The 144,179-nt window shown below is 37.1% G+C and overlaps 2 protein-coding genes and 1 long non-coding RNA gene across 5 annotated transcripts; all 3 read right to left on the reverse strand.

The window, feature by feature from the left end:
- Positions 1-1,388: 1,388 nt before the first annotated feature.
- LOC113094200 (ribonuclease inhibitor-like) lies at positions 1,389-83,075 on the reverse strand. 2 transcript variants are annotated; one of them, XM_026259902.1, is made up of 3 exons: positions 82,907-83,075; positions 6,606-6,779; positions 1,389-1,576 (listed from the first exon to the last, which is right to left on the reverse strand). In XM_026259902.1, the coding sequence occupies exons 1-3, from the start codon at positions 82,990-82,992 to the stop codon at positions 1,399-1,401; spliced, it is 438 nt and encodes a 145-aa protein (XP_026115687.1). In that variant the 5' UTR covers positions 82,993-83,075; the 3' UTR covers positions 1,389-1,398. The 2 variants fall into 2 exon arrangements, 1 of the variants encoding a protein (XP_026115687.1); XR_003288019.1 differs by lacking the exons at positions 1,389-1,576; positions 6,606-6,779 and adding an exon at positions 81,826-81,885.
- Positions 32,186-38,379, reverse strand: LOC113094201 (uncharacterized). Its single transcript, XR_003288020.1, has 3 exons — positions 38,216-38,379; positions 32,387-32,517; positions 32,186-32,302 (listed from the first exon to the last, which is right to left on the reverse strand). It is a non-coding gene; the product is annotated as an uncharacterized LOC113094201 (long non-coding RNA).
- Positions 83,076-114,513: 31,438 nt separating the features above from the next.
- Positions 114,514-135,068, reverse strand: LOC113094203 (zinc finger protein 14-like). Of its 2 annotated transcripts, none has more exons than XM_026259903.1 (3): positions 135,039-135,068; positions 119,587-120,897; positions 114,514-116,717 (listed from the first exon to the last, which is right to left on the reverse strand). In XM_026259903.1, exons 1-3 carry the CDS (start codon positions 135,058-135,060, stop codon positions 116,677-116,679), a joined length of 1,374 nt encoding a protein of 457 aa, XP_026115688.1. In that variant the 5' UTR covers positions 135,061-135,068; the 3' UTR covers positions 114,514-116,676. The 2 variants fall into 2 exon arrangements, with proteins under 2 accessions (XP_026115688.1, XP_026115689.1); XM_026259904.1 differs by lacking the exon at positions 135,039-135,068 and adding an exon at positions 125,604-125,827.
- Positions 135,069-144,179: the final 9,111 nt, after the last annotated feature.

Raw genomic sequence — 144,179 nt, forward strand, 5'->3', positions numbered from 1 at the left:
TAATATATCCACAATATATATATATATATATATATATATATATATATATATATATATATATATACATACATACATACACTGGCTGAAATGTTTTGAAAATAACTTAAACCCTACCTGTTTGGGGTCAACCCTATAGCAAACTAATCGGAAAATACATTGGCATCATCTGTATTAAAGAGAAATTAATTACTTCATATGATGTTTAAGTGAATAAAATAGACTTGACAGTCGATTTCCACAACTGTGGACTTTATTCTCTCTCACTGGTGTGTGTGTGTGTGTGTGGGGGGGGGGGGGGGGTAATGCAGGATTGCTGGGTTTTCGCAAACAAAACCCATCTAATTGCTACTCAATACTAGCACAATTAGGTTTCAAGGGGGGTTCCCCAGTAGAAATTTCATTCTGGTGGTAAAATACACATTTAGCTGTGGGGTTTCTCCGGTAAAATTTACATTTAGCTGTGGGGTTTCTCCGGTAAAATTTACATTCGTATCATGTTATTGAGGTGGCTTCAACACACAGAAACAGTGATAGGTAGCCCAGTTCCTCATGAAAACCACAAACTCGGCAACACTGAGGTGATGTAAAAGAGGAAAGCAGGCATTTGGATCAAAGCACTGTGAGGCAAAGGTGGGGGGGGGGACTCGAAACATTTATAAACTTAAAACACATTCATGTCCAGTTTGCATTGTTTTACTACTTACAAGGTTAAAGTATAAAACTGTTATTTACAGTACACATCATGCTGTTTAATCATATTTTTAGAGGGGACAACCAGGGATTGGGCAGCATATGCAGCAGTGCCCAGGGAGCAGTTGGGGGTTCAGATCTTGTTCAGGTGTCTCATCTCAGTCGTGGTATTGAGGGTGGAAGAGAGTGCTGGTTATTCACTCACCCTACAGACAATTCCTGCCAGATCTGAGACTCGAACCCGCAACCTTTGGGTTACAAGTCCAACTCTCTAACCGTTAGGCCATGACTGCCCCCCAGTACATTTTTTTTAATGGGAAACTTTGCGAGTTGTGTTGTAGTTAATAGCCACTGACAGATTTTGTGTGATGCCACCAGTGTTTGAACACACACAGATAACAATAGATATGAATTTTAAAGACAGTGCTTCTTCTCCAGTGTGCTGATGCTTAATGTAGGAGGTTACTGGTTGAAGAACCAGATTGAATAAAACTAACTCATGATCTGCTCACATGTAAATGCACTTCGCTCTTAAGCATGTGTTTTAATCAAAATGCAGCCTTTTGTGACCACAATAACTTGTATCACAATATCAAGCTTATTTAGATTAATTGTGCAGTCCTGATAAGTGTAAAATACTTTCACATTTATTAAACTGTGGTGGGTCACTAGAGTCTGGGTAATTAATGGGATACACTTTTAAAATACTTACTTCAGCTTTTCCAGTCTACACTGTTCATTTTCAAACAGAGTCAAGATGATCTTCATCCCTGGGTTTCCTAGTTTATTCTCACTCAGATCCAGCTCTGTCAGACGTGAAGGGTTTGAATTTAGAGCTGCAGCCAGAACATGACAACCTCCTTCTGTGATACAGTTGTTCTTCAGACTGCAGAAAGAGAAAACACTTCAGCTTTAATCTGAATATTTACCAGTATGTTTTAGCTGACAAATACTGGTGATGATGATGATAGTCATATATAAAAGTCACTTATGGTTTTTCAGTGAGCAATCTCTTATACAAGACACATAAAGCAAGAATTAAAAAGTGTCCTTGTAACAATGGGAAAAAAAAACATAGTCAGTGTGTTGAGTTTACGGTGTTACTTCATTTCAGAAATAAATAACATCTGATTCTGAAACACTGTGAAAGAGATGGACATACAAACTGTTTTAATTAAATATTCTTTATTCTATGTTAGTAAGATGTTATTCTTCCTTATAACACAGATTGTCACACAAGTACATGTTCTAGAATGAAGAAAATAAAAAGATGCACTACAGGAATTTCACCTGAGTGGACTCTTTTCACAGTAAAGCTGGGTAAAGTTATATATTGGTGAACGCAAACTACATCAAATGCAATTTTTAATTTTCCACAATTATAACCTACAGCTGCAATCAAAATTACTCAACCCCTCAGAGACTGTAGCACTTTACAAATACAAGTTTTTCTGAACATCCAGGATCAACTAAAAATCTATAAAATCTATAAAAGTTCATTGTCATACTTAAAGTGAGTCAATATATAATGCAATATATTTGAGTTATAAGATTTTAATAACAGAGCTTTATCATAATTATTCAACCCCTATTCAACATTGCGGTTTTACTTGGCAGTCTTTGGGACAGTCACAATACTCCCGGTTTTCATCCAAAATATTTTCAATTGTGTTCCAAAGATGAACAAAGCTTTTACGGGTTTGGAACGACATGGGGGTAAGTGATTAATGACAAAAAATTCATCACAATTTATCACTTATTTGCATGGTGGCAGATAAAATAGTCTCAAAGCAAATTGCAAAGTCAACAGAGATCTCACAAATGCTATAGAGATGCTCAGTGGTGTCAAAAGTATTCACATTCATTACTCAAGTAGAAGTATAGATACTAGGGTTTAAAAAGACTTTTGTAGAAGTTGAAGTATCAACTCAAGCTTTTGACTCAAGTAAAAGTGTAAAAGTACTGGTTTAAAAAACTACTTAAAGTATAAAAGTAAAAGTAATGTAAGGGGAAAAAAATGCCATTAAGAACAAAAGCTTGGGCCGTGCCACAGGGGGCTATTGTGCACTACCCCTCCTCCTAAAAAGAACATTAAGGCCATTAAGGCCATAGGCCATAATGACTATAATGTTATATTAAAATGTTCATGTTTAAAAATTTGGGATGCACTAGGCAACCTGTTTCAGCCGCATAAATGCCCATTGAAAATGAACGCATTTTAGTACAATGCAAATACATTAAAGAGCTAGAGATATGACGACTAGTTGTACGGCCTATAAGTATTGTTATGGTGCAAAAAGTCAAACTTCAGAGGCATGTCATCAATAACTTTTAATGGAATGTAAATGTACATCCACGCTTAGCTGCAGGAATCTGCGAGGGCAATGGAAAAGACCATAAGTGCAGGCTTAGTAACAATTACATTATAGTGCTGTCAAAATTAATGATTAATCCAAGTGATTAATCAAAAACTAAAAATGAAAAATAACTCCTAATCCTGATACCTTCTTGATTGATAGCTTCCTGTATATGCTACATACGTCTGCTATGTTCAGTGTTCGGGGGGGAACGAGTTACAGAGTTGGTAAAGCCTAGTTATCACAACATTGTCAATCGCGTCATCAATCGCAAACGATAATTTATTAAAACGTCTCGCTACCGAACTACCTACAGTAGCTTAATTTGTGGAGGACGAAGAAAAAGCACTCATTTGGTAAATGAGCCAGTGAGAAATAATAACTTTTAAGTAGGGTCCAGTGCCCTTTCGATACTTTTAAAATGGTACCGGCCCCTAAACGGTGCCTGACCCGATACTTAAAAAAAAAAAAAGAACCTCAAAAAAAAAAAAACTATGGATAACTTTAAAGAACATTACAAATATTTAAAATAAATCCATAGCTTTCACCTTGGATGCTCTCATTTCCCAAGTTGTGCTTCCCTTAATCTAAGGCTAATAAATGTATTTCACAATCTGGGTCAATATTTAATACAAAACCACACATAATGTTTCTACTGTATCTGTCACTCACTCTGATATTTAGTTAAGATGAGTGTGGTCTGTCACTGTCTTTTATCAGTTCTGTTAATTACTGTATGCTCATTCTTTATAAAGTAGCAACAATGTCGTTTTTAAAATACAGTACTGTGCAAAAGTCTTATGGGGAAAAAAAAATAGTATTTTCACCCCAAAAAGGGTTTTAAGCCAGTTAATTATATCTTTTGCTGTAGTGTGTTAGTGGGAAATATCAGTTTGCCATTAGTTTTGAATGCACAAGCAGTTTGACAACGTCGAAATGAATGTTTGGAAAGGTAAACTGATATTTTATACTGAAACACTACAGCAAAATATATAAATAGCCGAACACCATTCTTTTAAGTGAAAATACTAACGTGCCTAAGACTTTTGCACAGTAGGCTATATGTATAAAGTAAGTTTGATTAAATTAAGTATATTTAAATAAGTGTAATTAAAGTATGTGTTCGTTCATATGTGTTAAGGGCTAGGTTGTCGCTGGAGGAAACGGCTGTGGTGTGATGAGCGGTGACAAGCGAAAACTTTACAGTAGATGAGAAACCGACTGCTTCTTCATGACCTTTTGTAAACTGTATTTATGACAAAGAACTGCAAAGATACGGATTCTAACAATCTATCGATAAACACACACCTTGTGTCCTCTGTCTCTGTTTGAGCTCACGCTGCTCCGCCGCGGTCTGCAGATTGAAGACTGCGCTGAAAGACGGGAGGAGACCGGTCTGACGCCGGTTTCATTTGAAATTTAAGCGGACTGACTCCGAGGCGATCGGATACCGGTTCTATACCCAACCCTACTTTTAAGAAATATATTTTTTGATAAACGAACCCAACACTGGCTTTGTCCTTGCTGTAGTGTGATGTGATTTGTGTCATGTGCAGGTGCGATGGATCACGTACAAACCAATAGGGTGTCGGCATGGTATATGTTTATACTTCTCATCCAACCACAATCAAGTTCACTCCATCCGGATGGCGCGATTTATCTGGATAGGTTTTTTTTTTCTTTTTTTGAATGATGACAAGCCGGAATGAAAACAAGCCGAAATGAAATAGCACTAACGAAGCTATTTTTAAAATGTAAGGAGTAGAAGTAAAAAGTCGGCTGAAAAATAATTAGTCAAGTATAGATATCCCAAATTTCTACTTAAGTACAGTAACAAAGTATTTGTACTTCGTTACTTGACACCTCTGGAGATGCTACAGATAATAAATAATTAGACAATCTAAAGGCCCGTTCACACAAAGCACGATAACTATAAAGATAACGATAAAAGCACAGAGGAACGATATCGTTGGAATCTCTTTCAGAACGATTTTTTTTTTCTTTTAAACGATAAAAACATTGCCAACCAATCAGAATCAATCCTGCTGCAATGAGCTCGAGAATTTAAAGCAGCAGACGCGCATCCACTTAGAATACACAAACAATATCGTTCACATGTGTGGACGCTAATTTTGTTATCTTTAAAGTTACCTTTATAGTTATCGTTCTTGGTGTGAATGGGCCTTAAGGCTATATGAAGATTTCCAAGACATTAAAAGTTCCCAGAGACACAGCCCTCAGCCATATTCCTATGCTTAAAGTGTGTTGTACCAGAAAACCTTTGAAGGTGTTGAACAAAAAGCACAATATCATAAAATGTTTAATCAGAGCAACTGAGAAAAACCTGCAATGTACAGCCAAAGACTTGCAAGATGACCCAATGAAAGAAGGAAAACCATTTTAATGCAGTGTGTAAGAAGAACACTAGACAAGTACAGCCTTCATGTTGAGACATCTTGATAAATACCACTCTTGATCAAAACCAACTTGAACTTGCTAAAATTCATTTGTGTAGACTTGTGGAGCTCTGGAAGAATGTTTTATGGAGTGATGTGACCAAACTTGTACTTTTTGGACCCATGGATCAGCAGGATGTTTTCTGCAAAAAAATGCAAAGCTCATAAGCAGAACAACACCATCTCAATCCTCAAACTTGGAGGTGGATCAGTCCTGTTATGGGGTTGCTTTACTGTAGCAGGAAGTGGAAATCATGACTGTATGAAGGACACCATGGATTCTTTGAAGTATCAGGCCATTTTGACAAGAATTGTGATGCCTTTGGTGCAAAGACTGAAGCTGATGATCAATGGACTTTCCTGCAGGCCAGTCATACCAAAGTACATCATCCAAATCTACTTCTGCTTGGTTCAGGGATCAGCCATAGAATGTACTTGAGTGGGCTGTTCAGTCTCCAGATTAAGTTTTCAATGAAAATATCTGGTTGAATTTAAAAGAAAGCTGTGGCAATGTAAAAACCAAAGACTATCAGTGATCTGGAAGCTTTTTCAGGCGAGGAATGGGCCGAGACTGTAGTAGAGAGATGACAGAAGCTTATAATAATCAAAAATAATCAATTTGTCAATATTTTATTAATAAATCAAGGCCTTGTCTCCAGCAGCTCCAGAGACAAGCGCTGTGACTCAGATATCTCACAGACGTTACACACCGGATGTGTCATCTGTACTCGATTCTGATGTTCAAGCTTCAACAGTGAATCTGATCACTAGTGCACAGGCAAAAGTTCACTTAAAAGAATGAACGAAGTGGCATCAGTTTAGCTTGTATAAAGTTGATGGAAAAATTAAGCAGTCAATCTTCCAGCTGAGAGTGAAATCAGTACACACTAGCATTTGTCCCAAATGACTGCTAATGTAATATAATGGGAAACTATGTGAGTTGTGTTGTAGTTAATAGCCACTGACCCATATCACAATTTCAAGTTTATTTTGATTAATTTTGCAGTCCCAATGAGAAGTGTAAAATACTTTCACATTTATTAAACTGTGGTGGGTCACTAGAGTCTGGGTAATTAATGGGATACACTTTTAAAATACTTACCTCAGCTTTTCCAGTCTACACTGTCCATTTTCAAACAGAGTCAAGATGATCTTCATTCCTGGGTTTCCTAGTTTATTCTCACTCAGATCCAGCTCTGTCAGATTTGAAGGGTTTGAATTTAGAGCTGCAGCCAGAACATGACAACCTCCTTCTGTGATACAGTTGTTCTTCAGACTGCAGAAAGAGAAAACACTTCAGTTTTCATCTGAATATTTACCATTATGTTTTAGCTGACAGATGGCAAACACTGGTGATGATGACGAAGACACATAAAAATCACCCAGCAGCAAGAATTTAAAAGTCAGCAATCTCTTATACAAGACACATAAAGCAATAATTTAAAAGTGTCCTTGTAACAATGGAATACTCACTTCAGTGTGTTGAGTCTACAGTGTTTATCCTGCAGTAGAGCAGAGATCTGATTCACTCCTGTGTCTCTTAGTTCATGTCCACTCAGATCCAGCTCTCTCAGGAGTAACGGGTTTTTACCCACAATTCCAGTCACATACTGACAGCCTTCATCCGCAGCAGGACCCAAAAACCTGCAGAAGAGAAGATGAAGCTGGAATCAACTCAATGTGCAAGATAAAAGTAAATTATTTCAAGGCACTGTGTTACTTGTTCATGAAGTTTATTTCGTTTAAGTAATGGCTTGTACTAATTATGGCTGCCCCCTAGTGGCCAAGAGTTTTTTGTTACTCTCTTTTGTTATTAGGTGCCAATTTCTTACACCTGTTCCTAATGAGCTGTGTGGTATAAATGCTGTTGTGACGATGGAAGCAAGCACAGGACTTTTGCTGGCAAACAAAAGGGAAAAACTGGACCAGGGGCTAAATCAACGGTTTTAAGTGTAACCTTTCCTCTCTCTTTGGTTCAGAGTAAACCTTTAAGAAATATCCCCCTTTTTAAATGAGCCTTTGCCTGCCTCCGCCTCTATGTTATGTTTACACACAACACGTTGGACTGCTGATCCACTAACAGAGAACATGATCTGGGTTCAGACCATCTCTGGATAGTTTTATTTAACTGATGTCTGTGTTGATGTGACAGTAATTCTGCAGGTTCAGACAGGTGTGTGTGTGTGTGTTATCATTGATCCTCTCCTTACACACATCACATGTTTGTGGCCTGTAATATATCTACTGTAGTAGATCTACAGCACTGATCTATATATGACTGGATCACTCATTACGTTCTAAACTGCCAAAAGGCAGTGAAGCCAACAGAAGTGTTTGATCAGCCGTCTTACTATTCCCTACCAGCAGAGAGCACCATTGAGTCAAATGCAAACCACTGACCTAAAATCACCCAGTTTGAAGCAAATCAGTCAAACAGTATTATTTTTTGTGTTGTATGTAAATCCATATTTACTTCATGTTATCTGCAATGTTTATGGTCTTTTTGGGCAGGATAAGGATATATTGAATCCATTTAGGTGTGTGTGTCTGTTGCGCACTGATGACACGGGTAACTGATCCAACACAAACTATAGCCTACTTTTTTATGTATGTAATTATTCAGGAATTATTAAATATGAACCTATTATAATCAGAAATTGATTTGAATATACAATGAATATTACAATAGCTTCTGTTAAAATTGCTCTATACTGAAATTAAAAACTTAATTGACCATCTTGAAATAAAGCTTCATGTCCGTACTGTCTGTATTCAGCTATTTCTCTGAATAAATTTTGATGTGTATATTTTTAATGTCCTGATTGAGCAACATCTATTTCAGCCTCTCCAAGATGACGCATATGTTTAATATCATTAGCTACTGTTTCCATGTAAAATGTTGTATGCTAAATTAATAATAATTTAACCACTATTTAAATCATTACCTGCTTCAAAATGAATGCTGTTAATGAAATCATTGTTGAAACATTCGCAGTTAGCAGCTACTGTATGAATAAAAACACTATAACAATTATATAAATAATGAATAACTGTTCAAGGCGAATAAAGGTAAACGTGTATACAAAGCATAAATCTTTTTTGGATTTCAGAATGAGCACTTTGTCATGTTTTATATGTTGAGGTCGTGTCCAGTGCCGGCCCGTCCAACAGGCAATACAGGCAGTCGCCTTGGGCCCCTCTTTAATTTGAGGGCCCCGCGAATGATGTCACACATTTTTAGTTGTTTGATTTTTTCAAATGTCCACACATATAGTATGAGTGGTCATGTGTCAATTATAATACTTTTATAATGCAAAGACCCCATTAAACATGATAAATTTAACAATGACGGTGAGCAAAATACAAAACATTTTATTAAAAGAAAATCTCTGAATAATTCATACATGACAAATAGCTGAAAACGATAATAATAATAATAATAATAATAATAATGAATAATAAAACGGTCTAAATAAAAGCGGGAAATATTAGAAACGTACACAGCAACACCACACTCCATTTAGCAGAACACCTCCCGCGATAGGCTATTGGGTGAACTAGAATGTCGTAATGTATTCCTAGTACAGATTCCACACTTTTCCACTTAGACACATATCTCTGTAAATTCCTTTCCATATATACGAGAAAGTGTCTTAAATAAGTCTAAAGTTATATAACGTCATAAGTCTGGTTGCTATTTTTGATCGACGTATTTCTAATTTATGCAATGCACATTGATGCTATTTTAATTTGAAATTAAATGGCATCCAAACAATATCATCCCGGAGCCGAAAAAAGAAAGAAGAGAAAAGCAGATGAAGAAAAGCAGGCTCAAAGTAAAGGTATGTTTCGCTAAACATAATACATTATTTATTAGTGTAGTATTAATACTTGATTTAATAAATTTGATGATGCCCATGATTACAGACATACTTGAGTGATATGTGAGAGAAAATTAGGCCACATTCAGCATGTTTCATTAAATAATCAATTAATTATCCATCCCACTTATTCATGCAAAAAAAGGTCTCCTCCTCTTTCCAAATTCAAATTTAACCCACTGTCCAATATCTAATAAAAAGTTTTGTTGATAAAAAAAAATAAAAAAAAAATATGTATTTCTAGTTATGTATGCATATTTGTATGTTATGCATTTACAATAAATGCTTTTGATTCATGCTTTATTTGTATATGTCATATTTATATACTTTATTTTTTAAATTAGTGTTTTCTGGCTTAATTTATGTACCAGGGTATATGCTGAAATTTCTCAGTGTACCTACAGCTGCAGAGACATTTGATGCTGCTACATCTGGAATTATTCATAGCACTCCTGGTAAAGAATATATATTTTTTTTAGTTGGCACTCTGATATAACACACTGGTTGTATTCATTTTATATTATACAATATTGTAGAAACATTACTGCATTGAAATCAATCATTACATTATCCATTAATTTGTTATTTGTATATTTAACCCCTTTACGTGCAAACATCGCCGACGGCCCCAGTTTATTATGGTTTCACTTTCACAGCACATTAAACATCACTGTCTTACTTCATCTGGACAAACTGTGCATCAATTGAAAGTTTAAAGACTCTAGTTTCGATATTTGACCAATATTTTGATAAAACATTGTTGCAGTGACAGATATTTAGTGATTTATGTCAGAAGTGCAAAATAATAAATCCGTATTATGCCACATTTTGAATAGAAATTCACCACTCACTCACATTCAGTCACGTCAGCAGTGGTTTATTTGTGTTCACATAGACTCACTGAACAGCGTCAATAAGGATTTATGGACCAAAGATGAATATCCGCGGAGATATATGGATATATTTACTGATGTTTGCTTCATATTTCTTCAGACAGAATCGTCATTTCTATTCATTTTCCACGGATTTACACGATCTGATGATAAACAGCCTCTCCCAGCGATCTGTGTGTGTGTGTGCAGTGCTGTCAGCTCATGCGGTGTGTCACTCAGACTCCGATTGGGCCTTCCCAGTGTCAATCTTAGAGTGTCATATATGGACACCGCCACATCCGCTGTGTCCAAATTCAGGGTCTACATCCTTCGGAGGACTCATTTGAAGGATGTAACGTCACAGCGCCGCGACGAAGGCTGTCCAAATTCATAGGATCCTTCAAATGTGGCCCACAAATGCGTCCTCCTTTTCCCCGAATTGGAAGGATGGGTGTGGTGGATCCTTTCGGGTCCTACCTATCCCATAATTCTTTTCGGCAGGACGAAGCGAGCGGTAGCGGAGTGGGGGAGGAGTATTATTTTCTATGTTTTTTAAAAACTGGCTTTTCAAAAATATATATTTCAGTGGTTTTCTAGTTAGGCATTTTGTTTTAGCGTTAAGCAATTTTTTTTTTACATTTGTACGTGTATATGTAAAAAAAAAAAGTTTACTTTCGTAAACTAGCTTCTTACTTACTGCCTGTGTGAATATCCCCTTACACACAGCTTATTTGTTAGTGATTGAAGCTGTTTTTAACGCTTCTAAGGACGAAAGAGCAGACAGAAGTGTTTATAAAGCTCCGGGGAGAGAACGATGAGCTCTTCACCCGCATCTTGCTTAGTGCTGTCACGGTTGGTAGGCGACAGGATATGAGCAACGGGTAAGGGAGGGAACTGAAAGAAGGGTAGGTTGTCCAAATTCACAAACACCGACTTCCGGTTTTTGCGGTGGTCGGAGGACCTATCCTCCTTCAACCGTGTAGGAAGGATCCTAAGGAGGATGCAGACCCTGAATTTGGACACAGCTATCGTGTCACATGCTTCCTGCACACTTCCTGATAGTTATCTGGGCAAAACAACACTGAAACACCTCTGTACACACGAAATATCCAAATAATAAACCCGCGATTACGATAGTAAAGCTTGGTATGAGATTTTCTTGAGATCTGGGGTGTTTTTATAAAAAAAAAAAAATCGAAAATGTACATGGGAAATGTTAACTTGTGCAACGATGAAAAAGGCTACAAATAATAAATTTTTACAACAGTAAACGACCAAATTCCACACCTGATCGCTAAAGGAAGTTATTATAAACACTCGATCGGGGTTTAAAGTGAGTTTTGAGTAAAAGTGTACTAATAATTTCATAAATTGTCTGATGTAGCTTGATGCTAACGTTAGCTACAATGCTACTAATAGCAGGTGCTTTTCTTCATAATGCATTTTTGTCTCAATAATTCACGTAAGGTCGTAAGAAAATGTTTTGTTGTATTTTTATAGTAAGACTTTTGATAAATAAGGGCTAAATGCAAAGAGAGACTGAAGTGAGATCGCTGCTTTGTTGCTTTGTAAAGCCTGAAAAACCACAATCAATGCTAATAAAGGTGGAATAAAAACAAAAGAATAATGTTAAAAGAATAATGCGGATAATGTGTCATACCTGGCGGAGGTGTGAAAGACTTGTTTGGTGAGAACAATAGAATCATGAATGGGGAGTTTTGCAAAGCCAACACACACACAAAATACGCAGAAGAGTTTACATGGGAGATCTTACAGGGATGACAAGGGCCATAAATCAATCTGATTAGCCTTCTCTAAAAACACACATGACATGGCCTTAGAAGATATTTCATAAAATTCAGTTTTACAGATTCGATTATGACATTTTTTATGAAGTTTTGGAAGACTTGTGGCCTTAGCTACACTATGTTTTCAAACCCATTTCCTACATTAACAATTTTTAAAATACATTTAAAACCTATGTTTTTAATATTTTTATTTTTGTTTTTATGTTTGAGCTTATATATCTCTATTATCATAACAGTCTGAGTGATTCTGATTCCTGAACAGTAAACTTTAAAGTGTCAGCTTTGTGAACAAAGGTTGATTATGTATCTAGTCAGAAAGAATCATGAGCAGAAACCTTTTTATTTTGGGAATGTAATTTCGTCTCCATGCCAAAAAAGGGGGGTTACTAGTAAGGGGTTAAGGGCCATCCGCTGATCCTACCCCAATCTCTTCAAATTGCTTTGACCTTGCCTGTTACTGTAGTCAGTGCAGAAAGAAGCTTTTCAAAGCTCAAATTAATCAAAACATTTCTGAGATCCACAATGGCCCAGGAGCGCTTATCAGGACTTGCTGTTCTGAGTATCAACCATGAAATATGTGAGACTGTGTCATATGATGAGGTGATTGATGATTTTGCAGCCAAGAAGTCACACAAAGTAAAGATCCAAGCAATCTGTACCCTTAAACCTTTGAACAGCCAAAGCAGCATTTCTCAGTTATAAAGTGCTAAAAGTTTTATTTACCAGAATGGAAGCACAATTAACATGTTTGCTTACATACAAAAAAATAGTTCACATAACTTGAGATTCTGTGTCATGTCCAATCTGTTCCCTTATATATATTTTTTTTAAATATAGAATTTATTTGTATTTTGTTTATGTTATTTTATGTATCCTTTATTTTTATAATATTTCAATTATTTGTGTTTCTCAAACACACTTGCACTTTCATTTACAATATTTTACAATACTTTGCAGTACTTGCAAACTTATTTAAGTTTGATTAAATATTTTTACACATGTATTACATGTTGAGTTTGTTACAGGTAATAAAAATGTATACACTTAAATATTGAAATTGTATTTTTTGTGCTCTCTTCTCACTGTTTTTACACCAGTGGGCTCAATTTTTTTATCTCGCCTAGGGCCCTACAAGCGTTCGGGCTGGCACTGGTTGTGTCTGTCTGATGTTTATCATGTTCATGATGTTTGCTACTGTAATGAACGTAGCTTTTTAATAAGCAATGAGTGTTTACATTGTAAGAATGTACAGAGATACTTCAGATTTAAAAACGCTGACTTATCTGAGGATTCTCTTTAAAATCATACAATTTCTTATTAATTTAATAGAACGTTTACACACACTAGGGATTACCAATATGGCAGCTTCACTTTCATGATGTCATGATCAATCCAGTTCTCTATTCTAGATCAGTGATCTACAGTGTTGTGAATCTGAGCTTGATGGATATTAATGTGCAGTGCATTCAGTGACAGTTAAACAATCAGCATAATAAAACACACTGAATATTTTTCATGAGAAAGGTCCACACACAATCATAAATGTTAACTATCAAAGCTCCAAACTACTGAACACCAGCAGTGACCAAAAATGTCTGATTAACCTGTAACTTATAACACAACTAAACTGTGCTGACATTTATCATCAAAACAACAGCAGCTGCAGCATCTGATCTTTCATGTTTGATCATTTTCAACATTTTTGATGCAACAAATTGTACACCTGACTAAATTAGTGAAATAACTAATATATAATATAAATAATTCACGTTTATAACTTACGTGACATTATTTCATCAGGTCTCACCTCAGTGTCTTAAGTTGACAGTTTGGATCCTGTAGTAAATCACTGAGCTGCTTCACTCCTGATTCTCCAGGATCATTGCCTGTGAGATCCAGCTCTATCAGGTGTGAAGGGTTTGATCTCAGAGCTGAAGACAGAGCTTTATAACCTTCTTCAGTGATACTGCAGTCTGAAAGTCTTTTAGAAAAAGATGTTAATCTTCATTATAACACATATTGCCACACAAGTACATGGTCTAGAATGAAGGAAATAAAAAGATGCACTACAGGATTTTGACCTGAATGGACTCTTTTCACAGTAAAGCTGGGTAAAGTTATATATTGGTAAACAAACTACAACAACATTACTCAATCCCTCAGAGATTGTAGCAAAAATGGCAAAGTCAACAGAGATCTCGCAACAGATATAGAGAAGCTATAGAGTATAAATAACTGTATTACTTTAGAAAGTCTAAGGCTATATGAATATTTCCAATACATTAAAAGTTCCTAGAGACACAGATGATCAATGGACTTCCTGCAGGACAGTCATCCCAAATAACACATCCAAATATACTTCTGCTTGGTTCAGGGATCAGTCATAGAATGTTCTTGAACAAGCAGCTTGAAGGAGGATTTCAATTTTGAAGGATTGAATGATAGATTATTGTAATTATTACATCTTAATTTCTTTACTTTCAAATGTTAGGCCCTCAGGCTTTTATTTTGGTGGAAATCTGAACAATGACCTTTAAATTTCTGTGTTTAGTTCATAACAGGTATATATTATAAACACTTTGTTGTATAAATCTGGTGAAATCTATTGGAAATTAGATGAACATAAAACTAGGTGAACTTTATAAATTTATGTTATAAACTCAAAATAACTAGCTCAACTTCCTTTTTTTATTTTATTTAATAGCCATTCAGATCTTCTGCTCTTCTAACTTAAAATGCAGCCTTTTGTGATTTGATAACTGCATTACCCAATATCACAATTTAGAGTTTATTTTGATTAATTGTGCAGTCCTGGGCCAGGTTTCCATATAATGATTGATCTTAGAGCTTAAGAGCGTTTTCTATGAGTAATTTTATGATCGTTCTTTGTTTCACGTGCGTTTCCTAACAATGCACTTAACACAGTTGCACGAAGCTGTGATTTAAGTGATACTAAGGAGTCGCTGTCCGTTTGTTAAGTGCTGAAATGTCATCTTATAGAATGGATCTTAATTGTAGTAAACTATCGTTTATTGGCATTAACCTAATGCTGCGTTCCAGACAGACAACTTGGATATAATTACTATAACACAATACAAAATTGTATTATATTATAGTCTTTAATATTATACTTTACATAATAACATACTTTATATATAATGTTAGGTGTAAAAAAAAAAGTTAGCCTAAATGCACTAAGTCGCTTTGGATAAAAGCGTCTTCTACATGCATCAATTTATTTAAATATATTTATTTCTGTACAGTAGAGAGAGAGAGAGAGAGAAAATGTAGAGTTGTAGAGAAATTAGAGAATGTGTAATGTAGAGTTCATGTTGCAAATTTCCCTGAGGTGAAGCGGTTCTGTCCTCAATTATGTGGCAAATAATCTAGGTCCTTGTTAAAAGATAGATCTTCTTACCAAACACTACGGATTGTCACAAAATTTACCTTAGTATCTGTAATTTGCAATTAATATTTTTCAATCCAGTGCAGAGCATCTTAACTCCATAATCCTGCAGATTATTATTGTTCATGTTCAGCTCTTTCAGATTGGTATCTGATCCAAGAACTGAAGCCATAGCTGGACAGCTTTTGTTTGTTAAGCCACAATCATTTAACCTACAAGAGAAAGAAATTAAATCAGAGTTAGACACATGTAATACGTTTGTTAAATATTATATATATATATATATATATATATATATATATATATATATATATATATATATATATATATATATATACACATACATACATATATACAGTATTGTTCAAAATAATAGCAGTACAATGTGACTAACCAGAATAATAAAGGTTTTTAGTATATTTTTTATTGCTACGTGGCAAACAAGTTACCAGTAGGTTCAGTAGATTGTCAGAAAACAAACAAGACCCAGCATTCATGATATGCACGCTCTTAAGGCTGTGCAATTTGGCAATTAGTTGAAAGGGGTGTGTTCAAAAAAATAGCAGTGTCTACCTTTGACTGTACAAACTCAAAACTATTTTGTACAAACATTTTTTTTTTCTGGGATTTAGCAATACTGTGAATCACTAAACTAATATTTAGTTGTATGACCACAGTTTTTTTAAAACTGCTTGACATCTGTGTGGCATGGAGTCAACCAACTTGTGGCACCTCTCAGCTGTTATTCCACTCCATGATTCTTTAACAACATTCCACAATTCATTCACATTTCTTGGTTTTGCTTCAGAAACAGCATTTTTGATATCACCCCACAAGTTCTCAATTGGATTAAGGTCTGGAGATTGGGCTGGCCACTCCATAACATTAATTTTGTTGGTTTGGAACCAAGACTTTGCCCGTTTACTAGTGTGTTTTGGGTCATTGTCTTGTTGAAACAACCATTTCAAGGGCATGTCCTCTTCAGCATAGGGCAACATGACCTCTTCAAGTATTTTAACATATGCAAACTGATCCATGATCCCTGGTATGCGATAAATAGGCCCAACACCATAGTAGGAGAAACATGCCCATATCATGATGCTTGCACCTCCATGCTTCACTGTCTTCACTGTGTACTGTGGCTTGAATTCAGAGTTTGGGGGTCGTCTCACAAACTGCCTGTGGCACTTGGACCCAAAAAGAACAATTTTACTCTCATCAATCCACAAAATGTTCCTCCATTTCTCTTTAGGCCAGTTGATGTGTTCTTTGGCAAATTGTAACCTCTTCTGCACATGCCTTTTTTTTAACAGAGGGACTTTGCAGGTGATTCTTGAAAATAGATTAGCTTCACACAGACGTCTTCTAACTGTCACAGTACTTACAGGTAACTCCAGACTGTCTTTGATCATCCTGGAGGTGATCATTGGCTGAGCCTTTGCCATTCTGGTTATTCTTCTATCCATTTTGATGGTTGTCTTCCGTTTTCTTCCACGTCTCTCTGGTTTTGCTCTCCATTTTAAGGCATTGGAGATCATTTTAGCTGAACAGCCTATCATTTTTTGCACCTCTTTATAGGTTTTCCCCTCTCTAATCAACTTTTTAATCAAAGTACGCTGTTCTTCTGAACAATGTCTTGAACGACCCATTTTCCTCAGCTTTCAAATGCATGTTCAACAAGTGTTGGCTTCATCCTTAAATAGGGGCCACCTGATTCACACCTGTTTCTTCACAAAATTGATGACCTCAGTGATTGAATGCCACACTGCTATTTTTTTGAACACACCCCTTTCAACTAATTGAACTAATTGCCCAATTGCACAGCCTTAAGAGCGTGCATATCATGAATGCTGGGTCTTGTTTGTTTTCTGAGAATCTACTGAACCTACTGGTAACTTGTTTGCCACGTAGCAATAAAAAAATATACGAAAAACCTTGATTATTCTGGTTAGTCACATTGTACTGCTATTATTTTGAACAATACTGTACATACATACACCAATTATTTTAGATGAACAGTAAATACACTGCATATATATTAAGATTGCATTGATTCAGATTTCTTAATAAAATATGTAAACGAATAACAGGTTTATATCATTAATGGCGATGAGTTAAACATTTATAAGTGCTGCTCTATTATCTGGAGAAGTGTTTTGATGTGGAGAATCTGGAGGTTAATCATTTATGCATTGAGGTTATGCAAGAGTACATCTCCTTAATAGCAGAAGTTGTAGAAGTTGAACTACATATTGGAGTAGAAATAACTATGGAACAATGTGTTTTATAATAACATGATGTGTTTCTTCTGTAGCTAACTAAACAGGGTCGCGTTTCCCAAAAGCTTTGTGAGCCTAAGAAGTTTTAAAAAATTATCGTACGACTGATCTTATTACAGTTTGTTTCCCAAAAGCATCGTAACTTAAGTAGCACTTAAAAATCATTGTAGATCTACGGGTGCTCTGAATCGTTAAGCCCAAAGTGCATCCTAAGAAGACAGATTTATGCAGTCACCTGCAGGATAATCAGCAGATTACACCTTTAACTTGATTCAAGTGCAATGTGACTATAATATAAGGATTTTATTGTACACTTTATGACTAGTTTTCTTTTTTTTTTATTAATTTATAAACGAAATAATTAAAAAGGGCAGAAAAATAGAAATACACATTTAAAGTAAATGCCTGAAAAAAAGAATAAAAGATGTAGGAAATGCTTCAAAGGCTGGGGGAAAAATTATGTCAATGACTTGCTGAAGTGCACGAAACCCAGCAGTGTATTGGACCCGGAAATAACGTTGCACTCTTTCTCTCCTGTATATAAATAAATACATTTAAATAAATGTATGCATTTAGCAGATGCTTTTGTCATGATCTGATTACTGCACATCTGTTTATTCACCACACAGATTTTCACAAGACACAGTACACCCTGGACTACATTTCCCATAAACCCCTGCCTAGGAACTCATTATTGAACCACACCTGTTTCCTATCAGTGACACCATAAAGGTTGCAAACATCCACACTCACATTGCGAAGTCTTGTTTAGTTCTGTCTGGCATTTCCAAGCGTTCCTAGTGTTTGTTCCTTCCTTGTTTGACTTTGGATTGTGTATACTGACTTTGATTCTCTGCCACCTGAACAGACCTTCACCTGGTATTGTTACTGATTTCTGGATATCCCTTGACACTCTTGATGCCGTTTCTGCCTATCTGACCACTCTATAAATGAATACTGCAATTGGATCCTAATGTGTCTTTCAAAGCAACCTACAGTGCATTCAGGCCATCTATCTATCTATCTATATATTATTTCATTTAGCAGATGCTTTTATCCAAAGCGACTTACAAATCAGGACAGTGGAAGCAATCAAAAAAGAGCAATGATATACAAGTGCTATAACAAGTCTCAGTTAGGTTAACACTGTACACGTAGCATGAGCTTTTAAATAATATAATAAAACAGAATAAAAAAGATCAATCTAGTGTTAGAGGTCTTTACACACACAATCAGAGATGTATAGTAACGAAGTAGAACTACTTCACTACTATACTTAAGTACTAAAAGGCGGTATCTGTACTTTACTGGAGTATTATTTTTTTCTCCTACTTCCACTTTTACTTCGGTACATATTTTCGCTGAGTTTAATACTTTTACTCCGATATTTTTTTTATGTGCTGCATCGTTACTCGTTACAATTATAATAATGTTACGAATTATTCCATTACAAACCACTGCCAGAACTGTAGATGGCAGGTTTGATGAAGCTGGCACATCATTGAGCGAATCAAGCGAGACTGCGCGTGCTGACTGAACTGCTGTGAAGAGAGAGATGAACACCGAGCCGAGCCAGATAATGACTCGGATGACCAGTAACGTTAGTTCTTTCTGACAGTTCGATTCAATAAACCAGTTGAAGAAAACAGTTCACCGATTCTTTTGCGCTCGATGCAATGGCTCTGTGTGTCGGTTTGCTTCACGCTAAATCACACATGCGCAGTATCATCAGCTCCTCGGTTCACGAATCGGACGCGTCTGACAGAAACGGTTCTTGACTCGTGAACGAGTCATTATCTGGCTCGGCTCGGTGTTCATCTTCAGTTCTCTCTTCACATCAGTTCAATCAGTGTACTGTTTGAGTCAATGAATTACTCCCGGATATTGGTTTGTTTTAACTCAGAGGGAGTGTCAGACACATTAAACAAGTTAACAGCTTAATTCATCTGTGGATTAATGCGTATTGGAGACGCGAACTGTTTAAAACGATTCAGTTTGATTTGGTGGACTGTTTCAAAAAGATCCGGTTACATCGAATGATTCGTTCGCGAACTAGATATCACAAACTGCTTTGTTTTTAACTGTCTTACAACAGACACGGAAGAGAAAACAATGCTGAATAAAGTCATAGTTTTTGCTATTTTTGGACCAAAATGTATTTTCGATGCTTCAAAAAATTCTAAATGACCCTCTAAATGATGTCTTATGGGTTTGAAACAACATGAGGGTAAGTTATTAATTACATAATTTTGCAAATTGGGCTAAATAACCCTAGTAACCGTTTTTTGTTTACAAGAAGTTACAGTCAAAGGAATTGTTATTGTTCTTTAGGTTAATCATTTGAAATAGTAAAAACAATATGTTAAAACTTTTGACTACTTTCTTTAATAGCTACATAACACAATACTTCTACTTTTACTTTCAGTACTTGAGTAGTAAATTTTAAAATAGACTACTTGCAATACTTAAGTACAAAAAATGTTGAATACTTTAGTACTTCTACTTAAGTGTGGTGCTTAAAGATCACTTCTACTTCTACTCAAGTCACTTTTTGATAGAGTACTTGTACTTTTACTCAAGTATGGTTCTCTAGTACTTTATACATCTCTGCACACAATTGCATAATAAATAAAAAGAAAGTAGAATACAAAAATATTAGGAAAGGTAGCTAGATTTTTTTTAAGAATAGAATTAGAATAGTGAGTGTTAAAGTAAGAGGGTCAAATAAAGATGGAAGAGATGGGTTTTAAGCAGATTCTTCTAGACGGCCAAGGACTCAGCTGCTCAGATTTAGTTGGGGAGGTCATTCCACCAGGAAGGAACATTTAATTTAAAAGTCCGCAAAAGTGACTTTGTGCTTCTTTGGGATGGCACAATCAGGAGACGTTCACTTGCAGAATGCAAGTTTTTAGAGGGCATATAAGTCTGAAGTAACAATTTAGGTAAATGGGTGCAGAGCCAGTGGTAGTTTTGTAGGCAAACCTCAATGCCTTGAATTTTATACGAGCAGCTTTTGGAAGCCAGTGCAAATTGATAAACAGAGGTGTGATGTGTATTCTTCTTGGCTTATTAAAAATTCATCTCGCTGCCGTGTTCTGGATTAATTGTAAAGGTTTGATAGAATGGCTGGAAGAACGGTCAAGAGGGCATTGCAATAGTCCAGCCTGGACAGAACAAGAGCTTGAGCAAGGAGTTGTGCAGCATGTTCCGAAAGAAAGGGGTTGATCTTCATGATGTTGAATAAAGCAAATCTGCAGGATCGGACAGTTTTAGCAATGTGGTCTGAGAAATTCAGCTGATCATCAATCATAACTCCAAGCCTTCTAGTTGTTTTTGAAGGAGTTATGGTTGATGTGCCTAACTTGATGGTGAAATTGTGATGAAACGATGGGTTTGCTGGAATTACAAGCAGTTCTGTCTTGGCAAGGTTGAGTTAAAGGTGATGGTCCATCATCCAGCATGAAATGTCTGTTAGACAAACTGAGATGCGAATAGCTACCGCCGGATCCTCAGGATGGAATGAGAGGTAGAGTTGAGTGTCATCAGCATAGCAGTGGTATGAAAAGCCATGTTTCTGAATGACAGAACCTAATGATGCCATGTAGACAGAGAAGAGAATTGGTCCAAGAACTGAGCCCTGAGGCACCCCAGTAGTTAAATGTTGTGACTTGGACACCTCACCTCTCCAAGATATTTTGAAGGACCTATCTTATAGGTAAGACTCAAACCATTGAAGTGTGGTCCCTGAGATGCCTTTTGCCAGTAGGGTTGATAGGAGGATCTGGTGGTTAACCGTGTCAAAAGCAGCGGACAGATCAAGCAGGATAAGTAGTGAAGATCTGGATTCCACTCTTGCCAGTCTAAGAGCTTCAACAACTGAGAGCAAGGCAGTCTCAGTTGAATGTCCACTTCTGAAGCCAGATTGGTTGCTGTCAAGAAGGTTGTGTGTGAGAAATGTAGAGACTTGGTTGAACTCAGCTCGTTCAAATGTTTTTGCAATGAAAGGAAGAAGGGAAACTGGTCTGTAGTTCTCTATAAAGAGATGGGATGAGGGTGGCTTTCTTAAGTAGTGGAGTTATATGAACCTGTCTAAATGATGAGGGAAAAACACCAGTGTGGAGGGATGTGTTGATGATGTGAGTTTTGAGACTTCAGCCTCGGAGAGTAAAGAGAAGGATGTAAATTAATGTATGTTTTCTAGTGATATGAGCTTGACTGATTGTGGTGTGGAAAATTGTGCACTAATGCGTTTAATTTTATTAATGAAAAATGTGGCAAAGTCGTCAGCTATTAGAGATGAAGCAGGAGGGGGAGGAGGAGGACAAAGAAGTGAGGACATTTTTTAAAAAGCATGCGAGAGTTAGACAAATTGTTAATTTTGTTATGGTATTGTGTCATTTTAGCAGTGGAGACATTAGCAGAGAAGGAAGATAGGAGTGACTGATACACATTAAGGTCAGTAGTATTTTTGGATTTGCACCGCACCACACCCTTTAAGCAGCTCTAAGCTTAGAACGGTGTTCATGTAGAACATCAGATAACCAAGGGGCAGATGGGGTGTTACGGGCTGGCCTGGAAGATAAGGGGCAAACAGTGTCTAAACAAGATGTAAGAGTGGAGCAGAAAGTATCAGTAGCACTGTTAGCATCCAAAGATGCAAACAGTTTAGGGGAAGGAAGTGAAGATGAAACCATTGCAGATAGCCGGGGGCGGGGGTGCAGAGGTTATGTCGAAAGATGACATGTGGCGGGGTAAGTAATGTGTCAGGGACCATGTTGAGGTTAAGAGTGAGGAGGAAGTGATCCAACGTGTGCAGTGGAGTAACCAGAACATGATCAGAAGAGCAGTGTCGCGTAAAAATAAGGTCCAGTTGGTTGCCTGATTTGTGAGTAGCATTAGTTGACACTCGGTTGTGCTCAAAAGAACCAAGCAGAATGTGGAAATCAGCATAGAGAGGTTTATCTAGGTGGATGTTGAAGTCTCCAAGCATAACTAGGGGAGTAACATCCTCAGGAAAGGTTGAGAGCAAGGATCAGCTGAACGCACTTTATTGAACTGTTTATCACAACAAAGGTCTACGCAAGCGCACAACACTGACAACGTATAAGATAGAGTACGAGACCGAACACAGAACGTCTCAACACAGTAAACAAACAAGTGTTTCCTAGCAACAACAACTGCGCTAAACACTAATGAGACAAGAAATAAATACACTTACGATCTGCTTTTAACTCTCGTTAATTTAACTGCTTCTCACAAAGGGTATTTCTTTACACTCTCTTGGCTGGCGCTTGAACGCACTTTACTGTTTATCACAACAAAGGTCCAAGCAAGCGAACAACACTGACAACGTACGCGATAGAGTACGAGACCAAATGCAGCACTTGTTATATATTATTATGTAAACCAGGGGTTCCCAAACTTTTCAGACCGCAACCCCCAATATTAGATTGCTGACGACCCACGTCAATAAACGATAGTTTACTACAATTAAGAGCTATTCTATAGAATGACATTTCAGCACTTGACAAATGGATAGCGACTCCCAAGTATCACTTAAAGGGGCGGTGAAATGCTCATTTTCACTCAATATCCTGTTAATCTTGAGTACCTATAGAGTAGTACTGCATCCTTCATAACTCCAAAAAGTATTATATTCATAAGAGAAAGATAGTCCGTACCGATTTTTCCAGGAAAAACACGAGCGCCTGGGGGCGTGACATGTGGGCGGAGCTAAAGAATCACGAGCGCCAGTAGGCTTTTGCATTGAGAGCGTTTGGAAGCTGTGACATTACCGTGGGGAAAAAAACATCATCCAAAACAAACCATGGCTAACAGTCAGATTCAGCGTATATTTATGATCTAGAATCAGATCCAGAGGCTGAAATTTAACAAGAGCAGCATCAGCAACGACGTCTCTATGTGGTATGTACTGAAACTGTATATATTTGCTTAGCGGTTTTGGAAAATGACTAAGTTCCACTTTGTCGTCTTTTTTTTTTTTTTTTTTTTAAGCTGTACATGTGGAAAGTGCAGTTTGATAACAATCGCATGATGTTTACTTGATGTGCTTACGCGCCGATAGCCAAGTTAACAACACAGAGATATTTGAAGCAGTTTTACTCACCGCATGCGGTTCCAACACACGATCGTGACCCTTTTTCGTTGGGACTGCATTATCCTTAAGAAATAAACGATGTGCAAATCCGGCGTCAAACTGGGCCTTGTTTGTAAAACAAGCATCTTCGAAATGCAGAGAACAAACAAAAACACTTGCTCAACTCTGTTGATGCTCTGTAAAAATAAACTCCATCCACTGGTCCCTTAATGCCGTTTTTTTTTTTTTGGTAATCTGTGCAGGGTTGTCTTGCCCTGGCAACCAAAAACAAACTTCTTTTGTGACAATTCGGTCTCTTGATCAGTGAATGTCTGTGCTCTGCTCTACGGGAACGCACGCTCTTCCGGCAGAAGTGCCCTTAGGACCCATATAAGGAAATTCCGCTCCATTTAAAGTCACACAGACCCATACTCGAAAAAAACTTTCCGAAACTTGTGACAAACCGGAAGGAGTATTTTTGGAACAAAAATACTCCTTCAAACGTACAACTTAACTTTTGAAACTTTGTCCATGTTTAGCATGGGAATCCAACTCTTTAACAGTGTAAAAAACTCAGAATGCATGAAATATCATTTCACCCCCCCCCCCCTTTAAAGCACAGCTACGCACAATTGTGTTAAGTGCATTGTTAGGAAACGCACGTGAAACAATGAATGATCGCAAAATTACTCATAGAAAACGCTCTTAAGCTCTAAGATCAATTGTTATTAGGAAACCCGGACCAGCTTGTTTTGCTGAAAATAGAATTATTTACATAAAAGCCATGTAAATCTAATAAAACAGCATTGCACTTTAATTCCAAAGGACTTAAATTTTTAAATTAAAAAAGTTAAAGAATGTGTTTTGATTTAACCCTAAGAGATATATACTTATAACTAGTGTTGGGGGAGGGTGATACAGTATAGTATCACAATATTTTCCATGGCAATACTGTATTGATACATGGATGCCAAGAATCTATATTTTAGTATACTATTTGGTAGAATAATAAACTCAATTTCTAGACAATCCATTAGAAGGTGGTGTTGAGTTTTTTTTTCTGGTGAGGTCAGCTGGGTCGCCTTCAGCATGCAGCAAGGAGGGGATGTAATTAGGTATGCACCAAATATTTGGCATCCGCAAATTATCAGAGAGAAAACAGACCAAAAATGTGAGCAAAAAAGCTACATATAATAATAGTAATATTATTAAATAAAAGTGTGTGTGTGTGTGTGTGTGTGTGTGTGTGTGTGTGTGCGCGCGCACTTTGGATGGGTTAAATGCAGAGCATGAATTCTGAGTATGGGTCTCCATACTTGGCTGTATGTCATGTCATTCACTCACTAAATCAGGGGTGTCCAAGCCTGCTATATATCAGTGTAGACTTATGTAATTTTAAGATGGTAACAAAACATGAAAAAAAAAAAATCCATACTAATTAACTAATTTGGACTAATTAATTATATATATAAAAAAAAAAAAAAAAGTGAAATATAATGATATGCGTTCAACAAGGTAGACCAATAACCCAAACGACGTAACAGGCAATGCCCCCGACACCCCCGAAGAAGAAAAAACACCAACTAATATGTTTATGTTAGGCTACTCAGTCAGGCGCTCGCTCACTCAGTATGCGCTGAAGGCTCGTTGCAAAATAGCCAATGCGTTTAACAGACCAGAAATAGAAGATCCTCCAATAACCAACAGGTCTGGTGTTTAGGTGCACTTTGGATTCCCTATAAGCTATAATGGTGATGGCATAAATAAATAAATAAAACAGCGGGAATACTTGAAACATGTCGACTCATTTACGCCGACATCACCTTAGTGTGTCAGTATCTGGGAAAAGATGAAAAAAAGGAGAAACATACACGCAACAAACTATCCCCGCAGCATTTAGACAGACATTTCCAACTGACTCAAACAGGGCAAAAGACATCACCGCGGCTTTCTGAAAAGTTGAGATGTTTTTACATTTTGCTGTATCTAAAAGGTACCGAACCGTGATATCAGTGTATCGTATCGAACCGAGAATTTTGTGAACCATTACACCCCTAATATATATATATATATATATATATATATATATATATAAATAAATAACTTACAGAGCTCTTTTAGAGGTTTTGATAACCGCTGATAATCTAATGAGACACTCATCTGATTTCTTGAATTTCTGAAGCTCAAACTCCTCCAGCTCCTCCTCTGATGTCAACAACACAAAGACCAAAGCAGACCACTGGGCAGGTGAAAGATCAGCAGATGAGAGACTTCCTTTGCTAAGGTGGGTCTGAATGTCTTTCACCAGAGTTTGGTCGTTCAGTTCATTCAGACAGTAGAACAGATTGATGGATCTCTCTGGAGACAGATTAGCTTCTAATTTCTGCTTGATGTATGTAACTATATCCTCTTTGCTCTGCTCATTTCTATTTTTCTGTTTCAACAGACCCTGTAAGAGTCTCTGATTGGACTGGAGTGACAAACCAAGGAGGAAGCGAAGAAAAAGATCCAGGTGTCCATTATCACTCTCTAGTGCCTTGTCCACTGCAGTCTTGAGCAAATCAATCATGGTTTTACTTTTATATTTCCATTTTGTAGACTCATGAACAAATATACTTTTCTTCTTTATGTCTAGAAACAGATGTGCATAAAGGGCTGCAATAAACTCTTGAATGCTCAAGTGAACGAAGCAGTACATGGTACCAAGAGTAATCCCTGTTTCCTCCTTAAAGATCTGGGTACACATGCCTGAGTACACTGATGCCTTATACACGTCAATACCACAGGCTTCCAGATCTGTGTCATAGAAAATCACATTGTTTCTTTCCAGCTGATCAAATGCCAGTTTCCCCAGTGAAAAGATGGCATCTTTATCCCAGGAAACATCTGGTGTATGTTCTCCATCATACTTTCGTCTGCTCTGCTGGATCTGAAATCTGAGGAAGTGTGTGTACATTTGTGTCAGAGTCTTAGGAGTGTCTTCAGTATTTGACTCCTGCAGTGTTTTGGAGACATCATCAGCCTGATTGTGTTTCACAACATTATTTAGTTTCTCCTCTAAAATGTTCTGGAGAACAGTGGCTGAAATCCAGCAGAAGACTGGGATGTGGCACATGATAAAGAGACTCTTTGATTGTTTAACATGATCAATGATTTCTTTGGCCTGATTCTCTTGCGTGAATCTTTTTCTGAAGTACTCCTCCTTTTGTGCATCATTGAATCCTCGTATCTCTGTCAGCCGGTCGATACTGCTGGTCTGCTGGTGATCCAGATGAGAGCAGAAGGAAGCAGATTTCCCTTGATGAGGTTCGTCAGGAGAACATCCAGAGAGGTTGGTGATGAAACATCAGACCACGTCTCATTATCCTTAAAGTTTACAGGAAGTCGACATTCATCCAATCCATCAAGAATGAACAAGACTTTGAATTGATTTCTTCTTGTAAGGTTCAGTCCTTTTGTCTCTGGGAAAAACTGAGTTATAAGGTCCATCAAACTTAGTTTTTCTTGCTCCTTTAAGTTCATCTCTCTGAATGGAAGAGGAAATATGAAGCTGATATCTTGATTTTCTTTTCCTTCGGCCCAATCCAGAACAAACTTCTGCACAGAGACTGATTTTCCGATGCCAGCAACTCCTTTTGTCAGTACAGTTCTGATCTGCTTCTCTTGTTCAGGTGCTTCAAACAAATGTTTGCACTCAACCTGTATCTCCTGTGATTCATGACGTCTGGAAGCAACTTCAATCTGTCTCACCTCATGTTCAGTATTGACCTGTTCACTACAACCCTGAGTGATATAGAGATCTGTGTAGATGTTCTTCAGAAGTGTAGAGTCACCTTGCTTTGCAATTCCTTCAAACACACATTGATACTTCTTCTTTAGGCTACACTTTAGCTGATGAATGAAGAACAGCTCATCTAAACAGAAACAAAAATACAGATATTGTTTGGTCTTATTTTCTCTCTACATATCAGTGGGTTGATCCAAAATGAGCATGTGCCTGCGGTCACCCGCAGTTGCCCGCGGTTACGAGTCATCCAAAAATATTAGTAATGATATTCGGGTCGCGGTCGGTCGGGTCGTTTGGAATAAAAGTGCCAATTAAACCTTTGTAATTAATTTAGTACTAGACACAATTTTGAAATACATAGGCCTACACTTTGGCTGAATAACTGGCGCGAAGATGAAGCACGAGCTCAGTCTGCAGGTAGAGGTGGAAGCGGCACGAGAAAAGGTGAAGACGCTGTTTTTGGTAAAACATGATTTTGACGACTTAATTAAGTTTTGTTTTATAGAAAACTCTTTTTAACCCTCTGGAGTCGATTAACGCATATACACGTTATGAGTCATTTTCTGATTCTCCGTGAATACTCAACGAAGAGACATGAGAGATATATCTATAGAAAGCCTGACATGTCTACTTTAAAACTAAACAAGTGCTGCCGAAAACAAATATTCTGTGATAAAGTAATCCATATGAAAACAATGCGATGTCTGTTTTTCATGTCTCCCTTCATTATATCTAATGTCTATTCTTCAGGTTTTTATTTCATTTTACTGTTTGCTTCGCGATGAGAGGAAAAAACATAATTCACCCCAAAAAGATGTGATGTGGTTGAGGATTTGAGAAATGGATTTCCTCAGAAAAAAAAGAATGAAGCTCTTTATTCAGCAGAGATCATAAACATGAGTAAGTCTCTTTTTATTTATTTATATACTTGTACTAGTTTTCACATAACGTGTAAACATTTCACTAGTTAGACTTTTTCAAAAGACTTTCAAAACTATAATTCCTGACTAAATGTATAATTAAGAGAAACATTATGTAGTTTCAGTAACAATATAGCTACAATACTATACCATTCAAAAACTTGATGTAAATAATATAAATGTAACAAATAAATGTAACCGTAACAAATGTAATAATGCTGTTCTTTCAATTTATCCCCCCTAATAAACCTGAAAAAATGTTCTCCGCTCTTTTCAACATTATTAATAATAATAAATAATAATAATAATGATGATGATGATGATGATGATAATAATAACAATAATTGTTGTTGTTTTTTTGTAGAAAATCAGATTGTTAAGATAAAGATTTTCGTTTTCTATAAATTGTATCTTAATTTTGATCAATGTTTTATCAATTAATTGCCCATTTTTTATAAATTAGAAGCAAACATAGCAGACAATTTAATGAGGCCGCGCCGGCACGATCACTTGCATGTGACCTGGAGGACGCAGAAACTCAGCGTGTGCCTCACAGATTTGAGAAATATAGGCTATATATTACAGAAAGCTTGAAATGTCTACTTTTAAACGAAAATATTAAACTAAAATAAATAGGCTACTCTCTGATTATGTAATCCATTTGCGGTAGTGCATGAACAGCTCTCTCTCCACCTTCAATACCACGACTTAGGTGCCCTTGAGCAAGGCATCGAACCCCCAACTGCTCCCCGGGCGCCGCAGCATAAATGGCTGCCCACTGCTCCGGGTGTGTGCTCACAGTGTGTGTGTGTGTTCACTTCTCTGTGTGTGTGCATTTCGGATGGGTTAAATGCAGAGCACAAATTCTGAGTAGGGGTCACCATACTTGGCTGAATGTCACTTTCACTTTCACTTAGAAATGTGCATTTCTCTCTGGCGTTCATGGCGAGTCTGCATCGTCAACTTCATCTTTGCAGCAACACAGAAAACACCAGTTTATTACTAAACAATTAAATGTCTCCTTGCATATTTTGGAACCAGCAGGCCATTCTGGGTTGAGCGAGACCCCACGGAATGAGCGAGCAGAGCGTAATATATGGAGAAATGCACTCTCCGCTCACAAGCTCTGATCGGAACAAACCAGAGCCTCACTATCTGCGGAACAGAAACATCAAAGTAGACATAGCCAGACTAGACTATTTTAGAACAAATTATGAGCTTATTGACGATTTTTTTTTTTTTATAATTCTTGACGAAATGTGAATATATTAAGGATTTTTTGTGAGTTTGTTTTTTTTTTTTTTTTGCCTAGTTCCTGTGTCTATGGCCCAATGACGATATGATGAGCATTTACTAAATGTAAAAAATGCGGGTCAGGAAGCGGGTCGGGCACAATATTTTCTTTTCCTTTTTTTGCGGTCCGAGTTGCGGTCGGGTTAGTTGAAAATGTCGGTCGGGTGCGGGTTATTAATACATTGACCCGCGCATCACTGCTACATAGAAACAGAAACAAAAACACAGATATTGTTTAATCATATTTTCTCTCTACATTTATAAGTGACAATCTGACAGATGATTACGAGTCTCTTACCTTCTAGAGTATCAGCAGCTTCATCTTGCTTCATCTCTCTCAGGAAGTAGAGCGTGAGATCAAGAGCTGCTTCTTTCATACTGCATCTGTTCTCAATAAAGTCCTTCACAAAGTATTGCAAGTCCTCTTTTTGTAATATTTTCTTAAACTTTCTTTAGAAATTTGATTATTTTGCTCTCAAGATCCTACAAAGACAGACAAAAATGAATGACAGAAAAAAAAAATCATCTATAATTGGTCAAACTTATTTATTCAAATAAAAATATTCATCAAAAATCAAGGTAAGACAAACATTAATTTGCTGTAAATACAAATAAAAATTGGTTCTAATTCTTATTTTATGGGTTCTTAAGAAAAAAATGAGAAATAAAAGTTGTCACTCTTATTCTATTACATATGTTTATTATAACAATTAAATATTCTTGAAAATGTCTGTTATTACCTGGAAGATCTGCAGGAGACTGTCTGTAAAATTCTTGTGTTTTCTGTGAGACTGTAAATCTGGATCTAATGTTTCACACTGAAGCCTGATCGTAAATAGAATAAATGAAATACTGCATTTTTAGAAAAAATAAAAATAAACGATAAATTTATGAACTACAAGTAGTTTTCTGATAATTATTCACTGACACATGTTCTGACAGTCTATGTTTAATGAAAAATAAGAAACCGATCAAATACCGTTTGGTTCGTGTTGTTTCTTCACTGAAGTTTGGCATGACATCCTTTGACTGGTCACTCTTCACAGACACATGTGATCCTGATCTTACACTAATGACACAAAGAGAGAAGAGAAACTTTTCTACAGGAGGTTCATCTGTGTTTTATATTGACACACATTCTCTCTCGTCCTTCACAGAAACATCTGCAGAGTTTTAAAGATAGCAGTCATTCTAGAGATTTTATTTTTCATTTTCTTTTTTGACTACAATAGAAAGCAGAAATGTGAGTGCTACACAGTTCTGACTCTATTTTAAAAGTGTATCACTTAGTTTATACAGGTTTATTACTGTATCCTTTTGACCCCGAGTCCAAGTCTGAGATTAATGTTTTACAGAGATATGCTTTTATTTTGCAACTCTCTAACCTTTCAGATACAAACTCAAAGTTATAATTTTTCTTCTTTACTGTAACAACTTTAAGTCCTGAAGTGTCAACATAAAATACAGTAATAGGTGTGGTTTATTGTATTTAATGTACAGTGTATTTAGCTGTGTGTATCTGATGTTGTACACAGGAAGCTGGGAGAGAATGCACTGCAGCTTCATAAAGCGTGCTGTACACAAGATAACCTTTGGGTCGTACATAGTAAACCTCTGAAAGTGCAGAAGTGTTTACAATGATTCTCTGAAAACAGACTCAGTCTTACCTCTGTTTGTGTGAGAGACTCATCTTTCCTCTCTTCTCTGACAGACTGCAGATGAACAGCTCAACACTGAGATCTTTGTGTCTCTGAAGACGATCAGATGCTCATCATGACCTGGACATGACAATGAGATCAAGATCATGAGAGTTCAGAGGAAGACATGATGAAGAAAATAACTAGTGCTGAATCTTTGAGTTATCAAGCGATCAATATACAAATAAAATATGCTACACATATACTGCCATGTAATAATCTCTTCAGATCACTCACAACACACTTCTTTATTTACATACACATTACTATCGGAGCATTAAGAAAAAAAAAAAAGATTAATTTTGCTCGTGTTTATCGTCTCTCTACCCGGAAGAACAGGTTTGATTTGAATACTTTCGGTTTCGCGACTTAAACTGGAAGAAGGAGAAATAAAATAGCACGTTTAGAATTATTCTGACTGCTACATTTGTAAAGACTTGTAAAAAATTTAACACGTTTTAACACGTCTTTAATCGGTTTGTTTTATTAATATCTCTCTGTTTCTCTGTGGTTTGTTACTTCGGTGACAGGTATAAGTTATAACTGAACAAATCCCGCTTCATCCAGCTCTGAAACGCGTTCATCATTCTCCTAAATAAGTGTAATGGTGAAAGTATTCAGACTTACCTGCAGTACTTCAGACGATCTTGTGCTGCAGGAACAGAATCCAGAAGTCTTTCACACACTTCCGGTTTGTGATCGCTGTTAAACACCTGTGCGATCTTCACGATTGATGTTTGTCACCTGACACGACTTCATCTTGGAGAAAATCAAAGTCCAGTTAACAACAGATCTCATGCATCAGCGCCACCAACTGGACAGGATTGTGAAGCACAAACACACCTGCTTTCTCCTTCTTCTTCCTTCTAACAGCAGATCCCAAACTAAAACAGTGCACTAGCGCCACCTGCTGTTTCTTCACATTCTCCCTCTCAATCTGCTCCATTCACCTCCTTCTGAGACATTTGACTACTCTGAAGGGTTAATGAATAATGACAAATCATATCAAATAATCCAAGACAAACATATCAGTCTGAAAGGTAATGATTATATGCTATATAACAGAATCATATACAGTCCTGTTTTTATTTGAAGAAATTTCATTACATTTCTTTCATTACAGCAAAAGTCTATGAATTCAGATTGAAGGATTTATTCAGTTATTCTGTAGGTTATGATGAATAATTAAGATATATAAATGTATGATTCATTTAATTAGTTCAGAACTCAATTAATTATAATGAACTTTCAGTTTCTACATACAAATAGAAAATGGCCAGTTATTTTCATCTTCTTTTCTGAATTTATCATCTCTGTTCAGTTTTACAGGTCGCTGAGATGTAGATTTATGTGCTTTTCACAATCTGTCATTTAAGATTTAAATAGTTTTGGATCTAATGTCTATTAAAAGAGAAAACTGAGACTGTAACTCATGAACTTATGGGTTTGAAAAAGACAAAACAGCAGTTTACCTTTTATTTACAGCTGAAATTAACATTTATATAATTTTACAATCAAACATTTAGTTATAATTTATGTATTTAAAACCCTACATTTAAGGGAATATTAGACAGACTAATGAATTTAGTCTTCTTCATTATAGTCTTCTGTACTCATATTCAACATTTATAACACTGTTTTTATGTAATTTATTCTCTATTATTTTGAGCTCATCTTTATATTCCTGTCTTTATCACTGTCCTCAAAATCCTGCATCAGAATCAGAAAAACACACAAGAGAAGTGGATAAGATAAGTGCTATAAATAATCATTTTCAGAAGAATCCACAACAAATAATAATAATAATTTGTATGATTATTTTCCAGACAATGCTATAAATGAAGATCATAGTAGTGAGACTGAAGAAGAAACAATGACAAGCAACGATACAATGATAACACGACCAACATCAGCAGATCTGACCTCAGCACCTTTCAGAAAATAGAGAGATTGGGTTAAATAATAAAAAAAATGAAGATGTGGGATTTTAATTAATTAAAGGAAATGTATATAAATATTGTTTTAAGCAATGACAGTACAATTGTAATGAAGAAACAGAAAACTAAAAAATGAGAAGTAGAAATTATTAAATAATTAAAAGTGTTTGTTGAAATACTGAGATGTTTACATGCTTTTCATTGAAGCTACAGTAATAAATGGTTCAGAATGTAAAAGAGTTTGTGATGTTTATCTGATGGACAGAGACGTTTCTGGATCTGATGAAGAGAAACCCCAGGAACACAGAAGAAAGATCTTGTTTGAGACTCGAATCTCAATCATTAGACTGTAAAAAGTGTGAGAGATGAGAGAGATCGACCTTTATCTGTTCTCACATGGACAGATATTCAATGAGTATGGCAGAAATTTAGGCAGTACCTCACCATTGTGAAGCAGAGTATTACAGTTTGACCCAAACATGATTGTCCCGTGACGTGACAGCATTGGCTCGAGTAATTAGTTCATTCACAACCTTCCTCACAAATGGCAAAATCACTTTGATAAAGAAGAGATTTTTTTCTGTTTGTTTTTATTTTATTTTATATATCACATAGTTATATCCCGCTACATTACCACTAACGTTATACTTCCACTAAACAGTATCTCTGTTTACCCAGACACAATTATATCAGCTCTGACAACTGCAGAAATGTGAAAAGTGTCCATTGAATAGTTGTCACTATGATCCTAAAGAGTTGTTGTGTAAGCGTTTTGTTATCACTCTTTGTCAGTTTAATATATTGTCAGTTTCATTCATTTTCCATTAAATGCAGTATGAAAGGGTTTCAGCACTTTATCCTGTTGAAAGGTTACAGTACACAGCATGAATTATCACACCCCTCTGAAACTCAGTTTAGAAATGAATCTTTATATCTAGGACATGTTTTATATGTTCAGATGTGGTCAGGTGTACTCATTTATACTTCTTACTTTAAAATGTTTCTAATGTTTACAAAAAAGTTAGATGATTCAAATTACTTTATAATTGTTTAATATCTAATGTTAATCAGTTTAAGCACATTTTGTCCCTCTATTCTGCAGCAAATTCTGAAAAGGCATCTTTCGGAGGACATACTCCGTTCGAGCGCCCCTTTCTCTTGTGCACATCGACACAAATCACAGATCGATAAGGTATTTTAACATATTTACATAGCATATATACATTTAAAATAAGAAAAGCATTTTGACTGCCTTTTCACTTTTGAAAAAAAAAAAAACAAAAAAAAACAAACAATTTAGGTTAAAAAAGCATAGCAGTGAAAAAATATTTTATTCATTATTAATCAATAATTGGTTACTTAAGTGACATTGAAAAGCTACCTACAGATTACTGAAGTTTCATTGAACTTCTTTTCATTTTAGAAGTTTAGACAATCGTACTTTCCCTTTGACTGTGGACACTATTGCTGGATCTGAGACTTCCTCGGTCAGTGTCTCTTGAAGAAAACACGAACCTGGCCATCTGTTCATTCTCCACTCCTTGCTCTCCCCTGACCCTGATTTATATTTCGCTACACCTTCAGGACATCGAAGAGCCAGATCGAGACTGGGACGTAGCAGCTACTTACGATGTCTGTGAAGATATTGAAGCTGTTGTTCCAGAATCTGAATGTGCTTTGATGGATTGAGGAGTCTTGAACATCTGCTGAATTCAACTGCTCCTAATATCTCTGTCAAAGAACTGAACTTGCTTTGTTGGGAGTTTGTTTTAACAAATATGAATAATAAAACATTAACATTAACATTATTAACGGCATAACAGAGGGTCCACAGTATAGAGATTAAACTACAGTAAGAATCGATCTCATGAAGGACCAAAGTCTCTGTGATTGCTCTCCGCCGGCTCATAATGCTGAGCAACTCTGTGTTTGTCTCCAGCTGCTGTGTAGGATACAGTACAGGAACATGCATTTACTAGAGACAAGCAGAAACTATGCTGACCACATCGAAGCTGACAGTCAGGATCAAATGTGCAGAAGTAATGGAGACATGTCCCTGAGCAGTAATCCACTGCATGAAACTGCTGACGGTGATCTTGTCTTGTTCTGCATCTCCTTATTTTTTTTCAGGTCTGGAAATTACACTTAAAATTCACCATATATTTAATGTTTTCTCATGACAATGGAAAACCTGTAAAAAGCTGCAGATGAGACAGAATCACAGATACTACACCCGACAATGTCTTCCTTTCTTCACGTTACATGCTACGATTCTTTCAGAAAGATCAAGCAAGGCTGTAGTGTCTGTGGTCTCGATCTAAAGGAATAAACACCAGGAGTAACACACACATACACTACACATACGTATATACAAATCTGAATTGAGTTGAATTAGAAAACCTCGTCAGTCAGATCTAGCAGGTCTGCATCTGTTATGTCAGCTCCCGGAAGAAATGAAATTGTAAATCCATTCCATGAAAAAGTCCCATCCTGAGTAATGCTCACTGCCATTATTTCACCAACTATCCTAAAATACAACAGTTCACTGGACAAAGAGACGCATTCACTGACAAACTGTTATAGGATTAGAATTAGGGCTGAGTATTGACACAGATATTTATATTATATTATATTATATTATATTATATTATATTATATTATATTATATTATATTATATTATATCATATTATATTATATGCATGTGGTACATAGCAGCTTAGTTGCTACTACAACATTGAATGTTTAAATTTTATTTGTAAATTTTATTCAAGGCATTGATGTTTACCTACAAAACTACCACTGGCTCTGCACCCATTTACCTAAATTCGTCACTTCAGACTTATGTGCCTCTAGAAGCTTGCGTTCTGCAAGTGAACGTCGCTTGATTGTTCATCCCAAAGAAGCACAAAGTCACTTTTACTGACTTTTAAATTAAATGTTCCCTTCTGGTAGAATGAACTCCCCAACTCAATCCGAGCAGCTGAGTCCTTAGCCATCTTCAAGAATCGGCTTAAAACACATCTCTTCCATCTTTATTTGACCCTCTGACTTTAACACTCACTATTCTAATTATATTCTTAAAACATCTAAGTATCTTTCTAAGTTTTCTTTTCATTTATTATACAATAAAAATACCTCAGGCTCTAACACTAGCTTGCTCTATTCTTTTTCTGTTCTATCTGTTTTCTTTTTATTTATTATATTATTTAAAATAAAGCTAACTGTGTTAAACTAACTGAGACTTGTTATAGCTCTTATATATCATTGCTCTTTTGTTAGATTTGATTGCTTCAGTTGTCCTCATTTGTCAAGTCACTTTGGATAAAAGCATCTGCTAAATGAATAAATGTAAATTTATATACAAACACTTAAATTGTAAACAAGGATCATTTCATAAAATTAAAGTTACAATACTATTTTTACATAACTGTTTTTTTTATTATTTAAACATTTAAACATACATTAATTGTTGATTGAACATTACATTGAATGTAATATGGTGTATTTATTTATCAAAATGCCCCTCTCCAGAAGTAATGTTCAAGCTGAATACCGAGTTCATGATCCCTGAATATGGATTTGATGAGAAACATGACATCTTGTTGACGAGCTGTTTGTGACGTCTCTGAAGTACGGCTGAAGCACTGATTGAGCGATTACATGTGACAGGATTCATGTCAGTAAATTGTCCTGTATCTGTTTACAGACCCTTTGGCATTCATTCATGTTTATTTGGCGCTGTAGCCCGTAACTGGTGTTAAAAACAGAGGAAGACGTGATCTTTCAAGTGTGCTGCATGCTGTCCTTCACTTGACCTGAGACACACTGCGTGATCGTCACTGCATTAGATAGAGAGCACCACAGTCAGATTATAAATATAAAATATATACAATATAAAATTGAGACATCAATGTTTTTAACCAGCTGTGATGCTAATATAACTTCCTGAAATTGTGATTCTGAAAGTCTGTAACTGAATACTTCAGATTTTTATATATATATATATATATATCATGTCACCATTGTTGAGATTCATGCACTGAATCTTTATGCTAGTGTGACACAGAAAAATATTGTTATTTTTCAAGTCCTATCCGCTCTACATTCAGCTGGGTCTCAGACTGTTGACCCAATGAGTCACTTCTATAAATAACATGCAACTAACCCCATACATTAGATTGGGTGAAACCAGGGAACCAGAACACGTATGTGATGATGTCTTAATCATTAGCAAGCAACCAACATCATCTAATCACGTTATCTTGCTGTTTTTGCCATAATAAAATAACAGCAGCTGAAGAACAACACTAACAAGTCAAGTGTTAAATTGCACAACTAAAGCCAACACTTACCACCATTATACTGACAGCAAACCAAATTATTACTTTTAAACAAACATCAAAACCTCTGCTAAAAAAGCATCTGCTAAATGCATAAATTTAATAATGTTATTAATAAACATTTTAAGAATGTTTTTAGAGAACGTTATCCTTTCTTTTGAGAGAACTTTCTGGGAGCAAAAATAAACTACCCCCTTAAAACATTGTTAGAACAATCCATGGTAATGATCTTAGAACATGTTTAGAACAAAACAATTCTAGCTGGGAAGCCCCACAATAATGAGCAAAAGAAAAATAATAGACTTAACAAAAATGCATCAATAAATGTGATTTTTAATAAATTATTATTATTATGAAGACCAGCAGCAGAAATAACACTGTAAATCTGACTCACCAGAGACAGTAACAGAGACACTGAATCTCTACATGGTCTCTTTCCTACTTCTGATGGTTACGTCATACACTTCTGAGTCTGTGTTTCTGGTGTTTGTGATGATCAGATCCAGTCTGATGATCCAGCTTCAGTCTGTCTCTGAATCTCACATCAAGAACATCACATGTGGACAATCTTCCAGTGTCTTTATCAGTTTCAGCTATACGAGTCTCTGAGTGTCCACATGTCCAGAATACCTCATCATTTGTCTGTAGTTCAGTGTTAGTCTGTAGAGAGACTGAATCTCCCTCCATCACAGACACTGACTTCACTTCATCTGAATCAGAAACACACCTGAAGAACAAACACAGACAGAGTTTGTCACAGATTAAGGTGAAGGTTTACTGAAGTAAACAGTGTCAAATGTAAATCTTGGATCAATAATATCCAAACAACAAAACGAAAAAAATCTTCGTGGTGATTTTGAATAAAACCCATTTGCCGACACAGGAACTGTAGTTGATTTGAGCTGAATTCATACACAGAAAACTCTTCAGATGAGAATCACGTCACGACTGAAACTAAAGCTGCTGCTGTTTGAGCTTCACTGTTTTTATAGAAAGGATGTTTTATTTATTTTACACTGACCACATTCATCTAATAATATACATGCTGATGTCGAAGCTGTTTGTCAAGACAACAGATCAAACCACATTAGATATAAATATATCCCAACACAAAAGGTTCTTTGATCATGATAGATTTAGTGAATTACATGCATTTATCAGTGTTATACGACCTGATTCAGCGTGTGATGGACACACACACAAAGATGGACACACTCCAGACTTAATCATCAGTACGGGTCTAAACATTTCATCCATTGTTATTAAAGACATAGCACTATCTGATCACTTCTGTATTTTCTTTGATATATTGATCTCTGCTACCACTGAATCTAGATCGGTCTCGGTCAGAAGGAGATGCATTAACGAGAACACAAGTGAACTATTTATGGAGGCTATATCTTTAACACCAAGCATTTCTGCAGACTCTGTTGATATTCTCCTTGATTCCTTCAACTCAAAAGTTAAGAACGTTATTGATGATATTGCTCCAATAATAGTCAGTAAGAAAACAAACAGACAGAAATCAGTTTGGAGAAGATCAACAGCAGTTCAGACGATGAAAAGACAATGCAGAAAAGACGAAACTTGAAATTCACGATAGTATCTATAAAGACAGCCTTCATGATTTTAATGTGAAACTAACCACAGCTAGACAGAATTTCTTCTCAAACCTTATAAACAGTAACTTAAATAACACTCGTACTCTTTTTGTCACTGTTGAGAGACTGATAAACTCCTCAAGTCAGATTCCAGTGAAATATTAAGTTATACGTGGTAAGTTATAAACAAAACACGTTTAACTTTTGTTGTTGTTTTTACCACTAGCAATGGAGTCATTGTTACACCGCACACTTTATTAATGTCAGGACTGTCATTTTGGTCTGGTTTATTCCTGGTTATGTCAGTATTCCTGACACTGGTGTATATTGTTATTGTGTGAACGTGTTGTGTGCTCTCGTCTGTGTGTTGAAACTACACTGGGCTTCATTGCTACATCAGTTTGTAGAGGCTTTGGGCAATCGAGTAGCAGTTATTGTGGACAGCTTTTAAATTCGCATTGAAAGAGCATCAAATCTCAAAGCTAGAGCACAGACATTTCCCCTCTACAAACACCAGCACATCCTACAGTATCTCATTGGCATCACACCACGAGGATCTCTCTCTTTCATGTGAGGAAATCATGTCAGTGACAAACATGTGTCTGAGAATAATGGCCTTCTTAATAAACTATTACCTGGAGACTTGGTGTTGGCAGATGGTGGATGTGACAGAGACAGTGTTGGACTCGTGTGTGCAGAAGTGAAAATACCTGCATTCACCAGAGGACGCAGCTGGATGCAGAAGATGTGGAGGAAACACGGCAGATAGATCACCTCAGGGTTCATGTGAAGAGGGGGATATACACGTGTATGTATGTGCATTTATATACATATACAGAAATGTACCTTAAATAAACTACTTTTATTTTGGATGCTATTAATCGTTTTCACAGCCTTACATTAAATGTTGTCTATGCATGAACAGCTTTATCATTGTTATGCATATTGCATACCACCTGTTACAACAATAAATGTCAAAATTGATCAATTCTGTATCTCATTATTTGTGCATCACATTGAGGTAAATGTGTACAGTTTACAGTAAGGTATATAAAACCAGTAAAGGGGCAGTGTAACACATAAAAGGTAATTAGATAAACAACTATCAAGACCACAGCTAAGACAATAAGTTAAATATTAAATAGAAAAACAATTATTTAATTTATACATAGTGCACTTGTAGTGCTAATACAACAGGAGTAACTTGTAACAACAGTGTAACCTTCAAGTATCAAGAACATAGATAATGCAATAAGTGAAGAAAAAAACGGTAAATGGAAAGACAATAATTAAAACTAATTAATTCAAGACCTTTGAGTGAGCAACCATTTTCTGCTCATTGACACAGAAAATCTGAAGATCCTGCACTCATCCATATTTGTAAATTGCAGGTGGACCTCGAGAGATTTCACATGTTTTAATTGCTCAGATGTGTAACATTACGCACTGACGCTACAAACAAGGAAAGAAAATACATCGATGAAGATTACGAGCGTTAGCTCATTAAGATCATCAGACCACCCTTCACTGTAAAACCTGACAAGTGACTTAACTCAAACCGTTTGAGTCAACAGATATCATTAAAAACCTGACAAATTAGGTTTACTCAAACCGTTTGAGTCAACAGATATCATTAAAAACCTGACAAAGTAGAAACTGCATCTCAGTATGACACAGCAGTTGCTCTGCATCTGACCACAAAGCACTCCAGTGGGTGGAGAAAACTAAAACACCTCCACCCTGGTCAAAAAGACACAGCAGCACCTTTACTTCTTACGGAGCCTTAAACTGCTCAATGGATCACTGACACCCAGTTAACTTCCATCGAGAACATTTATCAGAAGCGCTGTCTGGGCAGGATAAGAAACATGATCAAGGATGCCTCTCATCTTCACTATGAACTCTTCATCCTCCTTCCATCCGGCAGGAGTTACAGGAGCCTACGCTCTCGCACTAGTAGACTCAGAAGAGCTTCTTCCCCGAGACTGTGACACTTCTGAACTCCACAACACCAATCTAACCTGCTCCTGCTCTTTTACTGCACTCCTCACAGTACTTCTGTACAGAGCACAGTAAACTATTTCTATAAAAATATCATTGCATTACTGTTATTTTGCATAGAATACATTGTTTAACAATACGTTTGCACACTCAATCCAACTGTATTTATTACCACAGCTCTCACGTTGCTGCTGTTCATAATGTGTATTATAGGGAACTAAAATAGTCTAGCTATGTAAACTGTAATCCGGTACTGATTCCAAATTACATGACAAAAATTATAGTTAGTAACATAATCCATTACATTACACATTTTAGATAATCTAATCAGACTACTTTAGATTACTTTTGACCTAACTTGATTTAAATAGGATAATATTCTACCATATTGACATAAAAAATATAAAGAGTAATATATATATATATATATATATATATATATATATATATATATATATATATATATATATATATATATATATATATATATATAATTTCACAAAGCTTGTCAGAACATTCTGTTTTTGCTTCACATTGGGTTATTATTAAATCAAATTATGTGTATGATTATTATTATATAACTAAATGATTTGAAATCATATAAATTATATGTATATTAATTATATAACAAATTAAATAACTCTAATAACAGATTTAGGTTAAATAAAGATGTCAGTCTTTATTTTTTTTATTTTTAGGAAACAAATCAAAGAAAAAAAAACTAATTCTGTTTCTAATATTCTGTATGTTGCTCAAAAACAAAATATATATTTTGTCAAGTTTTTTTTTTTTTTTTTTTAACCTATTCTTTTAAAAATAACACATTTTTTAAAACAAAAAATAGGAGTTCACATATCGTACCTAAACACGCGTGGATATCCATATACAGCTATGATTCGCGATTCCCAAACTGTCTCAAATGATTCGCGATCCGCTTTGAACTCCCGAAACGACTCAAATGATTCACGAAACCGCTCCGAACTCCCGAAACGACTCAAATGATTCACGAAACCGCTCCGAACTCCCGAATTGATTCAAATGATTCACGAAACCGCTCCGAACTCCCGAACTGATTCAAATGATTCGCGAACTCGCTCCGAACTCCCGAACTGACTCAAATGATTCGCGATCCCGCTACAAACCATAGACATATAAATAGCTAGACGCCTCATTGGCCGCTCGACCGCACGTCAACGTCGCCGCCATATTGGAGCGGGCAACTCTCATAACTCTCACATCAGGACAGAAGAAAACATACCTGACTCATCGACAGATTGGACACCTACAAACTATCACACGATAATAAAAACAGATCTCGGGGTGTTATCTTTCACAGGTAAGACTCTTTGGTCATTTTTAACTTCATGTTGACAGCTTAATTAACCACCAGTGTCAGACAATTAATAATATCGCTAGCGTAGTTAGCGGTGAAAGCTGAGACTTTAAGAATTCAAAGTTTAAATTAATTCTTATTACGTTTTAACTTATATTGCCGTTTATATAATAAACTAAATGGTGTTATGAGCAAAATATACAGAGTGAGCCCTTTGACTGTCTAGATTAATGATGGAGCTAAAGATTCTCTCTTTAATTTCACTACTGTTACTTATTTACAAAGATTAAGTGGTTACACTTTAGAATACTAGTCCTTTAGTTAATGTTAGTTAATTTATTAATTAACATGAACAAACAATGAACAATACATTTATTACTGTATTTATTCATCTTTGTTCATGTTAGTTAATGAAAATACAATTTTTCATCGTTAGTTCATGCTAATTCAGAGTGCATTAACTAATGTTAACAAGCACAACTTTTGTTTTAAATAATGCATTAGTAAATGTTGAAATGAACATCAACTAAGATGAATAAATGCTGTAGAAGGACTGTTCTTGCTTAGATCATTTTAACTAAAGTAGTTAACTAATATTAACTAATGGAGCGTTATTCAAAAGTGTTACCGATTAAGTTTATCATCACTTGATTATAAGGATTTCATTGCTTTTCATAAAACTGTGAACTGATTCTATGTATTCTTTTTTCTTCCCTGTTAGCCATTTGCAAACAGGACAAGGACAGCCTTAAGGAAAGCTGAGGAAAGCTGTTCTCTGCATTTCCAAGAGACAAGACTATTCCTCCCTAGACTAGTGTTGTGTTTGTACTAAACCCAGAGCAGCCCTGAATGAATCGACAGAATGACCAGCTCATATTCTAATACTATAGACTGCATTTAAAAAGCTTTGCACAGGCTGTTTAATGCTGATAATGTACTGCGTGTGTCTTTACACAAAAACTACATGATTTAAATAGCCTAGAAATGAAAAACACAGGAACTCATAGTGAGTCCAGCTGCAATATCATGATAAACTCATTGTAATGTTGTTATAATTATTATTAATTTTGATTAATATCAAGTTTTTGAGGGGAGCATCTCATATTCTGGTCTGTGATAAAATACTTTGAGATTTTGTGTGACATTTATATGTGTTAACATACATGGAAAAATAAATCACTGTTTCAAAATGTGTGTGTTTTCTGCATGAGTGTGTGTAATGTGCCTTAATATAACATATATATATATATATATATATATATATATATATATATATATATATGTGTGTGTGTGTGTGTGTGTGTGTGTGTGTGTGTGTGTGTGTGTGTACATGTATATATTATACATGTATATATTATACATGTATATATTATACTTAAGGAGCTCATTAATTAAACACAATTTGGAACTCATGTCCACAATTTTTTTGTATTGTGTCTGAATTTGATTAATAATTATTACACCAATAGTATTTTAAAATTACATTTAATTTTTATTTTATTTTACTCTTTAATTTACTATTAATTTATTCTTCATTTTTGTCTATTCTGTATTATTCCACCCTTGATATTACATATTCTTCTTTTGTTAACCTATTGTTGTTCAGTTATTTATTATGGTATTATTCATATTATACAAATAATTGTATACTATTATAAATCTATTATATCGAATATGTTATTGTAGCGTTGTACTCGCTTTTCATATTATTCACTTTACTTTATGTTGAACTACATGTACTTTTTAATATAACATATCACTTTTCTACAGTGCACTGTATCAGTGCATATTTTCATTTTCACTGATCCATAGCCTCATCAGTTACATGTGTTATTATTTGTTGTGGAGTTCATCTGTAGGCTATAGTGTCACTTTTTGATTTGTATTTACTTGTTTTATTAAATTTTCTCAACAATAGTAAATTATTAGTAATTAAAGATGTATTACTTAGATTTTATCACAGAATTTCAATTGTAAACCGAAAATAATCAACGAAATCAAGAAGTGAGACAAATGTGAGCTTTCACAATTCCTTACGAAAATTAATAAATTTTCCAAACCTAACTAAATAACTGGAGGCAAAGTTTTTAACTGCACGTAGATCACGTTGAAGTATCGCAGCAACGGCTCAGAGCGGCCAATGAGGCGTCTAGTTATTTATATGTCTATGCTACGAACACCCGAACTGATTCAAATGATTCGCGATCCCCAAACTGACTCAAATGATTCGCGAACTCGCTCCGAACTCCCGAACTGACTCATATGATTCGCGATCCCGCTACGAACTACCGAACTGACTCAAATGATTCGCGATCCCGCTACGAACACCCGAACTGATTCAAATGATTTGCGATCCCGCTACGAACACCCGAACTGATTCAAATGATTCGCGATCTCCAAACTGACTCAAATGATTCGCGATCCCGCTTTGAACTCCCGAACTGACTCAAATGATCCGCGAACTCGCTCCAAACTCCCGAACTGACTCATGATTCGCAATCATTTCAGAGCTGTAACAACAATACTGTGAAACCATGTTATGTTTGCTTAAGGTTATCATACCATCAAAATCTCATACCGGCCCATGACTTATAAATATATATATTCCATTTGTTGTTATTAACATGGAATGCATTAAAAATTACATCAAGGTTTCCCAAACTAGGGTTTGTGACTTTAATAAAAAGCTAATTAATTAAATCATAAAAAATGATACATTAAAATAAATAATTTTAAAGCCAATCAAAATAAAATCTTACTAAAAAAGTTTAACATTTCATTTGTTTACCTGCATGTCATGTGGACATAACCAATATCAGAGAATCATGAACATGCAAATGTGATAATTATTAAAATATATTTTTTTAAATCTCAGGGGTACTTCAAGTAAATATATTTGGTGAAAGAGGATCAGATGACAAAAGTTTGTGAATTTGTGTGTTTTAATATGTTTGAAAGACAAACGCCTTCCAAATACAAAGTAACACATGGTTAAATAAACTACAGAGTGATTATTTAAATAAAATCAATGTGTTCATCAGTAGTTGATGCAATGTTGAAACACTTCTTAAACCTGAAATGATTTTTATAAATCAATCTTCAAATGCTGTCACTGACAATGCAATGCTGCAATTTGGAAATAGTGGAATAACTATTAGGGATTTCACTGTTATCATATTTTTCTTTGTTTAACCAGTTTTCATATTATAGACAGACTGAGTGCATAAGTCTTTGGTGTTATTTTATATAATAAAAAGTCTAATAAATCAGCACATTACATGAGATTAAATAAACCATGTGTATGAGTCCACATTCTGTTGCTTTGTGTTTACTGGTGAAAGAGCAATACCTGAAACACAAAAGTACATTTCTCAAATAACAACAAACATTATGATTATAATTTAGAGCAAAAATAATTCTGATCGGTTTAGCCATTATACAACCTGACTAAAATGCTCATACATTTCGTTTTCTTAAACTTGACTAAACAAAAACCGGACAGGGTTGACTAAATATGATAATTAAAATGTACATTTGAGTAAAAATAAGACTGAATTAAAAAATGGCTGCCAAACTTAATACTGCTGTGCGGTTAATTAATAATAATCTTACTGCTAAAATGTCAAGTTTTCATTGACTAAAACTAGACTAAAATGGTGAGACTTTCAGTCGACTAAAACTAAACAGGATAAGGTTGACTAAATATGATAAAAACTAACAAGGACATTTAACTGGTTCTACATTATATTTATATACACTTCTTCTAATCTCACACACTATTTAGGATGATAGTATGAACATTGAGACACAGGGCATGTCTTTATAAATGAAGCACTGAATCATTGACTCAAATGATTCAAAATTCACAAACACGAATCCTTCAGTAACGAAACACTGCTGTGTGTTGCTCAGAGAAGCGTTTGGAAGCGTTTTCATTAACCAAATGGAGCAAAAACAGTCAACTTTGACAATATATAAAATATTGAACTAACATGTATATGAACTACTCATTTCAACGCTTTAAAATGTTAAATTTGGTCGTGTCATGTTGCTTAACTGGGCTGTATGGGTTATGTGTCTTCTGTGTGCAGTTGTGTTCATTTGTTTTGATTTCTCCAGGAGATTCTCTCTCAGAAAGACTGTGTGAACTTCAACTGTGATCTTGTTGTTACTGATCCGTTATAAATCACTGTTTACACTGAATGTAATAAAATCAGAAACATCATAGTAGGAGTGAACATGTGACCCGCCACTGATGAAATCCACATATACACACACAAAAATTTTTGAGCCTCATCACTGAAGGATGAAGAATAAACACAACCGGTTTGTTCTTCAGTGTGTATGGTTCTGCAGGGTTCTAGATCTCTCATGTTCTCTCTGTTCTTCAGTAAACTCTGTCTCTGCAGATTTATCTTCTTCATGATGCTTTGATGCTCGTACTTGTAAGCTAAAAAAAAAAGTCTTTTTTATTATTATTAATCTTCTCTTTCATTAATATACAGACACACAAATATATAAGAAAAAAAAAGATGCCAAATATAAGCAATATAAGAATTTAAAAAGTGGAAGAATAAACACACTTAGAAATATCATTTTTTCAAATTTGCAAGGTACAAATAAACCACCACTGAATTGAGTTGAACTGAATGTGTTTTAGTTTTGTGTTTTATATGAAACATGGTTTATCACAGACTAATGAGCATACTCGCACCCTAAAGAGAGCAGCCCGAAAAATGGAGCGCAGCTGGAGGAAAACAAAACTAGAGGTATTTCGTATTGCTTGGCGGGAAAGTAGCTACAGAAAAGCATTAAAAACTGCTAGATCTGATTACTTTTCTTCTCTTTTAGAAGAAAACAAACATAACCCCAGGTATTTATTCAATACAGTGGCTAAATTAATGAAAAATATAGCCTCAACAAGTGTTGACATTTCCCAACACCACAGCAGTAATGACTTTATGAACTACTTTACTTCTAAAATCGATACTATTAGAGATAAAATTGCAACCATTCAGCCGTCAGCTACAGTATCACATCAGACAGTGCACTATAGACCCCCTGAGGAACAGTTCCACTTATTCTCTACTATAGGAGAGGAAGAATTGTATAAACTTGTTAAATCATCTAAACTTACAACATGTATGTTAGACCCTATACCATCTAAGCTCTTAAAAGAGGTGCTTCCAGAAGTCATAGGTCCTCTTCTGACTATTATTAATTCCTCATTGTCATTAGGATATGTCCCCAAAACCTTCAAACTGGCTGTTATTAAGCCTCTCATAAAAAAGCCACAACTTGACCCCAGAGAACTAGTTAATTATAGACCAATCTCGAATCTCCCTTTTCTGTCCAAGATACTAGAAAAGGTGGTATCCTCACAATTATATTCCTTCTTAGAGAAAAATGGTATATGTGAGGATTTCCAGTCAGGATTTAGACCGTATCATAGTACTGAAACTGCTCTCCTTAGAGTTACAAATGATCTGCTCTTATCATCTGATCGTGGGTGTATCTCTCTATTAGTTTTATTGGATCTTAGTGCTGCGTTTGACACAATTGACCACAACATTATTTTGCATAGACTTGAACACTTTGTTGGCATCAGTGGAAGTGCATTAGCATTACTTATATGTACTTATATGACCGCCATCAGTTCGCAGCAGTGAATGAAGATGTATCATATCGATCACAAGTGCAGTATGGAGTACCTCAAGGCTCAGTCCTAGGGCCGCTACTCTTCACGCTTTATATGTTACCCTTGGGAGATATCATCAGGAAACATGGTGTTAGCTTTCACTGTTATGCTGATGATACGCAGCTCTATATTTCCTCGCAGCCCGGTGAAACACACCAATTTGAAAAACTAATGGAATGCATAGTCGATATAAAAAATTGGATGACGAGTAATTTCTTACTGCTAAATTCAGAAAAAGCAGAGGTGTTAATCATAGGGCCTAAAAACTCTACTTGTAATAACCTAGAACACTGTCTAAGACTTGATGGTTGCTCTGTCAATTCTTCGTCATCAGTTAGGAACCTAGGTGTGCTACTTGATCGCAATCTTTCCTTAGAAAGCCACGTTTCTAGCATTTGTAAAACTGCATTTTTCCATCTCAAAAATATATCTAAATTACGGCCTATGCTCTCAATGTCAAATGCAGAAATGTTAATCCATGCATTTATGACTTCAAGGTTAGACTATTGTAATGCTTTATTGGGTGGTTGTTCTGCACGCTTGGTAAACAAACTACAGCTATTCCAAAATGCAGCAGCAAGAGTTCTTACTAGAACCAGGAAGTATGACCATATTAGCCCGGTCCTGTCCACACTGCACTGGCTCCCTATCAAACATCATATAGATTTTAAAATATTGCTTATTACTTATAAAGCCCTGAATGGTTTAGCACCTCAGTATTTGAATGAGCTCCTTTTACATTATACTCCTCTACGTCCGCTACGTTCTCAAAACTCAGGCAATTTGATAATACCTAGAATATCAAAATCAACTGCGGGCGGCAGATCCTTTTCCTATTTGGCGCCTAAACTCTGGAATAACCTACCTAACATTGTTCGGGAGGCAGACACACTCTTGCAGTTTAAATCTAGATTAAAGACCCATCTCTTTAACCTGGCATACATATAACATACTAATATGCTTTTAATATCCAAATCCGTTAAAGGATTTTTAGGCTGCATTAATTAGGTAAACTGGAACCGGAACACTTCACATAACACCGTACTTTCTACATCATTAGAAGAATGGCATCTACGCTAATATTTGTCTGTTTCTCTCTTGTTCCGAGGTCACCGTGGCCACCAGATCCAGTCTGTGTCCAGATCAGAGGGTCACTGCAGTCACCCGGATCCAGTACGTATCCAGACCAGATGGTGGATCAGCACCTAGAAAGGACCTCTACATCCCTGAAAGACAGCGGAGACCAGGACAACTAGAGCCCCAGATACAGATCCCCTGTAAAGACCTTGTCTCAGAGGAGCACCAGGACAAGACCACAGGAAACAGATGATTCTTCTGCACAATCTGACTTTGCTGCAGCCTGGAATTGAACTACTGGTTTCGTCTGGTCAGAGGAGAACTGGCCCCCCAACTGAGCCTGGTTTCTCCCAAGGTTTTTTTCTCCATTCTGTCACCGATGGAGTTTCGGTTCCTTGCCGCTGTCGCCTCTGGCTTGCTTAGTTGGGGTCACTTCATCTACAGCGATATCATTGACTTGATTGCAAATTAAAACAGACACTATTTCAACTGAACAGAGATGACATAACTGAATTCAATGATGAACTGCCTTTAACTATCATTTTGCATTATTGAGACACTGTTTTCCAAATGAATGTTGTTCAGTGCTTTGGCGCAATGTATTTTGTTTAAAGCACTATATAAATAAAGGTGATTGACTAATGAATAAATGCTGTTGTGATAGTTTCATCTTGTAATGTCACAATAACTGATAACCGTGTTGTTTTCTGATCTTCACAGCAATAAAATGATCTTAATGTGTCAATGAACAGATCTGAAGTCATCAGTGTAATGAATGAGGTGAAAACAGGATCTATTATCATGAAATAAAGACGATTTTGATCAGCTGATAATATTGATGAGTCTCAGACTATAAACACTCATTAAACAAGACATTCAGGATCAGCAGCAGATCAGCTCACTTTATTCTGACTGTTTGCTGATAGAAACACATCTTTATCAAACATTGTGATTTGTCCTTATGAATCTGAACACATTTCTAATGTTATTTACCGCATTCATAACATCAGAGTATTCCCACATCTTACCATTTTCTATGTAAAGAGTTTGCTCAAAACAAAAGGTGTAAAGAGGATTTTACAACTTCGTGGAAATAGTGAACTACTCACCTTAGAAAACAGCTGACGTCATAGGCTCAGCTCTACTTCTTCTTCTTCGGTGTTTATTTGCGGGTTGCAGCCAAACTGTTGCATTACCGCCACCAACTGGAATAAAGTATGGGTCAGGATTTTGCTTGTAGAAAAGCTTCTTCTTTTTTTATTTGAATAGTGGCTGACAACTAATGTTAAAGGTGCATTAATACCACTTACGAGACTAGACTGTGGAGCAGTGTATGATAAACGTGGACATTTAGAAATTAATCATATTCTTTCCATCAATCCTGTATTTTTTAGGTAAATCATGAGATGTTTGAACTCAAGTACTTCCTTCTTAAAGCTTCTGATCATTAATGTTTACAATGTCTGTCTTTATCATTTGAATCATTTCCCTTCTTTTTTCCTCATATTTCCCCCACTCCAATAACACACGTAACACTGACTCCTCACTGTTTTCACACAAACCTGTTGATGTTTGTCTGTTTTGAACAGTGTCTGATTCAGTCCAGCGTGTCCTATTCTAAGACAGAACAAAACCTAATTTCACAGACTTTCTCCTGAATATTATGAATGATTCTAAAAATACATTTTATACACCATCATTTTCGTTTCTATAACGTGTGAATCAGTGACGGCTGGTGCTAAAAAACACTTTTGTGGGTGCACAAACAAACTGAAAAATTAAAATGTTAGTATTGCAGGACTGTAAACAGCCATTTATCAGGTGATTATGTATCATTACTGCTAGATAAATATAACAGTTGAAAAAAGTAGTAGTTTTATTATCAGTATCAGTTTCACACACACACACACATTCTAAACAAGATGGCGGCGCGTCCACACGCAGCGGCTTCTCTCTGTCCCGACAGAACGGTGTTTTCGTGTTTTATGTCTTGTGAGTCACAGAGTTTTTGTACGTCGTCATCGCGTCTACCTGTCTGTAAGCGCGCATACAGTCGCGAGTTTCTGCTCGATGTCGGCAGAACTGAATTTTTTTAGTTAAACTCTGAGCACGCGGAACGGCTACGGGATCTAGGTCTGCTACGGGGGCCTTCACCATCACCAACCCTCGCTACTGCATCTCGCCCACAGCGGAGGCACCACAAGCGGTGTGAGAGGAAGCAGAAGAGGGGGAAGCGTGGAGGTATCCGGGCTAGGCTAACGGCTAACCCACACAAGCCATCTATCCCCACCATCGTACTGGCAAACGTACGCTTGTTGGACAATAAACTGGATTACATTCGATTACTACGCTCAACTCCGAGGACTGTAAGAGACTGTTGTGTTTTTGTGTTGACGGAAACATGGCTCAGCAACAGCGTTTCAGACGGCGCTATTCTGCTCGACCAGCTGATGTGCTATCGAGCGGACAGAGCTCTCGTCGCGTCGGCGGCCTTTGTGTTTACATCAATGACACGTGGTGCCGCGATACTCTTGTGATCTGCAAACACTGCTCACCCCTGGTGGAGTTTATGATTGTTAAGTGCCGGCCGTTCTATCTGCCGAGGGAATATACTGCTATACTGCTCATTTCAGTGTACATTCCCCCGTTCAACATCACCAGCAACAGGAACGACGCACTAAATGAACTGTACCAGCACATCAGTGAGCAGCAGACAGCACACCCTGATGCTTTTCTCTTCATAGCTGGGGATTTCAACCATGCTGACCTAGAGAGTGTGTTTCCAAAAATAAAACAACACATTAACTTTCCATCACGAGGTAATAACATTTTGGACTTTGTTTACACCACACAGAGAGGAGCTTACAAAGCCCTCCCCTCCCCCATTTCGGAGCCTCAGACCACATCACTGTTATGCTAATGCCTGCATACAGACCACTCATTAAAGTCGCCAAACCAGTTCACAAACAGATTAAAGTGTGGCCAGAAGGATCATCAGAGGTTCTTCAGGACTGCTTCAACACAACTGACTGGGACATGTTTAAACAGGCTGCCACATGCAATAACACCACTGACCTCCAGGAGTACTCAGAGACTGTCACTGCCTACATCAATAAGTGTATTGATGATGTAATGGTCACAAAAACCATCACTGTCCGGGCCAACCAGAAGCTGTGGATGACAGGGGAGGTCTACAGACTCCTGAAGACACAGAACGCTGCCTTCAGAGCTGGAGATGAGGTGGGCCTGAGAACAGCTAGGGCCAACCTGTCCCGCGGCATCAGAGAGGCTAAGAGACAGCACTCCAGGAGGATAGCCCATCAATTCAGCGACAGCAGAGACACTAGGAACTTGTGGCAGGGGATACAGACCATTACGGACTACAAGCCCCCACCAAGGACCTGGTGGGGAAAACTCCTTTTGTGGAAGCGTTCTTCACACAACAACAAGCAGAAACATGACAACTAAACTCTAAACATTCACAGCGTTTTATTATAATAGTGTTTACAGTGTATGGTAACAGACACTTAAAAATATATATTTTATTGAACTAAAAAATATTAAGTTACTTTGACTTAAACATTTAAATGTTTTTAAAGTGTGTGTATGACAGTCCCAGTCATATTTGTTTGTCCTGCTCGCTATCTGAAAAAAAAAAAAATCGTACTAATATGCTGATTTGCTGCTCAAGCATCAAAGTTCATTAAGTTCATTTGCTGACCATTTAGATTCATTAATAAAACTAAATGGCCATTGCTTGGATTTAATTTATATCCAAATGAAATCCTGAATGACACACTACACACTCTGCATACTGTACTCTAGATACTCAACTGTCTGGTGTATGAATATTATAAGATTATTTGATTAACATCTGAGTCTGAGCTCTCCGTTGTGAGGAAAGCTGACAGTTGACTCATGAAGTGTTTGTCTGTTTAAGTCGAGCATTATCCAGAGAAGATCTAGACTTCACTGATGATTAGCTGTTGTTCTTACACCCTCACCAGAGAAAACATCTGGACTCAGACAACTAGACTCCAAGATCAACAAGCAGAAAACAGAGATGATAACCCTGAACACCTCAAACCCCTCAGCAATTAAAGTACAGGAGCAGACCTCTGTAGAAATGAGGAGTTTGTAGAGCTGGGCTTCATCATTAGACATGATGGAGGGCAGACAATGACATCAAGAGACGCATTAGCAAGAGCAGAAACAGCTTTATAACACTGAACAATATGTGGAGGTCCAAAACATCTCTGACCAACAACTACTCATGCGGCGCAATTAAGAAAGTATGGCGAGCATCATCACAGAAGCTGATGGATGGACTGGGCACATCATCCAAGAGAACAAGACAACTTTAACCAGAACTCAATTTCTTCTGCACATCAGAGGAAAACCAAAAGAGAGAAAGACCAAAGAACATTAGAAATTCAGAAATTAATCTCTACTTAGAAGACATGTTAGGGTTTGTTGGAGATATAATGTTCCAACAAGTCTGCTTGATCAATTACCAAAGAAGAATGTCAGAATTATTCAGGAAAATATGATTTTCTTATCAAAGTGATAAAATGTTGTTTTGCAAAAATGAGAACACCCTCCTGAAAGCAACTAAAAAAAAGAAAAAAAAGTAATTTTCCTGACAATTAAAAGTGTTATATAGCCCACTGAATCATAGTCAGTATAAATACTGGCAGCAGTTGAAGCACTTGGGAGAGAACTGCCAGGAGATTTATTTCTTAGTGTAAAAGAGGAAAATGGTACAAGAGGAAACCAAATTATTGTTTTAAGTGTGAAAATATAACAGAAGTAGCACCAACATTCAAAAACAATGGACTTGTGACAAGGCTCCTGAAATAACCAGGCCTTCACTTTAAGTTTCATTGAGAGGTGAGTGATTTTTTGCTCAAGAGCCAGTAAAAGCTATGTCAAGGGTGATGCTTTATCTCACAGAGTAAGATGCAGTCTGCTGAAGTGACACTCATGCTTGTTGTCACCACTGGAACTACCTAAGCACAATAAACTAATTTAACTTCTTCCAAGGCATGTATCTACAAAATAGAGACTTCTGGGAATTCATATTTCTCAAGAGGCCAAGACAATCATTTCCGATCCAAAATGTTCTGGTGTTGCTAGAGGAGGAGTACTGAAAGTGCCTGGTTCCCACAGTGTTGTTCAGTGGTAAAGCTCTTCTATTGGGATGAATGAGTGCTGAAGCTGTGCTTTATCAGTGCTGGCATGAATTCACACACTACTCTGTGATGTAATACACAAACTTGAAGCAGAAGATGCTACGCTCTCCTCATTCCCTGAGTTGTTAGCCAGTTCTTCAACATGATAATGATGATATGCCTTCTTCTGACATGTAAGTCTTTCATTGGACATGTATTTCACTCAGACTTAACGCTCTTGAGCAGCTGTGGAGCATTCTGTAGAGACGAGTTGAGCAACACTTCCCATTAAAGATCAGAGCATTTAAGAAGGTCATTCCTTTAGGATTTTAACAGCACAGATGTGTTATAAATTAATAATGTTATAAATCTGATTTTGACGATGAAGAGAACATGTTGAAACATGAATTTCAGGTGAACCAGATGAAGATGAAGTGGAAGAGGAAGACTACTAGACACAGACAGAACATACTGTAAGAGACGGGAAGGACATCCGTCATGAGTCACAGACATTGATGTGGAACTGGAGTTACCCCAAAATAAAGTAAAAAAGGTCTGAGGAGTAAAACACTCTTCAGATGCTGCCTGCATTGAGTGAAGGACACCTGGTACCCTAACAAGGACACTTAACAGCAGCTCCAGTATTGATGATTAGATGCATAAACTGCTTTGTATCCAATAAAATAAGAGATTGTATGGTTCTTATTGGCTCACATGGAACTTTACTTTTAACTACAAACTGAGTCTCAAACAAGAACAAGCAGAAGAGAGTCTTCTACATCATTCCTGAAGGACTTCAGTCGGCAAACGCTGTGTGCTTCATGGTTTAGTCTAGATTTGACTGTCCTTACCCTTCCTGAATAATTATAGGGTTAAAGCTGAAAGACAAAACACACACAGTAACAACATGTCAAAGAATTACATTTTACTTTGAACATATATAGACTTTCTTTATCTGCTTCATTTGGAGAGATCAGACGTGTGATATATATCTTTTAATAATGTTTCATATATGAAATATATTGTAATCCTTCTGATTCGGAAAGAATTTATGACTTTTATTTAAACAACTCTCAATTTAAAGTTTGAAAAAAAAAACATATATATATATATTTACATTAAACACAATGATCATCTGCTTGAATACTAAAGCAACATTAATCATTCAATTTCATGTTTCTAACACACATGCTGCATTATTTGATTGTAAAGTCTGAGTCTCTTCACCTGTATGGATCACATTTACACATTTATCACACATTTATTTCTCCTCATAGACACAGTGGTGAAGCTCTTCTGTGGATCTTCAGCTGATGTTTACTGCTCCTCTCAAGATCACTTCACATTATGATACACAGCTTTTATCAGCTTCTGGTGATCAAACATATGTCTCCTGGTAATCTATACTGTAAGGTTTAAAAGAAAAGAATACAATCAGAGTTCAGTGAAATAAAGTACTGCTTAGTTACTACATTTCAAGTTACATTAAAATCCTGTAATCAAAAGTTGCTAACTGAGCAGAGGTGTTTAACTGAATCTAAATTGTGTTTAATTCTTCACTTGTGTGTCAAGAAAGCATATAATAAGTGTGATAATGCAGATGCAGCCGGATGTTATCACAGAATAAGTCTCTTCAGGAGGACACAAGTCCTGATCACCCTGTCGGGTTTATTCTGTGATAACAAGCGGCTGGAGGGACATTATCTCTTACAGAAAGTAAGTGTAAAGTAATGTGACGTGTTGCTTGTCAAAGTAAAAACACACAAGAGACAGAGACATTGATCATGTGATGCTGGACGACTGTGAGCTGAAGCTGCTCTGATTTTACCAGCGTTTTCCTACAATCTGAACAAATCTATTTCAAACTCTAATGATTCACTATTACTGATCTCATTAATAAAGCAGCTGTTGCTGTAGAAAGCTGTGACAGTCTGCTTTTCTTCTCTTTCCTCCTTTGTGTTCAACATTTTTATCAACTTTACATTTCATTCAGACACAAACCCTTTGAAATAAAGCTTGAGGATCATTTGATAAACTCTTTTCACTAATATCTGAAAGTATATATTTGTTCACATATCAGAGGTAAATGAATCTCTTTAATATCACAAAGTGAAGTTTACTCACCTCAGTTTACAGTTTGAGTCTCGTAGCACATCAATGAGCTTCTGCTTTGAGTCTCCAATCATATTATAACTCAGATCAAGCTCTTTTAGAAACTGCAGAGCTTTTGTGTTTGTCAAAGACTGAGTTAAAGAAGAAACATCTGTAATGCCACAGTCATAAAGACTAGAAAGAGACAAACAGAGGAAGAGAGATCATCTTACAAACAAATCATTAAGATGAAGAATCTTTCACAAATATAATGTGAACACATTCATCATGAGATATTGAGTATAAAGTGTTTTGTTCAACTCTTATGTGCTGTTCGTTTGGGGAAGACACTCGTGCTGTTTGGGCTCTCCAGAGAACACAGCCAACAAAACGACATTTTGTTACAAAATGTGTCATTTATTAATGTTTTTACTCTACATTCATGTAGTTTTTTTGAAGGATTTATGATATTTTGTAAATGTAAAATATGTATTAATTAAAAAAATATTTTTAAATAGATTTTTATATAAAAAGAATATAATTTTATATATAAAGAATAGCACCAAGTGTTGACAACCGTACAAAGTCTCGTGTCATTTAGATAAAGGAACATTTGTTTTTATTTTAGCAAACATCATTTGGGGTCTCAAAAGACCTTGAACAGCACATAAGAGTTAAAAAAAGTGATTTTCATCATTTTGATTCTTGTCTGTGAATGTTACTGACCTCAATCTCTCCAGTTTACAGCGTGAATCCTTCAGTACGTCACATAAGTGATTCACTCCGGTGTTATTTATTTGATTCCAGCTCAGGTTCAGTTCTCTCTGGTGTGATGGGTTTGATTTCAGAGCTGAAGTCAGGATGAGACACTGTTTCTCTGTAATACTGCATCCACACAGACTGAAGACAGAAAGAGAAAACACAATGAATCAGACACGTTATGTTCATGTGTGAGTAAAACATCATGTGTTAACACCATACAGTGCAATAAATAAAACACTGCCAAAAACCTTATTATATGGCCATAAACAAAAACAGAAGAAAAAGATGAACAAAGTAGACACAGGATGAACTACAGAACTACTTAAAATAACATTAAATGTGAAAATTTAGTTTAAATGTGAGAAATCAAGAAAATTCTGTTTCTGAATTACAATTAGGGATTCACCGGTTGAAAGGCCATAAATCGGACGGTTTGCGCTTAAAAAACGCAATCGGCTTTTGGCCGGTTTTTGGTCTTTTTTCGACCGATTTTTCCGGTAGTACGCCCGCATGCACAGTTGTAATCATTCGCTATCATATCATTTGTGTGGAAGTATTTCGAATTCTGTTCGCAGGACATGGACAGCCGATCAGCGCCGGAAGTGCAGAGCTACACGTCTGAGGCACAGATAACAGGAAGCAAACAGCCGACTGCACAAAATAAGAGTCCCTTTATCGCGAGTGTATCTGTACCTGTCCGCGCCCTGCACAAGAGGAGACAGTGAAGGATGTTCAGATCAACTTCTCACGTGTTGGATGAGAAACGAAACGGACTAACTGTGACAAAACTGAAATGTTTGTTGTTGTTTTTTTGTAAAGTAGAGCTTGCAAAAAAGTGTTTAATTCATCCAATTAAAAAAAAAATAGGGTAATGATGGACATCTATATTTTTTAACTTGAGACAATAGTTATTTATTTTTCCAAGTTAAAAAAAAAAAAAAAAAAAAAAAAAAAAATATATATATATATATATATATATATATATATATATATATATATATATATATATATATATATATATATATATATATATATATATGAATATTTACCATGACACTTTGCATCTTTGTTTTATTCGCACCAACATCATTTGATTTTAACAGTTTGGAATAATGCGTTTATATAGCATACTTTTATTTAGTCTCACTGGTAAAGACCTTTTTTTAAAACCAAACTAAAATACTGAATGCTGATTAAGAAACCTCTTATTGAATGTGTGTTGATTGTGTTGTTTGGATTGTAGAACTATGCAGTTGTTGCCTTTAATTTCACATGGTTACAGTCAGGGTTCTAAATTAACTTTTTTGATCACCAGCCAATGTGGCTGGTAACTTTCTAAAGTTACCAGCCAATCAGAATTTCCAATAGCCATTTTTTTTTCCCGGTAAAAATAACAAATTATGAGTGCCACTAAATGCATTTGATCATTTTATTAACATTGTTGGCAAGAAAAACATCAGTTTATAAACCGTACTCACGAATCCATAAACTGTTACCTTGGTTTAACAAATTGTGCCCACGAATTTCCAATCCGTGCGCTCAGTTTTTGTAAACCGTACCCTCGGTTTTTGAATCCGTACCCACAAATTCATAATCCGTGCGCACACTTTCGCAATACGTTCCCACGGATCTGTAAACCGTACTCACGGATTGATGCAGCAAGCTCCTGTTAACATACAGTTTTATTGACTATTATTATGTGGAATAGGTTTAATAATAATAAAGCAATAATCTTATAATAGCAACTGATTATTATTGTAAAATAAACCTGGCATTGTGACTAACTCTGGAGTAAATTTTTCCTGTTTTTTCCTGTTCCAGTTGTAAATTGTTTTGGATAAAAGTTTCTTATGCATAACCTGTATAATAATATATAATAATGATAAAAATAAAAATAAAGTTATTTTTATCATTTTAATTTGTAGGCTAAATAAATGTTCACAAGAAAATAATTCATGAATTGCTTTATTTTTAAATAAACTTTGACAGTTTTGTAAATGCTTGTGTACAATTTTTTCTTAACATGCATGAAGACTTATTTTTCTGATTTTATTATACTAAGCTCCATCCACCCCACCTGCCAGAGTTAGATGCATGTTTCACTGTTAATGTTTTTAATAAATAATGAGGCCGAAAATAACATTGCATTCAGTTAGAGAGAAAAGGAATGAAAACATAACCGGCATATTATTTGTTTTGTATTGCTTTTTACCCTTATTTTCTTTTTCTTTTTAGCGTTTTTTTTTTTTTTTGGTCATAAAACACAGGCGGCTGTGTCTTATCCTATTGGTGATTAATATAATAATCACTATTAAAGTAAACGCTAAAAAGAAGACTATTTGTGAATGCTGATCGTGGACTCATTGGATTCTATGAAAAATAATGTTTAATAAACAGAAATGAATCTGCCGGTGGGGGCGGAGCTACAAATGCGTGTCAGTTTACAAATACAAATACATTTTTTTTTTTTTTTTTTTTTACAGAGGGTACGGTTTACCTCTCCTTGAACTGTCACCTTATCGTGGTGGAGAGGTTTGAGTACCCGAATGATCCTGGGAGCTATGTTGTCTGGGGCTATATGCTCCTGGTAGGGTCTCCCAAGGCAAACAGGTCCTTGGTGACGGGCCAGACTAAGAACAGTTCATAAAACCCCTTATGGCAAAATTAAAATCAAGGACCGTGACGTCGCCCGGCATGGCGCAGCCGGGGCCCCACCCTGGAGCCAGGCCCAGGGTTGGGGCTCGTATGCGAGCGCCTGGTGGCCGGGCCTTCCCCCATGGGGTCCGGCTGGGCTTAGCCCGAAGGAGTGACGTGGGGCCGCCCTCCTGTGGGCTCACCACCTGCAGGAGGGAGCGTAAGGGGCCGGTGCCTAGAGGATCGGGCGACAGTCGAAGGCGAGACCCCCGACGACCCGATCTCTGGACACGGAATCTGGCTTTAGGGACGTGGAATGTCACCTCGTTGGCGGGGAAGGAGCCTGAGCTTGTGCGGGAGGTCGAGAGGTACCGACTAGAGATAGTCGGGCTCACCTCAACGCACAGCTTGGGCTCTGGAACCACACTTCTTGAGAGAGGCTGGACTCTCTACCACTCTGGAGTTGCCCATGGTGAGAGGCGGAGGGCTGGAGTGGGTTTGCTAATAGCCCCCAAGCTCAGCCGCCATGTGTTGGAGTTTACCCCGGTGAACGAGAGGGTCGCTTCCCTGCGCCTTCGAGTCGGGGATAGGTCTCTCACTGTCGTTTGTGCCTACGGGCCGAACGGCAGTGCGGACTACCCGGCCTTCTTGGAGTCTCTGGGAGGGGTGCTGGAAAGTGCTCCGACTGGAGACTCCGTTGTTCTACTGGGGGACTTCAACGCTCACGTGGGCAGTGACAGTGACACCTGGAGGGGCGTGATTGGGAGGAACGGCCCCCCTGACCTGAATCCGAGCGGTGTTGTGTTATTGGATTTCTGTGCTAACCACGGTTTGTCCATAACGAACACCATGTTCAAGCATAAGGGTGTCCACCAGTGCACGTGGCACCAGGACACCCTTGGCCGGAGGTCGATGATCGACTTTGTGGTCGTGTCATCAGACCTTCGGCCATATGTCTTGGACACTCGGGTGAAGAGAGGGGCGGAGCTGTCAACTGATCACCACCTGGTGGTGAGTTGGATCCGATGGCGGGGGAGGAAGCTGGACAGACTCGGCAGACCCAAACGTACTGTGAGGGTCTGTTGGGAACGTTTGGCCGAGCCCCCTGTCAGAGAGATCTTCAACTCCCACCTCCGGCAGAGCTTCGACCGGATCCCGAGGGAGTCTGGAGATATTGAGTCCGAGTGGACCATGTTCTCCACCTCCATTGTCGCTGCGGCTGCTCGGAGCTGTGGCCGTAAGGTCTCCGGTGCCTGTCGAGGCGGCAATCCCCGAACCCGGTGGTGGACACCGGAAGTAAGGAATGCTGTCAAGCTGAAGAAGGAGTCCTATCGGGCCTGGATGGCTTGTGGGACTCCGGAGGCAGCTGACAGGTACCGGCAGGCCAAGCGGACTGCAGCCCGGGTAGTCGTGGAGGCAAAAACTCGGGCCTGGGAGGAGTTCGGTGAGGCCATGGAGAAGGACTATCGGTTGGCCTCGAAGAGATTCTGGCAAACTGTTCGACGCCTCAGGAGGGGGAAGCAGTGCCCTACCAACACTGTTTACAGTAGAGATGGGCACCTGTTGACCTCAACTGGGGATATCGTCGGGCGGTGGAAGGAATACTTCGAGGATCTTCTCAATCCCACCGACTTGTGTTCCGTTGAGGAAGCAGTGGCTGGGGACTCGGAGGGGCACTCGTCCATCACCCGGGCTGAAGTCATCGAGGTAGTTAAAAAGCTCCTCGGTGGCAAGGCACCGGGGGTGGACGAGATCCGCCCCGAGTACCTCAAGTCTCTGGATGTTGTGGGGCTGTCTTGGCTGGCACGCCTCTGCAACATCGCATGGCGGTTGGGGACAGTACCTCTGGACTGGCAGACCGGGGTGGTGGTCCCTCTTTTCAAGAAGGGGGACCGGAGAGTGTGTTCCAACTATAGGGGGATCACACTTCTCAGCCTCCCTGGAAAAGTCTATGCCAGGGTACTGGAGAGGAGAATTCGGCCGATAGTGGAACCTCGGATCCAGGAGGAACAGTGTGGTTTTCGTCCCGGTCGTGGAACACTGGACCAGCTCTATACCCTTTCCAGGGTGCTGGAGGGTTCATGGGAGTTTCCCCAACCAGTCCACATGTGTTTTGTGGACTTGGAGAAGGCATTCGACCGTGTTCCTCGCGACATCCTGTGGAGGGTGCTCCGGGAGTATGGGGTCGGCGGCTCCCTACTTAGGGCTGTTCGGTCGCTGTACGACCGGAGCAAGAGCTTGGTTCGCATTGCCGCCAGTAAGTCAGACCTGTTCCCGGTGCATGTTGGACTCAGGCAGGGCTGCCCTTTGTCACCGGTTCTGTTCATAATTTTTATGGACAGAATTTCTAGGCGCAGCCAAGGGCCGGAGAGTGTCCGGTTTGGGGATCATACGATTTCGTCGCTGCTTTTTGCGGATGATGTTGTCGTGTTGGCATCCTCAGACCAGGACCTTCAGTGTGCATTGGGACGGTTTGCAGCCGAGTGTGAATCGGCTGGGATGAGAATCAGCACCTCCAAGTCCGAGGCCATGGTTCTCAGTCGGAAAAGGGTGGATTGCCCACTTCAGGTTGGTGGAGAGTTCCTGCCTCAAGTGGAGGAGTTCAGGTATCTTGGAGTCTTGTTCACGAGTGAGGGAAGGATGGAACGTGAGATTGATAGACGGATCGGTGCAGCTTCTGCAGTAATGCGGTCGCTGTACCGGTCTGTCGTGGTGAAGAAGGAGCTGAGCTGTAAGGCAAAGCTCTCGATTTACCGGTCAATCTACGTTCCTACTCTCACCTATGGTCATGAGCTGTGGGTCATGACCGAAAGGACAAGATCCCGGATACAGGCGGCCGAAATGAGCTTTCTCCGTCGGGTGGCTGGGCGCTCCCTTAGAGATAGGGTGAGAAGCTCGGTCACTCGGGAGGAGCTCAGAGTAGAGCCGTTGCTCCTCCACATCGAGAGGAGCCAGCTGAGGTGGCTCGGGCATCTATTTCGGATGCCTCCTGGACGCCTTCCCAGGGAGGTGTTCCAGGCACGTCTCACCGGGAGGAGGCCCCGGGGAAGACCTAGGACACGCTGGAGGGACTATGTCTCCCGGCTGGCCTGGGAACGCCTCGGGGTCCCCCCGGAAGAGCTGGAGGAAGTGGCTAGGGTGAGGGAAGTCTGGGCGTCTCTGCTTAGACTGTTGCCCCCGCGACCCGGCCCCGGATAAGCGGAAGATGATGGATGGATGGATGGATGGAGGGTACGGTTTACAAAATCTGAGCGCACGGATTGGGAATTCGTGGGCACGGTTTGTTAATCCGTGGGTACAATTTGTTAAACCGAGGGAACAGTTTATGAATTTGTGAGTACGGTTTATAAACTGAGGGGACGGATTGCAAAACCGTCGTCACAGATTGATTTTTTTTCTCCTACAGGTGACGTGCGGGGCTCTCCGTAATATCCTCATCCCCTGCCTCGTTCCTCTTTTTGCCCCCAGAAAACTGTCCCAACCACCGCCACATTTAGTTTAATCTTAATTTTTTTCTTTAATAGCTAACTCCCTCCTCTTTCAGTCTATGCTCCCTACTCTGGCTCTATTCGTTCTTTTTCCTTGTGTTTTCTGATGGACACTATTCGTTTCCATGTTTTTTCGCGCTGGTTTCACTGCAAACTGCGTGCAGCCAATGAGCATATGAAACGTCATCACGTAGCATTACAGCACAGTGTTCGTGGGAAATGTAGGAAGTGCTGCCAGGGGGATAAATGACCAAGAACAGAACCTCATGTCATGCATCACCAGCCAAACTGGCTAGTAAGTTTTAATTAACACCCGCCAAAATGAATTTTAACCCGCATTTGGCGGGTTGTCGGGTGTTAATTTAGAACCCTGGTTACAGTTAATCTTTTATTTAAGGCCAGTTCTCTGTAGTTTCAACACAATTCAGAAACAAAAGCTAAATGCTGAGGTCTGTATTGAATGTAGTCTACTTACTGTGCAGTTACTGCCGTTAATTTCAGATGGTTACGGTTATTGTTTTCAATAGTCAAAAGCCAATTTGGGCTATTAAATACCAAATAAACATCTTGTTTATGCACACTTTCCTTCTTTCTTATTTGTTGTTTAAAGATTAAAAAAAAAAAAAAAACGCAAATCGGTATCGGCCATGAAAAATCATGATCGTGCATCCCTAATTACAATTTACTTAAAGACATTTGTAACTTTTTTTGCAATTGTCATTCTTTACTGTACAGGTCTGAGTGAATAAAAAAAATATAATAATAATTTGGTCCATTAATGAACTGGATTACTGTGATCTGCGGTGACTGACTGAAATGAGACTGTTGTAAAGACTGCGATAACAAACAATGGACAGTGAATGCTATTTGTGAAGCGTATCTATCTTCGTATAATATATATAGATATATGAAGAGACAGTAGATCGTCTTTAACTCGCTTTATTCAGCATGAAGCAACCGCATACATGAGAATCTCTCTTGTGTTATCTTTCTGTATGTCTGTCACCCATACGTAAGCCCTGACGTATATCCAATCACAGAGCATAACTGGTTCACGTGACATCTCCCCCTTTTAGTCTAAGGATTCATACAGTATTAAACAAAACAACTGTTTCTCAGAAACATACCCTGAAATTACTTTTCGGTCTAAAACACAATATTTTCCATATTCTCTTTTTTCCAAAAATGTATTAAATAAACATAAGAACTCTTATTCTATTTATCAATATTATTTTTAAACTTGCTGTTTAAGTAGACATTAACAAAATACATCTGAACAAGCAAATATAAACAAACATTCTTCTCAGACCTTCCCTTTTGTCCTTCAACATAAGTGGTCTGTACTCATTTGTGAACATCACTAGTTAACTCATTTCTTCTGACTAGTAAGTTAACTTGACGGCAGGTTTCACAACACGTCCAGAGCGTGTTCTCAAAACTCTGGGTGACGATGTTATACTACCAGTCTCTGAATTATTTTGAGTTGGACAGGTAGCTGATGTTATGCTGCCCGGCGGGTTGGAGACTTTTGGTGATTGTGTTGGAGAGTCGTTCCTTTCTTGGTTGACAATCTGCAGGTGCCTCCGGTTTCGTCTGATGGTGTCTCCTTGTGGCATTTTCACCACAAACGAACGGGGAGTGGAACACGAAGCCTGAATCACCCCGGTGCCTCTCCATATCTTTTCTGAGTCTGTTTTCAGTCGCACTCAGTCTATGACCCCTAAGGCCGGAAGCTGCTTAGCTGAGTATCTCCTGTTGTAGGTGTATTCGTAGGCCTGCTTAGCTTTGGCATCTGTCTGCCTGACTGTAGACAGATTTGGCCATGACGGTCTCAACTGATGGTGGAGCTTGGGGACTGTGGTTCGCATTCTCCTTCCCATGAGGAGTCTGGCTGGGCTTTCTTTTGTCTGCTCCGTAGCAGTGTCCCCGTAGATCAGGAGAGCTAGCTGGGGGTCTTGTTGCCTAAGGATGCTTTTAGTGGTCCTGACAGCTCGCTCCGCCATCCCATTAGCTTGGGGATAATATGGGCTTGATGTAGTATGCTGGATGTCATACTTAGATGTGAAGTCCTGGAACTGCCGTGAGGTGAACTGTGGGCCGTTATCCGTAATCAGCTCTTCAGGTATCCCGAACCGTATAAATATGCTCATCAGCTTACTTATAACTGCTTCACTCGTGGTCTGGGTGAGACTTAATACTTCAAGCCATCTTGAATAATAGTCAATAACAACCAGGAAGTGCTTTCCTTTAAACTCACAAAGATCTGCAGCTAGTTTTTGCCACGGGAGTTTCGGCAAAGGCGTTGTAATGAGTGGTTCCCGGCTTTGGCTTGGTTTGTGCTCATTGCAGTGTGGGCATGAGGACACTTTCTCCTTTACTGCATGGCTTATCTTTGGCCACCAGATGGCATCATTGTATCTCTCCCTGGATTTGTTTAGGCCTTGATGCCCATGGTGGATTCTCTCCAGCATCTCAGTTCTCATTATTTGTGGGATTACTATTTGGTTTCCCCTCTTTACCAGTCCATTATGCTCACTGAGACTACTTCTCTTCATAAAATAGTCTAGAGCAGGCCTCACGACATCCTTTCTGTATCGTGGCCAGCCAGACTTAATGTATTGTCCGACTTTCTGCAGGGTTTCATCCTTCTCTGTCTCTGCTTTTATGCGCTCCAGCACTGTTTTAGGCCTTTCCAGCTCTGCGATGGAGTCCACATATGCCTGGATGTCCTCACTCAGTTTTGTGTCGTCCACTTTTGACTCTGGGTGCCTTGACAACACATCAGGTACTATCAGGTTTTTTCCTGGGATGTACTCAGCGACTGGGTTGAACTTCATTAGGCGGATCAGAAGTCGCTGACACCTTAGTGGAGTTTTGTCTAGGTCTCTGTGGTTGATGAGTGTCACCAGTGGTTTATGGTCCGTTAGTAGTTTGTAGCTTTCCAGACCACACAGATATAGATAGAACTTTTCTGAGGCCCATACACTAGCAAGACACTCCTTTTCTATTTGTGCGTACTTCTTTTCCGCTTCATTTAGTGTACGAGAGCAGTAGGCTACCGGTTTAAGTGTGCCTCCATGATTTTGCATCAGCACCCCTCCTAATCCATAACTGGATGCGTCAGCACCTACTACGGTGGGCAGTTTTGGATCAAAGTACTGAAGAACGGGTGCAGAGGATATCAGCGACTTTACTTTCTGGAAGGCTGCTTCTTGCTGCGAGTCCCACACCCATGCTACTGCATTCTTTAACAGCTCGTTAAGGGGATGAAGGATTTGTGACAAATTGGGTATGTATCTGCCGACATAATTCACCATACCAAGTACTCTTTTTAACTCACTCACATTTGTAGGTGTCTCCAGAGCGGTGATGGCGGACACTCTTTCTGGGCTTGGAGTTATGCCCTCTTGACTGATGACCTGGCCCAAGAAGTGAATGGAAGCCTGCCTGAACTTACACTTTTGGCGGTTAAGTTTTAAACCAGATGCACGGATTGTCTCCATCACCCTTTTCAGGCGGCTGTTGTGCTCTTCCAGAGTAGCTCCGAACACAAGAATATCATCCATATAAACGACTGTGCCCTCGTGATCATGCAGTAGTTCTTGCATCCTCCTTTGGAATATTTCTGGTGCTGATGTTATCCCGAATGGGAGCCGTTTAAAACAGTATCGACCATTTGGTGTTATAAAGGTTGTTAATTTTTAGCTTTCTTCATCCATAGCCATTTGCCAAAATCCACTGGCAGCATCCAGAGTTGTGTACACCTTACTTCCAGCCAGTTTGTGTAAGATGCTGTCCGTGGTCGGCAAGATTAATTTTTCTCTTTTCACGTTCTCGTTTAGTTTAGTGAGACCTACACAAATTCTTTACCGTTTGGCTTTATCACAGGCACCATAGGCACTACCCATTCTGTAGGCTCTGTCACGCGCTCTATTATGCCATTTTCCTCCATTCGCTTAAGCTCCTCCTCTACTTTAGGTAGCAGCGGAATGGGTATGCGGCGAGGGGCTACAACGCTGTATGGCTTAGCATTTTCTTTTAGGACTATTTTTATGGGGTCTCCCTTAAGCAGCCCTAATTCCCCAAACACACTGACTTCTTCAATGTGTTTTATTAGACCCAGACGAACACTGACTGATCTGCTCAGTAAATTATCGCAAGTAGACTTTGCCACTATTACTCTAAAGTAACAGTCTGTTGTTTTTCTTCCTTTTGTCTCTTGCGTCTTAGCTAGGAATTGCCCCAAATGGACCACTTTTCCTCCTGGACTTTCCAGTTTAGAGGTGACTGGACTAAGTTTCGGCTTGACACGGAGGCTGCTATATGTAGCCTCATTTATTATTGTCGTGTCAGCACCAGAATCAATCTTGAAGCTGACTGGAGTATGGCATATCACTAGTGTTGTGCGCCATGGTGGCTCTGTATCTGTGATGACTTCATCCACTGTAGCCTCATTCTTGGTCATAGTCTCATTTATTGATCCTAAGAATAAGCTGTCTACTTCTTCAGTCACTTCTTGTATCATTCTGGTTTTGAATTTGTTTGCGAAGTGACCAATTTTGTGGCATTTGTTACATTCTCTGTCTTTAGCTGGACATTTGTCTCTTGCATGTCTGCGCCCACATCTACCACAGTTTTTCTTTTCATTTTCTTTTCGTCCTCCTGCTGCCTCATATTGTGTTTTTTTCCACTTATTTTTATAAACTTTTGATTTCACTTCATCAACGTGCCCTGATGCACCAGCCTCGCGTCATTTGTAGCTTCAATGAAAGATCTTTGTCTTTAATCCCTATAACAAGTCTATCTCTTATTTCCTCCTCCTTTTCATGAAAGTCACAGTGGGCTGCGAGTTCATACAAGTGCCTTATATACTGCTCAACGGACTCACCCGCCTCTTGTGTCCGCGAATGAAAACGTGCTCTCTCAAAAATCACATTTCTTTTTGGCACGAAGTGCGCGTCAAACAGCTTCAGCACTTGGTCAAAATCCTCCTCCTCTCCCTCGTCGTCATCTGGCGAGACGAATGAATTGTACACTTGCTCTGCCTCCGGGCCCATAGAATAAATCAGTGCGCTGACCTGAACATCAGCTGGCTCTTTGTTAAGCTTCGTTGCTATTCGATACCGGGAGAAAAGTTGTTTCCAATCGGGCCAATCCTCCGGTTTAGCGAAGTTAAGCTGCTCCGGCGCCGAAAACTTTGCCATCCTGTCCGGTTTTCTCCTGTCAAACTACTTCCTTCAGTCAGCGTGCTGTGTCGGTTCACTTCTGACACCATGTGAAGCGTATCTATCTTCGTATAATATATATAGATATATGAAGAGACAGTAGATCGTCTTTAACTCGCTTTATTCAGCATGAAGCAACCGCATACACGAGAATCTCTCTTGTGTTATCTTTCTGTATGTCTGTCACCCATACGTAAGCCCTGACGTATATCCAATCACAGAGCATTACTGGTTCACGTGACACTATTGGTGGGCTTTTTAATTGACAGTTGAAACTACGAATCAGTACAGCTTTAGCGTCATCTGAAAGTAGTTCCGCCAAAGGATATAGAAGTGTGTTGCATCAGAAAGTTTAGTGCGGAGCTAATGAGTGTTCTCCAAAGTTTATTTCAAGTGTGTGCGTGCAGCTAGAAGTAAGTTCAAATGTTCTTATCTTTGTTATTAATACATTTGTGTATTGTTGCGGTTTAAGATAATCACAGACTTCAGATATTAATGGTAATACTGTATGCGTGTGTACAAAGATTCAGCAATTGCCATTCCTTTGTGTGAATTAATGTGATTATGATAGTTTATGACAGCTGTTTATATGCTTATCAGACCCGTTATGTGGATTAAATGCTTATTTGCATGCGTACCTATGAATGCCTCAAGATTAACGTTCTAAAATTGCACCGTCATTTGTTTACATAAGACCGCCGGAATGGCGCTAATAATGTTACGGCCGCGGGTTCGAGTCCCGCTCAGAGCAGTCTGTACATAATGTTGATTTATTGTAATTATACATTGAATATAGTTAATCCTATTTAATGCCTTTTGTAACTATATAATATTTTTGGCAATTTTTATTGTTGTTATACTTATTATTGTGTACCTTTTATTTACCATTATTGTGTGTATCCTTTCAGAACCACACATACCCACATATCTACAGTGGAGAATAAAAATTAAAGAAGAAACATCAGAGTCATTGCATTCTAACCGGATGTGCCATAGTGATTGCAAACCTTTACTAACCAGCCCCAAATAAATACCTCAAAACAGAGACCCTCGAGCAAGAACTGAACCCCAACTGTTCCTCAGCGCTGCAGGTGTGTGTGTGTGTGTGTGTGAGAGAGAAAGAGTGTGTGTGTGTGTGTGTGTGCGTGTGCGAGAGAGTGTGCGTGTATCTGTTCACGGTGTGTGTGTGTGTGTGTTAAATGCAGAGTATGGGACACTATATACTGTTCCTCAGCGCTGCAGGTGTGTGTTTGTGTGTGTGTGTGTGTGTGTGTGTGTATATGTGTTAAATGCACTAGACTTGGCCACACGTCACATCCTTTCCTTTTCTTTTCCTGAAAGTAAACAGTGATCTTTAATCTGACTGTAACTGCTGTAGAGTATAATGACACTAACTCTAGTTTCTCCAGCTTGAATTGTGTGTTCATCAGTAGATCACTGAGGTGTTTCACTCCAGAGTCTCCTAGTAGTTCATTCCAGCTCAGGTTCAGTTCTCTCAGGTGTGATGGGTTTGATTTCAGAGCTGAAGTCAGGATGAGACACTGTTTCTCTGTAATACTGCATCCACACAGACTGAAGACAGAAAGAGAAAACACAATGAATCAGACACGTTATGTTCATGTGTGAGTTAAATTAATATTGAGTAAACATCATACAGTGAAATAAATAAAACATTGCCAAAAACCTTATTATATGACCATAAACAAATACAGAAGAAAAAAGATTAAAGTAGATTAAGATACAGCATCAACTACAGAACTATTTAAAAATAATATTAAAACTGAGTGTGTTCATGGTGTGTGTGTGTGTGTGTGTGGGTGTGTGTGTGTGTGTGTGTTCACGGTGTGTGTGTACACTGTGTGTGGGTGTGTGTGTTTTCAAGGTGTGTGTGTGTGTACACTGTGTGTGTGTGTGTGTGTGTGTTCACGGTGTGTGTGTACACTGTGTGTGGGTGTGTGTGTGTGTGTGTTCACGGTGTGTGTGTACACTGTGTGGGTGTGTGTGTGTTTTGATGGCGTGTGTGTGTTCAAGGTGTGTGTGTGTACTGTGTGTGTGTGTGTGTGTGTGTGTACACTGTGTGTGGGTGTGTGTGTGTGTGTTTTCAAGGTGTGTGTGTGTGTTCACGGTGTGTGTGTTCACGGTGTGTGTGTGTGTGTGTGTGTGTGTGTTAAATGCAGAGTATGGGACACTATATTTGGCCACACGTCACATTCTTTTCTTTCCTTTCCTTTTCCTGAAAGTAAACAGCAATCTTTAATCTGACTGTAAGTGCTGTAGAGTATAATGATACTAACTCTAGTTTCTCCAGCTTGAATTGTGTGTTCATCAGTAGATCACTGAGGTGTTTCACTCCAGAGTCTCCTAGTAGTTTATTCTCGCTCAGGTTTAGTTTTCTCAGGTGTGATGGGTTTGATTTCAGAGCTGAAGTCAGGATGAGACACTGTTTCTCTGTAATACTGCAATAACTCAGACTGAAGACAGAAAGAGAAAACACAATGAATCAGACACGTTATGTTCATGAAGTCACAGCAGAACAACCTTCATCTGTCAAATCACAGCATCTTAATCTACATTGAGAGAAAGAGAGAAGAAAAACTATTTAATAAAGTCACAATTTCTTGATAGAACAAAAAAACAGAGGAAGAGTGTCTGAACACATTTGGATAATTTTCCACAATTTGGTCTACAAAACAGAAAAACAAATAAGTTGTTCATTTAATCAAATAATTGACACTTCTCATGATTTATGTACAATTTCTGCTGATTCATGATAGAAATACCATGAAGTTTTAATTCCTAACAACCTTGTGTGAAAGGTGTTAAAATCTTTCATATTTTTTTATTTGTGTCATATAATTCTTATTTCATCTTTTGTCTAAAACTGAGCATATTGTCTAAAATAAAAGTCCTGACTGCTGTGTATTTGTGTTTAAACTGATTCTGGTCTGCACATCACTACAACGTAAATGCATTCGCTCTGCTCTGTCCAGTGACTTGATCAGCTTTGCTACACAGATTCAACTTTGCACATCTAAATAAAACTGTAGGTTTGTCTGTGTGTGTAGATGTGAAGTACAGTAATATTTCTCTGAAACAGGTCAGACTGAAGAAGCAATGCCTGCACAGAATAAAGCCCAGTCTGGACCGGTTCTGTTCAGTTGTGTTACACATTCATTAATCTGGTGTTTGATGACAGAGAGATGATATGAAGCATCAATAAACACTATGAATATGATCTGATACAGCAGCACACAACTATTCTGTTGTGTCCCATTAATAAACACAATGAAAACAGTTCTGTCCCACTGGATAAAAGAGAAATGTGTGTGTATTTTTGCTATTATTAACTGAAATGATTGGATATTGGGTTGTGTATTTGACCTGCTGTATGAGCAGAAATTTCAAATGTTTAGATCACACAACAACTAACTTTACAAGTAAAATATACAGTACAGAATATAGACAGATTAACTATACAAAAATATATGAACATATATAAAAATATACATATATATAGTGCAAAAAACAAGCTATCACGGGTTGATCCAAAAATGAGCGGGTGCAAGAGAAAAGGTGAAGATCAATGTTTTATCAATCAGTTGCCCGTATTTAATAAATAAGAAGCAAATATACAGCAGACAATGTAATGAGGTGCTGGAACGATCACTTGCATTGATGTGAACTGGAGGATGCCGAAACTCAGTTTGTGCCTCACAGATTTGAGAAATATGACTACTGAAATGAAATGACTACTTTTAAATGAAAATATTCAAAACAAAATAAATAGGCTACTCTCTGATGATGTAATCCAAATGAAATGTGCATTTCTCTCTGGCGTTCATGGCGAGTCCGCATCGTCCACTTCATCTTTACAGCGAATCAGAAAACACCAGTTTATTACTAAACAATTAAATGTCTCCTTGCTAATTTAGACATTCATAATCATTACTTTAACCAATTCTTTGTGGCAAGCTTTATGCGTGCGGTCATAACGCTTATTATCCTGTAGGCTATAGCCTATAAGTAATTAAATTAATATAAGAATGTGATTTGTCCATGAATGGCTTAAATGAACAACTACTAGTCGACTAGAAAAAATAATAATAATTAGTCGGAGGCAGCCCTTATTCCACATATTTTGGAACCAGCAGGCCATTTTGGGTTGAGCGAGACCCCCCCGAATGAGTGAATATTCAGAAATGTGCTCTCCGCTCACGAGCTCTGATCAGAACAAACCCAAACCTCACGGTCTGCTGAACTTGCAGAAACACTGGTCAGGTGTGGGTTGTTTATATATTGACCCGCGCATCACTGGTAACTGTCAGTGAGGGTGATGGGAAGATAGTTTTTAAAGGGTCATGAAACCCCAGACTACTTTTTCTGAGATTGTATCAGAGGTGTGTGTGTTGCACTTCATAGTCTTTAACTTTATAAATGATCCTCTGCACTGATGCTCTCCAGACGCAGAGAAACTCCAGCTTCATTCATAACCTCCTTAACCTAAACTCAGAGACCCAGTTGGTCAAAAAACCTGGCATACACGCATATACTTTTTTTTAAAATTAGTCTTCAATCCTCGGTTTGCAGTCAGTAAACATGATCACATTCAGCAGTCACAGCAGAAGTTAGAGACTAAATGTAACTGATGTCTATTCAAAAGTTGTATTAATCTTTTCTAAGAAGGTTGAAAGCTGTATTAAAGACAAAAGACAGTAAACACTTTAATAAAATACTGTCTATTTCTAATGTGTTCACATTATTTTCTCCAACCTCTGTGCACTTAAAGGGATAGTTCACCCAAAAATGAAAATTACTCCATGATTTACTCACCCTCAAGACATCCTAGATGCATATGAATTTCTTCTTTCAGACAAATATAATCAGTTATATTAAAAATGTCCTGGCTCTTCCAGGCTTTATAAAGTGGGGTCGGACTCAAATGAGAATTAAAATAGAGGACTGTAACATTACTAGTCATGTAACATGTGAAATGATGTAAGATACTCACATCAGTGTGTTGAGTCTACAGTGTTTATCCTGCAGTAGAGCAGAGATCTGATTCACTCCTGTGTCTCCTAGTTCATGTTTACTCAGATTCAGCTCTCTCAGGAGTAACGGGTTTTTACCCACAATTCCAGTCACATACTGACAGCCTTCATCTGCAGCAGGACCCAAAAACCTGCAGAAGAGAAGATGAAGCTGGAATCAACTCAATGTGCATTACATCACAAAGCATTTAAAGATTATCAAACATTGTTTGTAACGAAAAGCTCTAGTTCAAGTTTAAACAGTTGAACATTTAAATATAATTTTTTTTTTTAAGAAAGACAAAAGTCAAAAGTAAATTTAAAAGAAACTCGGGCAAAAGCTCACTAGATCATGATTCTCAAAAATCTGAAGATTGTTCTGGCTTTTAAGCAGGAGATGAGGAAAGTTAACAAAGAGATAACTAGCTTGTGACAGTTAAGCATTCATAGTGATATATTTAGATTATCTTTTGATGCCGGCTCTTCCTATTATTATGTAGCAGAATTCACCAAACACTGGATTACTGATCCACTAATAGAGAACATGATCAGATCATCTCTGGATAGTTTTATTTAACTGATAATTCTGCTCATTATGAGAGGAACTGCAGGTTCAGACGTGTGTGTGTGTGTGTGTGTGTGTGTGCTGAATCATCAGTGATCGTCTCCATCACATGTTTGTGGTCTGTAATAGATCTGCTGTAGTAGAATTAGGGCTGTAGTTATCAAATATTTTAGTAATCGAGTATTCTACCAAAAATTCCATCGATTAATCGAGTAATCGGATAAAATGTGTTTTTGCTTAATTAAAGTGCAATATTAATTATGCAAGATAAAATAAGACTCCTGGGTGTTGTGACGGTCACGGAGGGACCACACATTCAACATGGACGTTAATACGCACACATACGCACAAACACACACCGAGAATGTTTGGTGATACAAGAGTTTATTGTAATTATTGATCAGAGAGTGAATTAAATACCTGTAAGCTATGTGTATTGTTCCCGTGTATCGTTTGTCCCGTGATTTTTAGAGTCTTGGTAAGAAACAATGGCAGGAATTATTGGTTCCGCTTAGGGTGGGGATCTACCATGTATTAACTGAGCGTGGGGGTTTCAGGGGCAACGTGGCCGAGTTATTGCTGTTATTTCCTGTTTAATGTGAATGGATTAATAACATCAAAGTAGATTTAGTAGAACATCATGCCAATATGTTTGTTTCAGACTCTGTATATTTAAGGGAACATGTGTAAAGTGTTTTCTGTGAGTTTGTCCCTCCACATGTGGTAATGGTGCTGTTTCTGCAGTGGAGAGTATGGCCTGAGGGTTGCAGGTATTTTATTCACTCTCTGATCAATAATTACAATAAACTCTTGTATCACCAAACAGTCTCGGTGTGTGTTTGTGCGTATTAACGTCCATGTTGAACGTGCGGTCCCTCCGTGACCATCACAGGCCTCTTAAAATGTACAACTTTTTTTTTTTTAAATGCATAGAATGCAATGCATACATCATGAATTAACATTTAATTATTACCTATTGTTTCTCTGTCTGTACTTGTACTGTGAACAATGACAATAAAGTTGACAGATGAATTAAGTTCATTTAAGTGCCATTCAGTTGGGGTTTTAAATAAAGCATTTTCTGAGATGCACATTAAACATTAAACACATAAAACATTAATTTAATTTATCTTTTAATTATTGAAAATTAACGTAACTTTTTGGTAAACAGGGGATTTACTATTAAAAATAAAACATGGAAGAAATGTTGTGTGATTAAACCTTTAAAAAAATAATATATATTTTTTTTTGTGGTAGGCTATGTACATTCTGCTGAACAATAGTCTTTAGCCGGACTTTTATTTTGACGGGTTGACGTACCTTTACAGTTCTGTGTATGTGATGTGACGCTAGTTTTACTCAAATCAGACGGTCAAATGCTCATGAAGTGACTGTCAGAGCAGTTCTGGAGATGTTCCTCGTGTGTTCAAGACCTGTGATACAGCAGATGCTGAAATTACCGTGAGTGTCATGCGCGCTTCAGTGTGTGTAAATAAAGGAAGTCACGCTTCTGCTCCATTCATTAACAGAGACACGCAGAACATGCAGGATTCATATTTAAATAGTCTGTTCCGACTTAATATTTACAGATATTATTCCATATTGTGATTTGATGTAAGTGCAATGACCTATTCTTGATTAATTCATTCAAAATTTGGCACATTCCGTGCCATTCCGTGTTTAACTGTCCGTTTTTATGACTGGATTCCTCAATTCCCTCCGCATTATCTGCATCGCGGAAATCATAGGGCCCTAGTTGTGGTATGCCAGCTCTATCTTGCAATGGACACACGCCACGACGTTCTCTTTACATTTGCCCGCGCCCTCAAATCAAAACACTGCTGACTCCTTGCAGTATGCAACCTCGGACGCAGCGCTTGTGTCTCCTTCCGCTTTGTGGGTGACGTAAACGCGTTGTCACATTAAAACAATCATTGCGAAAGAACCTGACGTGAGATTTAAAATAAATCAATTTTTGTAATCGAGTTACTCAAGGAATCGTTTCAGCCCTAAGTAGATCTACAGTGTTGTGAATCTGAGCTTGATGGAAAATTAATGTACAGTGCATTCAACAACATTTAAACAATCAGGATAATAAATCACACTGAATATGTTTCATGAGAAATGTCCACAATAACACAATCATAAATGTTAACTATTGAGGCATCAAACTACTGAACACCAGCACATCTATGTGTTAATCTAAACATGAATCTATTTAAATCTTATCCAAAATGTCTGATTAAGCTGTAACTTTTAACAAAACTAAAATGTGCTGACATTTATCATCAAAACAACAGCAGCTGCAGCATCTGATCTTTCATGTTTGATCATTTTCAACAACAGATTGTGTACCTGGCTGAATTAGTGAAATAATATTATTCTTTAATATAATATAATATAATATAATATAATATAATATAATATAATATAATATAATATAATATAGTGTGTGTGTGTGTGTGTGTGTGTGTGTATATATATATATATATATATATATATATATATATATATATTTATATATATATATATATATATATATATTTATTAGGGGTGTAACAGTATGCCAAAAACAAGGTTCGGTACGTACCTCGGTTTTAAAGGGGGGGTGAAATGCTATTTCATGCATACTGAGTTTTTTACACTGTTAAAGAGTTGGATTCCCATGCTAAACATGGACAAAGTTTCAAAAATTAAGTTGTACGTTTGAAGGAGTATTTCTGTTCCAAAAAACACTCCTTCCGGTTTGTCACAAGTTTCGGAAAGTTTTTTTCGAGTATGGCTCTGTGTGACGTTAGATGGAGCTGAATTTCCTTATATGGGTCCTGAGGCACGTCTGCCGGAAGAGCGCGCGAACCCGTATAGCAGAGCACTGAGAGCACAACAGACTTCACTGAGCAGAGCGAGAGCATCGCGAAATGTCACAAAAGAAGTGTGTTTTTGGTTGCCAGGGCAAGACAACCCTGCACAGATTACCAAAAAAAAACAGCATTAAGGGACCAGTGGATGGAGTTTATTTTTACAGAGCATCAACAGAGTTGTGCAAGTGTTTTTGTTTGTTCCCTGCATTTTGAAGATGCTTGTTTTACAAACAAGGCCCAGTTTGACGCCGGATTTGCACATCGTTTATTTCTTAAGGATAATGCAGTCCCAACGAAAAAGGGTCACGATCGTGTGTTGGAACCGCAGGCGGTGAGTAAAACTGCTTCAAATATCTCTGTGTTGTTAACTTAGCTATCGGCGCGTAAGAACATCAAGTAAACAACATGCGATGTTAAATTTCAGCCTCTGGATCTGATTCTGGATCATTAATATACGGCTGAATCTGACTGTTAGCCATGTTTTGTTTTGGATGATGTTTTTTTCCTCACGGTAATGTCACAGTTTCCAGATGCTCTCAACGCAAAAGCTTACTCGCGCTCGTGATTCTTTAGCTCCGCCCACACGTCACGCCTCCAGCCGGTCGTGTTTTTCCGGGAAAAAAACGGTACAGATTATCTTTCTCTTATGAATATAATAAAACTAAAGACTTTTTGGAGTTATGAAGGATGCAGTACTACTCTATAGGTTCTCAAGATAAACAGGATATTGAGTGAAAACGAGCATTTCACCCCCCCTTTAAAGTCACGGTTCGGTTCATTTTCGGTACAGTAAGGGAAAAAAATGCAAACATTAAACTGCAGGTTGTTTATTATTATACACTTTTTTAAATACTTTTTTTTAAAAGAATAAGAAATTAAATACTTCTGTTATTAAGCTCTCCACTTAATAAAATACTCGGCATTAAACCAATAACATAATAAAATATAATGAAAAATATAATAAATAACTATGATTACAGTGAAGCATTACCAATCCCAGCTTGTAGGCCTGCTTCACCAGAATCGTTCCTGATGCGACGATGGCACGCTGCTGCTGCTGTAGGTGACACAGAGGGAGACCGCCGACAGACCAGGCTTCTTGTCTTCCCGACAACAATATCTATACTTCATGTTGAGCATAAATATAAAGCCTACTGATAAAGGACACCGTCAACAGTATTGATGGCAAAATAGACTATGTTTGACAGGTGCAATATTATGTTTTTTTTTAAATTACATTTATATCTGAATTTATGTCAACCTATAGACTTTCAAACATCAAAGTGTCATGAATTAATATGTATTTGTGTACAAAATGACAAACATATTTTCCTATTCTATTTTGTCTGGAAACGCTTCCAAAAATAGGCGTCGGTTCTATTTTTAGCATGCACGTTTTTTCCACGCGTCTCATGCAGGCAGTCTGCAAGCTCTAACCTGTTAACATGGGAGCCGAATTAAAAACGGACACGCCACGCAACTGAGACACAATTGCTCCACACATCCAGTGTGTCACCGGCCTTATAGAATCAGCTGCAGGGCAGGATTTGCGCTGAACGCGGAGACTTCCGCCACTTAATATGTTCATTTGGAAACACGAAAATTTACTTATATTCCACGCACAAAATATTGCATTCCGTCATTCGTTACACACGTGCACCGTACCGAAAGCCCTGTACCGAAACGGTCCGGTATGAATACACGTACCGTTACACCCCTAATATATATAATACATTTTAAATATTTGTATAATTGATTTTATATTATTTAATCAGGTCTCACCTCAGTGTCTTGAGTTGACAGTTTGGATCCTGTAGTAAATCACTGAGCTGCTTCACTCCTGATTCTCCAGGATCATTTCCTGTGAGATCCAGCTCTATCAGGTGTGAAGGGTTTGATCTCAGAGCTGAAGACAGAGCTTCATAACCTTCTTCAGTAATACTGCAGTCTGAAAGTCTATTAGAAAAGATGTTATTCTTCATTATAACACAGATTGTCACACAAGTACATGTTCTAAAATGAAGAAAATAAAAAGATGCATTACAGGATTTTTGACCTGAATGGACTCTTTTCACAGTAAAGCTGGGTAAAGTTATAAATTGGTGAACGTAAACTACAACAAATGCAATTTTTAATTTTTGCATTTTTAATTTTCCACAATTATAGCCTACAGTTGCAATCAAAATTACTCAACCCCTCAGAAACTGCAGTACTTTACAAATACAAGCTTTTCTGAAGACCCAGGATAAAATCTAAATCACATCTATAACAGTACACTGGTTTCAAAAGTAATATATTAAAAGTCATAATGTCAATATATAATCTTATACAATGTATTATATTTGAGTTAGAAGATTTTAATAACAGAGATATGTCACAATTATTCAACCCTTATTCAACATTGCTGTTTTACTTGGCAGTCTAAAGCCTCCAGGTTTTCATCCAAAATATCTTAAATTGTGTTCCAACGACGAATAAAGCTTTAACGGGTTTGGAACGACATGGGGGTAAATTTTCATTTTGGAGTGGAGTATCTCTTATGTCTTATTTGCATGGTGGAGAATAAAATAGTTTAAAAACACAATTATGTCTTTAGAAACTATAATAAAAACAGAATTAGCTTGAGCTGTTACACATACACAGAGTTAACCCATGCATGTGCTGAAGTTGAGTAGCAAAAATGGAATAAGTCAACAGAGATCTCACAAAAGTTATAGAGAATAAATAATTGTATTACTTTAGAAAGTCTGTAAAGGCTGTAAGAAGATTTCCAAGACATTAAAAACCCTCAGCCTTATTCCTTATCTAAAAGTGTGTTGTACCAGAAAACCTTTTTAGTGTGTTGAAGAACAACCTGCAATGTACAGCCAAAGACTTGGAAAATGACCCAATGAAAGAAGGAAAACCATTTCAGTGCAGTGTGTAAGAACACTAGACAAGTATGGCCTTCATGTTGAGACATCTTGGAGAATACCACTCTTGATCAAGAAGAACAAAAGGCAGACTTGAACTTGGTAAAATTCATATGTGTAGACCTGTGGAGCTCTGGAGGAATGTTTTATGGAGTGATATGGCCAAGCTCATAAGCAGAAGAACACCATCTCCATCGTCAAACTTGAGGTGGATCAGTGCTGTTATGGGGTGTTTTACTGCAGCAGGAAGTGGAAATCATGACTGTATGAAGGACATCATGTATTCTTTGAAGTATCAGGTCATTTTGACAAAAATTGTAATGCCTTTGGTGCAAAGACTGAAGCTCATGATCAATGGACTTTCCTGCAGGAAAGTCATCCCAAAGTACACATCCAAATCTACTTCTGCTTGGTTCAGGGATAAGTCATAGAATGTTCTTGAGTGGCTTGTTCAGTCTCCAGATTTAACTCTCATTGAAAATATCTGGATGAATTTAAAGAAAGCAGTGGCAATGTGAAAACCAAAGATTATCAGTGATCAAGAAGCTTTTTCAGATGAGGAATGGGTCAAGACTGTAGTAGAGAGATGACCGAAGCTTCTAAACACTTACAGGCAACGTTTATTGGTGATTTTTATTAATAAAATTGGACTTTTTTTGGGGGGGGGTGGGGGGGGGGTTTAATAATTCTGAACATGAATGTTTAGATCCAATTTGAATTTCATCATGATTCATCAATGTTCCATCACACAAAAGTGTATTAAAAACAGAAGAAGTCGTGGCCTAATGGTTAGAGGGTTGGACTCCCAATCGAAGGGTTGTGGGTTCTAGTCTCGGGCCGGACGGAATTGTGGGTGGGGGGAGTGCATGTACAGTTCTCTCTCTACCTTCAATACCACGACTTAGTTGCCCTTGAGCAAGGCATTGAACCCCCAACTGCTCCCCGGGCGCCGCAAGCATAACTGCCTCCCGGGTGTGTGCTCACAGTGTGTGTGTGTGTGTTCACTGCTCTGTGTGTGTGCATTTCGGATGGGTTAATGCAGAGCACAAATTCTGAGTATGGGTCACCATACTTGGCTGAATGTCACTTCACTTTCACTTTCACTTTCAAAATGTCTAGCAGGTTAAGGGGGTTGAATTATGTTGATTGCAACTGTATTATAACCTTCTTCTGTGATACTGCAGTCTGAAACTCTTCAGAAAGACCAAACTGATGAATGAATGAATGAATGAACGAATGAATGAATGAACGGACGAATACATAAAAACATGCATTACACCATTAGAATATTAACATTTCCCATCACCTCCAAAAATCCATCCGTTTGTCAATATTTTATAAAAATATCTACACCAACACACCAATTTCATTCCTTTTGACACAGCACCAGTTTACAGACCAGCTGGAGCTTAACATTGATTCATGTTTAGATTAACCAAATTCAGACCTTAGTATCTGTAGTGTCTGTGAATTTCTCAGCAGGCTGGAGATTTCTGTCACTCCAGAGTCTCCTATTTGATTCCTGCTCAGATCCAGCTCTGTCAGAATTGAAGCGTTTGAATTTAGAGCTGCAGCCAGAACATGACAACCTCCTTCAGTGATACAGTTGTTCTTCAGACTACATGAAGAGAAAACACTTCAGTTATAATCTTAATATTTACCAGTATGTTTTAGCTGACATTTAACAAATAATGGTGATGATGATGATGATGATGATGGCAACTCATTCAGTCAGCAATCTCTTATACAAGACGCACAAAAAACACCCAGTAGCAAGAATTTAAAAATGTCCTTGTAACATTGAAATAATATATGTCAATGTGTTGAGTGTACAGTGTTTTTCCTGCAGTAGAGCATCGTGCCTAGATCTAGACTTAAAAAAACACATTTAAACACTGTCATTTGCATTCAGAAACGGCTCCAATAAACCATATATGGTGACAACACCTCCCTTTATATATCATGTGAATGTGTAATGTCCTCACCCTAAATAATGGAAAAAGAAAGCAGTACCGACTGAGAAGACATTCTGTGCACTCACTAAACAGATCAGTGCGTTCTTTTTAAACATGTTTTCTGCACAGAGCATGGTTTGCAGAATCCTCCAGCAAAGCAAGATCAGTCATGACACTAAAGCTACATTTCAAATGACTTCCCAGCTGCACGCAAAAAAAGGCATACCTTATTATTTTTGTCTTGTTTTTACTTTAAATCATCAAGATGCGTTTACTATATATAAGCAAAAATATATTTAGTCTTGTTTCCTGGGGGGATAAACAAGACTAAATATCTCATCTAACTTGAAATATTCATTTATAAATGTAGTATTTGCAATTAAAGGACACAGGAAACACACAGTAGCACTTTCTTTTTGTAGTATTGCCATTCTAGCACTAGATTCTCTGCTTAAGCATGTTCAGAGTTGTGCTTATATTTACACACATTCCTATGTTAAAGTACAAGACGGAAGATCCCTAACTTTGCATGAGACTGTTCTTCCGCACTCGTTACACACACATCTGTGCATATGCACTATTTGTAAATGAGGGGCCTGAAATGTGGAGTTTATGCTGAAATTAAAGCCTGCAAATTGTCCAAATTTAAATGAACAAAACACTAATGATTGTCACAAAACTTACCTCAGTATCTCTAATTTGCAGTTTATATTCTCCAGGCCAGTGCAGAGTAGCTTCACTCCTGAATCCTGCAGATTATTATTGTTCATGTTCAGCTCTTTCAGATTGGTATCTGATCCAAGAACTGAAGCCAGAGCTGGACAGCTTTTGTCTGTTAAGCCACAATCATTTAGCCTACAAGAGAAATAAATCAAATCACAGAGTTAGATACATGTAATACATTTGTTAAATACAAAAAAATAATTTATACCAATACACTGCATATATATTAGAATTGTATTGATTCAATTTGATTCAAGTAAAACTTAATAAAATATGTAAATGAATAATAGGCTTATATCATTAATGGCAATGAGTTATATATTTAAAAGTGCTGCTCTATTATCTGGATGAGTGTCTTGAGGTGGAGAATCTGGGAGTTTAATAATTTATGCATTAAGGTTATGCAAGTGTATATCTCCTTTATAGCAGAAGTTGAACTGAATATTGGAGTAGAAACAACTAAGAAACAGTGCGTTTTATAATAACATCATGTGCTTCTACTGTAGCTAACCAAACAGCTTGTTTTGCTGAAAAGAAGATATTTTACATAAAACCCATGGAAATCTAATAAACCAGCAATTGGCACATTAAATCCAAAGGACATGCAGTTTTTAAAGGAAAAAAGTTCAAAAATTGTTTGACTTACCCAAAAAATGTGCTTCTACTGTAGCTAACTAAACAGCTTGTTTTGCTGAAAAGAGATATTTTTACATAAAACCCATGTAAATCTAATAAACCAGCATTGCACTTTAATTCCAAAGGACTGCAGTTTTTAAAGGAAAAAAAAGTTCAAGAAATTGTTTTGACTTTACCCTAAAAGAGATATATACTTATAACTAGGGTTATAACCATACGGTATACTATAGCAATGTTTTCCGCAGCAATACGGATCTTTTAGTATACTACTTGGTAGAATTATAAAATCAATTTCTTGACAAATCAACTAGATGCTGGTGTTGAGTTTTTTTTTTTTTTCTGGTAAAGTCAGCTGGGTCACCTTCTGAAATAAAGATGACGGGAACGCGGAAAGTTATCAGATGGAGATGTGTAGCACTGCATGAGGCAAATGGTGGTCACACCAGATACTGACTGGTTTTCGGACACCCCCTCGAACCATCAATACAGTAAACTGCACATTTTAGAGTGGCCTTTTATTGTGGCCAGCCTAAAGCCCCTTTCACACTAAACATTGGACCCAGTAAATTTCCCGGTCGCCTTCTGTGTGAACGCAAACACGTCCCGGGATTGATCCAGGGTTAGGGACCTAGGAACATTGCCGGGTTCAGTCCCGGAACGAGCTCTGTGTGAACAAAAGTCAGAACTAATGCTGTAAAGGGTGTGTCGTAGTGATGACGCACGATATCACGTGACTCTTTTACCAGGTGTTTTGAAGGCAGATCAATGTTCGCTACTAAAAAATTTGCAAATTGTAATGAAGCAGAGATCAGTTAGTTCCTCACTTTCGGCGCTGAAGCTGAGATCGCCATTTTAAGTGAAAGTTAACCTGCCTAGCGTTTTCGACTCATACATTACACGTCACACCCTGATGTCACATGTCTTTACGGGACCTTTAGGGGTTGTGTGTGAATGCTTGCACATATTCCAGGTAATCACTGGTAGTGTGAAAGTGCAAAATCTAACAACAAGTGCAACAATTGCCGGGACACATTTCCCGTGTATTTGCCAGAATCACAGTGGGAAAGGGCCTAAAGGCTGATCATGCTGTCAAATCAGCATCTTGATATGCCACACCTGTTAGGTGGATGGATTATCTCAGCAAATAGAAAAAGAAGTGCTCACTAACACAGATTAAGACAGATTTGTGAACAATATTTGAGAGAAATAGGTCTTGGCAATAGGAAAAATGGCAAAAAAATCTTGCTCCTGTTTGCAGTAGCGATACTGTGCTGTAACATGTTCCCTTCTGGAGGAATGAACTCCCCAACTCAATCCGAGCAGCTGAGTCCTTAGCCATCTTCAAGAATCGGCTTAAAACACATCTCTTCCATCTTTATTTGACCCTCTAACTTTAACACTCACTATTCTAATTCTATTCTTTAAAAACATCTAACTACCTTTCTAATCTTTTTGTATTCTATTTTCTTTTCATTTATTACGCAATTGTATATGTATGTGTGTGTGTATGTGTAAAGACCTCTAACTAGCTTGCTCTATTCTTTTTTATTATTTTTTATTCTATCTGTTTTCTGTTTATTTATTATATTATTTAAATCCCATGCTAACGTGTACTGTGTTAACCTAACTGACACTTGTTATAGCTCTTATATATCATTGCTCTTTTTGTTATTTTTGATTGCTTCCACTGTCTTCATCTGTAAGTCGCTTTGTATAAAAGCATCTGCTAAATGAATAAATGTAAATGTAATGTAACATGTTATATCTATATGCCGTGAACTGATAATAAGAACTTTGTAGGACTATAATCATTTAGATAGTCCAAAAAAAATTAATAAAATAAATCCAACAACTTATAAACTGATTCTGTTACATTGAAGTGGATAAAAAGTATTTATTGATTATTAATATTAAGTTATCAGTTTACAATAAGGTTCCATTAATGTTTAGACACAAACAAACAATGAACAATACATTAACAGTATTTATTAGTCTTTCTTAAAGTTAGTTAATGAGAATACAGTTGTTCATTATTAGTTTATGTTTATTAAGAGTGCATTAACTGTTAACTAGCACAACTGTTGATTTTAATAATGAATTAGTAAATGTTGAAATTAATATGAAAGGGTTATTTCAGGCAAAAATGAAAATTATAAAATAAAAATTACTACTTCACACTGTACGTCAACAGTCACAACAGTCGCGCTCACAATAGACCCGGAAGAGACTTCAGAATCTCAGAACATCTCAATATATTGACACAAGTATCGTGATAATATCGTATCGTGAGGCCTATCCCTACTTATAACTGGTGTATGGTTAATTATCACTATAAATTGTGGTGTCCAAGCCTGCTATGTATCAATGTAGATTCATGTAATTTTAAGATGAGAACAAAACATGACAAAATATATTAAATAACTTACAGAGCTGTTTTGCAGGTTTTGATGACTGCTGATAATCTAATGAGACACTCGTCTGATTTCTTGAATTTCTGAAGCTCAAACTCCTCCAGCTCCTCCTCTGATGTCAACAACACAAAGACCAAAGCAGACCACTGGGCAGGTGAAAGATCAGCAGATGAGAGACTTCCTTTGCTAAGGTGGGTCTGAATGTCTTTCACCAGAGTTTGGTCGTTCAGTTCATTCAGACAGTAGAACAGATTGATGGATCTCTCTGGAGACAGATTAGACTCTAATTTCTGCTTGATGTACTGAACTATTTCCTTTTTTTTTGGTCATTGTCTTCTTCATGTGTCAACAGACCCTGTAAGAGTCTCTGATTGGACTGGAGTGACAAACCAAGGAGGAATCGAAGAAAAAGATCCAGGTGTCCATTATCACTCTCTAGTGCCTTGTCCACTGCAGTCTTGAGCAAATCAATCATGGTTTTACTTTTGTTTTCCTGTTCTGTAGAGTATTGATCAAACACACATTTCTTGTTTATGTCTAGAAACAGATGTGCATAAAGGGCTGCAATAAACTCTTGAATGCTCAAGTGAACGAAGCAGTACATGGTACCAAGAAGGATCCCTGTTTCCTCCTTAAAGATCTGGGTAACACATGCCTGAGTACACTGATGCCTTATAGACGTCCAATACCACAGGCTTCCAGATCTGTGTCATAGAAGATCACATTGTTTCTTTCCAGCTGATCAAATGCCAGTTTCCCCAGTGAAAAGATGGCATCTTTATCCCAGGAAACATCTGGTGTATGTTCTCCATCATACTTTCGTCTGCTCTGCTGGATCTGAAATCTGAGGAAGTGTGTGTACATTTGTGTCAGAGTCTTAGGAGTGTCTTCAGTATTTGACTCCTGCAGTGTTTTGGAGACATCATCAGCCTGATTGTTTTTCACAACATTATTTCTTTTCTCCTCTAAAATGTTCTGGAGAACAGTGGCTGAAATCCAGCAGAAGACTGGGATGTGGCACATGATAAAGAGACTCTTTGATTGTTTAACACGATCAATGATTTCTTTGGCCTGATTCTCATCCCTGAATCTTTTTCTGAAGTACTCCTCCTTTTGTGCATCATTGAATCCTCGTATCTCTGTCAGCCGGTCGATACAGTCAGGAGGAATCTTACTGGCAGCTGCTGGTCTGCTGGTGATCCAGATGAGAGCAGAAGGAAGCAGATTTCCCTTGATGAGGTTCGTCAGGAGAACATCCAGAGAGACTGGTGATGAAACATCAGACCACGTCTCATTATCCTTAAAGTTTACAGGAAGTCGACATTCATCCAATCCATCAAGAATGAACAAGACTTTGAATTGATTTCTTCTTGTAAGGTTCAGTCCTTTTGTCTCTGGGAAAAACTGAGTTATAAGGTCCATCAAACTTAGTTTTTCTTGCTCCTTTAAGTTCATCTCTCTAAATGGAAGAGGAAATATGAAGCTGATATCTTGATTTTCTTTTCCTTCGGCCCAATCCAGAACAAACTTCTGCACAGAGACTGATTTTCCGATGCCAGCAACTCCTTTTGTCAGTACAGTTCTGATCTGCTTGTCTTGTTCAGGTGCTTCAAACAAATGTTTGCACTCAACCTGTATCTCCTGTGATTCATGACGTCTGGAAGCAACTTCAATCTGTCTCACCTCATGTTCAGTATTGACCTGTTTCACTACAACCCTGAGTGATATAGAGATCTGTGTAGATGTTCTTCAGAAGTGTAGAGTCTCCTTGCTTTGCAATTCCTTCAAACACACATTGATACTTCTTCTTTAGGCTACACTTTAGCTGATGAATGAATATGTTTAATCATATTTTCTGTTCTACATTTATAAGTGACAATCTGACAGATGATTACGAGTCTCTTACTTTCTAGAGTATCAGCAGCTTCATCTTGCTTCATCTCTCTCAGGAAGTAGAGCGTGAGATCAAGAGCTGCTTCTTTCATACTGCATCTGTTCTCAATAAAGTCCTTCACAAAGTATTGCAAGTCCTCTTTTTGTAATATTTTCTTAAACTTTTCCAGTTCCTTCGTTAGAAAATGTGATTATTTTGCTCTCAAGATCCTACGAAGAAAGAAAAGAATGAATGAGAGAACAAAATCCTATATTTGGTTAAAATTATTTATTCAGTAATTAAACATATTAATCAAAAATCAGGTTGAGACAAATATTACTTTGTTGTAAATATTAATACAATAGGCTTTCTTATTTTATAGGTTCTTAAAAAGAAAAAAGTAGAAATAAAAAGTTCTGTCACACTATTATTCAATAACATATTTGTTTATTATAATTATTTAAATATTCTTGTAAATGTGTTTTATTACCTGGAAGATCTGCAGGAGACTGTCTGTAAAATTCTTGTGTTTCCTGTGAGACTGTAAATCTGGATCTAATGTTTCATACTGAAGCCTGAGAGTAAATAAAAAAAAATATCAAAATACTGAATTTTTAGGGAATATATATATATATATATATATATATATATATATATATATATATATATATATATATATATATATATATGACCAAAGTATATTTTAAACATTTTAGCAAAGAGAAAACCATTAAATAAGTAAAAAAAAATAAAGGACTACAAGTAGTTGTATGATAATTATTCACTGACACACTTTCTGACACAGTCTATGTTTAAACAGAAATAGGAAACAGATCAAATACCGTTTGGTTCGTGATGTTGTTTCTTCACTGAAGTCCGGTGGATTATCCTTTGACCAGTCACTCTTCACAGACACAGAGCTGGACACATGTGAGTCTGATCTTACACTAATGACACAAAGAACAAAACACTTTACTACAGGAGCTCCTTCAGTCTCATTTAAAGAGCTTCACTGTTGAGGATGGTAATGAAGCACAGTATAGACATGCATTTGTTCATCTAATGACTATGGATAGATGGAAAGACATATTCATGTTTGGCTGCATGATCTATTTTCATGGTAAATTTATACCTCCTTGTGTCTGCTTGTGTGATTGTGTTACTGGAAAGAAGCTCCAGACTGAGTTCAATAAAGAGGAAATCAGTGAGTTATTGTTTTATTTCATTCATTTCTATCACAAGCATCTTAGTGGAGAAATAAGCCAAAACAACATTATAATGTCAAAGATAATAAATACCTTTTGATAGATGTTTTTCTCTCACTGAAGTTCGGCATGTCACCCTTTGACTGGTCACTCTTCACAGACACATGTGAGCCTGATCTTACACTAATGACACAAAGAGAGAAGAGAATCTTTTCTACAGGAGGTTCATCTGTGTTTTATATTGACACACATTTTCTCTAGTCCTTCACAGAAACATCTGCAGAGTTTTAAAGAGAGCAGTCATTCTTGTTAACAGACTCACATGTGTTTAACAAATCTGTATACACTTATCTAGGGTGTGGGGTTTATTGTATTTTATGTGTTTTATGCTTTTTTTTAAATTAGGCAGTTATGAAGCTCTGAAGTTCTGCAAAATCATTTGTAAATATAAAACAAAGTTTGTTAAGGTTTTGTTTTTTTCAGCAATCCTCTGAAAGTGCAGCAGTGTTTAAAATGATTCTCTGAAAACAGACTCAGTCTTACTCTGTTTCTGTGAGAGACTCATCTTTCCTCTCTTCTCTGACAGACTGCCAGCTAAACTGTCATTGATCAGCACTGGCTTGAGACAACAATCTGCTGTTCAGTGTGACCTGGAGATGATGAGGTAATGAGATCAAGAAATATGTTCAGTTTAGCAGCAACAGCAACAAAAAACACTATATAAAATAAAGTGAGTTACAAACAATGCCCTGGTCTTATTCGGTTGTTTAAGCGCAAGCGTTCATATTTCACATTTAAGATAACCCTTTTCAGACTCACGGTGTTACACTACAGTCCTCCGTGCTCACAGCGTCCCAAACACAAATCAGTTTTATATTTATTTATTTATATTTTTCTTGCTGGTTATCTGTGATTTCGGTATGTTGTTAAAGTAATTTGAAAGAGGAGTAACATGAAGTAGGAGGCGTAACTTGAAGTTGTCCAAATCACACAGAACCACACGAGATGTTAAAATTAGATGTTGTTGGCAATATTGCTGCTTTAAATAGGGCACAGAGTAGAATATTGATTATGTTTTTCAAGGAAAGCAGGGGTTTTAGGCAGGAATTTGATGTGTGTGTTATATTAATGTTATGGAACAATGTGAGTGATGTTTTAGTAGGAAAACCTATTATCTGGACCCACACTCCGGAACAGAAATGGGTGGTAATGCACCAATAAGTGAAAGTGACGTGACATTCAGCCGAGTATGGTGACCCATACTCAGAATTTGTGCTCTGCATTTAACCCATCCGAAATGCACAACACACAGAGCAGTGAACACACACACACACACTGTTGAGCACACACCCGGAGCAGTGTTCATCATTTATGCTGCGGCGCCGGGGGAGCAGTTGGGGGTTCAATGCCTTGCTCAAGGGAACCTAAGTCGTGGTATTGAAGGCTGGAGAGAGAACTGTACATGCACTCCCACCCACAATTCCTGCCGGCCCGAGACTAGAACCCACAACCCTTCGATTGGGAGTCCAACCCTCTAACCATTAGGCCACGACTTCCACAAAAGCTGGATGCCAACCGCCGTTAAACTGGAAAGAAGACGAATATGACAGCTTGCTGTCTATGGTGCCGAGAGACAAGGGTGAGAATATATTTTTTTCCCAAAATAATTGTTTAAATTGAAGTGTATAAGTCATTTTCATAACGTGGTATCGTTTTTGGAGTTAATAATCTATTAAAACTAAGGAGTAAAGTAAGCAACATATTAGCAAAATGTGTAAAGACGCTATCCCCCTGTTTCACAGACAAGTCTAATTGAACTAATCCTGGCTTAATCTAAACCCTATCTGTGACCTACATAATACAGCATATTTGTGATTATGCTGTAAAAAACACGTTTAATAGTGCATAACTTACAGGGGAGTTCCATTAAGTACACGTCTTACAGAGCACATCTAAAGACATTGAAACTGAAGTGATGTTGGTGTACTATTGTGTAGAATTCATTCACTGTTGTCAACACTGCTTTAGATGAGTGTAGGTCATGTGCACAACAAATCTACATAAGTATCTATTTTATTTGTCCATTTGCAATATTGATTCATTTAAGGAACATTTTTTGTCAGATAAGAAGTGAGTTACATCTGTAACTAACTCAACATGTAAATCTAGTATATCACAGATAAATCACAGAGGAGACTGACTGTTGTCTGGATGTTACAGGGACAGATGAACACACGTTGTTATCCAGTGCTGAGTGACTGATGAAGGAAAGCTGCCATCAAAGAATTTGTGTAAGGACACTACCGAAATCTTTAAATCTAAATTGTAGTCTATTTGAATTATTGTAATTTTAAACAACTATTACAGCACTTTCTTATTCTTGTTTTCTGTGATTTGCTGCAGATCTTTTGTGGTGGAGCAGGGACCTGCAAGGAAAGGTGCATTTGTGAAAAAGGAAAACCTGAAACAAAGGATAAAGTAAGATCATTGTGTTACTTCTGATGCAGAGATCCGATAACATTGTGCTGTTAAATGACTTTTTGTATTAAGTGTGTGTATTTTTGCAGGATCTGAAATGTCTGCAGACTGACAGGTGTGTGTTGTGAGGATGGAGAAATGGTCCAGTGACACAGATGAGGTGCTCCATCACTCCACCTGCCCTTACTGTCTCATCTGAGCCGGGTGTTGCTGTGGTCTCTTCATCCTCAGTGACCCCAGAGCCAGCGAGAGGATCTAGAGAAAGACCAAAACACACAGAGGATTTGACTTTGGTAAAAATGTGACAGTGCTCTTATTACAGGGGCCTACAAACCCCTGATCAGCCTGGAGAAAAGAGCCTTGCTCAAGGACACACTGCTGGTTTTGAACCCACTACAAAAGTAATAAATCAATGCATGTACTTGTAAACTCTGTGTATATGTTTTCCAGGTAGTGGTGCTCATGGAGAGTTTGAAATGAAGATTTGTTTTATATGTTGTTGACTTGCACATGTATGCATTTATTGTGATGCTATGCTTTATACATTCATTTATCATTTATTCATGTTTCTTGTTGTCAGTAAATTAAATATAAATATTGTATCCATTCATGTATTAATTGCTTGAATGAAAATGTATGTATTCATATTGGCTGCATTTGTTCAACTAGTGTATATTCCTGTATAGCTATGTCACAACACGAAAATACATTCATCGACAATGCTTCTTTTAAACAAAATGTCATTTTAAGATAAAATATATATAATTATTGGTTGCAGTTTATCGCTATTATTACACGTCAGTGTTGGGGTGGGCAAAAGATACAATTCATTGTGGGGTAATGTTAATTTTTAAGTAGTAATACTTACATTTTTAGTGTGAAATCAACAGTCTTCTCCAAAGGTGAGATCTTCAAGCAGCTGATCGACGTACCCTTTGTGCAGATAGAGTCGCTGAAGGAAACTTTACTGGACTGTTGAGTCAGTGATGCTGTGAGGTGCTAGTGCACCTATCCCTCTTTTTATTGTTATTGCCAAATTATTACATAAAGATCAGGGTAAGACGGTTGCATCTAACAATGAACAATCATAATGCCATAAAACGGTAAATAAAATTTCATGTGTTCATCATCTTTCCTCTCTTCTCTGACAGACTGCAGCTAAACTGTCATTGATCAGCACTGGCTGGAAATCGGGTCAGGGACCTTAGATGAAGGTTAATGAGAATCAAGAAATATGTTCAGTTAGCAGCAACAGCAAACAAAAACACTATATAAAATAAAAGTGAGTTATCAAACAATGCCCTAGCGTCTTAGTCGGTTGTTAAGCGCAAGCGTTCATATTTCACATTTAAGATAAACCCTTTTTCAGACTCACGGTGTACACTACAGTCTCCGTGCTCACAGCGTCCCAAACACAAAAACAGTTTTATATTTATTTATTTATATTTTTCTTGCTGGTTATCTGTGATTTCGGTATGTTGTTAAAGTAATTTGAAAAGAGGAGTAACATGAAGTAGGAGGCGTAACTTGAAGTTGTCCAAATCACACAGAACCACATGAGATGTTAAAATTAGATGTTGTTGGCAATATGGCTGCTTTAAATAGGGCACAGAGTAGAATATTGATTATGTTTTCAAGGAAAGCAGGGGTTTTAGGCAGGATTTGATGTGTGTGTGGATATTAATGTTATGGAACAATGTGAGTGATGTTTTAGTAGGAAAACCTATATCTGACCCCAACACAATCCGGAACAGAAATGGGTGGTAATGCACCAATAAGTGAAAGTGACGTGACATTCAGCCAAGTATGGGTGACCCATACTCAGAATTTGTGCTCTGCATTTAACCCATCCGAAATGCCACACACACAGAGCAGTGAACACACACACACACTGTGAGCACACACCCGGAGCAGTGTTCATCATTTATGCTGCGGCGCCCGGGGAGCAGTTGAGGGTTCGATGCCTTGCTCAAGGGCACCTAAGTCGTGGTATTGAAGGTGGAGAGAGAGCTGTTCATGCACTCCCCCCACCCACAATTCCTGTCAGCCCGAGACTAGAACTCACAACCCTTCGATTGGGAGTCCCTCTAACCATTAGGCCATGACTTCCCACAAAAGCTGGATGCCAACCGCCGTTAAACTGGAAAGTAGACGAATATGACAGCTTGCTGTCTATGGTGCCGAGAGACAAGGGTGAGAATATATTTTTTTATGTGGTATCGTTTTTGGAGTTAATAATCTATTAAAACTAAGGAGTAAAGTAAGCAACATATTAGCAAAATGTGTAAAGACGCTATCCCCCTGTTTCACAGACAAGTCTAATTGAACTAATCCTGGCTTAATCTAAACCCTATTTGTGACCTACATAATACAGCATATTTGTGATTATGCTGTAAAAACACGTTTAATAGTGCATAACTTACAGGGGAGTTCCATTAAGCACACATCTCATATCATCTGACAGGATAATGATTGATCAGTATTTAAGATGAGCACATCTAACAGACATGAAACTGAGTGATGTCTATGTGCTATTATGTAGAATTCATTCACTGTTGTCAACACTGCTTTAGATGAGTGTAAGTCATGTAAACAAACAAATCTACATAAGTTATCTATTTTATTTGTCCATTTGCAAATATTGATAATTTGAGGAACATTTTTGTCAGATAAGAAGTGAGTTACATCAGTAACTAACTCAACATGTAAATCTAGTATATCACAGATAAATAACAGAGGAGACTGACTGTTGTCTGGATGTTACAGGGACAGATGAGACACACAAGGATTTGACTTTGGTAAAAATGTGATGGAGCTTTTATCTGACATGATTGACCGTGCTCTTATTACAGGGGCCTACAAACCCCTGATCAACCTGGAGAAAAGAGCCGTGCTCAAGGACACACTGGTGGTTTTGAACCACTTTAGTGGTCTAGCTCACTACAAAAGTAACAAATCAATGCATGTACTTGTAAACTCTGTGTAAATGTTTTCCAGGTAGTGGTGCTCATGGAGAGTTTGAATGAAGATTTGTTTTATATGTTGTTGACTTGCACATGTATGCATTTATTGTGATGCTATGCTTTATACATTCATTTAATCATTTATTCATGTTTCTTGTTGTCAGTAAATTAAATATAAATATTGTATCCATTCATGTATTAATTGCTTGAATGAAAATGTATGTATTCATATTGGCTTTATTTGTTCAACTAGTGTATATTCCTGTATAGCTATGTCACAACAAGAAAACACATTCATCAACATGCTTCTTTTACCAAAATGTCATTTTAAGATAAAATATATATAATTATTGGTTGCAGTTTATCGCTATTATTGCACGTCAGTGTTGGGGTGGGCAAAAGATGCAATTCATTATGGGGTAATGTTAATTTTTAAGTAGTAATACTTACATTTTTAGTGTCAAATCAACAGTCTTCTCCAAAGGTGAGATCTTCAAGCAGCTGATCGACGTACCCTTTGTGCGTATAGAGTCGCTGAGGGAAACTTTACTGGACTGTTGAGTCAGTGATGCTGTGAGGTGTTAGTGCACCTATCCATCTTTTTATTGTTATTGCCAAATTATTACATAAAAGATCAGGGTAAGACGGTTGCATCTAACAATGAACAATCATAATGCCATATAAAACGGTAAATAAAATTTCATGTGTTCATCATAGTACAAGACAAGAAAAAAAAATGTTAATGAGGATTAAAAATTGAAAAAAAATATTCAAGAGATAATGATTTTGGGTTTCTTAATAAAACAAAATGATTGAAGGATAAAACTTGATCACATTAGTGGATTTAAAAATAGAAAAACTTAAATGAACAGTATTGGCTATACTACAATCACAAAATAAAAAGGCAGCCGTTTCCTCAACAAGACAACAACATGGGAAATTGTCTTCATTATCAAGATACTTACTATACATTAATTAAACCTGTCACTTATTGTTTTTGCGCTTGTTTTAACTTTGTAGGTCACATGATCAACATAGCGGATGATGATATCAAAATCACATTCATACTTCTGTAGAGTTTATACTCTTTTAGCGCTCGTTAAATTAGTACTTCGTGAAATTAAGTGCCTTATTAAAGGGTATGCGGCTTCAAACTCAGCCCGACAAAATCTCATTGTGACATCTCGCGTGGTTCTGTGTGATTTGGACAACTTCAAGTTACGCCTGTCTTGCAGTCTGCAGACAGACCCTCCTCAAATGTCTGTTTAAAATACTTTCGATTTCACATCACAAAAACAACACCAAAACACAGAAGCAGAAATACAGATTCGTGTTCAATAACCCCTCTTTGAAACTTGCGGTCTTGTCCACAATAAAAGCGAATTTATAAGTATTTAAAACTCTATATTTTCTGTTATTTGGGCCTGTCGCTTGTCAGCAATTAATTCTCATATCTCTCGGACGGATCGGATTGCATTAAATATACCGAAATTAGTAGTGTCTGTGCTTAAGTTATAACCTACCTGTACAAATGTTTTCTAGGACATAAAGTGGATCAAATCGAACGAGCTACTTGTCTCTTGCTGTCTGCGCTGTGTCCTCGCTGCAGTCGGGAAATGTGGGAATGTGGGGAATTCCGGGCCGTTTGGAATCAGAGTCGAAGCTTATCTCTGGGCGTCTCTCAAACGGAAGGATGCAAGCTTTTAAATTCACGAAAATAAGCTGAAAGAAAACGAGTCTGTACTGATCATCTGAATTTCAGGATGCATCTTTCTGTTTGAGAAGCACCATTCACCTCCTCATGCTCGATAAAAGACGTTATTACCCAACAAAATACAACAACGGTGTAAAAACGTATTTTTTTTTTTTTTTCACGTTGTGAAAATGTCATGATAACGTTTTTTTCAACAATTATTCAACAGTTAAGATAAAGCAGGCAAAGTCTCGTTTTGCAGTTGTTTTGACTTTAATTTAAAAATCAAATGTTTAATAAATTAATTTATAACACAGGGAGAGAGAGATTAATTACAATTAACTTCAATGGATGTGTCTTGAACACATACACATATAGAATAAAAAATTCAACCAATACATAATTTAGTTTAAAATAAATACAATCCTCGACCTCAGCTTCAAAATGTCTGGGTTTTTTTTTTCGTTTCTTTTTTTTTTTTTTTTTTTTGACATTATAAATTAGTTTTTATCACAACGTTTTATAAACGTTTTTATCACGTTCGTATATCTCCTTCAAACGTTTTTAAAACGTACTTACCAAACTGGTAATTTACATGCTCCAATCAGAATGTTTTCTTTACAGTGTTAAATATGAATATTTATCTTATTACTTGTCCTTTTTTACATTTCGCCTTTTCGCGTTTTTGACCTCTGGTTGTTTTCCATTTTATAAATCTATGTTAACATATGAAGGCTTAATCATTTATAATACCCATTGATATTTTATCATAGAAAAAACAGCATTTATTTATTTATATTTACAGCAAGAATTTAATTTCAACTAGCTACACATTATTTTATTGCAGTTAAAACAATAATCATATTGCAAATGTATTACTTGTTTGCACTAAACATAACGTTTATATTTTAAAGAGTAACTAAACCCTAAACCAACTTTTTTTTAGTTAATGATCTATAAGAATGGGGCTTTATTAGTGCTGCTCATTGTTTCGAGTAACTTTTTTGACATTGGAGTATAAAGTGTTTTAATTCTACAATATATGGTGTAAAAACGTCTGAGTGCTGCCCTCTTCAGGTTGAACGGTGGCAACTGCAGTTGATTTTTCCTATTGGATGTTGCGGTGGCAAGTGACGCAAGCGGTGGCAGGTGACGTAAGCAGTTTCCAGCTCACCACACCCCTTGGTACAAGCTACCGCGCTCTTGGCAGTATAAAACCATCTTGTTCCGTCAAAATCACTGTAGTGAGTCAGGAGTTGGATTTGCGAGTATTGAAAACGATCAGGATAGACTATTATAGCATCTATTTAGCATATCAATTATATAGTTATTTAGATCTTCAAGTTAGGGTAGATTTATCTTTATTTAGTACAGTGGTCAGGATGGTACGGAGGTGTGTTGCTGGTTGTGACACCACTGCTGGACTGCATAGGGGAAGTCGTGGCCTAATGGTTAGAGGGTTGGACTCCCAATCGAAGGGTTGTGAGTTCTAGTCTCGGGCCGGATGGAATTGTGGGTGGGGGGGGTGCATGTACAGTTCTCTCTCCACCTTCAATACCACGACTTTGGTGCCCTTGAGCAAGGCATCAAACCCCCAACTCCCCAACTGTGTGTGTGTGTGTGTGTTCACTGCTCTGTGTGTGTGCGCATTTCTGACGGGTTAAATGCAGAGCACAAATTCTGAGTATGGGTCACCATACTTGGCTGAATGTCACTTTCATAGTTTTCCAGCTGGAAGACCGTGAGTTCCCAGAGCTGGAGTGTGCAAACTGCATTTTACACGGGATGGGCTTCTCCACACAGATCGCGATGCGGGAGTTAAGACCGCAGTTTGAGTCAGTTTGGGCTCGAATTGATATTAACAAACACCTCGACATCCTCCACTTCAGATGAAGGTAGTTGAGAAAAGTCCTCTACTTCAAATGATCGCTCTGTTGCAAAGCTACTTGCGTCATTACAGTCACTCTCCATTTTAGCGTCTCTGGCAGCAGCTGTCAATCAATCCGTCACTGCGGGTCTCAGGTTCACGCCGCTCTCGCTCAGCCCCGCCCTCGGTTCATCCCTCTATCTCCGCTGTGATCTGCCCACTTTTCAGCATTTTTCAAATATTGTCAGTGAGTGGAGTCAGGCTCTGACCAGGGGTTTAGTTACCCTTTAAGGATTTTGTTTTTCAACATAAATTACAGGTATATGGCATCCAATTTAAAACTTGTTTAAAAATATATAATAAATAGTTTATAATGGCTATTATTGTTCAATAAATAATATTTTATATATTGGGACACAAATCAGTACTTTGATTGCAGGTTACACTGTTACATTGCCTACAGCATCACAGAATTCAGTGCAACACTGACAACTGCTTTATTATTTAAACAAGGTTGTGAAGAAGTTAACTGTTTAAAGCAGGGGTTCTCAACTCTGGCCCTAGAGATACACTTTCCTGCAGAGTTTAGCTCCAACCTTCATCAAACACACCTGACTCTATCTTTCTATTAGGACATGCTTCTTTTACCAAAATGTCATTTTAAGATAAAATATATATAATTATTGGTTGCAGTTTATCGCTATTATTGCACGTCAGTGTTGGGGTGGGCAAAAGATGCAATTCATTATGGGGTAATGTTAATTTTTAAGTAGTAATACTTACATTTTTAGTGTCAAATCAACAGTCTTCTCCAAAGGTGAGATCTTCAAGCAGCTGATCGACGTACCCTTTGTGCGTATAGAGTCGCTGAGGGAAACTTTACTGGACTGTTGAGTCAGTGATGCTGTGAGGTGTTAGTGCACCTATCCCTCTTTTTATTGTTATTGCCAAATTATTACATAAAAGATCAGGGTAAGACGGTTGCATCTAACAATGAACAATCATAATGCCATAAAACGGTAAATAAAATTTCATGTGTTCATCATAGTACGAGACAAGAAAAAAAAATGTTAATGAGGATTAAAAATTGAAAAAAAATATTCAAGAGATAATGATTTTGGGTTTCTTAATAAAACAAAATGATTGAAGGATAAAACTTGATCACATTAGTGGATTTAAAAATAGAAAAACTTAAATTAACAGTATGGCTATACTACAATCACAAAATAAAAAGGCAGCCGTTTCCTCAACAAGACAACAACATGGGAAATTGTCTTCATTATCAAGATACTTACTATACATTAATTAAACCTGTCACTTATTGTTTTTGCGCTTGTTTTAACTTTGTAGGTCACATGATCAACATAGCGGATGATGATATCAAAATCACATTCATACTTCTGTAGAGTTTATACTCTTTTAGCGCTCGTTAAATTAGTACTTAGTGAAATTAAGTGCCTTATTAAAGGGTATGCGGCTTCAAACTCAGCCCGACAAAATCTCATTGTGACATCTCGCGTGGTTCTGTGTGATTTGGACAACTTCAAGTTACGCCTGTCTTGCAGTCTGCAGACAGACCCTCCTCAAATGTCTGTTTAAAATACTTTCGATTTCACATCACAAAAACAACACCAAAACACAGAAGCAGAAATACAGATTCGTGTTCAATAACCCCTCTTTGAAAACTTACTTGCGGTCTTGTCCACAATAAAAGCGAATTTATAAGTATTTAAAACTCTATATTTTCTGTTATTTGGGCCTGTCGCTTGTCAGCAATTAATTCTCATATCTCTCGGACGGATCGGATTGCATTAAATATACCGAAATTAGTAGTGTCTGTGCTTAAGTTATAACCTACCTGTACAAATGTTTTCTAGGACATAAAGTGGATCAAATCGAACGAGCTACTTGTCTCTTGCTGTCTGCGCTGTGTCCTCGCTGCAGTCGGGAAATGTGGGAATGTGGGGAATTCCGGGCCGTTTGGAATCAGAGTCGAAGCTTATCTCTGGGCGTCTCTCAAACGGAAGGATGCAAGCTTTTAAATTCACGAAAATAAGCTGAAAGAAAACGAGTCTGTACTGATCATCTGAATTTCAGGATGCATCTTTCTGTTTGAGAAGCACCATTCACCTCCTCATGCTCGATAAAAGACGTTATTACCCAACAAATACAACAACGGTGTAAAAACGTATTTTTTTTTTTTTTCACGTTGTGAAAATGTCATGATAACGTTTTTTTCAACAATTATTCAACAGTTAAGATAAAGCAGGCAAAGTCTCGTTTTGCAGTTGTTTTGACTTTAATTTAAAAATCAAATGTTTAATAAATTAATTTATAACACAGGGAGAGAGAGATTAATTACAATTAACTTCAATGGATGTGTCTTGAACACATACACATATAGAATAAAAAATTCAACCAATACATAATTTAGTTTAAAATAAATACAATCCTCGACCTCAGCTTCAAAATGTCTGGGTTTTTTTTTTCGTTTCTTTTTTTTTTTTTTTTTTTGACATTATAAATTAGTTTTTATCACAACGTTTTATAAACGTTTTTATCACGTTCGTATATCTCCTTCAAACGTTTTTAAAACGTACTTACCAAACTGGTAATTTACATGCTCCAATCAGAATGTTTTCTTTACAGTGTTAAATATGAATATTTATCTTATTACTTGTCCTTTTTTACATTTCGCCTTTTCGCGTTTTTGACCTCTGGTTGTTTTCCATTTTATAAATCTATGTTAACATATGAAGGCTTAATCATTTATAATACCCATTGATATTTTATCATAGAAAAAACAGCATTTATTTATTTATATTTACAGCAAGAATTTAATTTCAACTAGCTACACATTATTTTATTGCAGTTAAAACAATAATCATATTGCAAATGTATTACTTGTTTGCACTAAACATAACGTTTATATTTTAAAGAGTAACTAAACCCTAAACCAACTTTTTTTTAGTTAATGATCTATAAGAATGGGGCTTTATTAGTGCTGCTCATTGTTTCGAGTAACTTTTTTGACATTGGAGTATAAAGTGTTTTAATTCTACAATATATGGTGTAAAAACGTCTGAGTGCTGCCCTCTTCAGGTTGAACGGTGGCAACTGCAGTTGATTTTTCCTATTGGATGTTGCGGTGGCAAGTGACGCAAGCGGTGGCAGGTGACGTAAGCAGTTTCCAGCTCACCACACCCCTTGGTACAAGCTACCGCGCTCTTGGCAGTATAAAACCATCTTGTTCCGTCAAAATCACTGTAGTGAGTCAGGAGTTGGATTTGCGAGTATTGAAAACGATCAGGATAGACTATTATAGCATCTATTTAGCATATCAATTATATAGTTATTTAGATCTTCAAGTTAGGGTAGATTTATCTTTATTTAGTACAGTGGTCAGGATGGTACGGAGGTGTGTTGCTGGTTGTGACACCACTGCTGGACTGCATAGGGGAAGTCGTGGCCTAATGGTTAGAGGGTTGGACTCCCAATCGAAGGGTTGTGAGTTCTAGTCTCGGGCCGGATGGAATTGTGGGTCGGGGGGGTGCATGTACAGTTCTCTCTCCACCTTCAATACCACGACTTTGGTGCCCTTGAGCAAGGCATCAACTCCCCAACTGTGTGTGTGTGTGTGTGTTCACTGCTCTGTGTGTGTGCGCATTTCTGACGGGTTAAATGCAGAGCACAAATTCTGAGTATGGGTCACCATACTTGGCTGAATGTCACTTTCATAGTTTTCCAGCTGGAAGACCGTGAGTTCCCAGGGCTGGAGTGTGCAAACTGCATTTTACACGGGATGGGCTTCTCCACACAGATCACGATGCGGGAGTTAAGACCGCAGTTTGAGTCAGTTTGGGCTCGAATTGATATTAACAAACACCTCGACATCCTCCACTTCAGATGAAGGTAGTTGAGAAAAGTCCTCTACTTCAAATGATCGCTCTGTTGCAAAGCTACTTGCGTCATTACAGTCACTCTCCATTTTAGCGTCTCTGGCAGCAGCTGTCAATCAATCCGTCACTGCGGGTCTCAGGTTCACGCCGCTCTCGCTCAGCCCCGCCCTCGGTTCATCCCTCTATCTCCGCTGTGATCTGCCCACTTTTCAGCATTTTTCAAATATTGTCAGTGAGTGGAGTCAGGCTCTGACCAGGGGTTTAGTTACCCTTTAAGGATTTTGTTTTTCAACATAAATTACAGGTATATGGCATCCAATTTAAAACTTGTTTAAAAATATATAATAAATAGTTTATAATGGCTATTATTGTTCAATAAATAATATTTTATATATTGGGACACAAATCAGTACTTTGATTGCAGGTTACACTGTTACATTGCCTACAGCATCACAGAATTCAGTGCAACACTGACAACTGCTTTATTATTTAAACAAGGTTGTGAAGAAGTTAACTGTTTAAAGCAGGGGTTCTCAACTCTGGCCCTAGAGATACACTTTCCTGCAGAGTTTAGCTCCAACCTTCATCAAACACACCTGACTCTATCTTTCTATTAGGACATGCTTCTTTTACCAAAATGTCATTTTAAGATAAAATATATATAATTATTGGTTGCAGTTTATCGCTATTATTGCACGTCAGTGTTGGGGTGGGCAAAAGATGCAATTCATTATGGGGTAATGTTAATTTTTAAGTAGTAATACTTACATTTTTAGTGTCAAATCAACAGTCTTCTCCAAAGGTGAGATCTTCAAGCAGCTGATCGACGTACCCTTTGTGCGTATAGAGTCGCTGAGGGAAACTTTACTGGACTGTTGAGTCAGTGATGCTGTGAGGTGTTAGTGCACCTATCCCTCTTTTTATTGTTATTGCCAAATTATTACATAAAAGATCAGGGTAAGACGGTTGCATCTAACAATGAACAATCATAATGCCATAAAACGGTAAATAAAATTTCATGTGTTCATCATAGTACGAGACAAGAAAAAAAATGTTAATGAGGATTAAAAATTGAAAAAAAATATTCAAGAGATAATGATTTTGGGTTTCTTAATAAAACAAAATGATTGAAGGATAAAACTTGATCACATTAGTGGATTTAAAAATAGAAAAACTTAAATGAACAGTATTGGCTATACTACAATCACAAAATAAAAAGGCAGCCGTTTCCTCAACAAGACAACAACATGGGAAATTGTCTTCATTATCAAGATACTTACTATACATTAATTAAACCTGTCACTTATTGTTTTTGCGCTTGTTTTAACTTTGTAGGTCACATGATCAACATAGCGGATGATGATATCAAAATCACATTCATACTTCTGTAGAGTTTATACTCTTTTAGCGCTCGTTAAATTAGTACTTAGTGAAATTAAGTGCCTTATTAAAGGGTATGCGGCTTCAAACTCAGCCCGACAAAATCTCATTGTGACATCTCGCGTGGTTCTGTGTGATTTGGACAACTTCAAGTTACGCCTGTCTTGCAGTCTGCAGACAGACCCTCCTCAAATGTCTGTTTAAAATACTTTCGATTTCACATCACAAAAACAACACCAAAACACAGAAGCAGAAATACAGATTCGTGTTCAATAACCCCTCTTTGAAAACTTACTTGCGGTCTTGTCCACAATAAAAGCGAATTTATAAGTATTTAAAACTCTATATTTTCTGTTATTTGGGCCTGTCGCTTGTCAGCAATTAATTCTCATATCTCTCGGACGGATCGGATTGCATTAAATATACCGAAATTAGTAGTGTCTGTGCTTAAGTTATAACCTACCTGTACAAATGTTTTCTAGGACATAAAGTGGATCAAATCGAACGAGCTACTTGTCTCTTGCTGTCTGCGCTGTGTCCTCGCTGCAGTCGGGAAATGTGGGAATGTGGGGAATTCCGGGCCGTTTGGAATCAGAGTCGAAGCTTATCTCTGGGCGTCTCTCAAACGGAAGGATGCAAGCTTTTAAATTCACGAAAATAAGCTGAAAGAAAACGAGTCTGTACTGATCATCTGAATTTCAGGATGCATCTTTCTGTTTGAGAAGCACCATTCACCTCCTCATGCTCGATAAAAGACGTTATTACCCAACAAATACAACAACGGTGTAAAAACGTATTTTTTTTTTTTCACGTTGTGAAAATGTCATGATAACGTTTTTTTCAACAATTATTCAACAGTTAAGATAAAGCAGGCAAAGTCTCGTTTTGCAGTTGTTTTGACTTTAATTTAAAAATCAAATGTTTAATAAATTAATTTATAACACAGGGAGAGAGAGATTAATTACAATTAACTTCAATGGATGTGTCTTGAACACATACACATATAGAATAAAAAATTCAACCAATACATAATTTAGTTTAAAATAAATACAATCCTCGACCTCAGCTTCAAAATGTCTGGGTTTTTTTTTTTCGTTTCTTTTTTTTTTTTTTTTTTGACATTATAAATTAGTTTTTATCACAACGTTTTATAAACGTTTTTATCACGTTCGTATATCTCCTTCAAACGTTTTTAAAACGTACTTACCAAACTGGTAATTTACATGCTCCAATCAGAATGTTTTCTTTACAGTGTTAAATATGAATATTTATCTTATTACTTGTCCTTTTTTACATTTCGCCTTTTCGCGTTTTTGACCTCTGGTTGTTTTCCATTTTATAAATCTATGTTAACATATGAAGGCTTAATCATTTATAATACCCATTGATATTTTATCATAGAAAAAACAGCATTTATTTATTTATATTTACAGCAAGAATTTAATTTCAACTAGCTACACATTATTTTATTGCAGTTAAAACAATAATCATATTGCAAATGTATTACTTGTTTGCACTAAACATAACGTTTATATTTTAAAGAGTAACTAAACCCTAAACCAACTTTTTTTTAGTTAATGATCTATAAGAATGGGGCTTTATTAGTGCTGCTCATTGTTTCGAGTAACTTTTTTGACATTGGAGTATAAAGTGTTTTAATTCTACAATATATGGTGTAAAAACGTCTGAGTGCTGCCCTCTTCAGGTTGAACGGTGGCAACTGCAGTTGATTTTTCCTATTGGATGTTGCGGTGGCAAGTGACGCAAGCGGTGGCAGGTGACGTAAGCAGTTTCCAGCTCACCACACCCCTTGGTACAAGCTACCGCGCTCTTGGCAGTATAAAACCATCTTGTTCAGTCAAAATCACTGTAGTGAGTCAGGAGTTGGATTTGCGAGTATTGAAAACGATCAGGATAGACTATTATAGCATCTATTTAGCATATCAATTATATAGTTATTTAGATCTTCAAGTTAGGGTAGATTTATCTTTATTTAGTACAGTGGTCAGGATGGTACGGAGGTGTGTTGCTGGTTGTGACACCACTGCTGGACTGCATAGGGGAAGTCGTGGCCTAATGGTTAGAGCGTCGGACTCCCAATCGAAGGGTTGTGAGTTCGAGTCTCGGGCTGGACGGAATTGTGGGTGGGGGGAGTGTACGGAATTGTGGGTGGGGGGAGTGTATGTACAGTTCTCTCTCCACCTTCAATACCACGACTTAAGTGCCCTTGAGCAAGGCATCGAACCCCCAACTGCTCCCCGGGCGCCGCAGCGTGTGTGTGCGCATTTCGGATGGGTTAAATGCAGAGCACCAATTCTGAGTATGGGTCACCATACTTGGCTGAATGTCACTTTCATAGTTTTCCAGCTGGAAGACCGTGAGTTCCCGCCTAGAGCTGGAGTGTGCAAACTGCATTTTACACGGGATTGCTTCTCCAACGCAGTGGAGGTGGAGATGGAGATGGGCTTCTCCACACAGATCGCGCTGCGACGCGATGCGGGAGTTAAGACCGCAGTTTGAGCCATTTGCTCGAATTGATATGAACAAACACCTCGACATCCACTTCAGATGAAGGTAGTTGAGAAAAGTCCTCTACTTCAAATGATCGCTCTGTTGCAAAGCTACTTGCGTCACTAGAGTCACTCTCCATTTTAGCGTCTCTGGCAGCAGCTGTCAATCAATCCGTCACTGCGGGTCTCAGGTTCACGCCGCTCTCGCTCAGCCCCGCCCTCGGTTCATCCCTCTATCTCCGCTGTGATCTGCCCACTTTTCAGCATTTTTCAAATATTGTCAGTGAGTGGAGTCAGGCTCTGACCAGGGGTTTAGTTACCCTTTAAGGATTTTGTTTTTCAACATAAATTACAGGTATATGGCATCCAATTTAAAACTTGTTTAAAAATATATAATAAATAGTTTATAATGGCTATTATTGTTCAATAAATAATATTTTATATATTGGGACACAAATCAGTACTTTGATTGCAGGTTACACTGTTACATTGCCTACAGCATCACAGAATTCAGTGCAACACCGACAACTGCTTTATTATATATTATTTAAACAAGGTTGTGAAGAAGTTAACAGTTTAAAGCAGGGGTTCTCAACTCTGGCCCTAGAGATACACTTTCCTGCAGAGTTTAGCTCCAACCTTCATCAAACACACCTGACTCTATCTTTCTATTAGGACAGGGTCCCCAAATTCAGTCCTGGAGGGCCAGTGTCCTGCAGAGTTCAGATACAACGTGCCTCAACACACCTGAAGCAAAGTTTCTAGTGTGACTAGTAAGAGCTTGACTAGTTTGTTCAGGTGTGTCAGATTGGGGTTGAAGCAAAACTCTGCAGGAACGAGCAAATGTGGGAGTATTGTGCACTTAATTAGATGTATTCTAGCAAACAAGGTTTAACGAATCTCACACCTAACATACAATATTATGGTCAATTCACACTTCTGTCCAGGTTGTCACAACATTTCTTGTTTATCCGTCTTCAAAACTGTGTACAAAAGTACATTCACAGTGCTCAGTGGTTTTCTATAATCTCTGTCTGGTTTTCTCGTTATGTTGGAGCCCTTTGTAGGTTTCTGTGTACCAAGTGTCCTCCACGCAGAGTTAAACGAGATGCAGCTGAGGCTCCCTGTCAGAGGAGAAACTGTGCACACCTGTGTTGGAGGAGCTATCCCTGGTCCTGAACATCACAGGGTGGCACTGATGCTGCTTTCACTGGTCCTAAACAACACAGGGTGGCACTAATGCTGCTTTCCCTGGTCCTGAACATCACAGGGTGGCACTGATGCTGCTGAACATGTTGCTGAACGCCACCTGATTACTTACAGTCACCACAATAATTAATATACAATGTCAGGTTTATTAGAAATAAATTACAACAGAGGTGAAATGCAGAATAGAGAGAATAATATAGCAATCTTAATCCTCATATGCTGGCATTACAGAATGAGCATAATGTGCTCATTCTGTAGAGGATGAGTACAGAATGAGCATAATGTGTAGTGTGCAGAGTCCGACAATTCAAGCTTATTTTAAAATATTGTTCAAACCACCAGAGACCCGCGGGGAATTAAAAAAACACAGTTATACGGTAGAACCTCAGAAAGTGAACTTAGTATCACTAGTATGTAACCAGGTCTCTGTTAAAAATAAAATGTTCAAATTCTGAGAATCAATTAGATCGTTTAAGATTAAATGTTTGCTTGCAGGTGAGCGCACATTAGTCTGAGCAAATTTCAACTCTGTGGAAACTTCCAGCTCACCCGATTCGTGATGCAGGGAACCAAGACTTTTCAAGTACATTTCCCAAGGGGAATAAGTTTATTACACATGAGCAAAGCTTTGGGAGACACCTCAACTCTGAGTTTGTTGAACCTCCTTTCTGGAATACACCTGTAAAGATAAACTAGTTATTGTGATTGTTTATTTGATGACTTCGTAGAGAAAACTAGTGAGTGAAACTCTTCCCACATGCAGAGCAGTGATACGGTTTCTCTCCAGAGTGAATCCTCTCGTGTGATTTCAGGTCTCCTGACCGACTGAATCTCTTGTCACAGTGTGAACACTTGTAAGATTTCTCTCCAGTGTGGATCTCATGTGAACACTGAGGTTGTGTTTGTATGTCAAACTCTTTCCTCACTGAGAGCAGGTAAAACTTTCTCGTTTCTTCTCTTCAGTAAAGAAACTCTTTCAGTCTCTGTGAGAGATTTTTCTCCAGTTTTGACATGTTTCTTCTCGATCAGATCTAAAATTAAAGTAAAAAAAAAATGTACTTACATTATAAATAATTTTTTCCTAAGTTTTAGAAATATGATGCAAAAGTTGACTATGGCTACAGAACATTATAATAATTTTCACAGACTTTTACAAAATGATTCAATGATCTATACCCCCCCCCCCCCCCCCAAAAAAAAAAAAAACAGATATAAATCCAGTGTTTCTGTATTGATATCTATATGATGTTTGATTAACTACAAAAATGTAATATCATATTATAAATACAATATTAATACTAATAATCTATACTAAAAATGTATTAGTTAATTAATAACGGTTTTAAACTAATTAATTAACTGACCAATATTTTTTCACTTAACCACACTCAGGATATAATTTGAACATTAGCGTTTCAGTGGCTATTTTGTACGCTGAGAGAGAAAGTATGGCCTATATTATTTATTGATTAAACATATTTTTATAAACCCTAAATCTGTTGAACTGCTGATAACTTTGTTCTTCAGCCTCATTGATGAAGGATGAAGAATAAACACAAGCTGTTTGTTCTTCAGTGTGTTTGGTTCTGCAGGGTTCTAGATCTCTCATGTTCTCTCTGTTCTTCAGTAAACTCTGTCTCTGCAGATTTATCTTCTTCCTCATGCTTTGATGCTTGTGAGCTGAAAACACATATAATTAAAAGATACCAAATATACACAATCTAAGAGTTTAGAAAGTGAAAGAATAAACATAGAAATATAATTTTACAAATTTGCAAGGTACAAATAAAGCACCACTGAACTGAGTTGAACTGAATGTGTTTTAGTTCTGTGTTTTATATGAAACATGGTTTATCACAGACTAATGAATAAATGCTGTTGTGATAGTTTCATCTTGTAATGTCACAATAACTGATAACCGTGTTGTTTTCTGATCTTGACAGCAATAAAATGATCTTAATGTGTCAATGAACAGATCTGAAGTCATCAGTGCAATGAATGAGGTGAAAACAGGATCTATTATCATGAAATAAAGAGGATTTTGATCAGCTGATAATATTGATGAGTCTCAGACTATAAACACTCATTAAACAAGACATTCAGGATCAGCAGCAGATCAGCTCACTTTATTCTGACTGTTTGCTGAGAGAAACTGATTCAGATCTGGTCATTTCCCTCACATGCTCGTCGTCTGCTGTGAGAAATGTTTTAGTCATCAGACGCAGAAAGAAAACAAATCAGAGATTACCTCTTTGAATGTTGCTTAAATAACGGTTAAGTGTCCTTTACAATAATGTAAACACGTGAAGAATCGCGAACTGTTCGCCTCACGAGACTCGCCGCTGGCTGTTGTTGTGAGCGCGCGGGTGATGACGTCATCGCCGCAACGCGAGGCGAAATCTTCATTTATTTATTTTTAACTTCAGTTGGCATCCATAGTGTTGCATTACGGCCATCTGCTTTAGGCTATCACTTTAACTTACTATATATTAATTAAATTCGTCCTTCCAATCCAGTCCTTCTTCTATTTAACACATATCCGTCATTGGTCATTATTTGCAAATGTTTCTATATTTTTTTTACATGATACTCCACTGTAGCGGATTCTTGAATTCTTCTATATATTTCTTACATGATATAAAGATGTCTTGAATGTTTCCTCCTCCTGACATCATCACTTAAGTCCTGTCAGGTGTTCCTCTAACATGAAGAGTTTTGTTTAGCTTGCCATGTCCAATCCTCAGTCTATTTATGACTTGTTCCTTTCTTTTATTTCCTTCTTATTTTCCATATATCTTGTATCATGTACAGATGTCTCCCTTTGATTTAATTACCCCACTGCTGCTTCAGATGCAGAAAGAACATTTTCCACACTTCTTTATCAGACATTACACGCAAGCTGAAATGAAAATGACATCCAAAACTTTCTGAAGACAGTTGGTTTCCTTCAGAAATACAGTGATATAAAAACACCGGCATCTGGTTTTGATTTTGAAACTGTAGTGCTCATGTTCAGAGAAGTCAAAGTCTTTTGGAAAATCTGTTTGTGGAGCTCAGTTTTGATCAGTTATTAAAAACAGCTGGCTTTTATTATCTTAAACGAATTTAAAAAAAAAATCATTAAGAAGGCCTTTGTCTCAAACTATATTCAATAATTGTAGCGATTCTCATTTGCTAGGCCTAAATGCTTGCTTTTCACATGCAGTGCGATCTCTGTATAGGGAGAGCGGGGTCGAAAGTAACGTGGGACGAAAGTAACAAAGCGATTTTCTCAGAGCCTCTTATTGCATTTGCATTCCAAGCTATGACAGCATGTTCAACACGCAACCCTTGATGGAGCTGAGAAATATCACATGATTTTGTCATCGTTTTCCAGAGTTAGGTCCGTAAAACTGTTTTCGAGTACAAAAAGTAAATTATTGAAGCAGTAACGATTGTTACTTTTGTCCCGCTACAGTTACTGTCACAGTGTCTGGGTTGTGTTCCCTGGGAATCCACTAGATGTCCTCCGTCCCCACGGTGTCTGTCACTTTATGAACCACTTCCTCACGTCTCTGCTTAATTATTGCACCCAGCTGTCACTAGTTACCTATCATTACACTCTATCAATGTCCCATTAGCGTTTGTCTCTCCTTGTGTATTTAACCCGGTCTGTCTGAGTATGTGTCACGGAGTCCTTGTGAATTCATGTCCGTCAATCAGTCTTGCCCTTGCCTTGTGTTCGTGTTTTGTTTTCATGTTTAGATTGTGTTTGGTATTGACTCCTGCCTGGACTGTTTATGCTTTTTGGATTACCCCTCAAATAAAGACGTACTCGCAATTGGTTCTCTCTCCGTGTTTCCTTGTATCACCGGTCGTGACAGTTACAAGAAGTATTTATTTTGTTTCGGTGCATGTTATACTGTAAATTTCTGTGTCATGCATCATTTATTAAAAAGTTTATGTCATATTATACCAAAAGAATATGTCTGAGTGAGGGTCAGACAGACAGACAGAGGTCTGGTTTTATCCAGATGTTTATGAGAGGGCTTTTCTGGACAGAGAGGAACCTCATTAGTTATATTTAGGTTTTAGGCATACTTTACCTTTGAAACCTCCACCTAAGAATTTGCAGTGTTTCCAGATGTTTTAATGCACATTTTGAACTGATGCATAAAAACAACTGGATGGAAACATGAATAGGCCTATAACATAATGTTTAGAATTTATGTAATTCAATTTTTATTTTGTTCATTCTGTTGAAAAATGTTTTATAAGAATACACTGAAATAAAAATATGAAAACAAGTTTGTACAATCGGGTTTTGAGACATTTGCTGAAACTTAAATTTAAAAGGAAAATATGAAAATGTAATTTAAATGTTTTTTTTTTTTTTTTTGCAAAGATAAAAGACAAAATATGTTTGTAGTTACATATTAACAAGGTCATAGTCAGGTATACTTAATAAAAAATAAGACTAACAGAAACAAATCTAGCTTATATTGTTGTGTTACTTTTGACCCACCTGTGTGTTCCTTTCGTCCCAACCGACGGGGTCAAAAGTAACAATGTGCAACTTAAGTTCAAAGTGAAATTATACTGAAGTCTTTCTACATTTCTACAAAACACCACCTGGTATTGATAGATCACACTTCCTAGTTACTGGCCACAGCAGAAATATATATCTGTCTATAACATTATCTTTTAAAATTATTTTTTTCTGAAAAATGGTACTTTCGCCCCTGCTCTCCCCTAATGTTTAGAAACTGCGGAATACACACAAAAATGCATTAATTAAAAGCTAATTTGTTCCGGATTTGTGTAATAGCATGATTTTTTTATGTTTATTATACATTAAAATGAACTGCTAGAGATCTTAATGCAGATGGAAAACAGCAGAACTCTTTGGAATAAATCATGTGAAAAACCCAGCCCAGCCAAATACATTAGGCTACATGTATTTTTATTATTTATAATACATTTAAAATTGTAATAATTAAAATAAAAATTATTATTATTATTATTCGCTGTAACTAGACTAAAGTCATTCTAAAATAGGAACCAAAGCATGATTCTCTATTAGATTCAGTTTGTGTGTGGGGGTGTGTGTTCTGTAGTTTATTGTGAACAACAAAAAACTGTGTGGAGTTTGTATGCTCTCTCCACGCTAACGTTTATTATATTTTAATTAATAATAATTATTATAATTATTGTGAAGTGAAAATGAAGTTACTTTTAAGAATCTGGGTAACTAAACCGCTTCTTGTTCTCAGTAACTTTCATAGTAAAGTAAAATGATTTTTAAAAAGTTTATTAACTTCACCGGACTCATTGACTAAATTCCCATCTCCTCTGCTAATCTCAATATGATTCTGAAGTCGCCACCTGTCTGTTCTCTTTCCTCGTTTCCTTCTCCAACACCATTGACTCCTAAAAATAAAGGTGCTTAAAAGGTTCTTCAGAGAGATGCAATAGAAGCAACACTTCTTCCATTCACTCTTCTTTCTCAATATAGTAAAGCCTCTCTGCTAATAGACAATCACGCCTTTACCTCAGGATCATCTGACAGATCAAACTGCTTGGACTGATGTCCCAATAAACTGTTGACCATATAACAAAAACTAAACCAACTGTCAAAGTGGTGTTGGTTACATTGAAGCCAATCATTCTGGCTGCAGTTCCGCCCTCTGCGTGAATGGAGTGAGAGGCAAGATACGCATTAAAAATAATGGGACATTACTATATTTATTTTCTGTCATTTTAGGTAGTTATTTTCACACTGATGTATGTTCAAGTGTTCATAGGTTTTGTTTTACTGGAATTCTAAACATGGGGTCTGACGTCATGATTGACAGCTGTGATTTCCCCAGTGTCTCTAAAGGCCTGAATACTCTACATCACAGTTAAAATCTGAACAGAGTTTTTAAAACACCCCAAAATTGGGGCAAAGGAAAACTAAGCATAATACATTACACGACCGAGGATCATACACTACCAGACGTTAAAGTTGGTCCCGTCTCAACAAACTAGGAGACGCATGACAAATTAAAACAAAATCCCTCTGGTTCACAGACAAGGTTTAAGACTAGTCCCAGACTACAATGTCATTCTGAGCTGTTTCAGCTGATATAAACTTGCACTGACTGATCTTAAAACCTATTAGTGCCTTTGTTTTGTCTCAAGATGCACACCAGTAATGTGGGCATGTTAATTTAAATTACTTAAATGTCCTAATTGAACTGTGGCCTAATCCTGTCTAAGTCTAAGTCCTGTCGGTGAAACTGTGCCTGCTTTCTAAAATCAGCTGAAAATATCAAACATGTTTGATATCCTCCGAGTCGATACAATCAATGTCTGAAGATAAAAGTCGGAGTCCATGTGACCAAAAAAAAAAAAAAAAAAAAAAGTCTGTGTGACCATCAAACACTTTGTGATTTTCTATGGAATTTGTCAACTCAAATCTGCAGACTTTCAGCAAGTATAGTGTCGACCTCTCCAGACCGAAAATCATCAGAAAACCAACAGAAAATTGTGTAGTGTACTCCAGGCTTATTAACTTTTCCATAACTGTCTGCCCAAGAATCAATTAATAGTTTGTGGCTTTTAGATGTTACAAGAAATCTAGCAGAATTATCAAAAAAATCAAAAACAGATAATAAAAGCTGTAGTTATGAAGTTTTACATTTTTTAGGAAGTAAATAAAAAAGTGTCCACTTGGACGTGGTTGTGTACAAGAGGTAAAAACGATATAAATACTGCTCGTTTGGTGTCTTAGGTCATCAATGTGTACTTACGATGGGGAATTGTTTAATTTGGACTCCTCTGTGCCTGCTCTTTGAGGTGGTGACCATAGACCTTCATTATATCAGTCACAGACAAGAACGGTTTGACCTAAAAATATAAAAATGAGAACGACTGCAGAAACAAAGACACCTACATCTTGGATGCCCTTGAGGTAAGCTGAAACATACCACATTTTTATTTGAAAGTGAACTATGCCTTTAAATGAGCGAAATATTATAACTGCTGGACTCACCTCAGAAGGAACAAGGAAGGATACTAGTGGTGACGTAATGACAGCGATGTGAGAATAAGGGCTTATCAAAAGTTTTTTTTTTTTTTTGCCCCAAGAGATGTTAATTATAACTTATCCTTAAAATATGTTATATGCTTTCACACAAATGCAAAATGTATAAATATGTTGTGCATATTTGTTTCCCACATTTACCCAATTGTGAATTAAAAGTCCTTAGTGTTATTACTTAACTTGCTAATTAAAAAGATTGAAATTTTGCCTATCAAAACACGCCAAATAGCGCTCGCAGTCGCAAGGACAGAACATCTGTAACATTTACAAAGATCAAGCTAAAACAGCAAGCATAGTAGCTCATGACCTTCAGAAGTACCCAATATAATCATCAGTTTCATAAAGTAGACTAGACAATAAAACTGGACGATAAAAGTGTGTGATAAAATGAGTTTAATACATGATTTAATACACCACTTGAAAAGAGAAGAGAAGCAAACAAATGCACTGTTGCAAAGCTACATTATACATTTACCAAAAAAGTACACTTTTATATATATATATAAGAAAGTTATTAAACTAAAGAGTTAAACAAATCAAAAAGTATAACAAAATCATAAAGCATAATGACATGGATTATGAAGCACTATAATATACAAGAAAATATTAAGATGATGTTCTTTGGGGAGAAACTGATCTGAATCTGACAGTAAAAAAACAGAGAAATGTGAAAAGAAAGGATATAAAAGTGAACCCTGGTGTAACAGTGAAACCAGGCAATTTCTACTCAAAATTGTGATCATTTTTATGTATAAAATAATTAATCTCAACAGGAACGAAAATGTAGGCAATAGTACTAAAGTTGTCCGCCAGAGGGAGCCACAAGATAACAAAACCCTCAGTTTAAAATCTGTGTCAATCATTTAACAGACTTGTAGGAGATAAAACTACATGATAGTATATAGTTCATTATCATCACGTTTATCAAGTCGAAGAAAATTAAATAATCTGTAGTCGTGAAAATGGAATTTACAGTATAACGAAGATGTCACAAATCGTGCATGTATGGATGCTCATACAGATCTAAACATGTATGCTAAATATCTGATGTATGGATAAAGCAAAAGCAGATATGTGTCTGAGTATTAAAGCACAAAGAGACTGCTATATAAATAATCTGCTTGTTTCTGCATGTCTCTGAATGGTGCCGTTTTATTTACTACACACTGAAGTTTGTATGATGCTAATAGTGTTTTAAATGTCTGCATAATCATGAACATTAGCAGGGCTGAGAGAAAACTTAAATATTTCCTAGTTTTATTGAAGAAAATCCATTGTAAAATCCATTCTGCAACTCAAAGGTCTGCTACAACCAGTCGAAATAAAAGTTTGATTTAAATTGAAATTATGACAGAAATATAAAATTATATCAACACCAATAATATTATTCTTTATAATTATTTATTTAAACATTATTAAGGAATATCGTATTTGTCCATGTTTTATCTTTATATACTTCTGTTGTGCAGAACTTTGCCAAAAATAAAAGTTCTTACATTTTCATTTAATATCATTTTTAAAAATGTATTAAAATGTTAAAGTGTTATATGCCAACATACAGTCAAACCTAAATTTATTCAGACACCTTTAGCATTTCTCACATTATCACAGTTTACTCGCTACAGTCTAGGAAAATTGTAATAAAATATGACAAGAACTCAAGAGTTAAACTGTGTCAGGAAAAAATCATGTGTCAAATACATTTTCTGGTAACAATTTTTTAAAATCAGTTTTACTGGTAATTTATGGTACATATTAATGGCTCAAGGAGGTGAAATCGATCAAATAATACATTGTTTTATATATATATATAAAATGTAACCGTAAAGTATTTTTCAAGTGTCTTGATTATATTCACTAAAACTTAATTTCTCAGCTTCCGTTATGATTACTCATGTGCATATTTGAAATGTATAAGTAAATGTACAACTTTTCTGCACCATCACAATCAGACCTGGGTCTCATCTGTGTCAGGCAGTAAGATTTTATCTATCAAGACATTTAAAACATAAAAAAGTCTAAAAAGCAATCGTATCAGGTAATGGCTTTCGGATAAACCCAAAATTATTAAATTAATAATAATACTGATTAAACTAAACTATTGTCGCAAGTAGCATCATTAGACATTAAAAATGGTCAATAAATGTTGATAAAATACATGATTATTTAATACACGATTACTTGAAAATTTGTGAGAAAATGATTGATTTACAACCAAACCAAGTGCATCACAAATGGTCGAGCATTTATAAGATTATAAGATTAACAATTAAACACAAACACCAGATCAATGTCTTTCTTAAAACTAAGATGGACTCTTCTTCAGGTCACTTTGTTGTCCACACGACTAAAAAGTCCACTTTTTCATAAATGGAGTAAAAAAAAAAAAATCTAACTTGAAATTATAAAGCATAATGAGAGATTATATTATGAAGCAAATTGAGAAACAAGAATAAAACAATTAGATGATGTTCTTTTGGGAAGGAACTATCTATGAGTTGATCTGAATCTCTTGAAAAGTCTTGAAGTCTTGAACTTTATTCACCGTGACAACTTTGGACTTTTCTTTCTTGTACACATATCTGAAAAAAAAAAAAAAAATGACTATATGTTACTGTATTATCTTCACTAGCCAACTACTAATCAATCATTAGTTTTGGCACTGCAAACAATAAAAGTAAACAATTAAGCTGTTTCACTTCAAACTGCATTTCGAGTTCAGTGTGCCATCACTCATTGTGGCTTTCAGACACAAACTCAGATTTATTCTAGGGCTGGTAATTTTTTATTTTTTTTAATCTAATTAATTACATGATGTGGTGATTAATTAATCGAATGAACCGCACATCAAATTTGGAGAAATTACTCACAAAAGATCATTTAAAGTCGTTGTTGTGTAAAGCATCAGGCATTATAAAAAGTAGATTCAGCAAGAAATATTTTGTTTGATTATGCTCTTTTGGACCATGTGAGAAAATGGTGACCGAATTGTCATTTTTGGCAGGGTGAACTATAACATTAATCATTTATTTTCTTAATTTTATTATTATTACTATGGAAATATGAAATTATTTCTTTAATGAAATGATGAAATAATAAACTAAAACTGCGTAGGTGGAGGTAATTTCTTAATGATTAAGTCATCGAGTCGTGTCTCACCGCGGTGTAAAGTACCGGGAAGATTAGGCAAATGACTGGTGACGTAGGTCTGCGCGTGTTTCTCAATACAAAGTACCACTGAAAAAAATAAATAAATAAAAAAGTACGCCGATTTTGGACGTGCATCATCGGTAGTTAGTTCAGACTTTGTGCATGCGACTGGGGAGTGTGATGTCCGCGACGACGCAGCAGCGTACTTGATAACTTCAGTCACCTCGTCTTGGCTACTGCAATTTTCCTTACTTTATTTACAATAAAACGAAATAGGATATCAAATACCACTGCCTCCTTTGGTTTTCATTTAAGCATAATAACAACTGCAGAATTGTACTTAGTTCAGGGATATGAAATACTTTTAAAATTACATTTCATGACACAATAACAGTAATATTTGAAAATGATCTGAATAAATGGTGTTTGAACTTTTTTTGAACCCAATGCTGCGTGAACTCAGATGGCTGTGGCTACAGCAATTTTCCCCTCAGTATATTTACTATAAAACGAAATAGGATATAAAATACCACTGCCTCCCTTCGTTTTCATTTAAACATAATAACAGCTGCAGAAATGTACTTAGTTCAGGGATATGTGTAACGTTATATACAGCCATTACAATGAAACAAAATATTATATAGACTTGCCTTTTTTATTTTCATTTTAACATATAGATAAATTGAATACGGACCAAAGAAAACCTGTTAAATTTACCCCGCAACTGAATTATATGTTATGTTTAACCACTAAAGACACATCAGAGCCAGCGGCACATATCAGAAGGTCTAGCTGAGTTGAGGCTGCTTCTCGGCGGATAGATGATCACTGATCTCCCGCTGATCGAGTGGAGCTCACCGTATCAGAGATCGGTGAAACACATTTTTAAATAGGTGCTGTCTTTATAAATAAACAACAGATTTGAGTTTTAAACAACTATATTCTCGCCTGAAATACTTTAAAAATTACATTTCATGACACAATAACAGTAATATTTTGAAAATGTTGATCCGAATAAATGGTGGTTGAACTCAACCAATGCTGCGTGAACTCAACCAATCAGAATGTTTAACGCCAAAGTCCCGCCCCAGAAAGTTTCGGAACTTTGAAAAAGTACCACCTCGCCAGCAGGGACTTTCTGAGGGGCATTTTTTTACCCAGAACTTTATTTAGTTCCTGGTTCCTGCGGTGGAAACACACCAAGTACCAGGCCAAAGTCCCTAGTTCCTGGGTAAAGTTCCTGCGGTGGAAACGCGGCTTAACAGTAATATTTTGAAAATGTTGATCCGAATAAATGGTGGTTGAACTCAACCAATGCTGCGTGGACTCAACCAATCAGAATGATTAGTGCCAAAGTCCCGCCCCCGAAAGTTCGGGAACTTTGAAAAAGTACCACCTCGCCAGCAGGGACTTTCTGAAGGGCATTTTTTTACCCAGAACTTTATTTAGTTCCTGGTTCCTGCGGTGGAAACACACCAAGTACCAGGCCAAAGTCCCTAGTTCCTGGGTAAAGTTCCTGCGGTGGAAACGCGGCTTAACAGTAATATTTTGAAAATGTTGATCCGAATAAATGGTGGTTGAACTCAACCAATGCTGCGTGGACTCAACCAATCAGAATGATTAGTGCCAAAGTCCCGCCCCCGAAAGTTCGGGAACTTTGAAAAAGTACCACCTCGCCAGCAGGGACTTTCTGAAGGGCATTTTTTTACCCAGAACTTTATTTAGTTCCTGGTTCCTGAGGTGGAAACACACCAAGTACCAGGCCAAAGTCCCTAGTTCCTGGGTAAAGTTCCTGCGGTGGAAACGCGGCTATAGAAAACATTTGGTGCATCATACAGATGAAGATGCGACAAGACAGCAGAGCAACTAGAAGTCTGTATTAGACAAGAATGGGACAACATTCCTATTCCTAAACTTGAGCAATTTGTCTCCTCAGTCACCAGACGTTTGCAGACTGTTATAAAAAGAAGAGGGGATGCCAAACAGTGGTAAACATGGCCTTGTCCCAACTTTTTTGAGATGTGTTGATGCCATGAAATTTTAAATCAACTTATTTTCCCCTTAAAGTAATAGATTTTCTCTGAGTATATTTTGACTAACTTACATTAAACCCCTCTGATTGGTCAGTGCTTTAAACAAACATGTCTGTCATTGGCTACAAAACTCAACGCTGCAAAAACATGGTGTAAATAGATACATTTGCCTTTGTAATTAGAAACCATTGCCTGCTTTTCAGCGGGAACAGAATACAGACCGACGAGTCAAAAGTAAAGCATTAAGTTGAATATTAACTCTACTTACTATGATTTCGGGCTGTGGATGATTTTTTATGTCTCTGTAGAGAAGATGATTCAGTGTAGCTCTTCCCACATTGATCACATGTGTATGGTTTCTCTCCAGTATGAGTCCTGTCATGTTTTTTCAGATTTGATGAAGAACTGAATCTCTTGTCGCAATGTGAACACATGTAAGGTTTCTCTCCAGTGTGAGTTCTCTGGTGCATTTTCAAATGCTCATTTGTAAAAAAAGTCTTCTCACACTCAAAGCACATATAAGCTTTTTTGGCAGTATGTCTTTTCTGATGTGTTTTTAAACTTTTCAGCAGTGGAAAACTCTTTCCACACAAAGAACATGAATACAGACGTTTCTTCTTTGTATGAAGTGTCAGATGAATCTTTAGGTCCGAAGACCTTACAAATCCTTTGCCACACTGATCACATGTGTACGGTTTTTCCCCAGAGTGGATGTTCATGTGCTCTTTAAGGCTGCGTTTTATTATGAAACTCTTCCCACACAGATCACATGTAAACGGTTTCTCTCCAGTGTGGATGTGCATGTGCAACTTATAGTTTGTTGATTGTGTGAAACTCTTCCCACACAGATCACATGTGAATGGTTTCTCTCCAGTGTGGGTCCTCTCATGCGTTTTCAGATGTGCTGATAAACGGTATCTCTTGTCACAGTGTGAACACTTGTAAGGTTTCTCTCCGGTGTGAGTCCTCTCATGTGTTTTCAGATTTGCTGTCTGAACGAATCTCTTGTCACAGTGTGAACACTTGTATGGTTTCTCTCCAGTGTGGATCCTCTGGTGTGTTTTCAGATGTCCTGAACAATTGAATGTCTTGTCACAGTGTGAACACTTGTATGGTTTCTCTCCAGTGTGAGTCCTCTCATGTGTTTTCAGATTTGCTCTCTGAACAAATCTCTTGTCACAGTGTGAACACTTGTATGGTTTCTCTCCAGTGTGGGTCCTCTCATGTGTTTTCAGTTGTCCTAAACAAATGAATGTCTTGTCACAGTGTGAACACTTGTATGGTTTCTCTCCAGTGTGGGTCCTCTCATGTGTTTTCAGAGTTGCTGTCTGAATGAATCTCTTGTCACAGTGTGAACACTTGTATGGTTTCTCTCCAGTGTGGGTCCTCTCATGTGTTTTCAGTTGTCCTGAACAAATTAATCTCTTGTCACAATATGAACACTTGTATGGTTTCTCTCCAGTGTGGGTCCTCTCATGTGTTTTCAGAGTTGCTCTATGAACAAATCTCCTATCGCAGTGTGAACACATGTAAGGTTTCCCTCCAGTGTGGGTCCTCTTGTGCATTTTCAATTCTACAGCTGTAATAAATTTGATAGAAAAAAAGAGTTTGATGTTATCATGATCTACAGTGCATAATATCATCCAAAGATTCAAAGAATCTGGAGCAAATGTATTGTTTTTTTTATCTGCCCTGTGTCTGAGCAATCACGCAGTCTCTGGGTTTTGTTTCCAGAAGATAGACTTTATTTCAGAGAGAAACAAAGCCGAGATCCTCTTTGTGAGAAGATTTTGATACCTCCCTAGGGACTTGCTATGGTAAAGAAAAGAGGCCCATTGCATGTTTTTCCAGATGTTTCCTATCTGTGGTGGTCAGGATGTTTTTTGCAGACATAGACACATTCCTTCCACACAAAGGCTATATGATTATAATGGAATAAGACACATATGTTTATATGCGACTAGATTCATCTTGATTATACTTGATTGAGTAAAATCTTATTAATAAAAATATTCCACACAATCTCTGTGCATAAGGGTCAAGGCCGGAAAACCATACTGGATGCCCATGATCTTTGGGCCCTTAGACAGCACTGCATCACATACAGGAATGATACTGTATTGGTAACGCTGTTTTATTTACATGTCTGTGAAGAGAGGTGACAGAGACCAAGATGGCAGAGAACGCACCATGTATATTTTCTTTATTTTACAAAAGCACATTATTTTGCTGTTGTTATGACTATACATACCCAGACCCTTTGCAGTTTGAAATGATACCTTATTCTTATCTGTACAATCAAAAATGAAGGAGTATTTACAACCCCAAATTAGAAAAAGTTGGGACAGGAGCAATTTAGGGCTAGTAATGAGGTAAAATGGTTAAATAATGATGTGATTTGAAACAGGTGATGTCAACAGGTGATTGTAATTATGATTTGGTACAAAAGCAGCATCCAAGAAAGGTCTAATCCTTTAGGAGCAAAGATGGGCCGAGGATCGCCAGTTTGCCAACAAATACGTGAGAAAATTATTGAAATGTTTAAAAACAATGTTCCTCAAAGAAAGATAGGAAGAGATTTGGATATTTCACATTCAACAGTGCATAACATAATTAAAAGATTCAAGGAATCTGGAGGAATTTCAGTGCGTAAAGGACAAGGGCGCAAGCCTAAGCTGAACAACCGTGATCTCCGATCCCTCAGGCGGCACTGCATCAAGAATCGTCATTCATCTAGAAGCGATATCACCACATGGGCTCAGGACTACTTTGGCAAACCTTTGTCAAGTACCACAATATGTAGTTACATCCACAAATGCCAGTTAAAACTGTACCGTGCCAAAAGGAAGCACTATGTTAACCAGAAGCGCCGTCGACTTCTCTGGGCTCGGAGGCATCTGGGATGGACCATCACACAGTGGAAACGTGTACTGTGGTCAGATGAATCAGTATTTCAGGTATTTTTTGGGAGATATGGACGCCGTGTGCTCTGGACCAAAGTAGAAAAGGATCATCTAGACTGTTACCAGCAACCAGCAAGTCCCAAAGCCAGGATCGGTCATGGTATGGGGTTGTGTCAGTGCCCTTGGCAAAGGTAACTTGCACTTCTGTGAAGGCACCATTAATGCTGAAAAGTACAGAGAGATTTTGGAGCATAATATGCTGCCTTCACGAAGACATCTTTTCCAGGGACGTCCATGCATATTTCAACAAGACAATGCAAAACTACATTCTGCACACATTACAAAGTCCTGGCTGCGGAGGAAGAGGGTACGGGTACTTGACTAACCTGCCTGCAGTCCCCATCTTTCTCCAATAGAGAATGTGTGGCAACGAAGACCCTGTACTGTTGCCCACCTTAAGACTTGTTTGCAGGAAGAATGGGACAAAATTACACCTGAAACCCTTCATCACTTGGTTTCTTCAGTCCCTAAACCTCTTTTAAGTGCTGTGAAAAGGAATGGCAACATTACAAAGTGGTAAATGCTTTACTGTCCCAACTTTTTTTGAAATGTGTTGCAGGTCTGAATGACAGGAAAGGATGCATATTTACAAATGACATGAAGTTGACCAGACAAAACATGAAATATTTTGTGTTCATATTGTCTGCAATGAAATACAAGTCAAGTAAATTTAGAAATCCCTTTTTTTTTTGCGTTTTCCATACTGTCCCAACTTTTTCTGATTTGGGGTGGTACTTCTGTTTATGCCGTTGTTTCATCCCACTGTAAAATGTGTCAACACTTCCTAGGCTCACATTGTCTATGCACAACCCCATCACAGACAAGCAGCATGGCAAAAAGAGTGAAGGATGTAGTTTATTCTTTGCATCTTATAAGGTTGCAAAAGTTAGATTCCCAGTGAAATGCTCTCCAACAGCAAATGCAATGAGTTTGCTTCTTCCTTTTTTTGAGAAGATCAATAATATCAGAAAGGTGATCAGCACACAATATATTTCTTAATTCTGGCTGATATTTAATTCCGATATCAATAAGAACACGGTTATAAAAAGCCTTGTAAAACTGCCAAGAATGCCTACAACAGATGTCTTTTACATTCTCCTTTTATTTGTGTTTAGCCTTCATACAAACAAGAAATGTGAAGTCACTGTCAAATCACCGTCATCAGACTCACGTAAGTAATATTCATATCTTTAACTTCAAACTATAAGCAAGCATACACTACCAGTCACAGTTTTTGAACAGTAAGATTTTTAATGTCTTTAAAGAATTCTCTTCTGCTCAGCAAGAAGTTTTAAATATTGATAATCAGCAAATCGGCATATTAGATCATGTGACACTGAAAACTGGAATAATGATGCTGAAAATTCACTTTGATCACAGGATTTATTCACATTTAAAAATGTAAAATATTTCAAAATTTTAGTAACGGCTGTAATCAGAGCAGCTCCGCTCACGAACGCTTCTTCATTAGATAAAATCAAAATCAACATTTTCTGAAGACAGTCCTTTCCATTCAGAGATAAACTTATATAAAGCACCTGCGACGATTTGATTTTGTAACTTTCAGTGCTCATGTCTATTCAACGAAGTCAAACGCCACAAATAAATCTATTTAGGGGAAACACTGGTAATTTATATCAAAATTTTGTAAATGTCTTTAGAAATCATATCACCGTTATTTATTCATTTATTTTTGTGCTTAACTCTTGTATCTTTAATTCAACAAAACAACATCAATTCAAAGAAACAAAGGAGGGAAGGGGGAGCAACAGCCATATCAATAATTTTACAGTCTGTAAATCAAAGAAGTAAACTGTCATATTAGCAGAAACCATAAAAAATACAGCTCCAGGTGACCCACGACAGACACCAAAAGTTTCTGAGGGGAAACATAATTGAAATAATTCAGTAATAGTCTGCAGCATCTTCACACACAGATGTGATATGCCTCTGTAAATAAATACTATTTAATTTCACTTCTTGCACACTTTAATCCTCTTTGTATGTAACATGGAATTGGAATCAATATCCTGATGTCCACTGCAGGACACTTACATACGAATAGAACAAAAGTCCTATGTGATAACAGATGCATAATAAATATGCAGAGCGGGGTGGGGAACCGCTGCTTTAGATTAAATATATATTTATTATTTATTTAGAAGCCCAAACTGAGCAAAAATAGCAACTTGGTGCATTTAATTAAATTCATGCAAACTATAACCTTATGCAATTGGTATGCCCACAAAGATTTCAAGATGAACAAATAAATGTTCCTCAAAACACTGTATCATTATTTATCATTTTAACACAATTCTTGCTAATTTTGATCATGTTGTAGGATCGATTTTCTTTTGTTCAAATTAACAATTAAGAATCCTTAGAAATGAATGTATTAAATATGATTTATATGAGTTATTTAGGATTAAGAGGATGACATTTAATTTTATCTTTTAATTTCTTTAGTGTGCTCTTAAACACAACCTGTTTGTTCTTCAGTGTGTTTGGTTCTGCAGGGTTCTGGATCTCTCATGTTCTCTCTGTCTTTCAATAAACTCTGTCTTCACTTGATGAGAATATTCCGGCATTTATAGGAATTCTGAGACTTAGAAATATAATTATTATTCCTGTCAAAAAATGCTGGACTCGGAAGCACAGTTGTAACTTTTTGTGCAGACATTAGTTTGCTTATTTGGCAGTTATACTGGCATAGTAATAGTAGGTGTCTGTGGTAAAAAAAAAAAATATATATATATATATATATATATATATACTTTAAAAAAGCACCATTAGAGTCCGAGCAGAGTAAAATAAATGTTAAAAACGTCTCTCTCTCTCTCTCTCTCTCTTAGTAAGTGAAAAACAATCAATCTCTCTCTCTCTCTGTGTGTGTGTGTGTAGTATATATATATATATAGAGAGAGAGAGGGAGAGGGAGAGAGAGAGAGTTCTTCACTCACTAATTACATAGATAAAACAAACTGATCATTTAGTTGTTTTTCCGCTCCATTTCTGTCTGCCATTAACCATATAGGATACAACTGAATATTTTCATATCTATGAAAGCACGAAGAAACACGCACATCTGCATCACTTTAAAAGATTAACACAAACTTTAGAGAAACACACACAATGGTTCGTGTCCGCATGACTTTAGTTCCCTGTGATGTTCCTTTCCTGTCGCCAGAACAGGCGCGTAAATAGTGTTCTGTCCGATGAAAACAGTTTAGAAAGAACCCCGTAGGATGTTGATTAAACAAACCGTGAAAAATGTTTTTTAAGGATGTGTAAACAAGAGATATATCTGGACTGCTCGACTCACCTCAGAAGACACAGCAAGCGCACGCTGGTGTCCGGTTCATGAACAAATCGTTTGATTGAACCGGTTCTTCTCAGTGAGTCGGTTGAACCAGTTCATCGAATCGAACGGAATCGTTTGAAACGGTTCGCTTCCCAAATAAATTGAGTTAATCCACAAATAACTTCTTCTTCTTCTTTGACGTTTAATGGCGGTCGGCAAACCAGCTTTGATGCATATTCCGCCATCTACTGGGATGGAGTGTGAGGCACTGATGTCAGAAATAAACAGGAGAGAAACAAACAAACAAACAAAAAATATTACTTTCACCTACCCTACCTTTCTATATTGTCTTATATAAATTTGTTGCTTTAAAAAAAATAATAAAAAGAGCTTCAGATCCTTTGAAAGAACTATTAAATATATTCGGCAAAGTTAAAGAATGTATGCCAACAAATCGTTTTTTAATGTAATTCTTTCCTTTTCATATGCCATACAATTGATTATTACATGCGCTACAGTTTCTGAGAGTGCACATTTATTGTACTGACCAGAACCATGTTTCCCTATCGATTGAAGTGATTTGTTGAGGGCAGAATTACCAATTCTTAGACGAAAAATAAGTCTTTTTAAAAATTAAAAGTCTTAATTGACAAAGTCTATACAAATTTTACAAAATTTCAAATTTTCTTGAATCGGATTTCCCACTTATTAAACTATTAAGAACTGAAAACGAATCTGAGCAAATGTGTTGTACACTATCCACTTTACTGTACGCGGACCTTCCTCATGATGGCTATAATTTGTGCAGTCTTGTTCATTACTCACATTTAATTAAATCATAAATGTTCAAATCAATATGATTATTTAGTGTATTAAGTTCCTGCTAGATGCATGAGTTTCACCAACGTGTTCTGGGTCATAAAATAACTGCTTATCAAAACCAATTTGACATCACTGTATTCTGTTTGCACCTATATCTTTATTTGTGCTTCTTTGAGGCACATGATCGTTAGTTAATAAGCGGAGATGTTCTGTTTATCTACAGTAGGTTAATGATGATTTGTGATGTGCTTCTTTTCCTTATTATTAATCTTTATTGTTAACAACATTGATGAGAAATGTGATAGGCTAATTTAATTCAGTTTTGATCTATAATGTTGTAATCGTTTAAAAGGAACTTCTTGGACTCCATCTGGTTGAATGTTTTTCTCCCATTCAGGCGCTTCCAGTTGATCTTCCTCCCAACATGATCATGAAGATGTGAGAAAGGATGTTTCATGTGACACGTTTTGTGTCATGGCCCCCAACAACTGCAAGGGAAGAAATCTACAATATAGCAAAAATCATGTCAATTTCTTATATATTAAAGGGTTAGTTCACCCAAAAGTGATCTGTCATCTTCAGAACACAAATTAAGATATTTTGATTAAATCCGACGGCTCAGTGAGGCCTGCGTTCAAAGCAATGACATTTCCTCTCTCAAGATCCATAAAGGTACTAAAACATATTTAATGTGAGTTCAGTGGTTCTTCCTTAATATTATAAAAGCAACAAGAATTATTGTGCACCAAAAAAAAACAAAACAACTTTTCAACAATCTAGTGATGGGCTGATTTCAAAACACTGCTTCATATCTTTACGAATCGAATCAGTGACTCGGATCTCCTGTCAAACAAATAAACTGCTGAAACCACGTGACACTGGCGCTTCGAGTCACTGATTCGATTCGTAAAGCTTCGAAGCAGTGTTTTGAAATCAGCCCATCACTATATTGCTGAAAAGTTGTTATATTGGGGTGGTTTTGTCGCTTTATAATATTTAAATTGAACCACTGAACTCACATGAACTGTTTTAAATATGTTTTAGTAACTTTACACAACTTATTATGAATTAATATGGTATGAAATAATGATCTGAAACAACATTACATGAGGTGGAGAACTGTCAAATGTACATAAAAATAGACTCAAGCTAGTAAACTAGAACTAAAGTTTACTGATACAAGTGGGTTTTTAAACTTTTACCCATAAGTTATAGGTATGAATCTTTTGAAATGGCACATTTATTACATGGTAAAAGCTGTAGTTGTGGACCATTATCAGTATTTGACAAAATCAAGTATAAAACGGTTTTTAATCTTACTTTTTCTGAGACGAAAGATGAAATATAAAGAAGAAATACTCCAAAAACACACTGGTGGCACTTGAATAAATTGTAAGCTGTAACAGAATAAACACACACACACACACAGCAACGTATTCATTATGAATTAATATGATATGAAATGAAATGATCTGAAACAACATTACATAGGGTGGTGAATAGTCATATGTAAACAAAAAAATAGACTCAAACAACTAGAAGTTCAGTGAAAACAAACATTAGCTTTTCTCGCCTGCTGTTTCACTCGAAAGGAGAGAAAATTTGTTTTAGGTCGGATTGGACTGAAAACTTATTTATAAAGCTTATTAAATCACCCCACATCCCAGAAAGATACTAGATAGAAATTACGTCCAAACAGTGTTTTACTCAAAATGTTATTTGCCAAATTACTTTTCACTGAAATCTGAGTTTAACAATGACCAGTAATGTTACTGGATACAACTGTACAAATAAAGCATATTTTAACTCTTCTTACCGTGTTCAGTCTTCACAGAGCTGATTTTAGTCATTGGAGTGTGCACAAAAATCGACCTGAAATAGTCGACCATCTGGGGACTTTTTTGGCATACTCTTTTCAGCATACTCTGCTTTGGGACACACTTATTCTACTCTCACATATATTTAGGATGGATAGTGTGAACACTGGACAAAGAAGAGTCCAGCCCAGGGTCATCACATGTGGTCGCTCAAGACCAAGGTACAGTCCTTCACAGAATCACCTGCTGCACCGTTCTCGAGCGTTCTCACCTCTGTTCACTCAGTGTGACACTGTTTCATTGAGAACGTGAAACTACTTTGTTTGGCCTTACAAAAGAAGACCAGACTAGAAATCATGTTTGTATCATGTTTATAATGGGTTTTATGTCTCGTCGCTCCGGCCGGACAGGAGCGTAACAATATGTTATGAGACGTATCATTTCTGTCACACGCTTGAGACATTTGGCCAATCACAACACACTGGATATCTGACCAATCACAGCACACCTCGCTTTTGAGACGATGAGCTTTGTGAAAATCGACACATTTCAGAAGGAGGGCATAGAGGAGAAACAATAATGTACAGTATGTGGAAAATAATGTTTCTTTTAAAAAAACTTAAACCGCATAAACACATTACACAAAATAATGTTTTTAGCAGCATAATATGACTCATTTAAAGGAGAAGCAAAGGAAAACCTGACAGTAAAGCTCAATAATACTCAAAAAACAATATTCAACAGCTGACCGTCCCAAACTAATGTCTAAAAAACGAGTTATTTATTTTTTTAGGAGTGAGGAGAAAAGCAGTTTAAAAATCAAATGCCAGGTAAAATGTATTTTCCTGAACACCAGAGCCCGTATTCATAAAGAATCTTAATGCAAAAAGTAGCTCCTAGTGACAAAATTCTAAGAAAATTCTTATAAATGTGGGCGTTTACTCTTAAAATTAAAGAAAAAATCCTAGTAAAGAAAAAAGTAATTCAGAAAGCATCTTAACCCTTAAAAGAGGTCAAACTTGTTAGGAGCACAGACGAGGACTTTTAAAAGGCTTAAGAGTTTCTTTAGCAGAGGAGAAAATGGCAGAAAGACGAAGAGGCAGAAGAAATGTGCTGCAGACAATGGATGACAGTGAGTTAATAAGACGCGATAGATTATATAATAATTTTATAATTTAATATATAAATTCACTACATCACTACACTACATTTGGCAACTGGGAAAATGCAACAATGCAATAGTGATGATTTGGGTCTGTCACAATCTTCTGTAAGCAGTGATCACACAATTACAGCACTTTCAGAACATCTTATTGTGTCGCAGTTCATTTAGTTTCCACTGGACATTCCAACCTTGCAGGCTCAAAAAACTGCATTTATGAATATAGCAGGCTTATAGATGCGCACAAGCAGGGGGAATGAACCGTCAATAGTTTGTGCTATACGCTCCCATGTCTGCTTCTTGTTTCTTGCTGTGACACCCAGCCCGAATTATCCTTCAAGAATGGCCTTGTGTTCATCCACTAACTGGGCTAACAGTAAACACTGTTCCTCTGTCCAGTTTGACTTTCTCACCCTTCTTGGTTTTGATTCCATGTTTGATAGATTAAAACCAACATTCAAACTGCACTTAAATAGGACAGCAATCACTTTAATTGGAAAGAGTGGAACAATTTTTATCATTCGAAGCCAATCAAATACCTTATATGAAATCACAAGTATGGTAAATTAAAAACAGGATTTAGATACACACATGTAATGTGTGTGTGTGTGTGTGTGTGTGTAATGTGTAATGTGTGTGTGTGTGTGTGTGTGTTAGAGAGAGAGAGAGTGTGTGTGTGCGTGTGAGAGACTTTTTGACTTTTACACGCCTTTTTTTAATTCACCATAGTTAAAACAATTTTTGGGGGATTACATAACAATCACATTACACACATTTCCTCTTTATTTTTAAATAAATAAATACCAGCATTACCAAAATTACCAATTAAAAAAAACAACCCCCCATTATCATTCACTATAACCAGTGCTTCCTTAACACACCATCTCCATTTAAAAAAAATAACATTATTAATATGCTTGTAATATGTATATTCTATAATCACTCTTGATTCCACTAAGGATTTAAATAAAGCCACCATACAAACATCTCTGCCTGGATTTTTTTCTTGATGCGACTTAAAAATTGCCAATTTAGCTTGACCTACGACAAAATTAGCAAGTACACATTGTTCTTGTGCAGATTTCCTGTAAACACAGCCTAAAATAAAAAGGCTGTTAGTATACAGGAACCCCAATTTAGATATAGTTCTTTCCAACAGTACAAAAATAGGGTCAAGTCTAGAGCAGTCACAAAACATATGAAAAATTGTATCAATAGCATCACAAAATGGGCAAATCGAAGTAACATTTTCATTCATTTTTGCAATAAACTTATTTGTAGCTAGGATACAATGGATCAGCCTCCACTGCAGATCACCACATCTCTTAGAAATTGGAGGTTTATACAAAAGTCTCCAAGAGGGAAGAATATTTTCAGGTATAGATAGTTGAGATCTCCATTTAGTATCAACTTTTTCTTTCAACTGACCAACATGTAAAGTTTTAACGCATATGTGGTATAGTATATTTTTCCCTATACAATCAAAGGTCAATTCTCCATAACCTTTTAGACAAACCCATCAATTACTCTAAGATAATTAAAGCCAACTTGATCAGCAAGTGATTTTGAAGTTTTCCACTGGCCTCTACTTAAATCGATCAAATCAATAACTTTAGTAACACCAGAATTCAAGAATCTATTGATTAAAGACTGAGATACATTTGAAGGAAGCTCAAAAAGCGGGTTAAAAAAAATAGGTTCTTCCACACCAAAGTGCTCTTCACTAGTTCTGAATATATCAAAACATTCCCATGATTTGAGCACTGAGACATAAAAGCTAAAAGACAGATCAGAAAACTTTTTGACAAACATTTTCTTCATTAAAAACAATTGTTTGTCCATACCTATTCCACCAATATGCTTAAGTATAGATCTCCCAAAACGCACCCAAGGCAAATCAATCGAACTATACAAAAGTTTCTGCAATGTTTGCATCCTCATTGCCAAGATCTTTGACTCAAGATGTATAAGCCCTTGACCTCCCTCTGCCACTGGAAGGTAAAGGGCTCCTGGAGGAAGCCAATGACAACTATCCCGGAAAAAATTAACCAATGTCTTTTGAACACTTTTGAGCAAGTCTTTAGGAGGGTCTAGAACAGTAAACTTATGCCACAACATTGAAGCAATTAAATTATTAATTACTAAGCATCTTCATCTAAAAGAAATTTGTGAAAGCAGCCATCTCCATCTCTGAAGTCTACCGTTAACACAATCAACTAGACCCTCCCAATTCTTCTTTTCATAATGATCATTCCCAAAGTAAACTCCAAGCATTTTAAAACCATCCCTGCCCCATTTACACTGTTTTGGCAATTTTGGGGGCGCAACAGTTTGCCAATCACCCAACAAAAAAGATGTACATTTCTCCCAATTAATACAAGCAGATGATGCTTTTTGAAAATTATTTAAACAAGAGGTTAAATTGTTAATATCCTCTAAATTTTTTATAACTATCGTTACATCATTCGCATAAGCTGTAAGTTTAATGGGAGCAATTTCAGGGGAATCAGGAAAGGAAACACCACACAACGGTTTCCTCAGCATAATCAAAAGTGGTTCTATAGACATCGCATACAAAAGGCCTGACAACGGACAGCCTTGCCTTATGCCTCTGGTCACTGAAAAAGACCTCGTCAAAGATCCATTAATCTTAAGCATACTATAAACATCCTTATACAGCAGCTTAATGCAAGATACAAAATATGGACCAAATCCAAAAGCTTCCAGAGTCTTAAACATATAGTGGTGGTCTACACGGTTAAAAGCCTTCTCCTGGTCCAGAGAAAGCAAACCAATGTCCAGCTTATGTCTTTTTGCAACAGTAATGATGTCTCTCACCAAAAACAGATTGTCAAAGATTGTCCGTTTAGGGATGCAAAATGTTTGATCCACATGGATTATGGATGTCATATGTTGCTTAAGCCTGTTGGTCAATGTTTTCGACAAGATTTTAAAATCAACACATAACAGTGAAACCGGTCTCCAGTTTTTTAGGCATCCATGGTCTCCTTTTTTGGGGATCAATGTTAACATTGCTCTGCGGCAACTTAAAGGTAGAGTCCCTCCATTAATGCATCCAACAAAAACATCATATAAATCCTGGCCCGTTAGACTCCAAAAGGATTTAAAAAATTCCACTGAAAGCCCATCCAACCCAGGTGACTTCCCGAGGCTCAACTCCTGAACAGCCTGTGAAACCTCAGAAAAGGTTAAAGGATTGTCAAGCTCTATCCTCTCTTCCTCTGAGATGTTTGGCAATTCATGTAAAAATTGGTCTGTTGTTAGATCATCACACTGGTCAGAACAATACAAGTCCTCATAAAAAGAAATTGCATGAGACTGGATCTCTTGTTGATTTGTTGTCACTCGGCCATTTGGAAGTTTCAATTGATGAAATTGTTTTTGCTCTTTTTGCTTTTTTTAAAGTCCAAAAAAAATGGTGTGGGAATGTCCATTTCATTAAGTTGGGAAATCTACTTCTTAAAAAAGCTAATTTTCCTCTTTCCTCCAACAGATTTTTCAACAGAAGCTTATTCTCTGTGATGTGATCAACAGAAGTTAAATCATCAGAAGCATTTTTGGTGCTTTGTTCAAGGATGCTATGTTCAAGAATCTTCATTTCATCTTTCAAGCTTCCGATACTTTCTGCATTGTATTGTTGGCAAAAGATCTTTATATGGACTTTGCCAATATCCCACCATTGACTTAATAATTGAAAACTATCTCTCTTTTCTCTCCAAGACTCCCAGAAAAGATTGAAAGATTGAAGGAAATTGTGATCTTGTAAAAGTCTATTATTTAAACACCACTGTGATTTATAGATTTTAAAAGATACAACAGAAACAGATATTGAACAAAAATGGTGATCAGAGAGAAAAGAAGGAGAAATACAACTATTAAAGAACCTATCTCTATGTGGTTTTTTAACATAGAAACGATCCAATATGGCTCCAGACAATCTATTTGAATTTCTCCTCAACCAAGTATATTGTCTAACCCCAGGAAAAGCCTCCCTCCATACATCAACAAGGTCATGATAGTCAATCAGATTTTTCTAAATTCCAGCAGACAATGGATGGGGTTCATCGTGATTCCTATCTAAAAATTGATTAATTGTACAGTTAAAATCCCCCCCCCCCCCATTACAACAATATTATCTTGAGGGCACTGTAAGAGGGCATCAGAAAGTTTTCCAAATAATAGTACATGCTCCTGACCAACACTTGGTGCATAAACATTAAAGAAAGTGTAATCAGTTCCACCAAGAGTAATATCAACTCGCAAAATTCTGCCAGGCATAATTTCTACCGTTACTGGTAGATTACCAATACGGGACGAGAAAAGTATGGCAACACCTGCACTTAAATTAGTTCCATGGCTCAATGAAGCATTATTTATATATAAACTATATATTATTTTTTTTTGACAAATTTTCAACTTTTGCCTAACAGTACTCATGTATTTCTTAAGTCTGTATCGTTTAGGCTGGTCAATTTCCTCTAGTGTAGATTTTCTCATCGCCACAGCAACAGATTCAACAAAAAGTTGTAAATCAGGAAAAAAACCCTCTATTTTGGGTCTTCGCTGATTAAATGTGGCATCAAGGAAATTATTTATCTGCTGGACAGAATAATAAGACTTTAGTTTAAAAACAGAGGCCTTCCCTTCAGTATATCCTTGAGAATTCATTTCAGTCACACCTGTTTCATCTGATGTGGCACTATCAGTACTATCATCATCGACCGGTTGGGATTCTCCTAGCTCTGGTTCCAGTAGTTTTGTGTCTATTATATTCTGAGATAGATTTTCAGTCAACATTTGAGTCTCTCCGGCAACTTTTATCTGTCCATCAGGAACACCCAATTCATTTTCTCCTGCAGTCACAGAATCATTTACAACTCCAACATGCAAAAGTGTCTCAACAGACTGTTCATTTGCACTCACATTACTTAGTGATTCAGATTCAATTTGATCATCTCTATCACCAGACAGAGTCATCATTGCAACTTGTTCTACATCTTCAATATTTTCATTGATGCTCTCACCCACACTATGGTTTTCTGTAGCTGGGGTTACTTGCTGTGTGTTAGCAGGTTCATCCCCATTTTCAACCTCACTCACAGCCTCAACAAGTAAAGGGCATGCCTGCTTTATATGCCCATATCTGGCGCAATGAGGAATTTTTAGGCCAAGAGGAATCATCTTTATTGGTCCCACTAATTTGCCATAGCGAACAAGTAAGCGTTCTAATGAGTCGTTAGAAATAAACGGGGGTACATTAGACAACATCACTTTCTTTGCCAGATTAGATAGCGGTAAAACTGACACGAAAGCATTCCCCACAGTTAAACCACGCTCAACCAAATCATCTACCATCGACCCTTCTTTTAGAAAAACAACGGTGGCTTTATTCATTCTAGATGCCGATAAGATATTACTCGCACCTAAATCAACTCCAATCGCATTTAAAACATCTTCAACTGTGATTGATTCATCCGGCATGCATTTACATCCATGCCAGGCAGTTAACAATAAAAGACCATCAGAATGCGTCCCCATTTCGGCAGCACTTAACACACAGAGTTAAGAAAAAAAAAATCGCCCTTAAATCCTTAACAGACCCGCAAGAAAAAAGAGATGAAAGGGAAAACTTACAGACAGGGCCGGCCCGAGGCATAAGCGAACTAAGCGGCTGCTTGGGGCCCCCTCGCCACCAGGGGCCCCCCCAATAATAATAATAATTATTATTATTATTTATTTTATTTTTTTTTACAATTAAATAGCCTAACTTAAACAAGTGATATACATGAATGAATGAATGATGAACGAATAAATTAATAATTCAAGACAAAAAAAAGAACGTATTTACCAACAACTGCTGCTGTGTCTGCTAGCGTTTGAGTCATGCGCACTTGCGCATAGACACCTCGCGTGCATTGACAATTCGCGCCGGCGCGCAAGTGCGCGTCACTGTAATAAATGATAAGCCATGTCATAAAAAGGATGTATCCCTCTGGTGCCGAAAAGAGAAAGAAGAAAGGGACATAAAGTTGGCTTGTCGTTGGACGTTCGAGTGTATCAAACTTAGGGACCGTCTCTAAAGTTACATGCGATATTGGGATACACTTTTCTAACGTCAGTAGCATTTGAGGAGAATGACTTACAGTCATAAAAACAACAATAATTGTTCATCTAGGTGTCAGCTATAATGCACTATTTAATATAATGTTGAATATTTATTAAAATAAACTGTAAAGTATATGTAAATTATGCTACTTTTTCACATGGGCTCAAAGGCAAATTTGAAGCTCAGTAGCATTTGAGGAGAAATACTTACAGCCATGAAACAATTGTAATGTGTTCATTTAGGTGTCAGCTACAAAATAAAGTATAAATAATTTAGGTAAAAACGAGGCCCGTTTATCACTTTCAGGCACATTCCTGTTAAAGTTAAAAGTTAAAAATGTGCATATCACAACCCTTACAAAAAATAAACGATGGTTTTATCATAGTAAAACTGCTTAATTTCCTTTTGCATGATTTCTGAATTCTTAAGACTGAAATAAATTAGTCATAATAAAGTTATAGGTAAATGTTGAATGGTACAATTGTAATTAGTAAATAATAAAATTTATTATTTTACTTTTTTATGTGATTAAAGTTCTATTTTCACCCTTATAGTAGGTGTTTATTTTCCATCATCATATTTGAGGAAGGGGGGCAGAACAATACAATCCCGCTGTCCTGATGTCATCAGTGACTTTGCCTTCTGAAAAGCTAGGACGGAACAATTTTGAGGTCATTGTTGAACAATTGTCATTGTTGAATCCTAGCTGTTCTTATGTTTGCTTTCATTATTTAAGTTTTTAACTATTTGTAGCATTATATTTTTTATTATATTAAAGGGGGGGTGAAATGCTATTTCATGCATACTGAGTTTTTTACACTGTTAAAGAGTTGGATTCCCATGCTAAACATGGACAAAGTTTAAAAAATTAAGTTGTACGTTTGAAGGAGTATTTCTGTTCCAAAAAAACCTCTTCCGGTTTGTCACAAGTTTCGGAAAGTTTTTTTCGAGTATGGCTCTGTGTGACGTTAGATGGAGCGGAATTTCCTTATATGGGTCCTGAGGCACTTCTGCCGGAAGAGCGCACGCTCCCATATAGCAGAGCACTGAGAGCACAACAGACTTCACTGATCAGAGCGAGAGCGTCGCCAAATGTCACAAAAGAAGTGTGTTTTTGGTTGCCAGGGCAAGACAACCCTGCACAGATTACCAAAAGAGAAACAGCATTAAGGGACCAGTGGATGGAGTTTATTTTTACAGAGCATCAACGGAGTTGTGCAAGTGTTTGTGTTTGTTCCCTGCATTTCGGATTGCACATCGTTTATTTCTTAAGGATAATGCAGTCCCAACGGAAAAGGGTCACGATCGTGTGTTGGAACCGCAGGCGGTGAGTAAAACTGCTTCAAATATCTCTGTGTTGTTAACTTAGCTATCAGCCCGTAAGCACATCAAGTAAACAACATGGGATGTTGTCATCAAACTGCACTTTCCACATGTACAGCTTAAAAAAAAAAAAAAGACGACATAAAGTGGAACTTAGTCATTTTCCAAAACCGCTAAGCAAATATATACAGTTTCAGTACATACCACATAGAGAAGCCTTTGCTGATGCTGCTCTTGTTAAATTTCAGCCTCTGGATCTATGTCACAGCTTCCACATGCTCTCAACTCAAAAGCCTACTCGCGCTCGTGATTCTTTAGCTCCGCCCACACGTCACGCCTCCAGCCGGTCGTGTTTTTCCGGGAAAAATCGGTACAGACTATCTTTCTCTTATAAATATAATACAAATTAAAGCTGCAAGCAGCGATGAACGGGCCCTCGCACCCGGGCTCACCGGCAGCGAGTGGCTTTAGTAAATAGGTGAACGGTGAGAAATATGCATTTAAACTCATAAATATAAGTGGAATATATCAAAGTTTACTCCATATTTGTGCCAATCTTTGTGTTGCCAGTAGGTGGTGCTCTCATTATAATGGACTATTGGCCTTCAGATGTGTTCAGGGCAGGACTCTTATTGAACATGTGAAGTTTGGGGAAGATCGAACAAATTATGCCTGAGTTACAACAACTTCTCTTGCTGTGGCGAGACATCAAAATTTGTCATGACGCCATGGACACGCCCTTTAACAAAAACTCAAGATCTCCACAAGTTAACATTGCACAGGCCTTTAGATTAGACTGACTACAAAAAAATACATTAATCTCAAAAAAATTCTAGGAGTAGTTTGTCACAGCATACAACATGTCACTTCCTGTTGCCAGCAGGTGGCGCTATGACTATAACTGAATATGGGCATGTAGATCTGTTAAGGGTAGAAGTCTTATCTAACATGTGAAGTTTGGGGCAGATTGGACATTGTAAATCTGAGTAACAGCAACTTCCTTTTTCATGGCGAAACATCGAAATTTGTCAGGCCGCCATGGACACGCCCTTTAACAAAACCTCAAAATCTTTGCAATCTAACATCGCAAATTCCTTTAGATTTAACTGACCAAGTTTGGTGTTGATCTGAATATATCTCTAGGAGTAGTTTGTTAAAGTACAACCCCTGAAAATGGCAAAAACAACACCAATTTTGCAGAGAAAATTCTAAATAACCGACTTCCTGATGGGATTCGAATTTCGTACCAAGAGACTTTTTTGTAGGTATTGGTGTGTTACATGTGTGTACCGACTTTTGTACATGTACGTGAAAAATAGCTCGAGGCACACTCCATTGAATTTGCATATGCACTCCGTTGAAAGTTTAAAGGTGGCGCTATCGAGCCATTTTGCCACACCCAATGGAATATTGGCCTTCAGATCTGTTCAGGCCAGGACCCTTATCACACACGTGAAGTTTGGGCAAGATCGGACACTTTATGCCTGAGTTATAACATCTTTTATTCCCATGACGAGACATCGAACTTCGTCACGGCACCATGGAAACGCCTTTTAACAAAAACTCAAGATCTTCACAACTAAACATCACACAGGTCTTTAGATTAGACTGACCACAAAAAAGACATTGATGTCATACAATTTCTAGAAATAGTCTGTCACAGTGTAAAATATGTCACTTCCTGTTGCCAATAGGTGGCGCTATGACTATAACTGAATATGGGCATGTAGATCTGTTCAGGTCAAGAGTCTCATCCAACATGTGAAGTTTGGGGCAGATTGGACATTGTATGTCTGAGTTACAGCAACTTCCTTTTTCATGGCGAAACATCGAAATTTGTCAGGCCGCCATGGACACGCCCTTTAACGAAATCTAAAGATCTTCACAATTTAACATCGTAAAGGGCTTAAGATTACACTGACCAGGTTTGGTGTTGATCTGAATAAATCTCTAGGAGGAGTTCGTTAAAGTACAACCCCTGAAAATGGCAAAAACAACACCAATTTTGAAGGGAAAATTCAAAATAACCGACTTCCTGTTGGGATCCGGATTTCGTACCAAGAGACTTTTTTGTAGGTATTGGAGTGTTACATGTGTGTACCAATTTTTGTACATGTACGTGAAACATAGCTCGAGGCGCACTCCGTTGAAAGTGTATAGGTGGCGCTATAGAGCCATTCTGCCACACCCGGTGGAATATTGGCCTGCAGATCTGTTCAGGCCAGGACTCTTATCACACATGTGAAGTTTGGGGAAGATCGGACATTTTATGCCTGAGTTATAACATCTTTTATTCCCATGGCGAGACATCGAACTTCGTCGCGGCGCCATGAACAAGCCTTTTAACGAAAACTCAAGATCTTCACAACTGAACATCGCACAGGCCTTTAGATTAGACTGACCACAAAAAAGACATTGATGTCATAAAATTTCTAGGAGTAGTTCGTCGCAGCGTAAAATATGACACTTCCTGTTGCCAATAGGTGGCGCTATGACTATAACTGAATATGGGCATGTCAATCTGTTCAGGTTCGGAGTCTCATCAAACATGTGAAGTTTGGGGCAGATTGGACATTGTATGTGTGAGTTATAGCAACTTCATTTTTCATGGCGAATCATCGAAATTCGCCAGGCCGCCACGGACACGCCCTTCAACGAAAACTCAAGATCTTCGCAATTTAACATCGCAAAGGCCTTTAGATTAGGCATACCAAATTTGGTGTTGATTTGAAGAACTCTCTAGGAGGAGTTCGTTAAAATACAACACATGGAAATGACCAAAATTACACAAAATATGCTCATAATATTAAAAATAACCGACTTCCTGTTGGGTTTAGAATTTCGCTCCAAGAGTCTTTTTTGTAGGTATTGGTGTGTTACATATGTGTGCCAATTTTCGTGCATGTACATGAAACATAGCTGGAAGGCTGTTGATTTTCTTGGTATAGGTGGCGCTGTCGAGCCATTTTGCCACACCCTCTTCTGAATCCTATATCAGACGAAAATTTTCACCAGGTTTGACGCGTGTGCAAAGTTTCATGACTTTTTGAGCATGTTAAAGCCCTCAAAAATGCGATTCATTCGGGAGAAGAAGAAGAAGAATAATAATAAATATAGCTGCAAGCAGCGATGGCGGGCTCAAGCCACCAATGCCATCGCCACCCCCGGTGGCATCAGGTAAACTGTGCCCAGCGGGCACATGCATTCACAATATCCCTCTGGCAGTGAGGTTTTAAAGGATATGGCAGTTAAAGGGTTAATCCGAATCATCTAGACTTTAAAATCACATTCACAGAACAATATATATATATATATAACTTTAGTAACACTTTACAATAAGATTCCATTCATAAACATTATGTTAACATGAACAATATTTATATAGCATTCATTCATGTCAGTTAATATTCCAAACTTAAACATTAAAACATTGTTTTATTGTGATTTTTTTCCAAGCACATTTTACCAATTCCAAACCATATTAATCTTAATATCTACCATTATTTTTTATTTAATCATTTATGAGTGCTATACAATAGTCCAGGAAAGCTGGAAGAGAAAAACAGGTCAAGAAGAACTGACAAAAAGAATTGCAAAATAATTAGGAAATAATGTGAAGATTAATTTTTAGTCAATTCTGCAAGACAGACTTTCAGGAAAGGAGGTGGAATAAAAATGAGCTCCTAAATCTTAATCCTGGATTCTGGAAGATATATTCCTCAAACCATCTGACAAGAGGAGGTGGTGCTGGTCCTTCACGAGTCACTCTAATCTGTTTATTAAGCCTATATATAAAGTCTTAATATATAGTATTTCACAATACTTCATGGTATTCTAATTAAATCATTTTTTGGAATCTTAAGTCTCTCAGAGCCTGACACCGAGTAATTCTGGAGACTCCAGGAAAGTGGCAGTTCTGTAAAATGTTGGCGCTGGAGACTAAATGCTCCCTGATAGTTTCACACCTAATTCACTTAACACACACACACACACACACACACGCACACACACACACACACACACACACACACACATTACCCACAGTGACAGAGGGACAGAGTGACATCAGATGTATGATAGTTTTTTAATTTTTTATCATCCATATAGTGTTGTATAGTCATGAAACTATGCATATTTCCTCAGAATGACTTGTCTTCTATGTGTAATTTTTTTTGAAGTGTTTAGAAGCTGCACTTTAAAAAAATAAAAAGACATTTACTGGTTCCTTTTTTACTATTATTTCAAAAAATCACCACGACAAAACCATTAAAGCTATCCAAAATTCATTCACACCTGTTGTGTAAGATTAATTCTTTAAACAGTGGTAAAAGAGGATGTGGTGCTGAACCTTCAAGAGTCACTCAAAACGTATCTGTCCATAAAGCCTATAAAGAATTATTCTTAATATACAGTTCACAATACTTCAGCTTGTTATTCTAATTAAGTGAGGGTCATTTTATCAGTAAAATTCCTAAAATACATATTATTTTATTTGAAAGATTTCTATAAATTATTTAAATCATACTCGTTTCTACAATAATTATTTAAAAGTAATCCTATAGCTCCCTCTGGTGGCCATTATAGGTACTAAGAATTGCAAGCTTGATTTATAAGTTATGATAGTTTTAATTTTATGCTGGCTCTTGAAAATGATAAAGCTATGAAACTTACTGTGCTTCCTTCAAATGAGGACTTCTACTTATATAAAAAATTATGAAGAGTTAGAATGAAAAATTTTAAAGATATAGTAAAATAACTATTGTATTTTTTATGTTACTTTAATAAATCTCTATGGCAACACCATTTAAGCTATCCTAAACCCATTCACAATTTAACATCTCAGTATATTGGCATCATGTTGAAAAAGGAGTATGGAGTAGTATGAGGAGGAGTATGAATTCATTTACAGGCTGATTTTATCATAAATCCACAATAAAATTTCTGAGTTCTGTATCAATCTGTGTTGTTGTTTGTTTACTTTTATTTTTTATTTTTCATAGGAAGATAACTTACTCTCCTTTTTAATAAATGTGCTTATAAACCAAGGACAAGCTATTTATAGCTGTATTTATAAACTGCTTACTACTGACTATTAATATTGGGACAAGGCTTTATAAAGCATGAACTGACTATTTACTAATGAGTGCAGTTATTATAAAGTGTTATCAATGCATTTGCTAATGTTAACAAATTAGACATTATTTTACAGTGTTATCAAATCCTTAAATGACTCATAAGCATTTGTGAAAGTTCTGCTTGCATTACAGCTTAGTATTGATCTGTGAGCTGAACAGATTTACTGTTACATCCATGAGATTATGTAAATTCAAATAAATATAATGTCACAAGATGTCATAGGTCAGTATCAAATGAGTTTGAAATTATTATTTGCAGCACAAATAATTTTTTTTTAGGATTTTTAAAAATCCCTAAAACTGTCAGAAAAAGGTTAAGGCCTAAGCTATTTCTATGTGAGTGGCTAAATTTATTTTTGTTTTTATAATTGTAATACGTAAACTATGAAATTATACAAAATGTATAAAAAGGTAAATAAATAAATACGCACACATTAAAAAAGCAGCCAAGTCGAATGAGTTTCCTTTTTTATATAGATTAAAATTGAAGACAGAAGCAAGTGGTAAATGTGGTCACTTTAATATTCAAATCCAGTAGATCCAGTTTATGTTCACGTGGCTGTTTTCGTTTATATTCGCCAAGCTATTATGTGTTTTGAAATAATCTTGTCCGTTATGTGTTCGTTCGTACGACGAACGGCAGAATCCTGCAGCTCGAAAGATATGTTATTCTGCCAGTCGCGCTTTCAAATAGTCTTGCACACTTAAACTGGTCACAAACACCTGCATTTACCTCTTGTTGTGTTACAGTGGGTTTATTGTGTGCATTTGTGGTAATATTTTATTTAAAAAAAGCTCTTAAACAAGAATAAATTCGTTTGTTTTGAGCTCGACACTGTACGCGCTGATCGGAGGCGGTGATTTCAGATAGGCAGCCACAAATATTTCATTTTCACACAAACAGTTCAAAAACATCTGAATTTAGCTCTTGGTGTGTTCTAATTGGTTGATTGTGTGATATCGCTGTAATAATTTATTTTTAAAAGCTTTAAAACAGGAATAAATTAGTTTTTTCTGAGCTCTTTACTCCAGACGCTCGTGGTCACAGCGGTGATTCATCTCTCCTATTTCTCACGTATCTCTGGCCAGAAATAATTTATCCATGAGCCCTGAACCGGTAATAATCAGATATGTTGGTTTAGCTTGTCAGTGTGAATTAAATCTAAGTATTTATTTGTATTTTTAACCGATTTAAAAGTGAAAGTAAAAGTTCGGGAATTGAACCTGTAGGGGCGCTATTTCTCTCAGACAATGGAAGTCTAAGCACATATACTCAAACAGAGGGACAGAGTGAGATGAGATGTCTGACAGTTTTTTAATTTTCTGTTATCCATACAGTGTTGTAAAGTCGTTAAACTATGCATATTTCCTCAGAATGACTTTTTCATCTGTATGAAAAAATGCTTTGACGTGTTTGGAAGCTGCAATTTAAAAATACAATAATGATTCCCTTTGTAAGGTCATTTAAAAAAATCACCACGGCAAAACCATTCAAGCTATCCAAAATCCATTCACAATTTAAGTTCCTATAAGAAATACTGATGTGTGTTCAGAGTTTTGTGAAATTCTAAGCATGTTATATGCCTCAAAATCACCTGAGAAGTATTCCAGTTTGACATGTTGCCACGCCAACAATTTTTTAGATATCAATATCCCCCTTGCAGATTTATATCGGCTGTGTTTTAACATTATTCTGATGAAGTTTGAAGCAAATCGAGTAATAATAAGATGCTGAATTCAAATCATTTCGAAAATGACACACTTCCTTCTGCCAGTTGGTGGCGCTATAACTTTGACTCCTAATAGTCACATATATGCGATCGACATCATACAACGAATAATCTGATGAAGTTTGATTAAAATCAGGAAATGTATGTGGACGGTATTAGACACTTCCTGTTTCTCATTTCTCGCCATAATTTCAACGCCTCGCCACGAGCAAACCGTTTGAGATATCAAAAATCCCCTGGCAATTTTTCATCCCCAGTGTCTTGAGATCATGTTGACCGAGTTTGGCGGCAATCGAGAAAAAAACCTATGACAAGTATTTCAAATTCCAGAGCATGCGCTTTTTACATAACTCTAAATAGCTGACTTCCTGTTGGGTGGAGCCTATGACATGCAATACGAAAGTTGTTCGGCACGATGAGCTCTATATGTGTACTGAGTTTCATATTAATACGTGCAAGTATGTGTGAGCTATACATCAAC

Source organism: Carassius auratus, unplaced genomic scaffold (assembly GCF_003368295.1).
Source record: "Carassius auratus strain Wakin unplaced genomic scaffold, ASM336829v1 scaf_tig00215279, whole genome shotgun sequence".
Classification (NCBI taxonomy): domain Eukaryota; kingdom Metazoa; phylum Chordata; class Actinopteri; order Cypriniformes; family Cyprinidae; genus Carassius; species Carassius auratus.

What these genes read in the sequence shown, in the direction of transcription:
- LOC113094200 (XM_026259902.1), bottom strand. Translation starts at nt 82,992, where the DNA reads ATGAACAATAATAATCTGCAGGATTCAGGAGTGAAGCTACTCTGCACT. An exon ending in TGCAAATTAGAGATACTGAG is followed by an intron (nt 6,780 to 82,906) that starts GTAAGTTTTGTG and finishes CTCTTTCTGCAG; the next exon opens with TCTGAAGAACAACTGTATCA. An exon ending in TGTAGACTGGAAAAGCTGAG is followed by an intron (nt 1,577 to 6,605) that starts GTAAGTATTTTA and finishes CTCTTTCTGCAG; the next exon opens with TCTGAAGAACAACTGTATCA.
- LOC113094203 (XM_026259903.1), bottom strand. Translation starts at nt 135,060, where the DNA reads ATGCCTCGGGCCGGCCCTGTCT. An exon ending in GCCTCGGGCCGGCCCTGTCT is followed by an intron (nt 120,898 to 135,038) that starts GTAAGTTTTCCC and finishes AATTTATTACAG; the next exon opens with CTGTAGAATTGAAAATGCAC. An exon ending in ATCCACAGCCCGAAATCATA is followed by an intron (nt 116,718 to 119,586) that starts GTAAGTAGAGTT and finishes TTTTTTTTTCAG; the next exon opens with ATATGTGTACAAGAAAGAAA.